General features: G+C 44.7%; 1 protein-coding gene across 1 annotated transcript; it reads right to left on the bottom strand.

The window, feature by feature from the left end:
* Positions 1–39613: 39613 nt before the first annotated feature.
* LOC121582905 (immunoglobulin superfamily DCC subclass member 3) lies at positions 39614–136121 on the bottom strand. Its single transcript, XM_041899060.2, has 14 exons — positions 135812–136121; positions 122140–122445; positions 68707–68851; positions 68119–68249; positions 67796–67933; positions 63530–63688; positions 60761–60926; positions 48185–48432; positions 45084–45248; positions 44429–44617; positions 44135–44239; positions 43736–43871; positions 43417–43642; positions 39614–43004 (listed from the first exon to the last, which is right to left on the bottom strand). The coding sequence occupies exons 1-14, from the start codon at positions 135873–135875 to the stop codon at positions 42825–42827; spliced, it is 2358 nt and encodes a 785-aa protein (XP_041754994.2). The 5' UTR covers positions 135876–136121; the 3' UTR covers positions 39614–42824.
* Positions 136122–144179: the final 8058 nt, after the last annotated feature.

The following is a 144179-nucleotide window of genomic DNA, read 5'->3' as shown; positions in this document are numbered from 1 at the left end:
AGAAGTGCTCCGGCAACAGTATGAGAGCAAACATTGTTTCTGTTATGGCAGGATGGGAAATAGACTAATTGAAATGGTCTGTATGCTTTGTTTTACAGCCAACAAAGCAATAATCTCCATAATCTGGGAGGGAAAATTATGGCTTCCATACAATTGCTTAAGTATAAAGACAACAAGATAATCAGATCCACTTAAAAAATACAATCTGGCAGTATGGTGAAGGATAAACTGTCTGTGAACTGGATTTGTGGAAACCAAAATATGATCCATGACTCCTGATTTTACATAAAGACGTGACTTTTCCCGGGATAAGAGCGATATAATCAAATGTGTTCAAGTAATACGTTTCTTCAAGAGTTTCTTCAATTTACAGTCTGACCCCATTTTCACAGTGATATTTCACACTCCAAGATCTAGTTGCGCTGAGGCCCAGCCAACACCAACAGTAAAGTCTCCCTGAAGCGTTGTGGAGTTGAAACCATACCTAACCAGAGCAGACAGGGAGACTCCAGTGGTTCGTATCAGTGTGGACTGTGGGGTTCATGGGGAACCTGGGCTTAATGACTCCACCAGAGCAGCTTCTGTTTCTGTCATTAGGGGCCCGCATCACTGGAGAAGGACATGGAGGAGGAGAAAGCGTTTCTTCTTCTTCTTCTTCCTGACATGTTCAGAAAGACGTCGCCATTCGCGGATGTCAATGTGTGTACATTTAACTCATGAAAGGAAATGGATGGATGTAGGCTACAGAAATTACATCAGTAATGTAAACGGACAACGTCTCCAACTGAATGTTTTTCTCATTGTGTTCTTTGTAGTCTCCCAACTGATTTGCATATTAGAAAGTGAAAAGCCAATGGATGGGGAGGTTCCGCTTCAAACTCTAGGCCCATTAGACTCCTGTTTGATGCTTGAGATTTCAAATGCCATACACACATTCACAGGTACGCCAAGATGATGTGTGCCACTGGATAAGTCATCTCTTAGCCGCGTTTCACAAAACACTGAATAACATTATCTTTGCTCGTACACAATCACCCTCATTTCAGACTAAATCAACACCTACTATTAACACTGACAGACCTATAAAACAAAGTCTCTTGTCTGCTTGCCAATGGGAAAAGTGTTGCTGGAACCCAACAGTTGGGACAGTCTGTGTGCTGTGAGAGACGTGCAGAATTAAGAGACGAGCGGAGACAGGGTTGAGAGGGCAATCTCTCTCCAACTGCCATGTGATGAAGCAGGACTGGTCTTTGACAACAGTCCATCGGATCTTTCAAGATTTCTCTCAGATTGAACAGGGTGCTTTTATTAAAGTGAGGAAAAAGTAATTGCTTAAAAATGTGTACGTAAGCACTTATTATGTAATAATAGGGCAATAATGTTTCAAAGATGTCATTTAGTGTAAGCCTTTGAAAAGGATCAGGCGAAAAACAATGCCATATGAATTGAAAGCAGTAAAAAGGTGTGATGAAATAGAAAACAGAAGGAGTCAGAAAGGAAACTATTTGACTCTGTGAAAATGCTGTGCACAAACAGTGAGGTAAGAGTGAGAAAACATGAAAAAGGAAATGGAAAGCTTTTGGTAATTAATGCTCCTAGGGCTAAACAATGATTGATTCAAGACATTAAAAACCCCCATAAAAACCTCATCTGATTAAGCCTCTACTATCCCAGTGCAAGGGGGTCTCATTGTGACTTTCAGATTTCATAGTATAAAAATGTCAAATAAATTACTGGACCCTAGTATCTAAGGTTAAAATCATTAAAGACCTGGTATTCCCTAGCCAACTGTGGACCTAAGCGCGTCAACTCTTCATGCGTCAGAGATCCCCATCCACAGCTGTGTAGGAAATGGAAGTGTAGGTCACATCTCCTACAGGTGTCTGATCTCTTCAGCAAACATCACATAGATAAGAAAACCTGTAAAGTATTTACGGTGCACTCATTGGCATGCACACACACCATTAAGTGCAAACCTAGTTCCACTTACACCACTATAAAGACGCTTTACCGGAGCACATGTAGTTGAGAGGACATATGTTTCACTTTCCCACACATGAGTAACACGTACACCGACACATAGTTTAAAGACCACAAGTAAAGGCTCAGGCACATCCTCTATGGTGCTAGCCAGCCCGGGCCTGGCTCACAGCCATAAACCATGGAGGCATGTACATGAATGGATGGCCAGATTAAAAACATGTGGGGTGACCTGAAAGACGGATGGTATGTGCTTCATGAAATCAGCAGGACGAGGTTATCCATCTTTTCCCTCGATCTTGTTTGCCGGAGACCCCTGAGGCCTCCTGCTAAAGGTCAGGAGGGATTGACTCACTCTGGAGAATTAAAACAGAGAAATAAATGTTTTCTTGAAAGTAGAACATTGCACAGGTCTCTCATAGTGCATGTTTTTATTTGATCCTATCCTTTACAGATATGAAAATAACACTCTTACATTCTGAATCCCTCAGAAATACTTTTCTCAGTTAGAAGCAGGGAATAAAGGAAAATCAGATCCCAGAGCAGCGATGCATACATTTAAAATGTGTCCTTTCTTTAGGAGAACTATAACTCATAAATCAATAAAATAAGAATAGATTTCTGAGATAACACAGATGATTCATACACCATAAAGTGACCAACCTACACCATGACTAATCCTTTACTCTATCTCCATTCTAAGACCGCTAAAGGCAGGAGCTTCAGATAGTTTGAAGACATGGGAGATGGTTGCGAATGGTTTCATGCTGCTCAGTCAAGAGCCCCATCTAGGCTTGAAAGAGCCGTGAGTAAGCAGGAAAGAGAGGGATTCCCTCAGGGAGCTGGTGAACCCTGTTCCCCGAATCAGATTAAACCTGGTCTGGAGGGAGCACCCTATCAAATTTGTCTGTGTGTCTCTCTCAGGGCCCACTGCTTCTCCAACTTAATGCTTTTACAATACCTGTATTGTCTGGTGATCTGAGCCTGAAAATATGAGCACCAAGACAATGACATAAAGATTGTGGTAGAAGAGGTTTACAGCAATGTCATAGTTGGCCTCCCCTACAATTGAATGTGTTTCAAGTGGACTCCTTTAGATAAAAATAAAAACAGTGTACCAGAGAAAATAACATGAAAGGAAAACAATTACCTACCGAAATAAAAAGTGATATATACACTGTGCTCTCATACTAAAATGTCACCATAAAAGATAAAAACTGCAAATACACTCATAGCTTTTCAACTGGCTTCACTGGCAAGGCAACACACATCATGAAATGTTTTTGGGTGTTGTTTTAACACTGTATGGTGTAAAGCCTAATTTGCTTATTTCCCACGGTGCCTTTTCTTTTCGAATTGTAGAGTTACCACCCATGACTGTATTTGTTAGTGACAGAGACATGGTTATCAAATTATTTCCTTTTAAAGGTATGTGGCTTTCACCAAGTGAGTACTTAGGTGAATGCAACCATAAAAATTGAACTACGACAATATAATACAATACATATATCATAAGGCCTTACCTTGATGGCCTAATTTTACCCTAACACAGTGGTGTTAGGAAACTCCTGGTTTACAGGTCACATCAGGCCTGCATGGCACATTGTGCTGGCTTGTAAAGTAATATGTAATTCCCATTGAAATCCAGCCAGTGTTAGGATATCCAACAGTTGGACAATTTATTCACCTGCAACTGGCATTTAGAATAACTGTCAGGATTAGGATAGCTGCTTGATAAGAAGACTACCTAAACCATTTAGAATTTATGCCTTTTCTAAACCTCCTTTCCTACGCACTTCTCATTAGTTGGTATTCAGACTTACCTTATGCAGGTGCGTAACGGGCTTTGCAGGCGTGGTTCCCTTGTGCACGCTGAATACATTTTATTAGACCACTGAAAACCCTCACAATTGCTGGCCAACAGATTTTCTCATGGAGTTTTCATTCAATATATTCTAGAAATCCTAAATCAATTTGGTAGGTTTGGCATAATACTGTCATTTGCGCATGGCTACAGAAGCCTATAGCTTGTGTCTCCAAATTTCATCCCAAGATATAAGGCCAGCATTTCATACACTTCACTGTGGAAAAGGTAATATGTTGATACTATTTGCTTCAGTTTGCTGCCATATGACTGGTTTCACATTTGTCTCCAGCGATCATTAGGTAAAATAGATCTAAAACAATTTACATTTATATTTACAATCACCTTAGCCAAACGGCTTACTCATTTACCTGTCACTGGGCACACACTGGTTGAATCAAGGTTTCATTTCAATGAAATTATGTTGAACCAACGTGGAATGGACGTTTAATTGACGTCTGTGCCCTGTGGGCTAGCTCTTATCAATAGCTCTTATCAATTTGTAAATGACAGTGTATGGAGAATGGTGTTATTTCTCTCGGGAAAAGAAAGTAGATGTTGATCCACTTGGAACCGACAGGTTGCACGACCTTATTCATCGTTTCATAGTGCGTAAATGTGGTGGAATCTTGAGGGTCAAAGTTAGAAAACGGCGTATCTGTAGACACACCTCGCCACACCTTCATTTTGTTGATCTCCACCCCAAACGAATAGCAGGTGAATGGCATTCTCATGCTTAAATTCAAGGTCAGAATACGCGTAGAGAGAAAAGTGCATAAAAAGGTAAATAAAATGTATGCTAGTTTAACTCAGGCCGGAATTCCTTCCATACTGCACTAGCTGAGAATATGGTCTCACTTTAATAGGATAGTTGCCTATAGATGGTACATAGATGCTAAAACTAACAAGAAACTATCAACTACAACTCTGTTGACATGCAACAGTTTGCCTGGGGTTAAGGTTATGGCTAGGGTTGTTGAGCTAGGGAGTGGACATAAAGCTAGGATTGGGGTTAGAGTTAGGGCTAGTCGACAGTTAGTTGAACAGTTTGTTGATTTTTAAACCATCTGTAGTGGAATATCCAAATATATACAAGTGTTACGGAGAATATTCTTAATTATACTGCCATGATCCTGACATCAAAACACTGCAATATTAGACAGGTTTTAAAAAACCCTAAAGCATTGAGTCACACAACCACAGTCAGGCAACTGTCACGTCACGGGTCTTAGCTTTTAATGGGTGAAACTGCTGCAGGTTGTAATTCAAAGGATCTCTCCATGTTCCATGAGAGACAAAAAGGAAGACTGACCACAGCGCCCTATGGGTAACTATGATGCAACATAATATGGAGTGGGAGGGAGGGAGGGAGATAAGTCTAGCTAAAAACAGCAGCAGCAGAGGAAATTCATTGTGATTTGGTATAGAGAGAACCAGTTTCCCACAAAACATGTGACCCCAATGGGAAGTAGGTGTTGCAATAACTTTTTTGTTTTTGAGAAACACATGACATCACTGTCTAGAACTTCCTGGCCAGCCTCAGTCCCAGTTCCTTCCTTCTCCTTGCTCACCATCTTATCATGCCAGCCACAGTAGAAAACTGGAAAACTGATATTCCCCATCAGACTGTGATTATTCACCTTCACTGGCTAAAGTAACACAAATGTTATCCTTGAGTCCCTTCCAGACAAAATACAACATCAAAATAAAGCAAGAAATACATAAATGCTACTTATTTCCAGACCAACATCTGTTTGTTATTGAAATGAAGGTCTTGGCTACTGGACTGAGATCATGTTCTGAGTGAGTGAGCCTATGGTTCAGGTCCTGTTTAGCTGAAGAAGCACAGCCTCTCTACTCTGTAACCATGGTACCCCTGTATGTGGTGTGGCTTCTTTTGGAGCTCTTGCATAGATTCTTACTTCATGGAGACAAAAACATCTGATGCGCTGGGATCGCCTCATTCCATCTCTATCTCTAACCAGGACAGACCCTAAACACCAGGGAAAGAGCTGATGGATGCCTGAAATGAACTGAAAACAGAGACAGAGACCCCCGCTTTAAAGAATTTGGTGTGGTAACATAATGTTATATGTTATACACTACAATTTCATTACAATTTAAATTACCCTAACTTCCCAGCTCAACCATAACCCTCAACCACAAACGTCCACATCCCAGCTCAACCATAACCCTCAACCACAACCACAACCCTAACCCTAACCCTAACCCTAGCTTAATGTCCACATCCTGGCTCAACCATGACCCTAGCTTCAACCACAACTCTAGCCATAACCCTAACCCTAGTTTCATGTTCACATTCTGGTCTACCCTAACCCTAGCCTCAACCACAACCCTTAGAACATTCTTGAATTGCTAGGACCATACTTCAAGGGCTAGCTTTATATAGTCTGGAAGGATTGTCTCTCTTATGCTACAGCGTATTCTTGTAGCATGTAGGGCTAGCACATACAAAAGGTACACAGACCATAAACCTGCTGTCAGTAAAGCAGCTTTGGCGGGAAGTGGTGCCCCCCCAGTTCCAGCCCCCTTCTACTAGACAGGAAACAGTGGGGCTGGAAAAGCCATCAGAGTCCACCTCATTCCCCTCTCTCCTCCTCCTTGTACTTTACAGCAAACCTATTCTCCTATTCTACTAGAAGAGGAACATGAACAACACAAACCACAGGAGTGACAGGTCAACTACTCAGCCAAGACAAAACACCCATCCACCTCAAAATTCTTTGTGCATATTGTCATGGAACAACATCATTATGAGGGTAAAGGGATTTGAAGAAAATATTGAACTACTGAAAACTGATTAAACTAAGAACAACTGTTATCTGAACAGTTGGACAGTCAGGCAGCTCTATTGGCAAACGCACAAAAATTTTCTGAACCATTACAGAATATTGAATCGGATGAATCACTCTAGTCTTGGCCAGTGATTTATCATATTTCAGACAGCTGTTCTGTTAGCTCCACAGTCCAGACACACAGGGATTCTGTCACCCCCTTCTCTACCACTATCACTCTCTCCCTCTCATCACTCCATCCATCAGAAAAGAGGAAAGGTAGCTCACAATATGTTCCTTTCGTTTTTTTAAAGTATTGTGTTTTGTGTAAATGTATACTACTATCACCACTGATGGTTTTGGACTGCAGGTTCGAACATCTTATTGAAATATTAAAGTATTACTGCCACCTTGTGGTTAAAGGCTACTCTCACCTGTGCTTGCACATTCACCCATTTCTATTTAACTGCAGGACCAAAAAGTTTGTTACTACAATTTATATTGAGACCAACTAAAGAATCTCTTTAAAATGATGACCATAATGTAAATCTAAAAATCAAAATGTGAAATGGCCTGTTGACTGTGTGTTAGTGGAATACATGTGGATTGTGTTGCTGTGCCACAGGGTGTCACTGTGAGGCAGTGGATGGCCGCCACACGTATACATCACCATTGGAACATGTAAAGACAAATGAATGGTGAGATGAAATCCATCAGTCAAGCAAAAAGCCGTTTCCAGATATGGCAGAGCTCATGTGGAACTTTCAGTAAAACAAAGGACAGGACTAGAGGAAAACACAGCGCCATAGCCTCCAGAAGCCCACTCAAATAAATGGCTCCATCAGAGCCAACAGCCTCACATTAAGCCATGATAGCTTTCTAAAGGGTGGGCTGGTTCAAGGCATTTTCTACTAGGAATAGGTTAGGGCATAGTGTCTTTAAATCCTCACTCTGTGAGGTTGCTTGCCCAGCAGTAAAACAAAACCAATCCTGTTACTGGTCAAATGGTAATTATCACACATTTCTCACCCCAAGACAGGAAAATAAAGAGTGGGTGTGGAAACTACCATTGATGACATGTGTTAAACATACATCAACTATATGACTCAAAGTGTGTGTGCTTGAGTGCGTGTGTTTGTTCCTCCAGGTGTGGCGTGCCCAGCTAACCCTCAGTAATGAGTGTAAATTGCTGGTCATAGTCCAGGCTTGTGACGGGTGGCACTAAGCAGAACAGACCCTTTGCTGCATACCATAAGTAATAGTCACACAGGCAAAAGACAATCACTGGGTAACAGCCGATTCGCTTCCCATTAGGGCCTCTAAACGCCTCATTCCCACTTTGCCTAATTACCCAATTAAAGCTTACTCTGCAGATTTGTCTCTCTCTCTCCTCTTCTCCTTTAGACTACGCATGTGGTGTCATGCTTAGCATTGCCATTTAGAAATAACAGAGGACATGAGGGCAATCAGGTTTGGTTTAAAATTCAATAAGCATCCGTTTATATTTTATGAAATTTTAGATTAGTTCATTTGGCTCTTTTGATGGAGACTGTTGAATGCATGTCTCCAGCTCTAGTGTATTACAGTGTGTATTACAGTGTGTATTACAGTGTGAGTACATAATCAGTCCTTTAGCTAGTGTACATTAGTGTGTGAACCAAACAGCAGAAAGCCCTGGAGCTCATTCTGGGCCGACAATCTTAGCCGTAAATGAATTGCAGCTGTCTTACAATGACAGAAGTCTGATGGAGGGGGGCATCCCAGGCCAAGCGTTGTGCTGATGTGTGTGTGAGAGAGAGGTGGGGTGTTTTGGACTGCCTCTGTTGCTGCCGAACAACTGTCACAAGGAAACGTTCCTTTCCTGATTCTGACTGAAAATGCTGAGCTATTAATGTCAACTAGAGCTTTAATTCAATTATTTACAATGCTATGGGTGTGAGTCAGTGGTGGGAAAACAGCTAACTTCCTACAATTCTACACATTTTGCCATGGGGCAAAGAGAAAACGTTGAATTTTTACAGCTAATTTCCTGTAATTCAATTTTTTTTTGCCATGGCTTGTGACATGTTCACATGCTATTATTTTTATTTTAGGGGGTTGGGGGGCCCCCCCGCCTTGCGTGGGCTGCGGGGGTGTATGATATGCCAGTGACGTGTGTGTCTAGCTGTTCTTGTGCCCCGTTTATAACTGGTTCTAACATGCGTCCTTTGTCTTGATATTGTCCATATTCTGATTGTGCCCACAGACAGGCGTAGACGATTAAAAAACACAGAGGCTGCGTTTAGACAGGCAGCCCAATTCTGATCTTTTTTTCACTAATTGGTCTTTGACTAATCAAATCAGCTCTGAAAAAGATCTGATGTGAAAAGATCTGATGTGATTGAACAAAATACCAATTAGTGGAAAAAATATCAGAATTGGGCTGCCTGTCTAAAAGCAGCCATTGTGATCTGATTGTGATTAGATATTCCTGACCACTTCCAGAGGCAGTTAGGGACCTTTTGTGTCCGGACATTTTACAAGTGTATACGAATCTGGCCAGTGAAACCATTTAACTCATCATTATCCCACCCTCTAAAATTATTGACAGGTGGCACTATGGTATTAATGTGTCTTAAAATAAATGAATAAATGTTATTTAGAACAAATATCTGTCAAATAATTAGCATACAGGGATATCTGGTCACAATGCGGACACAGTGGATGGATAAGAGACACATTTTAATACCATGTGTAGATGCATCGGCTAATAAGTGGGCACAATCAGAATGTAGACAAGATCAAGACAAAGGACGCATGTTAGCACCAGGTATAAACAAGGCTTATGTGTTAGGGCCAGGACGATACCAGTATCGCGATACTTGTTAGTATTGTGGCAATTACACAAAAAACAAAGCAGATTTAACTTCTTTAGAAAAACAGCCCTAATGTTGGAAACATACATCATTATATTGTCATCCAGAGTCACATTTAATAATTTTTCAAGCTATAGCACACAATATTTTACATACAACAGGTTTTTAAAGGACCAAAGAGTTTGGTCTGCTTTGTGCTTTAATACTTGCCATGGTTACTGGTATCGTCCTGGCACTATTATGCGTATGTAAAGAATGAACATATGTTCGTTAGGGAGAAAAACATAGACAGAGATTAGGGAGAAGAGCAGGGGTAAGCAACCCTGGTCCTGTTTTTGATTTAACCGACCTGGAAGACCAGGTGTGTTGAATTTAGGCAATCACTGAACTGACCAATTAGATCAGTTGGTCAGGTGTGGTGCCTAGTTGGAACAAAATCCTGCAGTACCTGCGGCACTCCAGGAACACAGTTGCCTACCCCTGATGTAGAGAGATATACACTACCGTTCAAAAGCTTGGGGTCACTTAGAAATGTCCTTGTTTTCGAAAGAAAAGCGATTTTTTTGTCCATTAAAATAACATCAAATTGATCAGAAATACAGTGTAGACATTGTTAATGTTGTAAATGGCTATTGTATCGATTTTTAATGGAATATCTACATAGGCGTACAGAGGCCCATTATCAGCAACCATCAGTCCTGTGTTACAATGGCACGTTGTGTTTGCTAATCCAAGTTTATCATTTTAAAAGGCTAATTGATCATTAGAAAACCCTTTTGTGACCTTCTAGGCAGAGTTGCAAAGAAAAAGCCATATCTCAGACTGCCCATCTTAATCTTTTATTTTTATTGGCCAGTCTGAGATATGGCTTTTTCTTTGCAACTCTGCCTAGAAGGTCAGCATCCCGGAGTCCCGGTGTTTTGCGGGTACTATTTAATGAAGCTGCCAGTTGAGGACCTGTGAGGCGCCTGTTTCAAACTAGACACCCTAATGTATTTGTCCTCTTGCTCAGTTGTGCACCGGGGCCTCCCACTCCTCTTTCTATTCTGGTTGGAGCCAGTTTGCGCTGTTCTGTGAAGGGAGTACTACACAGCGTTGTACGAGATTTTCAGTTTATTGGCAATTTCTCGCTTGGAATATCCTTCATTTCTTAGAACAAGAATAGACTGACGAGTTTCAGAAGAAAGTAATTTCTTTCTGGCCATTTTGAGCCTGTAATCGAACCCACAATTGCTGATGCTCCAGATACTCAACTAGTCTCAAGAAGGCCAATTTTATTGCTTCTTTAAACAGCACAACAGTTTTCAGCTGTGCTAACATAATTGCAAAAGGGTTTTCTAATGATCAATTAGCCTTTTAAAATGATAAACTTGGATTAGCAAACACAACGTGCCATTGGAACACAGGACTGATGGTTGCTGATAATGGGCCTCTGTACGCCTATGTAGATATTCCATAAAAAATCTGCCGTTTCCAGCTACAATAGCCATTTACAACATTAACAATGTCTACACTGTATTTCGGATCAATTTGATGTTATTTTAATGAACAATTTTTTATATTTTCTTTCGAAAAACAAGAAACTTTCAAAGTGACCCCAAACTTTTGAACGGTAGTGTATATGGTATGCAAATGAAGGTATGGAATATTGCATATCTTGAGTTTATCTTGTACTTGTGGGAGTACCCAAATCCAGTGTTTATGAGTTGGTTGTGCCACATATTGCTCAAGGACAAACACTGTATAGGTGTCATCGAGACACATAAATGATAGAAAGCATTTAGCAGTTGCTCTGTTTGAAAATGAAATATTTACTAGATTGAAACCAGCTTCAAAAAAGCTATTTGCTATCTTTACTCACCATACTCCCTTAAACTGCTCAGGTGGGGAGCGAGAGAGAGAGATTGAGAGAGAGAGATTGAGGGAGAGAGAGCGCTGAAGAAAGCGGGAATGTGATTGCTTAGAGGTGGGTGGGTGAGAGAGTGGGTCCCATGTGCTGGTTCTAGCTTGTTAACGCCTGTGAAGTGAAGTGTGCAGCCTGTGTGTCAGAGATAATGGAGGCGCGTTAGACCTGCAGGGTTGAGGGGGCGTTACCGCTGCAGAGGGGCTGCTTGGACCTTGAGACCTACCTCACAGCTGCAGGCAGGGCCCTCCTGAGAACAGCAGCAGGCGAGGCAGAATGGCGGACTGGGAGGGCTGGACTCCTGCTGGGGATCCATCCAGGGGTCCTACAGGCCCTGTGTTGTCTCTCCACGTCGGGTGGTGGACTCCAGTGGTACTGTGGGTGGCTGTAAGGAGAACAGGAGAACAGGCCATCTGGACTGGGCTGCACTGTACTGGCCACAGAGGATTCAGCCACAGCTCTACTGAGAACTGGTACAATAGGAGCCTGTTTGGGCAAAACTAGAAACAAGTAAACAAAGAATTTCCCTACACTCTTATCTCTCCATTTAAAGTCGTTTTTCCTCCTCTTTCTTCCCCCTTTCTCTCCCTGCATTCTGTATCTCACCCTTTCTGCGGCCCTCTTGGGATGGCTCTGCTTACATGAGTTTATAAATCCTTTTTTTGTGTTGCTTCATTTATTCATTCTTTGTCTTTGCGCTCCTGGCCTTGCCCAATTCAAAAGGAAAGCTGTGCGTGTACAGAGAGGAGAACATTGGGAAAATAGCCTTTTGTTGTTCATTTGAAAGAACAGCTTCCAGTCTGACAAATAGCAGCACTCTGATAGGGAACGACAGGAGTCTGAATACACACACGGCTCTGAACACACTCCAACTCTGATCCTGCCAATGTTCTGATCTCAAGTGTGTCTTGCTGTGTGGTGAGGATAACCGGCAACAGTCTCAGCACTCCACCTCTCCCGTCAAACTCCAAATGAGAGCAGAGAAAGACAGGAGGGAAATAATGTAATTCCACACAAAACACAAAACCACCTTTTTCCTCATTCATTTCCATAACATTGGAACAGTTGCTGGTACAATAAACCTCTCTCCATTCCTCAACAGCCTATTGGCCATTGTGGGGGTTCTGAATGAGAGGACGTCTGGGTGCTATGAATGCTTATGTTGTGCTGTGTGTCCGACACTCTTGACCTGTATTCTTGTCGCAGTTTCCATGCACTTGTGCCCCTTGACCCTCTCCAGTGCAATAAGAGCTCAGCGCTGTGCCTGGGATCCCCATGGACTCTGGGTCCCCATGACCACTCCCTGTTCTTCCTCTGTTCAACAAGGGGCATTGTAGGGGAGCGTCACCTCCATGGAGAGTGGCCTCGTGTTCCAGACAGCCCATACTGTCCTAATGCAGCGTGTGGTGAGATGAGGAGATGGGGAGTGGAGGGGCAGACTGAAGGACCGTTGGGAGGGAGTGACACCATCCTCCTGCACAATTGCTCCACACCTCTATTGTCCAGCCAACTGTTAGGTACTGTGGACGGGTCAGGTTGGATTCAGGCCTGGGTGATAATATGCAGTGTTCCTGTGAGAGTGCTCCTGTCTGCAGCGTGTCTTACAGGCTGAATAGCTCCAGTATAAAGGCCTCTCTATGTACAATGCTGTGGGACAGACGGGGATAGAGGGAGTTGTCTCATACGTCTTTCTCCAGGTGTTTCAAGTTTCAAGTTTTAATGTAACGTGCACAAGTACAGTGAAATGCCTTTCTTGCCAGCTCTAAACCCAACAATACAGTAATCAATAACAATGTAATACTAAAAATAACATAAGGTAGAACAATAACACGAGATATAAAAATAAGAAATAAGATGAACACGAGAAAGTAAGTAAGCATACTATATACAAGGTCAGTTCCAGTAGCATATTTACAATGTGCAGGGATACTGGTGATAGAGGTAGATATGTATAGGGGTAAGGTGACTAGGAATCAGAATATATGATAAACAGAGGAGCAGCAGCGTATATAATGATTGTATGTTAGTGGGTGTGCGTGTGTAGAGTCAGTATAAATGTATGTGCATATTATGTGTGTGTGTGTGAGCAAATGATGGAGTGAGTGTTTGTGTGTGTTGGAGTGTCAGTGTGTGTGAGTGTGTAGGGCCCTGTGAGTGTCCATTGAGACAGTGCAAAAATAAAACAAAACACAAGGGTCAACTCAGATGTGTAGCCATTTTGTTAGCTATTTAGCAGTCTTACGGCTTGGGTATAGAAGTTTCTCAGGAGCCTGTTGGTGTAAGACTTGATGGACCGGTACCACTTGCCGTGCGGGAGCAGAGAGAACAGTCTATGTGTGTGGCGGGACGTCTGGGACAGAGGCCCTCTTTGTGTGGAGGTAGATCAGACTAGGTGGGGTGAAGGAGGAGGGTCACGGCAGCTGGTAAGGATCCTGTTTGGACATGAGATCCAAAGCCCTCTCATGGATAATACTCTCCTCTCCTATGACTTGCAGGTTTGGGGCAATGCATGTCACCATTGCCCTAGTATACAGAGAGCAGAATGTGGATAACAAACTCCCTTTACTCTTTCCAAATGAGTTCCATCCTCCAATTACCCCTGGAGTCCTGGAGTGCTTCTAGAAGGACGGACATATTCAGCTCACTAGACTAGTTACAGTACAGTAAATCCTAGCCAGTGGAGAGTAGTTCATTCTGACAACCTCTGGCTTTGTGGAGATTAATTGGCCTCTGCCACTCGTAGATTAGCAGAGCTCTCAGAGGAGGAGAGTGAATGGCTCTTTCATACACTGTCCTCCTCTATCTGTCTGTGTCTATGGGTGATGCCATATAGACTTAGTGAGAGAGAGAGAGTCATTCCACAATCCACACAGACAGTAGAGGAGGTGGGCAGGGAGCTGGAGCTGGGATAAAGGCAGTGATTGTAGACCCCCTGCCCTCCACCAGTCAACTGATTTTTTACATTTTTTTTATTTTTTACAATTTTAGTCATTTAGCAGACGCTCTTATCCAGAGCGACTTACAATTAGTGAGTGCATGCATTATTACATTTTTCATACTGGCCCCCCGTGGGAATTGAACCCACAACCCTGGCGTTGCAAACGCCATGCTCTACCAACTGAGCTACATCCCTGCCGGCCATTCCCTCCCCTACCTTGGACGACGCAGGGCCAATTATGCGCCGCCCCATGGGTCTCCCGGTCACGGCCGGCTATGACAGAGCTTGGATTCGAACCAGGATCTCTAGTGGCACAGCTAGCACTGCGCCACTCGGGAGGCTGAAGGTAGAGTCTGATGATGGACCAGAGGCTGGAGGTAGAGTCTCTCTGGTCCCTGGCAGATGAAGGAAGAAAATGTCTCTCTCTGGTTCTACAAGTTCCCACCCAGCATTGATCCCCACTGGCCAGGACTCAGCAGGAGTCTATTATCTGGGAGATTACGTTTAAAGTCCTTCATTTTGTACTCATGGTTTTCTGAATGGCCCGGGCACAAAAGGCCTGATTGAGTTTCCATTGGCCATCTGAGCTGGACAGTAGCTCCCACCCCGCTCCACCCTGACCTGGATAGAGACTGCGCATCATCCTGCTCCTGCTTCGGACCAATCTGCTCCCAGGGGCCAACCCAAGACCAGTGGTGGAAAAAGTACCCAATTGTAAAAGTAAAGATACCTTAACAGAAAATGACTCAAGTAAAAGTGAAAGTCACCCAGTAAAATATAAATAGTAAAGTAAAGTACAGATACAAAAAAATACTACTTAAGTAGTACTTTAAAGTATTTTTACTTAAGCACTTTACACCACTGCCCGAGACCAATACCAGCCCTGTCCCAGAGGAACCCCCCACCACCTAACCACCACCTAACCACCACCTAACCAGCACCTAACCAGCACCCGCCATCATCCCTTTACCTCACTGGTTCCCATTACTGTATACAACAGCAGAACCATGGTAGCTAGAGGAACAGGCTAGCTAGGAGAATCCCCTCAGCCTTAAGCAATTTATTTATTTATTTTTTCCCTCTTGATGATCGTTCTTTTCTATCTTTCTTCTATTTATTTTATTAGTTGTCTTTTTTTTTTTTTTGCAACTCAGCAGTCCAGAGGCCAATATTATGTTGGTCAATTCTCATCCTAGGCTGAAGAGGGGCAATTGATTCCCCCTACAAGGTTATATTCCCTGGATGATATTGATCAATTAATCATGATGGATTTCCAATGGTGACTGGCCTTTTTGTGTAGGTTCTTTTAAGGACTCTATTCAATCAGATCCGCTTTAGCTAACATCTGCCTAGGGTTGTTTTGATGGTGTCAGAAGTGGAACTGCGTTAGAGCTGTTAAATCCACAAGTGGCTCCAGGCATTACACCTAAAGCGGACATTGCCATTGGCTGCACGGAGTCGCATTAACAGAAATCCCATGCAGCCCTGTTTACACGTTTGAACACTGGAATGTAACCTACACCTCCATTAGGATGACAGAAATCCTCATTATTTAGTTTAACGATTTTTCAATTTGAGTGTAATTATTTCTATATAGCCTACACTTTCTCATTCTGAACTCCTAACAGGAGTGGGGCGGGTGTGGCTTCAATGCAGTTCCACCTCCTACACCGCCAAAACATCCGCTATGCGGGTGTCTGCTATCCCCGGTTAACGGTTGATCTGATTGAATCTAGGCCTAAAGTTGAGATCCACATTAGGAGAAACAGCGCCACTGGCCGCCCCTGTCACATTTGTTATTGTTTTTGTTTTGTTTACTAAACGGTGGAGAGGAGCTCCAGCATCAAAGTAAAACAAATGTGTAGTAAATACTCTGCTGTTCTATCGCACGTGCAATGATGTCTGTCTGTTTGTTGTTTGAAGTAACGTCTTTGCTGTTGTAATATCGCAAACGAACATGGCAGTTTCACTGCTACGGATTCCAACTTTAATGCCCAAGAGACTGATAAAATGACCTTTGCCGGCCTTGACAAGGTACAACACGATCAAGAATAACAAGTTATAATGGATGTGTTAGAAAAATACACAATATAAAAATGATTGGAAAAATCTCCTTCCTGTGACATTTTTCTCAGTTTTCACTTTTTCTCCACAGCACACGGTCTTGACATGTGACCTGAGATTTGCAAACACTATTGTGGTGATGAAATTGTGATTGAAAAAAATAAACATTTCCATTGTCTTGCAAACTAGATTTTCTGCGAGCTAATGTGAACCATTGTCACTGTACTGGCCTCGAACACAACAAAAACACCTTTGTGAATTTGTGACAAATCAGATAGGTCAGGATTCTTCTATTTTTAGAATCATCCTGTATCTTCTAATCTATTCAATCAATCAATCAATCAAATGTATTTTATTAAGCCCTTTTTACATCAGCAGTTGTCACAAAGTGTTTATACAGATACCCAGCCTAAAACCCCAAAGAGAAAGCAATGGAGATGTAGAAGCACGGTGGCTAGGAAAAACTCCCTAGAAAGGCAGGAACCTAGGAAGAAACCTAGAGAGGAACCAGGCTCCAAGGGGTGGCTAGTCCTTGTCTGGCTGTGCTAGATCGTTCTTCAAGATGTTCAAACTTTCATAGATGACCAGCAGGGTCAAATAATAATCACAGTGGTTATAGAGGGTGCAACACAGGTCAGTACCTCAGGAATAAATGTCAGTTGGCTTTTCATAGCCGAGCATTCAGAGGTTGATACAGCAGGTGTGGTAGAGAGAGAGAGCGAGAAAGAGAGAGAGAGAGACTCGAAACAGCAGGTCCGGGACAAGGTAGCACGTCTGGTGAACAGGGTTCCATAGCCGCAGGCAGAACAGCAGAAACTGGATCAGCAGCAACACCAGCTGGACTGGGGACAGCCAGGAGTCGTCAGGTCAGGTAGTCCTGAGGCATGATCCTTGGGCTCAGGTCCATAGAGAGAGAGAGCGCGAGAGAGAAAGAGAGAGAGAGGAGAATTAGAGGGAGTATATCTAAGATCACATAGGACACCATATAAGACAGGAGAATTACACCAGATAGGACAGACTGACCCTAGCCCCCCAGCACATAGACTATTGCAGCATAGACACTGGGGACTGAGACGGGGGGCCCGGGGGACACTGTGGACCCAAAGTTATCCCCGGACAGGGCCAACCAGGATGAGTTGAGTAAGCCGTGCTAGTGTATGAGCTAAGCTTTATGAGAGTGTGTGTACCATCCAGAGGCACACCCTCCTCCCCCTCTTTGATTATTGTCAGAATCGTTCAAACAGAGGGCACAAGGTGAATTGATTTGAGAGGTGTCTTATTCCTTGGCAAAGGTATTTGATGAAAGACGGGAGGGGAAGGGCTGGTGGCAGAACAGAGCAGAGCAAACTGTGCCGGGAGAGTGAATGACATTGATTTTCAGTTGGGGGAAGAAGGGGGGTGGAAGAGGAGGCAATTTGTTGCTAAGCCGGGATTCGTCCTTTATTAGACCTTGACAGATAATAATAAACCTGGTGTCACTCCTCTCTTTCAGCTCCTGTAATTTCCGTGACTCACTGCATTTCTCCCCTTCTTCCTGTTTTCACAAAGGGCAGTTATCATTTCTAATTAGGCCTGTGTACATATGAAGCTCAGGGACCCAGAGACATTTCATTAAGGGCCCAACCTCCATTTGGAGTCCCATTGTGGGAATTATTCTGAGGGCTATTGGATGGTAGAATGAGGGCACACAGGACGAAGCACCTGAACAAAGACAGCTGGAGAGGAGATGTCAACATTGACTGCACACACCCATCACTGCTGGAGCCCACACACACACACACACACACACACACACACACACACACACACACACACACACACACACACACACACACACACACACACGCACATGCACACACACACATACATACACCTACGGTCCTTTACTATTTCTAAGGCATATGCAAATTAGGCAAGCACAAAACCCCACCACGCATTTGTCACTAATTGAAGACATGTCAATTATGAATGCACGATCATACAGAGCAGTGCCACTGTTAATCCCTGTGTGGTTGTGGTTTATAAAGATGCTCTGGCTGTAAGTGGCAGGACTCATATGTGAGAGAGGAGGGACGGGGAGGGAGGGAGGAAGGAAAATTCTTACAGTTTTTCTCGATTGTTTACACACCTTTTCTGAAAGCATGCCTCATATTCTCAGAACTCTACACAAATCAAAAACACACACACAATGGGCAAAACCCCTCAATTCTCCAGCAAAATGAAACTTTACATTTCAAAACAATCTTATTTCTTATCAAAATTGTATTTTGTTTTCAAATGACACACACAAACCATCATATGAATAGAGCATTTATAAGAACCAGTTGAACACTGATGTGCTCAATGTAAAACACTATGATGAATGGAAAACACTTCTTCTCCATTCATCATAATGACTTAGGCCTTTTATTGGTTCAGTGTTGCCATTACTACAGACAGTACATACATAAGTGTGTTGTAAAATATTTGAGAATATTGTTTTTATACTCAGAACACACAAATACACGGTAACAAATATATTTCATTTTTCCCACAAAAACAATGTACACAGTGTACATCCCATTTCTAACCAACACAAAGTTGCACATACAGTGGTCTACACTACAAAACAGAATAATTTAATGTATAGTTACAGTAAAAAAAAAATATCGCCTAGCTGGCGATTCCAGCCATAAAAGCATCAGCTGCTATATCTCCACATGCGTCTTCCATAGCTTGGAGAAGAGGTATACGCGTTTGTGGATTTCGGTCATACACTTTCCATCTCCAGGCAGAAAACATTTCCTCAATAGGATTGAGGAATGGAGAATATGGAGGAGATAAACAACTAAAAAGCGTGGGTGGGCAGTGAACCAGTTACGAACCAGAGCAGCCCTGTGGAAACTTACGTTGTCCCAAATGACAACGTACCTGAGCTGCTCTGGGCCATCTACCTGATCTGTTGGAACGAGTGTGTTGTGTAGGGTGTCCAGGAATGTGATCAGATGGCGGTGTTGTAGGGGCCAAGGGTAGCATGGTGATGGATGACGCCGTGGTGGGTAATCGCTGCACACATTGTGATGTTCCCTCCGCACTGGCCAGGGACTTGAACAATGGCACACTGGCCGATGATATTCCTTCCCTCTTTCGTCTTTTTGTGAGGTTGAATCCAAACTCATCAATGAAGATGAACTGGTGCTCCACTGCAGCCACCTCTAGCTCAAGGACTCTCTGAAACACATGACAATATCAGAAATAGACATGGAGTGGTCACTATTGTGAGCACAATCATTATGATTACAATACTGAAATATGTATAATTTATACAGTGTATGCATCAATTGTGGGATTGTATGGACTCACTTGCACATAGTTATATCGCCAATTCTTTGACTTTTTGAATTGCGTTCAAATGGCACCCTGTAGACCTGCTTCATCCTGAGATTATTTCCAAGACACGGTCCAGTGTTGATAAGCTTACCCTATCAATATTTTAAATATCTCATTGTTTTCTATTATTTTTCTTTGTATTTGCCGTAATGTTTATGCTTATTTTCTAGGACCATGTTCATGATTTCAGTTTCCTGTTCAGGAGACAGAACACGTTCCCGACCACCTTGTGTTGGTAATCTTTCAGTTCTGCCAAACAAATAGTAAAATGCTGTAAATACAAAGTAGAAATACATTTCCCAAATACTTGGAAACATACTTTATTTTTACAGTCCTACAGAACAGTCCACAGGCAATACTGTACTACTGTACTCATTGAGTACTGTATTGATATGCAGTACTGCAATTTTCTAGTGAGAGTAGATTTCTTACCTATTCTCATTTCGGAATGTCCGGATGATGGATGCTACAGTGTACCTGCTCAAATTTGGCTGTACTCTTTTGCCCAGCCTCCCTCATTGTTAGACCATGGCTGACCATGATCAACCAAAGTGGCTCCGGATCTCATCAGAGATTACGGTCCTTGGCCTTCCTCGTCCTCGTCCCTCGTCCCTTGTCCTCCGTCCTCCTCCTTTTACTCTCAATCCTCTGGCTCTGCCTCTGTTTTCAATGTTGGCATCCATTGCTCCAAAACAGAAGGCTCACCTGTTGCCCTTTTATGCCAAAGCTCTGATTGCTAATTGTAAAACTGTGTGACGGGTGTTTGCCACATGTGATGAGTCAGTGTGCATATTTGAATGGCAGTGTGTTCATTGTGAAAACAAGAGATTTTCTGCATGAAAATTGTGCCAAATGCAAAGATTTGTGTGTAGTGTTTTGAAAAAAGTGTGTTGTAGAACTGCAATTTGAGTGTAAAGCAGGAATTGTGCTTGTAGTTTAGCAGAATTGGTTCAGGGGTTGGTGTATGAGTTACATATTGTGGTCATTGTGTCTCAAGTACCAGTATTTGTGTGTAAACAATTGAGAAAAACTGTAATTCTCTGTTATTCAACATGCTTGACAGGCATTATCTCTTGCCAAACAAAGTGGCATATTAAAACTGGCTGGTAAACTCTGTCTCGTAGTGCAATATGATAATTGTATGATCTATACCCTGCTGTGCTCACTGCTGGAGATGTAACATGGAGGAGACTGGTTTAAATCAATGGAGAGTAACTTCTTACGATGACACACATTTCCATGTGTGTGTGTGTGTGTCTGTGTGAAGGTGAGGACACGCCTGTTAAATCTTGAGTGAATAGAAGCCCACCACATCACCACATCCACAGGGCAGTAATCAGGTTACTGGCTGATTCTCCTGGTAATACTCTGTGGGATTCAGAACACTGATACATTCCACCGCCGACACATTGTTTGCAATCTCACGGAGATGTATACACAAACAGAAACACAGACACCATACACACACACACACACACACACACGCACATGCACACGCACACACACACACCCCTACGGTCCTTTACTATTTCTAATGCATATGCAAATTAGGCAAGCACAAAACCCCACCACGCATTTGTCACTAATTGAAGACATGTCAATTATGAATGCCACGAATATACAGAGCAGTGCCACTGTTAATCCCTGTGTGGTTGTGGTTTATAAAGATGCTCCTGGCTGTAAGTGGCAGGACTCATATGGGAGAGAGGAGGGAGGGGGGGGAGGGAGGAGGAAGGAGAGATTCTTCATTCTCTGTTATCGCAATATGACAGGCATTATCTCTTGCCAAACAACATGCCTACTGCAGTTATTGAAAAGCTAACTAGAACCATAATAAAAGAGGTTGCAAACATCAGCAGATTTTTCATATTAAAACTGTCTGGTAAACTCTGTCTCATATTGCAATATGACTGCTGATCTATACCCTGCTGTGCTCACTTCTGGGTTTAAATCAATGGAGAGTAACTTCTTACGATGACACACATTTCCGTGTGTGTGTGTGTGTGTGTGTGTGTGTGTGTGTGTGTGAAATAGAGGACACTCCTGTCAAATCTTGAGTAAATAGAAGCCCACCACATCACCACATCCACAGGGCAGTAATCAGGTTACTGGCTGATTCTCCTGGTAATACTCTGTGGGATTCAAAACACTGATACATTCCACCGCCGACACATTGTTTGCAATCTCACGGAGATGTATACACAAACAGAAACACAGACACCATACACACACACACACACACACACACACACACACACACACACACACACACACACACACACACACACACACACACACACACACACAAAGACCTGGATTGCCTGGGATTGCCTGGATTGCAATGAGATGTTTTTCCATTTTCCCAGCACATTTAAACCAATATATTTCCTCAGTCACACACCCATTTTAAAATGCAATTTGAAGCCTGCAACCTCACTGTTGATATTTTACATCAGGATATAGCACAGATGAGGTCTCATCCAATGGATCGAGGACAGATTGCTATGCACCACTTTGTGGCAGCAGTATATGAAACACATTATATATTGTATACTGTGAATTAGTTAGTAGGGATGCTTTAAATTCCTATTTTCCATCTCCAGGAGCGATGGTTAAGTTATGCATAATGAATAATTCAAGGTCTCCGTCTGAAATGACAGTAGATTGTGATGATAATTGAATGAAGGTGCAGGACCTTCTCTGTGGTTGTAACTGATGTGAGAGGAGGGACAATTTTTTTTATAGCACATCTTACCATATTCATCTTCTCATTATTCAAATTTTCCCAAGGAATCTGCTCCACTCACTCTCTCTTGCACACATGCTCACACACACATACATACATGTGATGTGCGCACGTGCGCATCGCCCACACACACGCGCATGCACACACACAAACAAACAAAGATGTACAGATATCCAGTGCTCCGCTGCTTTCTGTGCGTCGGTGGCGAATCAGAGGGAAAATAAATAACAGCTTGTTTGGTGTGAGGATCCAGGCTTCTCATTACCACCACAGTCCCCATGACCTCACCACCCCAGCATGCTAATGCTGAGAGACACAACAGGAGGGGAGGGAGGAGAGAGGGGGGGGGGGGGAAGAGGGAGGAGAGGGAGGGGGAGAGAGGGAGGAGAGAGGGGGGAGGAGAGGGGGGGAGGAGAGAGGGAGGGAGGAGAAAGGGAGGAGAGAGGGAGGGAGGAGAGATGGAGGAGAGAGGGAGGATAGAGGGAGGAGAGAGGGAGGAGAGAGGGAGGAAAGAGGGAGGGAGAGGGAGGAGAGAGGGAGGGAGGAGAGAGGGAGGGAGGGAGAGAGGGAGGGAGGAGAGTGAGGGGAGGAGAGAGTGAGGGAGGAGAAAGGGAGGAGAGAGGGAGGGGGAGAGAGGGGAGGAGAGAGGGAGGATGAGGGAGGAGAGAGGGAGGAGAGAGGGAGGAAAGAGGGAGGAGAGAGGGAGGAGAGAGGGAGGGAGGAGAGAGGGAGGGAGGAGAAAGGGAGGAGAGAGGGAGGGAGGAGAGAGGGAGGAGAGAGGGAGGATAGAGGGAGGAGAGAGGGAGGAGAGAGGGAGGAAGAGGGAGGAGAGAGGGAGGGAGGAGAGAGGGAGGAGAGAGGGAGGGAGGAGAGAGGGAGGAGAGGGGAGGAGAGGGGAGGGAGGAGAGAGGACAGAGCAGGTGATGTGATGAGGCCAGGCCAGAGAATGGCTGAATGGTTCCTCTCAGGAGTGTTGACAAATCCCCAGCTATTGATTTGGTGCATGGGCTGGCTGAGCACACGTCTCAAATGATCTCCACCAAGCCCTGTGAGTGTCTGTTAACCAATACCAGCTGCAGCCAACCAGGTAAAGAAGCAGAACAACAGACAATTGTGGTGACAAAGACATATATCAGGGTGTCCTCCGGCTCAGAACAGAGTGTATATTTCCCACAGGTGCATTTGGATACCTCTATTTCTTGAGAACATGAGACTGATCCTCCTGTTTGTTTGTACGATGAAGGGGTCAGTGCATACTGTATGTGTGTTCCAGCAGAAGCCATTGTCCAGGCTCCCCCTGGCCAGTGATTGACTGCCCCGCTGAGTATAGCTGACAGTCCTCCAGCGTTGACCTGAGCCCTGCGATCGATAAACAAGCCCAACGGGCTAGCGCTCCTCCTAATCAGGCCTTCTTAGCAGCACAACACCTCTGAATCACATCACAGGGACAAACCCAGAGAACAACGACTACAGGACCACTGGGAGCTCTGTGCTTTGCATGGAGTACACATTGAGCAGATTTATAGCAGAAGCGTGGGGGAAGGATGTTCAGCAGAGAAGTCAGTAGAGAATTAACTCTCGCATGACTGACTCAAGAGAGACTCAACAGAGAGATTTAGGAAAATAGTTGGTCAAAGCCTGTGCTATGCCCGATCAATAATTTGCAATCATGCAAGACAATAAGAGATCATCTCTCTAGGAGTCTGAACAATGTAAAGCTGAGGGAAAGGTCTGCATTACAGTGTCTAATAATCAGCCTAAGTACTACGCGTCTGCAGCTGAATGTCCAGGAGATGGCAGTGTCTTTCTTCCCCTGTCTGTCCAATGAGCGCTCCTGCTGTTAGAAACCTTGGACATTCATCAACACATCACTATGCAAACTGGAGACTATCAGTACAGGTTAAACCATCTAAAGAGAAACTCTATTAATCTCTTTTCCTCTGCTGATCCAACAATGGGGGCAGGTTAGGAGGCTTATTACCACATCTGTACAGTAGAAGGAGATGAATAGTACTAGTCACTAGAGAAAGGTTGTTATAAAAGCAATCCACCACTCAACTACATGCGCTGACCCTGTGTCCTTCCTGTTCTTTCACCTGTCCACAGGTCAGTTAGTCAGCCCAACGTGCGGGCCGGCACCAGGCATAAGCGAGATAAGTGGTCGCTTAGGGGCCCCGGCTGCTAGGGGACCCAGTCAGGGTCTCAACTTACTGCTGAGAGTTAGAATAGTAGAATACACCAGGTGCACGTTAGAAATTTGGTTGTACATCAGCAAGTCTTCTCTTGTTATGTCGTCACTGACAGTCACTCAATTAGCAATGTCAGCTAACAATTTTTTGATTGGTAAATTTGTCTAGCTAAACTTGTAATAATCATGGCTGAATACCGACCAGGAATGCAGGCACATGCCCAGGGCCCTGACCTCCAGGGGGCCCCATTGATTTTGTTAGTCACTCTCACTCAGATATCATTAACATGGCATAAGTCATGTCATAATGTGTAGAATTGAGAAAATTAACTTTAAAACTGGAAAATAATTATCTCGCCCCATGGTAAAATTAGTAGAGTAGCAGGAAATATACCTAAAAAGAAAAAGGAAATGATCCGCCATCAAGATGGGGGCCTCTAAAAGGTTTTGCTGTGAGGAGTGGTGCAGTGCTATTTTTATAGGTGCGGGACGAGATTATTTTAGGTGAAGTCATAATTTCTCAATCAAAGTTTGTGCCGACAGAGGTAGACTATTGAACTTGATTATAGAATATGCGTAAAATGCATCCTCCAAATCTCCAAGGGTGCTTAATTACAGTGATTCAATTAGCGCTACCTCCTCTTAACTAATAAGATCCCTGTGCTGTGTTCCCTGGTATTTTACCCCTTGACCCCCTGGTCGTGGTCACCTGACTGGAAGCTCAGGCTGGAGAGGAGATGGTCTGTTAGATGGATGATGGAGAGGTATAGAGATCACCAGATCACCCTTCCTCTATAACAGGGTTTCCCAACTGGCGGCCCCGTGCTGAATTTTCCCCGTGGGTGGTTTTATTTGGGCCCCCAAGTTTTCTGAGAAAAAAAATTTGGGGACATAAAAGACTGTAAAAACACCAGGAAATCAGCTCCAACTGATTTTAATTTAGGAAATGTGTTCCCAAGTATTCCCACACATAATAGAGAGATACATGATCGTATACAAATGTAAGCAAGGTTTGAAATGATTATGTTATAGTCAAACATTATATCTGTTTGGGCGTCTTACGGTCAATTTGCAGTCTACAAATTATTTGTAATTATGTTCTGGCCCCTCGAAAAATTTGGTGGCCCGCAGCTGAATCTAGTTGATGATCCCGGCTCTATAATAACATCATAACCCCCACCACCACCACCCCTGTGGATGTGGATGATGCAATCAGCAGCAATAGCATCACTCCGCTGATCCATGGGTAAAGCCATGGCATTCAACACAGAACCCAGGGCAGAAGGGTTCTCCTTCTCCTTCCTCATCGTCCAACAACAACAGCTCCCCTCCAGCCTCTCACCCAGTCTCCACTCTTCAGTCCCAGAGCGGGGCTTATGGGGGGGCTTGGGGGGCTTGGCTGTCCACCAGGGGCCTGTTTGTGCCAACCACGCTGGGGATTACTCTCTGCTCTCTGACCCCCAACAGGACCCACTGCCTCTGAGAGAGATAGAGAGATGGAGACACACCACAACAACAACAACAACAACAACAACAACACACATTCTCACATGCTCATTCCATCACTCTTGAGAACATCTATAGACTACTGTAAGTCTATGACAATAAGTGGAAAGTCTAAATAAACCAAGAGTGAGCGAGATAGCTGTAGATGAGGTGAGTAACGCCTATTGGTGGATGCTGGTTGTTATAGTCAGTGTGTCAGTAAAATAAAAAAGATGCCCAGTCTCAGCTGTATCATATTATCTAACATATCAGTACTATGGGTGTTTATTGTATGTTGTGTGTATGTTTATGCACAAAGCCCTGTAACGTACTTGGAATAATTCTATCTGAGTGAGTTGTCGATCATGTTGCTTGGTTTTATTCAGCAGTGCTGGTCTCACTAGTAAACACCCATAGGACCTGGGGGCTGAAGAGATGAGAGAGAGAGGGAGGGTGGGTGGGAGGGGTAGATGGATGGTGGGAGGATGGAGGGAGGGATGGATGTAGGAGTAGATGGAGGGAGGGAGGAGGGAGGGAGGGAGGAGGGAGGGAGAGAGAGAGAGATGGACAATGGATGGATGGATGGATGGAGGGAGGGAGGGGATGGAAGGATGGGGAGGAGGAATGGAGAGAGGGAGAGATGGAGGGATGAGAGGAAGTGTCCAGAGGTTACCCTGTGACTGATTCATTCCTCCTCAGAGGGATGGGGTAAATAAATATATAAAATGTGTAAAGCACATCTCTGTTGGCGTCAGAACACAGCCTATATCATCATACCACTGGTGAGCCCCGCCTGCCAGGCCATGCTAATGCAATCACACTCCCTGGGGGCCGAGGGCCTTCATCGTTTGGCAAAAGGCCAACAAAGTGATATGTCCCTGCAACTGAGGTGGCGGACTTATGTTTTGAGCCAATTCTGCATTCTGGAGATGTGGGTGGAAAATAAAAGAAAACAGACAGGGGAAATTTGCCTGGCAAGATGCAGGGGGATGACATTCCCATGGGACGGGGAGGGGGCTTTGTGGGGATTACAGTGTCTGTGGATGAGGAAGGCATTAGAGTGGAAACACAAGGCCAGGAGCCCCTGCAGGACAGGGAACCGTGAGGAGGGTAGTGAGAGGGTGGCCGCGCTCTGAAACTGATACAGCTTCATTCTCCTCTAAACATCACAGGGCCAGCTAACCCCTCCACACATTCCCCCATGCCTGTCGTGATGTAAGACAAGGGCCTCATCCCACCATTGTCCTCTGTGATTTATCAGAGCAAAGGTCGGGCTAGCTGTCCCCCTCAAAACCCCCCACATCCCCTCTGTCCTCACCCCTGTAGGACCATCCCTCCCTTTGCCCCCCACCCCCTACACCCCCTCCGTCCTCACCCCACTAACTATCCCTCCCTCGCCCCCCACCCCCCCTACACCTCCGTCCTCACCCCATTAACTATCCCTCCCTTCCCCCCCCACCCCTCTACACCCCCCTCCGTCCTCACCCCATTAACTATCCCTCCCTACGCCCCCACCCCTCTACACCCCCCTCCGTCCTCACCCCTTTAACTGTCCCCTCTATGCCCCCAGCACCTCTCTTATGTCCTCGCCCCACTCCGTCCTCACCCCTCTAACTATCCCTCCCCTTTGCCCCCCACCCCCCTACACCCCACTCCGTCCTCCACCCCTCTAACTATCCCTCCCTACGCCCCACACACCCCTCCTACACCCCACTCCGTCCTCACCCCTCTAACTATCCCTACCTACACCCCACACCCCTCCTACACCCCCTCCGTCCTCACCCCTCTAGCTGTCTTTCCCTCTTCAACTGGCCCTGGAGACAGCTGGGCAAACACTGACCCGTATCGCTCCTTTATCCCCACGACCCCAGAATCCCTGCTCGCTTCCCAGCCTCGCCCCCAGCTTTCGACCCCTGGCTCCAGCCTCTACCTCGCCAGCCTAGCAACTGGGACGGTGGCCCACCCACGGCACCAGGGCCATCTGTGGGACTATATGTATGAGACGCTGGAATTCTAAACACCCTAAGAGCTCTGGCAAACAGCAAGGGTCAGGCAGAGACACAGACACTGAAGCAGGGTCAGGAATCTGAATGTGTGTGAATCTGGCAGAAAATTCCATTCAGACTGCAGCCAACGATAAGAAAAGATAGCAAGGGAGTGTGAGTTCTGCCAGAGACAGTGAGAATAAGATAGGAGGGGGAGGAGAGAAGACAAGCTGCTCTTTTTCCTCCTTTGTGGGAAGATGGGAAGATGAGGTGCTTCATTGAGAAGGGTTATGCGTGGTGTTCAGAATGACACATTTTCATGACAACTGCGCATGTGCACACAGTGAAATAGGGTGACCAACCCAACGTCCCCACTGGCACTCTACAGGGACTGGGGCCAGCCAGGAAAAAGATGACTGGAAGAAAAACACTCCTCTCCTCTCCTCTCCTCTCCTCTCCTCTCCTCTCCTCTCCCTCTCCTCTCCTCTCCCTCTCCTCTCCTCTCCCTCTCCCTCTCCTCTCCTCTCCTCCCCCTCTCTCTCTCTCTCTCTCTCTCTCTCGCTCTCATTCTCATTCCCTCCCCTATCATCCTTTATCTGTATAAATTCCCCTACCTCTCTGCATCGCTCTCCTCCCAATCTAACTGTATGTTCTCTTTGTCTCCACACATCCCTATTTCTTCCAGCATCTCCCCCTCTATCTTTCTCTCTAATGCTGATAAATGCACACATTATCCCTGTAGAGAAATGAAAGACAGAAAAGGATAAGGACGGTAAATGGTGAAGAGCTAATGATGTGCAGTACGATACCTGTAGTAGTCATTATCTAAAGTGGCAGTAGATAAAAGAGCTGAGGCTTGACCAAGATGTTACTTAGTAGAGTTCCACAGAGCTTTGTTCCTGTCAGTGACTAACATGGTGCATGGCTCATACACACCTGAAGAGAGAAATGCTAACACACACACACAAACACTAACACACACAGATTCACAAACACTGATACACACATACAAGCCCCCCCCACCCGCATGCTCCATTCCTCAGTGATTTCAGTTCTTAACCCTGCGCAGTGCTTATATAATCTGCTGAAGTACACATTTTGCATACATAATACATGGAGCTCTCGCATCGGTTCCACCCAACAACACAGTCCTGATGCCTGATGCTTGTCTTTTAAAGCATGAGCATTAAAGTGAGAGAATGGGGCTCAGAAACGCCTGCCATGGCTACAGTGCTCTGGCAATGCAAACAGGAAACAGCCCAGTGTATAGGCTAGGCTAGCATAGTACAGACACAAGCCTGCCTGCCGTCCTATCCTCTAATTAACAGCTATAGCAGGGATCATTAGGGCCATGACGAGTCTGAAGGAGACAAGAAAGTGTCTTCATTCGAGACACTGACCTGTAGTCAGGCACCATGCAGCAGCAACGGACGATCGACCACCACACCCACAGCACCTGACAAACACAGCCACTAAATCTAGACCTGTGATTAGGGGCTGTCTGTGTGTACATTTACTTCTATGTTCATTATTAGGCACACACACAGATGAGGGCAACATAACCCCATATTGGACAGGATGTGAAGCGGTCTATGAGGTAATTTGAGAGAGACTAGTTTTTTTCAATCTCATTTTGACCATACATTTACATGACACAGAACATGAAGGCACTGGTATAGTTTGTAATTAAGCTAACACACAGTGAGACTTTAAAGGACTGGATTGTCATAACAATGATAATTTTAATCAATGTTCTGCACCTTGAGGCCAGGAAGCAAAAATTGTATTTTTTTCAACTAACTAGATACAATAATAGGTACCTCACATTTCCCCAAATATAGATGGGATTTTAATTAGACCAGAGCCACCCAGCAGTAAAGATCAGATCAACACAGCTGAGGGGTGGTGGTGGTGGTGATGGTGGTGGCCATGATCCTGTTTAAAAACAAAGCTGCTCCGTCCCGGTGAAATAGGTCAGAGCCATTTTCTCCTGGGAGGGAGGTAGACTCTCTCACACTGCCTCTCCTCTCCTCCACCGTGCCCTAGCGAGTGTGTGTCAGTGTGTGAGCCGCTGCTCTAGGGTCTAATTAATGCAGCACACTGGGCACCCATATGGCTACATGTGATTAAACAGATCGAAAAGAGAGAGAGAGAGTCAACCACATGGGTCCCTCCATCTCCCTCTCTCTGTCGATGCAGCCTGTATTGCTGCTTCTTTCCTCTCTCTCTCTCTCTCTCTCTCTCTCTCTCTCTCTCTCTCTCTCTCTCTCTCTCTCTCTCTCTCTCTCTCTCTCTCTCAACGGGCTAAGACAGTGATTCGACCTTGACACAAAGGAGTTTAATTAGACCCAGGGAAATCAATACTGAAAATGTCCAAGTCAGTCAAACACACAATGAATTATACTTTTTTCATCTCCAAGGCTAAAGCAAGGCAAATATGTATTTGTCTTTTCCTGTAGGGACAAAGGCTGCATCGTCCCTCAGCCAGCTCTCTCCTGAGCAGGCTGGGGCTCCGTCTCTATCTCCCAGCTATTACTGGTGCCATGGCTGCTGGCTTTCACTCTGTGTGCATGTGTTTGATTAGGGAGGGGGCTCCTGGGCGCATGGATGGATGCTTTTGTAGATGTCATTTTCTCTTCCTCCTCCTCCTCCTCCCCTCCCAGCTTCCCTCTCTCCCTCTCTCTCTCCCCCCTCTTTGTCCTGCTTGGCACATCTCAGGCATCAGGCGCTCTGGGAATGTGACATCTCTGCCTGCCTGCCTGCCCAATACAGCCGCTCTCCTCCCTTTCTTTCCTTCCTCCCTTTCCTTCCTTCCTTTCCTACCTTCCTACCTTCCTTCCTTCCTTTCTTTCTTTCTTCAGGTGCTGATGTGTGTACTGTATGTGTGTGGAGGAGAGAGAGGGGGAGCCGGAGAGGGATGGAGAGGGAGAGGGAGGGATTAATAGATGGAGAGGGAGAGAGAGAGAGATAGTGCATGTGTCAGAGATATGATTCCATATCTGTGCATGTGAGCCATTCACTCACTGCCACTGAAAAGGTCACCAGATTTATTTCTGGCAAATACATATAAATGTGTTATAGGGGGCAACCATTTTACTCCCTCAAAGCAATTCCCTCTGCACTGACTGCAATTACATCAGTCCTCCTTTCTGGGGAGAACCAGTCACTCCATTAATGTGTTCCAGTGTCCACGTCTCCTGTGGCCCCCCAAAGTTAATGCACACATCCTCCATCACACATGACACAATGTGAGCTAGCACTGAAATCCTGTATGCCTCCACCATGACCAAAGTGAAGAAATGTCAGTCCCAGCACCATCCGAAGGGGATAGGAAGGGTAGTGATCAAAATTACTGTAAATTGTCTGTGCTTTGTATGTGGCTGTTGCAGAATTTTCAAAGCACCACCACCCCTACAATTAGAAAAAGACACACAAAGACACACAAAGACAAACACACACATGCATGTAGACAAACACACGGAGGACCCACTCCAAAACCAGAGGAGCTGACAAGATGGTTTTGATTATTTGTGATGTGTGAGGAGGGACGTTTTCCCCCCTTCACAGTCACCTGGGAAGCGTGTTACGGCTGGGAAATCTGGAAGCAGTAAAAACAGAGAAAAAAACTTCCAGAGGAGGCGGGCATGAAAGTTGGCTGGTCTGACCTCTGACCCCCTTCTCTCTCGACTGCTCCCTTTGAGCTGCTAAAAGTTATGCGTTGTGAGAAGCCAAAAGACAGCTGCGCCCCCCCTTCTCCCAGCGCTCTTGGGGAGAGCAAAGGTCCCCGTCTCTCAGTTCGGGCCTAAATTATGTGGGGTCAGTGGGGGCTGGGTGACCGCCAGTGGTGGTGGTCCGGCCGGGCAGGGGATAGAGTTTCACTGGTTTATATGGCCAGTCAGGACCGCTCTGCTCAGCTCTGTGCTGTTATGTGGTTGAGGGGCCAGCCGTCCTGCATGTGAACACAGCTCCCTATTTTCTCTGATTTACTATCGCAAGATATAATGAAGAAACCAGCGCCGCAGGCCTCTCTAACACACTCTCTCACACACACTTACAGATACACACATAGATACACACACATACACACCACACACTCAGTCACATGTACGCAAGCACACACATTTACAGATACACACCACGATACACACGCACACACATACACACCACACACGGTACACACGTACACACAACACAGACACACACATATACACTGTCACCACGGAGGCTGCTGAGGGGAGGACGCTCATAATATGGCCGGAACGGAGGCCGAATGGAGATGGCATCAAACACCTGGAAAACATGAGTTTGATGTATTTGAAACTCATTCCACTAATTCCGCTCCAGCCATTACCACGAGCCCATCCTCCCCCAATTAAGATGCTACCAACCTCCTCTGACTCTTAGCGACAGTCAGATGTCCCAACACACACAGTAATGATACAGATCAGAGGGTTGTCCCACACCACTAACATGTCCACAAGGCAGCACTGCAGGGAGAAAGCAGGAGGGTGTGTGTGTGTATGTGTGTGTGCTGCATGGTTCATCTCTGTGAGGAAATACCTCATATCTCTAGCTGAAACAATACTGTAGTTTCAAGGTTACAATCAAATGCACTAAGATCAATGTTATTCATAGTGCCGTTATTGAGCTCATGCATCAGGGAGAGAGGCAGAGTGCCTCAGATTGCAGGGGCATTTAAATGCATTTCATAATGTACTATACCCAGGGGAGCCCACTGAGCCAGCCCATATTGACAAACAGGACTGTTAATCTCATTACTGGGACAGCGTGGCAGCGTGAGACTGCACTGTGGGGCTTAGGGAACATACACGCGAACACACACAAATAGCAGACCCCTTTAGGCTAATATAGTGTACACACTAGTGATGGGGAAAAAATCGATATAGTTACATATCTGGATCTTATTTTGACGATATATTGTATCATACCGTTTTGACAATATCGCTGTACCGGCACCAAAACCTCCATAGCTTGTTCTCCATCTTCTTTTTAAATAGGGAGCCAATTGTTTTTCAGCACTTTTATTTTATTTTCCATGACTGATCAAAACTCATTTTCTCATGCTCTCTCTTTTCCCTCTGCAGCAGACATGGTGAGCAATATGTTTGGAACATCAAATCGCAATAAAATCACAGTAATGAATCGCAATACATATAGAATCATGAGAATCACAATACATATCGTATTGGCACCCAAGTATTGTGATAATATCGTATCGTGAGGTCCCTGGCTATTCCCAGCCCTAGTACACACAGTTACTACCACGTGAAGATACTGTACAAAGGTTCTGGAGTTGATGGTCCAGACATATGGATGGGCAAGACGTACATTTTTAGTGCCCAATGTTCTATCAGTGAAAAACTACACAAACCTTTTGCTGGTCATCCATGGCTTAACCAGATAAAATATGGATATCCCCTTGGTACTGAAAAGCAAAGGATTCTAAAGGTTTAGGATTACAGGAACAATATGTTCCGATTTAGAATGTACAATTAGGATTAAGGAGTGGAGTGTAAAGAAGGTGTTGAATTAGATAGGGAGGTTTTGGTGGAGGTTTTTCTCTCCAGGATTTACATTTAAGCAAGTGAACTGGATGATGAAACTAGTATTGGCTGGCCAGACTTCAGAATATAGTTCACAGCCCAAATAAGCGAGATGCAGAAAGAGTTGGATTTAGATTTCTACTCTTTCTTAAAGCCTGATTATCTTGCATGGATTGGCAGTGATTAGAAATCCGTCAGCATTTCCCATCGACAGAACAACCAGGTGTATCCTGTTCAATAGTCCCAGACTTCCCCTGCAGCCTTAATGTGATGAACACTGCACATAGCATGTTGTGCAGTATCAAGGACACAGTCTGCATACAGTAATGAGTTTACAGCTACCCTTCATGAGTGTATTATAAACCAACGCCATGAATGGAGTTCATCATGGTAGAATGTGAGGCACTGTACGATGCAGCTTCGATGTAAGGCTATTGTAGGGTTAACTTTATGTTTCCCTTTTCTGCTATGCCTGATTTAACCTGATGTGTCATGAATGTGGATGTGCTTTTGATTAAGGCGATCATTTCTTAATTACATTATGTGAGACAAATGTGAAAATAATTGTGTTGCTGAAACAACCACCCGCCCGTGCACACACACATCCACACGCAGAGTAAAAACACTTCACACCTGTCATTTTAATTACTAGAGCTAGTTTATTAACATCATTGTTGTCGTCTTTTGCCTTTTATAAGTGTGGCACAATGAATCCTAAAACAATACAAACCACTAAAAAAGATCTAGTCCGTCTTTATACACATATACACATACATACAGTATTATGCATATGTATACACATGTGAATCACGACCAACCATCACGACCAACTACAGATACTGTATCATAGAGAACACACATTTGTGGACACATAAAAGTGATCCCTGACAAATAAAATGATCAAAAAACTCTTCAAGTCATTTCATATTGACCTGAATTTGATTGTGGGACACTTGAGCAGGCAGAGGCACTGACCTCAGCAGACAGATAGACAGACAGACATATAGACAGACAGACAGACATACAGACAGGCAGATGTGATTGAACAGCTCCTCACAGACAATATGCAGCTGATTATACTATACCGTACAGGTTTGTGCTCTCTTCGTTCCATAGCCTGGCTATTCTCATCACCCTATCTCTGTTCCTATATCAAACCCAACACAAGCAATACAAACTGAGGCTCCTTTCCCCCCATTAGAAGTACAGTGAGGCTATAGAAACTGGCTGGGCACTGTATTTGGCATTTGGTTTAGGTTAGCACCCTTGCAGCGATACCATAACCCAATGGCATGGTAGTAATATTACCAACAATGACTATGACAATCCTACGTATAGTAGCTGTATGAGAAAGCCTTTTCCCTTGCGATGTGCCAGGTGGCTTCTACAGTAAGTGGCAGAGACTCTGGAGAGAATGCCACAGGTTTGTGAGGAAGTGAGGAGGGATACAGTCAGTATTGCCAACCACACTGGGTAAGAGGAGATCAAATATGACAGTAATACCACCTGTGTAAGCTCATCTGTAGCTACAATAAGTTGGCCCAAGTTGACCTGGAGATACAAGCAGCTCTCATATCCCCGCTGATGCAGTAATAACGCAGGTCTGTACTGTAGATTACAGCACTACTTTGTGTGTATTTCCATAAACGCATGCTTCTCTAAGCACAGCTTAAACATGAAAACATGTTAATAAACGTTTGTACGGAAAGGTTCATGCTTTATTGTCTCCACTGTTTAATGAACATTAACTTGATTTAACGGTTTGGCTGTGAATCAATTACATCTCTTAGTGGTGGAAAGGGATCAAACAAGACAAATTGAGTTATATAACAGGTAAGAGCGTCATGACGATATGAAGATGATCAACAACCAGTCAAGATAATACATAACAATGTCTTTCTGAGTAGAAACAGTTAGCAAATACACACTATCAAATATGTAGAACAATGGTGTGGAAGAGACACATCAATAGCACCATGTTGAGATGACAATATTTGCCCTATTCCAATGGCTAAATGTCACAGTGTTACCATCACAAATCCAATAATGATAAACTAACACTTTAGCAATATCTGCTAAAACAGCACATTTGCGAATAGCTGAGAAAGATACAGTTTGAAAAAATATTTTTTCTCTGTAGCTATGCTTAAATATATTGGATTTCGTGTTTCTCAACAGAGGTAAAAATATACTATTCATCTCAAACATGCTTTAAGTTACAATTCCATTAATTCACCATTAAATGACAAGAATACAAATTAGTTGAAAATCTTCAAATCAGCATTATCTGACATGTACAGTCATTGAGTTCTCGGGAGAATATCTGAGAGATAATAGCATCAGAAATGTAATCAATTTACAATCAAAAGTATAGTCATTTGATGCCACAGTGATCAATACAACACATATTAACAGATCAATAAATCTGAACTGTGTAGTGTTACAAAATGACAAAAAGGCCAATCCCTCAACAGTGCTTGTTTGTTGGTTACACCCATTGTAGCTTCAAACATGTCAACAATTTGATATTACTGTAATCGTTTTTGCTAACCTCCTACAATATGTAGCTAGCTTTCTCCTGTTTCTACAATATGAACAAAAATGTGGAATACATGGACATATTTGGAGTTCTATCTCATGTAACTACAACACGACACCATATTTCATGGATGTGTTGTAACAAATGTTACAAAGATGCTAACTCGTGCCCAAACCAGTGTGTGTGTGTGTGTGTGTGTGTGTGTGTGGGGGGGGTTCCTTCTTTGTTTTAAGATATCTGGCCAGTAAGGTATACTGTGAGTACCTACTCCTACAGTAACATGATCTAAAATTGAAACAATCACTTCTGCAAGATTGTGCAAGTGTCTATATTAGTCTTGGTAGATACTTGACTATTTCCTTTGTGGCCACTGGTCAGCAACTGCCAGTTAAGATAATTCCTAACTTGTTAGGAGTCCTAATTAGCATGTATAGGATCTGCAAAAAAGAGGAACTACAAAACAGGAACATAACATGGCTAACAGAGTTTTCCCTTGCCTTCCATGGCTGGGGTAGAGAACAGAGAAAACGGTTGAACATTTAATCCATTTCATGAAGAGGCTTAAAAAGCTGAAATGGTAACATTATTTAAAAAATGTTTGTTTTACAGATTCCCAGTTTGATGTTTTTACTCTCCAGTTCTAAATAGGCCTGTGTTGCCATAGATAAGCCAGCTAATGTCTCTCCCCTGCTTCTCTCTGAGGAGAGCTGGGGCACTGGGGTAATTCTGACAAACACTCCTTTCTTTACAAGGTTGTGTGTGTGTCGCTGGTCTGTGTGTGTGTGTGTGCAGGGAGGGGTGGCATTACAGAGAGGGGCAAGGAAGAGAGACAAAAGAAGGCAAAACAGTACTAAGAAGAGCGGTTGTGAACTTCATTCGTTAATCCCTATATATGTGGCTCACTGAGGCTACACATCTTCATGCATGGAGGATTACCATTATCTGCTCAGTATGTGTGAAAGTGGACAGATTATCTCCTTGATTATTTGCCTAGTTGATAAACAAAAAAGGCAGTCCCTCCCCCTAAACTGGTTGAATAGGGCATAGTCAGAGCACTGTGAGAGGAAGATTGTACTAAATAACATGGACTCTAATAGTGGAGCGCCCAGTCCATGTTCCGCTGTGACCAATACAACATAAGGATTAGAAAGACGTTCCCTGAGCACAGTCAGCCCACTCTCTCTTTGTCCAGAGAAACAAACTCAACGGACGGGAATCTCACAAGAGGAAGAAGCAGGGCTGAGAATAGATAGCGGGAGAATCTCATCTCACCAGCCAATGGAGTGGTAATAAGTCAGAATAGACTAGAGCAGCTTCAGCAGTTGATCACAGAGGGCAGCTCTTAACATTGATCTATAGGAGTGTAAAGCACTGGGAGAATCATGATCATATCAATCATGTAAACATGATGCCCCAATTTACAGCTCGGCATTCTGGGTGAAGGGTAAATAAGTTGTGTACTGTATGGCACTAAAACCTGTCAAATCAGGGATGAGATGTGGGCAATTTCCAGCATAGGAAATTAACCGTAAATTACAAAAAAAAAGTACCTCTGGTTTCTCTGGAGAGACCCCTCCTCACAAACATCTATTACGTTTTTAAAGAAGCACTAAAGAGAATATCACATTGACAGTTCATAAATACACATGTGTAACACTGAGGCATTTCTTTCTGCTAGTTTGACAACTATCATTATTGTTTACTAAGACTTTACGTAATGTAAATATACCATAATGTACAATAAAAATACAATAAATGAATACAGTGCGACAATAAAAGAAATGCATGGTGAAAAAACAAACCAACATAAAGTACAGAATTATACAGATGAGTTCTGGTTCCACTTTTTCAGCAATAATGCAAGCATTAATAACAATGACTTCTACTGCATCATGCAATAAAAACAGCCATCAATCTCTGCTGGGGAACACACACTTACTCATCTCTCTGGAATGTAATGTGCATTATAACTGTACAATAGATAGTCTAATAAAAACACAGTTTTACTGCATGGCTTAACCACAGATATCCCATTTATTTAACCAGTCCGTTTCAGGCTACTGTAGTTACCATATAAAATCTAGAATGGACCAAGCACTGCACACACTTCACTTCCTCTAATCAGCCAACTACAAAGTCATGAGAGCACTGGCTGCTCTAAACAACCTAACTCAAATATATTGGACCAACAAATTAATACAATTCAATTGATTACTGCAGTCAAGGAAGGTAGAAATATATGTGTGCCTTTATAGGAGCTGTTTTATATCAAGGGTACAGTATTTAATATCTAATGGAGTTACTCCATTTATTGACTAAATTTGAGTGAGTAATTGCAGAAATCCCTTGCAATAAAGCAGGGGAGGGAACTGGTGACTGTTCATAATATATATTTACAAACACCTATTGCTGTATATTATCATGCACTTCATCTGTGAGGAGGGTTCTTGGGAGTAAAAGAGTAGTAGCCGTACTACAGTTTGTAGTGAGTAGCCATACTACAGTTTGCAGTGAGTAGCCATACTACAGTTTGCAGTGAGTAGCCATACTACAGTTTGCAGTGAGTAGCCGTACTACAGTTTGCAGTGAGTAGCCATACTACAGTTTCGTGATAGCCATACTACAGTTTGCAGTGAGTAGCCATACTACAGTTTGCAGTGAGTAGCCATACTACAGTTTGTAGTGAGTAGCCGTACTACAGTTTGCAGTGAGTAGCCATACTACAGTTTGCAGTTAGTAGCCGTACTACAGTTTGCAGTGAGTAGCCATATTACAGTTTGCAGTGAGTAGCCATACTACAGTTTGCAGTGAGTAGCCATACTACAGTTTGCGTGAGTGCCGTACTACAGTTTGCAGTGAGTAGCCATACTACAGTTTGTAGTGAGTAGCCGTACTACAGTTTGCAGTGAGTAGCCAAACTACAGTTTGTAGTGAGTAGCCGTACTACAGTTTGTAGTGAGTAGCCATACTACAGTTTGTAGTGAGTAGCCATACTACAGTTTGCAGTGAGTAGCCATACTACAGTTTGCAGTGAGTAGCCATACCACAGTTTACAGTGAGTAGCCATATTACAGTTTGCAGTGAGTAGCCATACTACAGTTTGCAGTGAGTAGCCATACTACAGTTTGCAGTGAGTAGCCATACTACAGTTTGCAGTGAGTAGCCGTACTACAGTTTGCAGTGAGTAGCCATACTACAGTTTGTAGTGAGTAGCCGTACTACAGTTTGCAGTGAGTAGCCATACTACAGTTTGCAGTGAGTAGCCGTACTACAGTTTGCAGTGAGTAGCCATACTACAGTTTGCAGTGAGTAGCCGTACTACAGTTTGCAGTGAGTAGCCATACTACAGTTTGCAGTGAGTAGCCATACTACAGTTTGCAGTGAGTAGCCGTACTACAGTTTGCAGTGAGTAGCCATACTACAGTTTGTAGTGAGTAGCCGTACTACAGTTTGTAGTGAGTAGCCATACTACAGTTTGTAGTGAGTAGCCATACTACAGTTTGCAGTGAGTAGCCGTACTACAGTTTGCAGTGAGTAGCCATACTACAGTTTGCAGTGAGTAGCCGTACTACAGTTTGCAGTGAGTAGCCATACTATAGTTTGCAGTGAGTAGCCATACCACAGTTTGTAGTGAGTAGCCATACTACAGTTTGCAGTGAGTAGCCATATTACAGTTTGCAGTGAGTAGCCATACTACAGTTTGCAGTGAGTAGCCATACTATAGTTTGCAGTGAGTAGCCATACCACAGTTTGTAGTGAGTAGCCATACTACAGTTTGCAGTGAGTAGCCATACTACAGTTTGCAGTGAGTAGCCATACTACAGTTTGTAGTGAGTAGCCATACTACAGTTTGCAGTGAGTAGCCATACTACAGTTTGCAGTGAGTAGCCATACTATAGTTTGTACTGAGTAGCCATACTACAGTTTGCAGTGAGAAGCCATACCACAGTTTACAGTGAGTAGCCATATTACAGTTTGCAGTGAGTAGCCATACTACAGTTTGCAGTGAGTAGCCATACCACAGTTTGTAGTGAGTAGCCATACCACAGTTTACAGTGAGTAGCCATACTATAGTTTGTACTGAGTAGCCATACTACAGTTTGCAGTGAGTGCTTGATGTCCTTGTTTATTAGTCCATAACAGACACATGTTCGAAGACATTCAAGGCTGAGTTGAAAAACAAAAACGTAAAAGCTTCTGATACAACAAAAATGTAATAAAAACAATTGTGATACATTCATATCCACAAAAGCCAAGCATAAAGACGAAAACAACTGTTTTTCTGTCACACAACTGCACTACCACAAGGCCCTGAAGACATACATCCCTTCCCGGAGTGTGTGTGTGTGTGTGTGGTGTATATTACGCATATATAGAAGTCTACCTTCAGAGTGTTAGAGGGAGCAACGTGAGAGCAGGACTGTCGTGCTGGGGTTGAGGTAGGTTACCAGAGTAATTCTGCTTTAGGCCATTATGTGACTGAGACACAGAAGAGAGCATAGAGTTAAAACGGGATCTATCTCTACAGTAGAGAGATCCAGCAAGAAGACAGTGGGTCCGTCCGACAGCGGCCCTAACCCGGGCTACCGTAAGAGTACTGGGCTGGCTCAGGTTGGCTCTGCCTCAGGGAAGCTCCAGCTCCAGAGAGCATGGTTCTGGAGGAACAGGGGGAGCACTGGTGGTGGTACTCACAGATCTGACCCTGGATCAGATCCCAGTCTAATAACATCCCTTTGACTGTGTGTTTGCTCAGTAAGATGACAGCATGAGCACACTGAACTCAGACCTGTGAGTTAATACCTGTGGTCCACCTGTTAAACCATCTCCCTCTGGATTTGCATGCAGCAGTGTAATAAACGTTTTCCTGAAGCACTTTCATTTGTCAGTGTGGAGGAGGGAGGGAGTGAGGGATCTGGGATGGACAGGCTCGATAATTATGGGCTATTCATTTACGACAGAAGGGAATTGATTTGATTTGAGCCCTGATGAAAAATAACAAAGGAGTGCACTGTGCCACAGCTTGGAGTGAGTGACAGGCAGAGCCCAAATATCCAATTAGAGTGACACTATTGCCAATTGAAGAGACAATTATCTGGTATCATATCAGATACATTAACATTTGTGGTTGTCAATGCCTACAATGACATTTTGATACATTTGTGTTACATTTTCTTAATACATCACATATACCATATGTACACTCTCTCACTCGCTGTCACGCGCACACACACACACAAGTACGCACACATGCAAGCACGCATGCACGCACACATACAATTCCATCACAAAATCATTCATAAATACACATATGATGTATGTCTCAATTGAGCGTAAATGTAACTAAAACCTCACCTGCCCAATGGAATATATGTAGCAGTTCTCACATAGCAGTAAAAATGTCCTGAAATTATTAGTAGCAGTGCAGTGCATCTCTAACAGTCTTTTCAATCAACTGAAGCAACTAATATTCAAATAAAACAAAGACTAAATATCTTACACAAACACTATGGAAAACTATAGCAAACGTCTTTACAAGTAGAATTCATACAACAATATCATCTGTCAACTTGCATGAGGTACTGACATATCCACAAACAGCAATTCATCGACGGAGGGAAGCCAGGAGCTCTCACAACAGAAGTACATGTTTCATTATGAAAGAAAGAAGAACAACAACAACTACAACATTGTTATCTTGAGGTAGAACATTGACTTCAGCGCTTTGAAGTGCTTTCCGTTAGATTTTTTTTTTCTTTTTTTCGCTTCGACAAGCAGGAGAGCGGCGGTTCTTGACATCTGAGGTAGTGTTCACCTGTCCTCGTGTTTTTTGAACCGATCGCTCTACATGTAAAAGTAACTGAACACAAGGGGAAGAGACGCATCCAAAAGGTTTCCCACAACACATTCATTCCGGCTGAGGTAGGTTTTTGTTGAATCCTAAGGTTCACATAGCCAAGTTTAGAGCCTGTATGAAGGCCGAGAACTAATAAAAAAACATTGATATCACTGAAAATAAAAGTCCTGAGACAGAGAATATATGAAATCACTGGAAGAAGGCCTTAGTCTTCGTTGGATACGTTTGTGGAATCATTGGTAGGCTAAGAGTAGGCAGCAGTCTGACGTTGAAAGAAAAAGTAGAAATAACACCAATAACTTATAACCATTTTGTGAGATAGTAGAGAAATAAAAACATATTAAACTCTGAGATAAAATGATGAGTGTATAACAAAGATATTCTGGGCATCTATTCTGTGTGCTGCCGGCAACCAGAAAATTAAGGAAGTACGAAAAACACTTCATTCATCTGCCAAAGCTAAAACATAGCTGTCCATCACAAAAGCGCACCAAAAACCTAGGCCGGGGACACCTCCAAGAACGAGTCCAAGACCCCTATAACTTTTCCAGAGGCTACTTATTTAACTTATCAATAATACAATTCTTTACACAAAGGAAAACTAATATGAAAGGAAATACTTAGGTCGACCTGAGAGTGAGAAGAGTCTGAGGTGACACTGTGACCATGTCACAGACTTGACCTTCATGCTTCTATCAGGCCTGGTCCTGCTGGGTGACTCCGGCCACGGCTCTGTCACTTGTCCCCCGGCCCTCTGCTGGAGGCCTCTGGAACTGCGTCTCTCTGTCCCCCTCCACGACCAGGCTGAAGTCATCCAGCGGCAGAGTGGACAACTGGGTCTCGTTCAGTGCACAGGACACCAGGGAGCTATCCAACTGGAAACACACACACACACAGTAATGTAGTTAAAGATGGAACGCGTAGTAGGGGAAACAGCGCCACCATCCGCACAACTGCCGTTGTTATTGTTTTGTTGACGAGGTGAGGAGCGTCCTGGTGAAAATAATTGCAGTACAAATTGTGCTGTTCTATCGCGTGTGCAGAGGGAAAAAACAGTGTTAGTTGTTTGCAGTAAATTCTTTGTTGTTGTAATATCCTTAACGGGCGTGGCAGTTTCACCATTTAAGGATTCCAGCTTTAATATGGTCATTTAGAAAATGGCCAATCAAATGTAAATCTAGTCCATTGCATCATTATGGACATGGATAAATTGAACTCCTATGACTTGATTTCAGTTGAGTACTTGGTGCTTTTGAGCTGTTACCCAGTGTCAGGCCATCTACTCACCATGCGTGAACTGTCAGCTAGGTCTCCACAGTGGGACGGTCCTGAGAAGAGTCTCTCCAGCTCGTTGCTGTCTCCCCTGCTCTTCCCAGCAACCCTGCCGTTCCCTTCCATGCCTGACCTGCTCACCCCGTTTAGGGCCAGGGCCCCCTGGGAGGAGGAGGACGACTCCAGGGCAATGTTACGCCTGGCCTGGGGGGTGGCCTGCACTGTCTTACACGTCATCAACCTGGAGGAACACAAAAGCCCACCGTCAGGCCCCAGGCTAGGATCAAGCCCACACAGACACACATAGCCCCCTTGTTGTTGCACCCACACTCACCTCCCCCTGTAGCTGAACATGAGGAATAGCATGCAGAAGACGATGCAGGTGACTCCTATATGGATGCCGATGACGATGCCGGTTGTAGAGGTCTTGCTCTGTTCATCCTTCACACAGTCACAGGGGGTGTTCAGCACTGTAGAGACACACACACACAGCCCAGTAAGCATTTACATACACACAGAGAAACAAAGCTGTCATACAGTACACCACAATCTAATCTAGTGCCTCCAGCCAGACTACCAATGCTGTGGCAGCATGGAGTGATCCCGCCAAAAGAGAGCTGTAAACACACAACAACCTGCATGAGGCCTCTTCAACGCTGCTCTGGAAACATTACAGGACGTGTGAGCCATGGTTTGCGTGAGTGTTTGTGTGTGTGTGGCAGCAGGCAGTCACCTGATTTCTCCACAGCCTCCTTCAGTGAGACGAAGCGCATGGTGGCGTTGCCGTCTCCGTGTTGGTTGAAGGCCAGAACCTTAATCTCATACACCAGGGTTGGATCTGAGGAGAGGAGGATCAGAGAGAGAGAGTACGTTGGACATATAGCTATATGAATAGAGTTGGCTTCTAATGTACTATCATTCAAGGCATCACTTCAAATACATTGACTGTGTAACAATCCCTTCAACACATCTCCATGGATAATCCTACCCCCAGCCGCCAGCCCCCAGCCTATGTCCCCCATCTCACCAAGCTGAGTGATGTTGTACTGGGTGACGTTGCGGGTGAAGGTGAGTGGTCCAGTGAAGAGGGGGGTGTGGACTCTCCTATAGTACAGCCTGAAGCCCTCATGTTGGCCCATCTTAGAGGATGGCTCCCACACCGCCTGCACCACACTGCTGTTCACCAATTTAATGAATAGTGACGGTGGTGCTGGCACTGAAACACACACACACACACACAGACACACACACACAGACACACACACACAATGCTGTTAGAAACCCCTAAACATCCACATAACAAAATTAAACGACATGATATATACAATTATACACCCGCAGTCAGGCTTGTTAAGTCAACCATGTTTTAGTCTATAAAACAGGTTTTTAGTACTTTCTCAGCATATCTCAGTCAGGTATGTGTCTACTGTACTACTGACTCCTGTAGGTGTTTTACAGAACCTTTACAATAAACAACTCATAAAAACCTTTTTTGGTCCATGTAATTACCACCAATTAACTTCTTAGCAGTGAGCGTTTATGTCTGTGTGTGTAAGTCTGTGTGTGTGCTGTGTGCATATGCTTATGTGTGTGTGTGTGTGTGTGTGTGTGTGGGTGCTCTGTTTGTGTTTGTGCAAGTGTGTGTGTGTATGTGTTCAAGTGTGTGCGTTCCCAAGGCACACCTTCGCCCAGTGTGCTCTCGGTGGCGCTCTCGGAGGGCTTGCTGGCTCCACGGGACGTGTAGGCCTTCACATAGAAGGTATAGCTGGTGGAGGGCTCCAGATCCCCCACTACCTGCTGTAGAGTCACCTTACTGACGGCCTCCTGGTACTCCATCTCCACAAGGTCTGAGAGAGGGATGGAGAGAGCGATGGACGGGGGAGGGAGAAAGAGAGAGAAAAAAAGAGCGAGAGAGAGGTTGTTTAATTTAACTGTTATTTGTACACTGTAAAATAATGTAGTTGTTTCAACTAATTATTACTAAGTAATTGGTTCCACAACATTTTTTAGGGGGTCGATCAGCTTTTATAGTGCAGATAGATTGTGGCTTCTATCAATGTAATTATCTGCATCATTTCTCTGGTTTGCTGCAAATATATAATATATACAAATTTTTAAAACATTGTTTTTTAAATATATATATTCCCCCCTTCCTTCCAGTTTATACATACTATATACATTTTACAGACACAGACTTTTTTCCACAGCCGTTTACTCAACTTTTGGACCAAGTGTTACCTGAACAACAAAAACATTTGTTGGCCCAAACTTTGCTCCAACTTTACAAAACTTAAGCAAAAATTAAGTACATTTAAAATGACGTGTTTGCTCAACTTGTCTCATATGTTCATTCAGCTACACATTATTATTTGGGCATCTTAACTAAAAAAGGCTGTGCAACTGTTTACACAGTTCTTTTCAACTTACATATTTGACATACATGTTTACATTGTGCATTTATCAGTATTCAACATGTCCTCACGTGGGATTTGAACTCAGAACCTCTTGGTTCATGGTATTCCAATCTTCCTGCTACGCCACCATGTCTGCGTCATGCAGCAGTTAATCTGACTATTCTCTCATCATTGATTTGATTTACTTACTTCACAAATGTTTGGTTTTTCTGTATAGTTGGCATATTACTCTGTTTTAATATTACTACTTAATCACTATAATAAATAAAATAGTTTTTCTAGAGTGTACTTTTAACAGAGCTGATATTTACTTTGAAGTACAAAGTGTCGCAATAGAGGTGAAATCAGTCATTGGACTGCTGTGAACAAAAAGGTTGTGAGTTCAAATCCCAGGGAGGACATGTTGAATATGAATTCCTGTATAAATTCACATGCACTATATCAAATATGTAAGTTGAAAATATTATATGTTAAAAGCACTGTGTGTAACTAGTTCCACAGCCTTTTTTAGTTAAGATGCCCAAATAATAATTTTTAGTTGAATTAACATATGAGACAATTTGAGCAAACACATCATTTTAAGTTGACTGAATTTCTGCCTACATTTTTTCCTCAGTAAGTTTGCCTTTATTTTTGGGGTAATACTTGTGCCTAAAATTTTTGTAAACAAAAAAATGGCTGTGGAACTAGTTACTTAATAATAATTAGTTGATACAATTCGATTTTTTTTATAGTGTACTGTCAGGATTACTGCATTTGGTAATAGGGACTGTGAACAACAGAGCTGAGTGAATCGAGGGGGTGGCTCTAGGTGAGTGCTTGTTAAATTTGAAGAAAGAGGGGGGTGTAGGGGGAGGGGGGTACAGTGCGTTATGGCCCTTAAGTCAAAGTTACTCACCCATAACCACTATCTACCTCTAGCCCTCAGCCCATTGGGGCAGCCTGTCTTTGGTAGGTAATTAAAGCAGTTCCTATGGGCTAGCCCCTGGGGCCTTTAATTATACATCTGATAGCACTACAGAGGAGAGAGCAGCAGCTGTGCCTGGGTGACGTATTCTGTTACTGCTGCACACACACTCATACAGAAACACACATGCACGCACGCACACAACCACACACACATACTGTACGTGCGCACACACACACGCAACCACACGCAAACACACATATGTGCACACACACACACACTGGAGATTGCCACACCACCAGACCTCACAACCCCAGCAAATAAACATTAACATGCCAACATAAAAATGTTGTCTCATTCAATTATCAATTAAAAGCCACTTTTATGGCTCCTCTATAGGAAGGAAGGGGATGGCAGAGCGACCATCCATCCTGGTGTGGATGGAGTACGTTCTCCCTGCTCTCTCCTTCCTCCTCTCTCCTGCTGTCGCCTGTTTTCTCATTCTCTACCTCTTACTCTGTTCTCTCTTGCTCTTTCATCCTCTCCCCTGTTCTCTCCTTCACTTTTTAGCTTCCTCCTTCCCTTCTGCTTTCTCCTGCTCTCTCATCCTCTCCCCTACTCTCTCTTCCTCTCCCCTACTCTCTCATCCTCTCCCCTACTCTCTCATCCTCTCCCCTACTCTCTCACCTCCTCTTCCTCTCCCCTCCTCTCTCACCTCCTCTTCCTCTGCCCTCCTCTCTCCCCTCCTCTTCCTGCTCCCAGCTCAGTGAGGGCCCAGGGGAAGAGGAGCTAGAGGGGTGATGCTAGAAGATAAGCTGTAGTCAGCCCTGGGGGAGCCAGCCTCCCAAGCCTCCCCTCCATAACACACAGAACACTCTACCTACTGTACATACCACACTCACTACTGTTCTGTATCATCTCCTAACCCCACACTGAGGGCAGCCATCCCATTAACCTCAGTAAAATAACATACGTCACATAGAGAGCTAATGCATGGACATGGAATCACTGGTCACTTTAAATGGAACACTAGTCACTTTAATAATGTTTACATACTGTTTTACTCGTTTCATATGTATATACTGTATTCTACTGTATTTTAGTCAATGCCACTCAGACATCGCTCGTCCTAATATTTATATATTTCTTAATTCCATTCTTTTACTTTTAGATTTGTGTGTAATGTTGTGAATTGTTAGATACTACTGCACTGTTGGAGCTAGGAACACAAGCATTTCGCTACACCCGCAATAACATCTGCTAAATATGTGTATGTGACCAATAACATTTGATTTGATTTGCATATAAGCAAAATACCTTTCTTTCAGGCGATAGCTAGATGGTACAGTATGTACTACAATGACTGGATAACATCCGGTCTCCCCATAGTGAACCAGTTCATCTGAGCCAGAGCAGTATTGTGTGTTCTATTGGTGTGTTAGAGATGGTGTTAGCCACTAACCTGTGGTCCTGCGGATGTGGAGCACGTAGCCGATGATCTCCTGAGTGTTCTGGGCAGGCTCCTTCCAGGACACCTGGATGGCGGTGGGTGAGAGGGCCTCGGCCCGCACCAGACTGGGCATCCCTGGCAGGCCGTCTGCCCACAGCACGGTGAGACGGGCACTGGCCTGGGTGGAGCCGGCACTGTTCTCAGCGATGCACTGGTAGATGGCTTCGTCCTCCTGACTGATGCCATAGATGGTCAGCGTGCTGGAGGAAGAAGAGGAGAGAGGGAGGAAGAGGAGGACGAGGAGGAGGGAAAAGGAAGGATAAAGGAGGAGGGAGGAAAGGATGAAGAGGAGGAAGAGGGAAAGGAAACATTGGAAAGACGTGAGTCTCTGGTTTGCAGCAAGATGGATTCGGATATTATTGGGTAGTGCAGAGAAAGCAAACAGTAAGCTCTCAGAGATGATTATTGATTTAGAAGATGACTGTATTGTGCATGTGGTGGCATTTTCTGAGGAAAACAAAGCCGGCAGAACCTGACAAGGGCTTTGTTTAAAACTCTCACAGCAGGCAGTCAAGCAAACAATAGAATACTGTATGAAATCCTTCTGTGTAGCATCTGAATAAAAGTATTATTTACAGTACACCAGTAGGAGGGCATTTCTATTAGCCTGTTCCCTCCTCTTTGTCTGTCTCAATCCTAAGCAGACACACTGTCACTACAGAATGAGCCTCCTGGGTGTGGTATAGTAATAAGACAGGTAATAAACACATCAAACAAAACAAACACAAACACTGTCTGTGTACAGTAGCAGTGTGTGTGTGTGTGTGTGTGTGTGTGTGTGTGTGTAGATGTGAATGGTGCCTTACTGTATCTATCCAGAATGAAACTGCTAATCCACCCCCACTTTTCCCTCCTTCCCTCCCTCCCTCCCTCCCTCCCTCCCTCCCTCCCTCCCTCCCTCCCTCCCTCCCTCCCTCCCTCCCTCCCTCGTTGCTGGAGGATGGGATGGAGGTGGGGGTGCACACCTAACTGCCCTGTTTTCAATTTTTCCTCGCTCCACCCTTCTTCCCCTCTGCCTCCCTTACAATCCCTCCTTCCTCCCTCTATCTGCCGTTGCTGGAGGATGGCGTGATGGTGTGTGTGTGTGTGTGTGTAGGATGGGGTGATGGTGTGTGGGGGGTGGAGGGTATAGGGGGGTATTATTAGAGCTGAATACATAATCATCTGCTCTTCTCCCCTTAATCCTGAGGGGATGAGAAAGTAAAAGATTTAACACAGAGGAGCATAATATGGAAATGAACCCCTCCAGCATATTGCTTTTTTTTTGGGATAGACACTGACAGCTAGTGTGAGAAGTGCATTTTTGAAAAGCTTCAAGGTGGGAGTGTAAGATCAATCACTGCTTGCAAATAAATGGAGGAAGAAATCATTTTTTTTACGCCTTATATTCTATCCATTTCTCACGTCCTGCCTGCTGATTAGGTCTACTATTCTACAAACAGGGATCAAACACTAACTTAACCCTCCCGTTGTCCTAGGGTCAAAATGACCCGCCACTGTGTTGAACCAACTTTATTAAATTTTTATATTTTTTTGATCATTTGTGAGAAGGAGGCAGTAATACTTTCTTTAAAGTCTCACTGCCTCCTTCTCACAAATGATCCCAAAAATATAAAAATTAAATAAATTTGGTTCAACACAGTGGTGGTCATTTTCCCTAGGACAACGGGAAGGTTAAATCTAGCTCCTCTCTCCGTATCATTGTGTGTCTGACTCCAGATGACTTAGATATGTCTGCAGCTGTTTAAACGGGCTGGAGGTGTCCACACAGACAGATGGGCCACATCAGTCTTCACTACCTTTCCAGGGCACCTCTCTGGCCGTTCATCTCAACGTGGGAGAAACAGGAAATTCTAGTCCAGGAGTCAGGGGCCAGTTTGTTCATGCTGTAGGTGTGTGGTCTCTGAATGAGAAAACTGTGGATGTTCTACAGGTTTTTCAGATTCAGTGAACAAAGTCGTTGTCATAGAAAGACTGAAGGAATTCAAGGACACAACATGAGCATAAGGAGAGGATCATAGTGTACCTTTAGGGTCGCTGGTTTGATTCCCCGAGCCGACTAGGTGAAAATTACTTAAACGTAAATGCCTACAGTACCAGTCAAGTTTGGACACACCTACTCATTCATGGGTTTTTCTTTATTTTTACTATCTTCTGTATACCCCCCTACCTTGTCACAACACAACTGATTGGCTCAAACGCATTAAGATTAACTTTTAAGAAGGCACGCCTGTTAATTGAAATGCATTCCAGGTGACTACCTCATGAAGCTGGTTGAGAGAATGCCAAGAGTGTGCAAAGCTGTCATCAAGGCAAAGGGTGGCTATTTGAAGAATCTCAAATATAAAATATATTTTGATTTGTTTAACCTCTACGGGATCGGTGTCCCGTATACGGGACGGTTGAGCTAATGTGCGCTAATGTGATTAGCATGACTGTTGTAAGTAACAGCAAACTTTCCAGGACATAGACATGTCTTATATGGGCAGAAAGCTTAATTCTTGTTAATCTAACTGCACTGTCCAATTTGCAGTAGCTATTACAGTGAACAAATACCATGCTATTGTTTGAGGAGAGTGCACAACAACAAAAAACGTATCACGGCAACTGGTTTGATACATTCACCTCTGAAGGTAAATAATGTACTTACATTCAGTAATCTTGCTCTGATTTGTCATCCTGAGGGTCCCAGAGATAAAATGTAGCATAGTTTTGTTTGATAAAATCAATTTTTATATTCAAATGTAGGAACTGGGTTCTACAGTTTGAACCCTTGCTGTCTCTGGCTCCACACCCACCCATCTAGATGTGTGAAAGTTAGTGTATAAGCTAATGATCCATCATGTATGACATTCCTGGAAGTGTGTAAACTTACATTTTGTATTACCATATCATTTTTATATGTTCTCTATAGTTATGTACTTGATAATGTATCAATTGACCAATTCGGCACATTTGCGCAGACTTGATACAAAATAGTCCAGTATTGCAATGCTTCACTTCAAAAGGGCTTGAAAACTATTACAGACTACAAAGGGAAGCACAGCCGCGAGCTGCCCAGTGACACAAGCCTACCAGATGAGCTAAACCACTTCTATGCTCGCTTCGAGGCAAGCAACACTGAAGCATGCATGAGAGCACCAGCTGCTCCGGACGACTATGTGATCACGCTCTCCGTAGCCGATGTGAGTAAGACTTTTAAGCAGGTCAACATTCACAAGGCCGCAGGGCCAGACGGATTACCAGGACGTGTACTCCGAGCATGTGCTGACCAACTGGCAAGTGTCTTCACTGACATTTTCAACATGTCCCTGACTGAGTCTGTAATACCAACATGTTTCAAGCAGACCACCATAGTCCCCGTGCCCAAGAACTCTAAGATAACCTGCCTAAATGACTACCGACCCGTAGCACTGACGTCTGTAGCCATGAAGTGCTTTGAAAGACTGGTCATGGCTCACATCAACGCATAATCCCAGAAACCCTAGACCCACTCCAATTTGCATACCGCCCCAACAGATCCACAGATGATGCAATCTCTATCGCACTCCACACTGCCCTTTCCCACCTGGACAAGAGGAACACCTACGTGAGAATGCTATTCATTGACTACAGCTCAGCATTCCAACACCATAGTGCCCTCTAAGCTCATCACTAAGCTAAGGATCCTGGGACTAAACACCTCCCTCTGCAACTGGATCCTGACTTCCTGACGGGCCGCCCCCAGGTGGTAAGGGTAGGTAACAACACATCTGCCACACTGATCCTCAACACGGGGGCCCCTCAGGGGTGCGTGCTCAGTCCCCCTCCTGTACTCTCTGTTCACCCATGACTGCATGGCCAGGCACGACTCCAACACCATCATTAAGTTTGCCGACGACACAACAGTGGTAGGCCTGATCACCGACAACGATGAGACAGCCTATGGGGGAGGTCAGAGATCTGGCCGTGTGGTGCCAGGACAACAACCTCTCCCTCAACGTGACCAAGACAAAGGAGATGATTGTGGACTACAGGAAAAAAAAGGACTGAGCACGCCCCCATTCTCATCGACGGGGCTGTAGTGGAACAGGTTGAGAGCTTCAAGTTCCTTGGTGTCCACATCACCAACGAACTATCATGGTCCAAACACACCAAGACAGTCGTGAAGAGGGCACGACAAAGCCTATTCCCCCTCAGGAGACTAAAAAGATTTGGCATGGGTCCTCAGATCCTCAAAAATTCTACAGCTGCACCATCGAGAGCATTCTGACTGGTTGCATCACCGCCTGGTATGGCAACTGCTTGGCCTCTGACCGCAAGGCACTACAGAGGGTAGGTGCGTACGGCCCAGTACATCACTGGGGCAAAGCTTCCTGCCATCCAGGACCTCTATACCAGGCGGTGTCAGAGGAAGGCCCTCAAAATTGTCAAAGACTCCAGCCACCCTAGTTATAGACTGTTCTCTCTTGCTACCGCCACGGCCAAGCGGTACCGGAGTGCCAAGTCTAGGTCCAAAAGACTTCTCAACAGCTTCTACCCCCAAGCCATAAGCTCCTGAACAGCTAATCATGGCTCCCGGACTATTTGCACTGCCCCCCCCACCCCATCCTTTTTACGCTGCTGCTACTCTGTTAAGTATTTATGCATAGTCACTTTAACTCTACCCACATGTACATATTACCTCAACTACCTCAACTAGCCGGTGCCCCCGCACATTGACTCTGCAACGGTACCCCCTGTATATATGCCTCCCTACTGTCACTTTATTTTACTTCTGCTCTTTTTTTCTCAACACCTTTTTTGTTGTTGTTTTATTCTTACTTGTTTTGTTTAAAATAAATGCACTGTTGGTTAAGGGCTGTAAGTAAGCATTTCACTGTAATGTCTGCACCTGTTGTATTCGGCTCATGTGACCAATACAATTTGATTTGATTTGATTTGATTCACTGGATCAATCTGAAACTTTGCACACACACTGCTGCCATCTAGTGGCCAAAATCTAAATTGCGCCTAAACTGCAATATTATATTGTGGCCTTTCTCTTGCATTTCAAAGATGATGAAAAAACAAAAAATTGAAAACGCATGTTTTTTTGTTTGTATTATCTTTTGCCAGATCTAAAGTGTTATATTCTCCTACATTAATTTCACATTTCCACAAACTTCAAAGTGTTTCAAATGGTATCAATATGTGTTTCAAATGGTATCAATATGCATATCCTTGCTTCAGGTCCTAAGCTACAAGCAGTTAGATTTGGGTATGTCATTTTAGGCGAAAATTGAAAAAAAAAGGTTAACACTTTTTGGTTACTACATGATTCATATGTGTTATTTAATAATTTTGATGTCTTCACTATTATTCTACAATGTAAAAAATAGTAAAAATAAAGAAAAACGCTTAAATGAGTAGGTGTGTCCAAACTTTTGACAGGTAGTGTATCCTGAACCCTCACAATAGAGTCCCACTGTGGAGGTGTCATAATACCCATAAAACCTAGTGGTCAAACAAGGAAATGGTTCCAATTGCTTTTCCCATAGGGGATTTTAGAAACACTTAAAATAAGGGCTGTGTTTCGTGTAGGCTTACTCTGGCGTGACGTTTTGATAAACATGAAAAACCTAAATCTCTCTCAGACAAGGTGACTTTTATCATATTTTGCATTTAACCCTAACCCTTTTCCCCACCTTAACCTAATTCTCCTAACCTGCTAAATACATTTTCCTAACCTGCTGCGTAAGTTGTCCTAACCTGCTACGAAAAGTCAAATCTGACAAAAGCTGTATCCTTTCTAGTCAAAACCCTCCTGAGGCACACCTTCCTTCTCCTTCTCCAGGCCAATCTCACCTTTGACCTCTCAGGTGGCAGCAGTCAAGCGCCCTCAGTCGTCACATTTCTGACAGCCTTTCAAGTGAAGGATGGATGGAGTGTTTTCAGCCAGGCAACCTGACCAGACGCCACAGACACACACCAAAGAGGCCCCAAGGGAGGAGCTACTGAACGTCAGCCTGGCCCGAAAAGATCAGAGCAGGAAGGGGATTCTGGGAAATTTCACAAGGCACTGCATATTTCAGACAGTCCAGCAGCAGGCCCCTGGCCCTGTAGTCCCCCAACACGGTTCTCTCTCCCAGTTTACACACACACACACACCAGGGTTTCCGTTAGGAAAAGGTGGCGCCGGACATTTGACCGGCAACATTTTAATTTACCGGACATTTGAGAAATATACATCCCAACGATCTCGGATAGCACGGACCCAATTGAATCTCGACTTACGTGAGTACGGGCAATGAGGGAAAAGTCGGGGTTGTATTGCTAAAGTTTTTATTAAAAGTATGAATTTAATAAATAGGAAATAAATAGGTAAGTGTTTTCAGAATATAATGTTTACATACTGTTTTACCCACTTCATATGTAAACTCAGCAAAAAAACAAACGTCCTCTCACTGTCAACTGCATTTATTTTCAGCAAACTTAACATGTGTGTGTGAGTGGAGAAGAAAATATCTGTGTTTGGGCCATCTGCCTGGCCTTGCTGTCATGACAGACCGGCAGGTTGACAGCATCATTTACTCATCAGTTCAAGGCCACTTCACCGACTGATGGATCACCCCCAGGCTGGGTGAGGGGGCTGGAGCTGTGTGGGCTCACTGGGCTGGGGATATAGGACTGGATGGGCTCACTGGGCTTGGGCTGGGGCTAGGGTGGGCTCACTGGGCTGAGGCTGGGGCTATGGTGGGCTCACTGGGCTGGGGCTGGGGTGCTGTGTGGGCTCACTGGGTTCAGTGGGCTGGGGGCGAGGGCGATGGGGAGGGTTCTGTTGTTCAGCCACTGGGGCCGTGTGTTTGCAAAGTTGTCACTGAACGAGCCCGTGAAAGGCAAGGGGTAGCCATTCCAGTTCTCACCACTCTAAACTAGAGAGAGGAGGGAGGGGAAAGGGAAGAAAGGAGGAGGGGGTGCATGGGCAAGTTATAGGGCTGATGTTCAACCCCTATTACTAGCCTGTTCAACCTCTCTTTCGTAAAGTCTGAGATCCCCAGAGATTGGAAAGCTGCCGCGGTCATACCCCTCTTCAAAGGGGGTGACACTCTAGATCCAAACTGTTATAGACCTATATCCATCCTGCCCTGCCTTTCGAAAGTATTTGAAAGCCAAGTTAACAAACAGATCACCGACCATTTCGAATAATAATAATAATAATAATATGCCATTTAGCAGATGCTTTTATCCAAAGCGACTTACAGTCATGCGTGCATACATTTTTTTTGTGTATGGGTGGTCCCGGGGATCGAACCCACTACCTTGGCGTTACAAGCGCCGTGCTCTACCAGCTGAGCTACAGAATCCCACCATACCTTCTCCGCTATGCAATACGGTTTCCGAGCTGGTCATGGGTGCACCTCAGCCACGCTCAAGGTCCTAAACAATATTATAAACGCGATCGATAAAAGACAGTATTGGCAGCCGTCTTCATCGACCTGGCCAAGGCTTTCGACACTGTCAACCACTGCATTCTTATTGGCAGACTAAATAGCCTTGTTTTCTCTAATGACTGCCTCGCCTGGTTCACCTACTACTTCTCAGATAGAGTTCAATGTGTCAAATCGGAGGGCCTGTTGTCTGGACCTCTGGCCGTCTCTATGGGGGTGCCACAGGGTTCAATTCTTGGGCCGACTCTATTCTCTGTGTATATCAATGATGTCGCTCTTGCTGCTGGTGATGCTCGTATCCACCTCTATGCGGACGACACCATTTTGTATACATCTGGCCCTTCATTGGACACTGTGTTAACAAACCTCCAAACGAGCTTCAATGCCATATAACGCTCCTTCCGTAGCCTCCAACTGCTCTTAAACACTAGTAAAAATAAATGCATGCTCTTCAACCGAACGCTGCTTGCACCCGCCCACCCGACTAGAATCACTACTCTCGGCGGGTCTGACCTAGAGTATGTGGACAACTACAAATACCTAGGTGTCTGGTTAGACTGTAAACTCTCCTTCCAGACTCACATTAAGCATCTCCAATCAAAAGTTAGATCTAGAATCGGCTTCCTATTTTGCAACAAAGCCTCCTTCACTCATGCTGCCAAACATGCCCTCGTAAAACTGACTATCCTACCGATCCTTGACTTCGGCGATGTCATTTACAAAATAGCCTCCAACACTCTACTCAGCAAATTGGATGTAGTCTATCACAGTGCCATCCGTTTTGTCACCAAAGCCCCATATACTACCCACCATTGTGACCTGTACGTTCTTGTTGGCTGGCCCTCACTACATATTCGTCGCCAAACCCACTGGCTCCAGGTCATCTATAAATCACTGCTAGGCAAATCCCTGTCTTATCTTAGCTCACTGGTCACCATAGCAACACCTACCCGTAGTCTGTGCTCCAGCAGGTATATCTCACTGGTAATCCCCAAAGCCAACACCTCCTTTGGCCGCCATTCCTTCCAGTTCTCTGCTGCCAATGACTGGAACGAACTGCAAAATCTCTGAAGCTGGAGACTCTGATCTCCCTCACTAACTTTAAGCGTCAGTTGTCAGAGCAGCTTACCGATCACTGCACCTGTACACAGCCTTTCTGAAATTAGCCCACCCAACTACCTCATCCCCATATTGTTATTTATTTTGCTAATTTGCACCTCAGTATCTCTATTTGCACATCATCTTTTGCACATCTATCATTCCAGTGTTAATACGAAATTGTAACTATTTTGCACTATGGCCTATTTATTGCCTTACCTCCATAACTTACTACATTCGCACACACTGTATATATATTTTCTGTTGTATTTTTGACTTTATGTTTTGTTTACCCCATATGTAACTCTGTGTTGTTGTTTTTATCGCACTGCTTTGCTTTATCTTGGCCAGGTCGCAGTTGTAAATGAGAACTTGTTCTCAACTGGCTTACCTGGTTAAATAAAGGTGAAAGAAAAAATACATAAAAAAATTAGAAGAACATCAAGTCCCTGCCCCTCCAAGTCAACCAACCAACATCCAGCACATATACGCACACACACACATGAGCACGTACAGACGCACATGTACGAGCACACACACACACACACACACACACACACACAAAGTAAGTAGGTTCACCTTGGACCACCTGAAGTCCCTGGTCAAAACAATATAATCCTACTGTTATTTTTGCATTAGCTGCCAATCTGAACTTAATGTGACACCATTTTAGCTCACACAGAGTTCACACATGTCAGACTGTCACACACAGTGTGTGTAATTGGGTACAGTGTATAATTGGATACAGTGTGTGCTGCAGGGAGACAGTCTAAAGGGCAATGCACAGGAGAATTTGCATGTTTGATTATGTGTGTGTATGTATGCATGTGAATGTGTGTGCGTGTGTGCAAAATAGAATCGATCACCTTGCTTTCTTATCCTATTCTCTCTTGCAGGTCAACAGCATGGGGAGAGTGCTGTAGGGAACAATGTGGAGTATGTGCATATCTCTAGTGTTGTCCCTTTCATTTGCAGGAAAACATACGCACGCACCAGGGTTTCCGTTAGGAAAATGTGGCACCGGACAACGTGACCGGGAAGATTTTAATTTACTGGCTATTTGAGAAATTTACCGGACCCATATGCATTGGGTGCGTAACCCTTTGGCGTCCATCCACGGTGCTCAGGATGACAGAAATCACATTTAGATGTTGGTAATTAATCTGAACAGAACATGCAACTCCTGTAATGAAGCAGCCAATAAAACACTTGCCATAATGGAATTTGTGGGAAAACACCATTCTAAACAGCGCGCCTGATGAGAGCTGTTCCATATGTGACAAAGATGAAAATCTCTGTTAGAAACTTAGAAAGAAGGGGAATCTAAAGAGGCAAAAACTAGGATGGGTTGCTAATATGACTAGGATTGTGTCTTTGGCTTCTGGACAACTAAAGAAAGTTGATATGAAAACCAATAGAACAGCAGAGAAATGCCGATTTCAATGGTATATGAGGAAGCCTTTATAAAATAATTGCCTCCACGTTTCTATGGTTAGATTTTGCCTAAGCTACTTTGAAGCAAGGTAAGACATGGCTCATAATATGAAAAATGAGGTTTCAAACAATTAAGTATATGTTTTCAAAATGCATACTGCTTCCAGCTCACATTGCAAAGTAGTGGGTGGCGTGCTGATAGCCTGCCTACCGTTACACACACACACAAACACACACACACACACACACACACACACACCCCCGCTAGGGATGGTGGAATATTCTAATTAACATCTCACACTGCTAAGTAATCTTGCACAAAGGCAGGCCTCCAATATCAGATACAGGCTATCTATATCACAGCAGAAACAGTGAGCTGTAGGGGCATATCATTACCTCTGCCTTGCACCTGTAGGGAAGACTGGGGCCTGTTGAATGTGATTTTATATCCTTTCAATAATTCCTCCATAGGAAAGGAAAACAGCATGATCTGCTGTGATGACAACAGAAAATAAGAGCTACTTGGACTTGAACTAGGCTTGCTTTGCTCGCCCAACCAAGAGTGTGAGTTCTTTGAGCAATCCGACAAAGACTGTTCTGTAGAACTAAAATTGTAGTGCACCAGATAGAGACTTAAGATGTGCTGTAGGAATGTATCAGAATAGCAATGAGGTAAGCTACCAGCCTCGCACCCAAACACTTACCTCACAACAGTAAAACTCTGCACATACTGTAGTCCTACTAAGTAAGTTAGGATGCCACGTAAAGTTATGTTCCATAAATGACTGGGCTGGCTACATTTCTTGTTCGGCTAACTCAGTTTATGAGCCAATTAGCTAATGGTAGTGAAGGAACTCTGGCCTCCATACTTAACCAGTCCCAGTGTAGTGGGTGTGATGCATGAGACAGATGCAGAGCAGTGTCTGGTGGCGGTCTATCACTAGGCTGCCCTCTAACCCCTCTTCATCTCTCTTTCTCTTTCTCCCTCTCTCGCTCTCCATCACTCTCTTTCCCTACAACACAGTCTGCTTTAGCCATCCAACTCCAGCGCCTAATGTGCTCTCTCTCTCTCTCTCTGTCTTTCTCTCTCTCTCTTTCTCTCTCTCTCTCTCTCTCTCTGCCCCTCTCTCCTCTTCACCTCTGCCTGGCCCTCTCTCTTTCTCTGTGACTGTGACTGGTAGAGGAGAGCAGTGTGTCTGAGTGATGGTAGTGCCTAGGCCTCTCTCTCCCCCATGTACCACTAGGTCTAGAACACCTGCATCATTTACATGTACTTCACTGTCCCGCTTTATTGATTTTCTTGTGCATATGTAATGTAATCACTTCACCATCCTTCGCATTTATAAATATTAACACAAACAGATGGATTCTCACTCATGCAAAACACGACTGGTGTACAGCACTGAACTTATCATGTATAATAAACCTGTATATAAAACAGAATTTCTTTCATTTCCCACAGCCAGAAATAAATCAAACCTATAAATCTTTCAAAGGCTGACAGTTAAAATGTATGCATAATACGATCTCCCCTGTCTGCGTGAACAAATATAGGTATGCCTAATATATAATGAAATACTGTATATTCTTTGTGTTATGGGCTCTGGTCAAAAGTAGTGCACTATATAGGGAATAGCCACTGTGAAATCTTCAACAGGAAAACATCAAAACACATGCAGGACATTGATAGAATACCTTGAAAAGTAAGCGCACCAAATTCAGGAGAACCATCCAAGCATCCAGTAATCTGAGGTATTACTGAGCTATAACTCCTAGCTCTACCACATACCCTAGGCTATGTTTGGAGTCTACATGTTTACATGTTTGTAAGTCGCTCTGGATAAGAGCGTCTGCTAAATGACTTAAATGTAAATGTACTCTTTGACCTGAATGAGAAGCATTCTGACATTGGCCACCAGGCTGTCTGGCTCCGTGTTTAACGGTTCTGGGGAAACACTGGTGGTGACAACCACTCAGGACAATAAAACAGCAAAGCTGCAAATACAGTAGCAGACCTTAATCATTATCATTACACTGAGCCACCCTCCTAGACTTGGAGCCAGGCCAGTCCCAGCCCCATTACAACCCTCCCGTCTCTCCCTGCCTGCCTCAACCCGCCCGGCCACCACAATACTAAACACAATAACCTGGCCTCATCATCTCTCATATGGAGAATGTTAAATGACACAATAACCTGGCCGTGCCTTCTGTTCTGTTCCTGGAAATTCCACCAGACAGCCTTGGGAGCCGGTCCAGCAGTGAGTCGATAGATACCCTCGTAATGTAATGTTACAGCTCCATTTAAACAAGTCAGTGTATCTCTTGGCAGACATCTTTGCCAGCTGTTTCATTAGCGCAGTAGATCAGATCAATCAAGAGAGAAATAATGGAGCGTTTGATTACGCCAATGACACTGCCAGCCATGCACATATGGGATGTAGCTTTGTTACAGTGGATAGATGGATGCATGAATGAATGGATATAGTGTTATTACAATACAGAATGAGTACAGTCCCTGTTACTGTCAGCACACAAGTCAATAGAACACATTTACTATATGTATCTCTATGGCTGTACGTTAACTCACGTGTTGTTGTTCCTAAGTTTGACGTGCCCTCCAGGCTCCAGGATCTGCCCGTTCTTCAGCCAGGTGAGCTGGGGCACAGGGTCGCCCTGCGCCTGGCAGGTGAAGATAGCAGTGGTGCCCACAGGCCGGGTGATGGACTGGGGAGGCTGCACAAACTCTGCTGGGGCTGTGGCAGATGCAGGGGAAACAAGGAAAGACAGATATTGAGCTACTTACAAACTGAATATCAAGTGCCTTGCTACATAGATACAGTAACTTGCTGACAGGGGCTTTCCCATTCCCCATACTATGCTGCACAACAACTATGTTTTTTCACCAGTGGTTTGAAAACATAAGCTACCAAGGTATTTTGAAAAAGAAGGAAGCTCCCAGAGCCTTCTAGAGAGAAGGGAAAGAGAGGAATGAAGGTGTATTATTCTGGGCCTAATCACATTTATCAGAACTAGATTGTGTGTGTGTGTGAGGGGGGGAATTAGCGACAGAGTTTAGCAACAAAACGATTAGCTGAGGATCAGACTAACGTCATTAGAGCTGAGAAGAAGCAGATCTAGGAACCCAAAAAGAGAGGAGGAGGAGGAAGAGGAAGAGGAGGAGAGGGAACAGGGAATCTGTTCACAAACGGCAGACTACCTATTATAGAACACATAAACTGAGTAAAAGGCAATGCAGCGCAGATACAGTATCTTTCCCCAAAAAGCCTTTCAGTATTGCACACTACACAACTACTGACCTTCAGCCTCCAGCCAATGATCCATCCCTCAATCTCTCCCTCCCTAGGAGTCATTCTTTCCCTCCTCCCTGTGAGCTATGAGCCATGCTCCATTTGCTCTAATTGACACAGAGGTACAGGTAATGCAAATCTCTATTACCTCTTAATTAAACAGTGTTTAGTTTCGCCTCAAATTTGTGATTACGCTCCTCCCGGATCCGATCCGAGCTGTTGGTTGGTATTGCTGTTGCTATTTCTGTTGGCGTAATTATCTCCCCTCGTTATTCATCGCCTTATTAATAGCCGCATCAATATTGTCAACCATGATAAGATAACTTGAGTTATTTTCCTAATAATTAGACTGCAATTAGGGATCATCTAGTCGTAATTTACAATGAGATCCTTCCCACAATCAGCAACTATTTTCCCTCCCACTCTCACATCAGCAGGTTGATTTGCCTGTCAGCTAATCTTTCTATCTATCCTATCTTCCCGTAAACAAACCCTCCCCTTTCTAGTTCTAGTTATTTAGCATCCTCTATCTATCTAATTCTAATCTTAAGAGAAGAGGTGTTATGATGGTTTTCTAATCTCAGCTATCTCCATACTGTATGTCACCCTGTCAGTAAGGTGCTGGGACCTGAAATTCACACCATTCTAGGTACTGTGGTATGATGAGGATTAGGTTGGCTCTATCCTCCTGTCCATCACTCTCTCCATCTCCCCTTTTATCTCTCTATCTCCATCTTCATCTCTCTCTCTCATCTCTCTCATCTCTCTCTCTCTCTGTTCCTTTTCATCTCTCTCTCTCCATCTCTCTCTGTTTTCTCTTTAGAGGCTGTGTGTATGTAAGGTGGGGCTGGAGGGAAGGGCTGGAGGGGGGCGGGGGGATGGTGGGTCAGGGAGAGTATTGATGTGCAATTGTGGTGTGGGTCTGATCAGCACGCTTTCCCCCATTCCCTCTCTATCTTTCTCTCTCCCTCTTTCAATCCCCTCCTCTCTCTCTATCCTTCTCTCTCTCCCTCTCCCCCTACTCTCTATTACTCTTCCCCAATCTCTCTTCTTCCCTCTCTCCCTCTCCTCCTAATCTCTCTCACTCTCTCTTATTCCTTCTCTCTCTCTCCCCACTCTCTCTTTTTCCATTACTCTCTCTCTCCCCTCACTCTCCCGCTCTGAGGTAAATGAAGGGTAGTGCAGTGAGCAGAGGGCCGCTGTACCAACCATCTGGCCAGGAAGATCACATCAATTCTATTAAGCAACAGCCTACCTTACTCTGATCAAAACAGCTGTCCGGACGGCGGGAGGGAGTCGGCCGTATGCTGCTCCTCTATATAGTCACTGAGGCCTTATCACCATAACAACCCTCTCATAGCCAGACAGTCAGTCAGTCATATGCACCCCGACTGTGAAATACGTCCAGGAGGAGAACACTGTTGCCATGTGAATATGAAGCAATGCTTCTTCAAGGATTTAGCCTTTAGTTACTTATTCATAATAAAACACATGTATTGTACAGTATATCTCATCAGATCGTTAGCTGAGGGCGCTTTCTAGTTTTCACTGATTGATAAAGAAACCATAGACATTGACACATGGGCAGGCCCTTTGGCCGATAAGCATGTGAGGCAAACGCTGAATGCTTCCTACTCTGTGTCAGAAGGCCCTACCTGCACCCCTAACCACCTCCAATTGGTCAAATATAAGTAAGAAAATCACAAAGCGAATGAGACACACACACATTTGTTTTACTAACCTTGTGTGGACCTAAAATTGATTTCCATTCAAAATCACACACACACACACCAGTGGAGGCTGGTGGGAGGAGCTATTGGAGGACGGGTTCATTGTAATTGCTGGAATGGAATAAATGGAAAGGGATCAAACACATCAAACATATGGAAACCACGTTTGACTCCGTTCCATTTTTAAATTCCAGCCATTACAATGAGCCCATCCTCCTATAGCTCCTCCCACCAGCCTCCACTGACACTGACACACACACACACACACACACACAAACACACACACTATACTGAGTGGGTGTGTAAGTAAAGGCTCACCTTGGACCACCAGACGTCCCTGAGCGGTTCTGCGTACACGGGTCCCTGGTTTGTTGGCAGCGCAGACGTAGACGCCAGAGTGCTGGACCCCGACATCTGTGATCATCAGGTTCCCTGTACCCAGCACCTGGATGCCCTCCACACCTATCGGACGGCCATCTGAGGAGACAGGGGAGAGGAGAGGGGAGGAGGAGAGGAGAGGAGGAGAGGAGAGGAGAAGAGGGGAGGGGAGGGAATAGGAGAGGAGATGAAATGAGGGAAGGAATAGAGAGAGAGAGAGAGAGAAAGCGAGAGAGAGAGAAGAGGAGGAGAGGAGGGAGATAGCAAATTAGCTGAGTTAGCTTAGAATATAAAAAAATATGCCCTTTAAATATACACAAAAAGGCTATAAAAATACCAAGGGAGATTAATGATTGATTAAACATACACAAAAGAGTAAACGCTGGAGAAGAGGAGATGCTATTTTAGTTCTCCCCATACCGCTGAGAAACACATTTCACAGTAAATATCAGATCAGTTCTCACAAGTGTGACAGAGCACATCTTGTGGGAATCACCATATTCAGTACAAAGGTGGCAAACGAGGCGAGTGTATTGGGCGAGGGCCAAGGCCACTCCGACACAGCAAGTGACGCAGAAGAACTATGTTGCCATGACTCCATTGTGTGTTAGTGTGTGTGATTGTATGTGTGTGTGAGGGGGTCTGTTTTACCTCCCCCGCCCCCTCCTCCCCACCCCGCTCTCTGACAGGCTAGTGACACACACACACCAGTTCAATCTCCCGGTTTGACAAAGCCCTCTACTGCCTCAGCCACACCATGCTTTAAACTGGGGAAATGCCCTCTGAGCAGGCAGAGCTACACAGATAAGCTAGGCTGCCACTCCCTCTGTCCCTCCATCAAATACCCTGTCCATATCGTCCTATTACAATGACCTGACCAAGGACCAAGAAAGACATGGCACAGCCGAAGATATTTTAGTCCCTCTTTATCTTTGTAACATCTGCGTCCTGTGTGTCCCGGCTTAGAGTGTTAAAGGGCTGTGCGGGGGACATGGCCACTATGCTAAAAGCCTGCAGAGACAGCAGACTGGCCATCCTCCTCTCATCACATCCTCAGACAGATCGCTAGCAGACAGCTAGCCAGAGACTGGGGCCATATGGTCAGGTCCGGGCCTTTTATAGGAGGGCAACACACACGTCTCCTCTGTGAGCACTATGTGCATCTGAGCAGAACCACAACAAGGAAAGGGAGGGCCATTTGGAAACACTCCACAAACCTGGACCTCTACAAGACACTGCACTGTGGGCTGAAGAGAAACAAGAGAATGGAAAAAGGTGCACAGTACATCCAGATTTCACCAGAATGCCTTCAAACAACAATATACAAACCTCAGCCCTTCTGTGTTCATGTAGCTGCAACAAACAGCACCAACAGTGGGCTGTAGGCTACAGGATTTTATTATTATTATTCAGACATATTTACAACCCAATTGAAACAGCTTAGTCAGCCAGTGGAGTTTCTTATCGACTGTAGTAGAAGCTATGGCTAGTAGAGTATAACTTAAACATGCTCCATGGTACTGTTAAGTACAAGCCTCAGGCTCTCAGCCCGACCCTCCCACTACCAGCCCAGTTCCATAAAGGGACTCAGCAAGGAGTGGCTAAACAACTGTGAAGCATATAATTGGCGTTATCAGCCCTCTACAATAAGCCTTACCCAAGTCGGGCTAGCTGCTGAGTACTCACTCACTCACTCACTCACTCACTCACTCACTCACTCACTCACTCACTCACTCACTCACTCACCTCACTCACTCCTCTCTCTCTCTCTCTCTCTCTCTCTCTCTCTCTCTCTCTCTCTCTCTCTCTCTCTCTCTCTCTCTCTCTCTCTCTCTCTCTCTCTCTCTCTCTCTCTCTCTCTCTCTCTCTCTCTCTCTCTCCTGAAATCCAGAGGCGTCATGCCCATAAGGGGAACAAGGGGACGTGCCCCCTCAGATTTGTCCTGTTTTTACATTTTTCAGATGTTAAATTAATTACTCAACTTAATTTTAAGCCCACTTTTTATCATCCTTATTTATTGAAAAATATCTCTCAGCAGTATTTTGCGGAGGGGACACCCTGACTATTCCCCCCCCCCCCTATTCTCTCTAGTAAGTGGTTCCTTCCAAGGTGCACCACAGAGCAAAGATATGCTACGTCAGCGGAGAAGGAGAGAGAGTGTCGAGTGACACACACAGTGTTTGATTTGATTTTAACTGCCGGTGATGAACAGGACTCGCAGGAGGAATGTTTGTAAATGAATTTGATCAAGCTATGTAGCCTATTGATTCCTTCTTGATTAATAAATAAAACAAAAATGTTTTGTTGTTTCTCTGTAATACTAGCCAACTAGCAATTTTATGAAGTTGGCTTTAGCTAGCCAGCTAAATATGTTCCCAATCTCCCAACCTCATAACTAGATACCAAGCCACTTCAGGCTATCAATCAAGTTAGAGTAGCTTGTCTAACTATCTTAGCTGGCACTTAGCTGGTTGCTAGACTTGAGAAAATACTAAAATAGCTTTAATTATTTGGTTATGATACTATATACCGGTGTGGCAGTTGTACTAAACTCCTAAGGCATAAAAGTTCTTAAAGCTGCAATATGTAACTTTTTGGGCAACCTGACCAAATTCACAAAGAAATGTAAGTAATATGTCTGTCATTCTCATCGAAAGCAAGTAAAAAGCGGTAGATCTGTTCTATGTGCGCTATTTCTATGCTTCCCGTTCTTAAGTTTTGTTTTTGCGACTTTTACTTTCAATTTTGTACAGCAGCTTCAAACAGCTGAAAATACAAAAATATATTTCACAGCGGTTTAGATTGTACAATTATTCTTTATACTATGCATTGCTTGTTTTGTCACATAAACTGAAATTGGGCGAACTAATTTTTGCAACCAGGAAATGGCGGAGCGATTTCTGCATATTGCACCTTTAAAGAATCAATGTGCATCATTCATTAAAATGACAATTGAAAAGCTAAAGAGGTATGCTTAGATAACCTATGCAGAAAAATTAGGCATAATGATTATGGCTCTCTGGCAGGAAAAAGCTTTTTCAGGTGTTTGAAAAATCACCCCCCCCTCCATCACGTACTACTTGCCCCCTCTAAAATAATGGTTGCATGACGCCCCTGCTGAAATCCCATTGTGTCAGCATTTAATTACAGCAACATTGTGTGAGGCAATATCCACAATCTGATTAAGGCTCCTCTCTGGTTGGGGAGAGGCTGCAATTTACATTTTGAACAGCAAATCAGATTGGATAATAGCTTTGAAAAACAAATATCAGATTGCAAAATTGGTAGTGGCAGACTTTGAGTGATGGCCAAGAGGAACGTGTGAAGCGGGGGGGACTGAATCCTGCCTGGGCTCAATCCTGTCTGTGTTTCACTTACTCACTTTAGAGGTTCATCTCTACCAGGAGAGTAAAGAATGCATTCATCAAAAAACAAAATTGTATTTAGGCCCCAAAGACTGATCAAGGCTGCAATCCCCTGCTTCATGTGTACATAAGATGAATGTTCTATTAGACATTACATAAAGGAACATACTACACGTATGTACACAATGCAGAGACGAGCTAACCCAGACACACATACATACATGCACACTTCAACAAAAACATAAACATCAACGCAACTGCGCGTGCGTACAAAAACACACACAAATACACACTGGACAGCAGGAGCCTACTTTATCACTGTGCTGTACCACATTAGAAGCAGTCACTGAACACTGCTTTTTTCCTCCATTAATTTATATCAAGGTCAGCAAGATAATGTCTGGTACATAGGCTTTCAACATTCCAAATAATTTGGAACCATCTGGGAAAAAATGGGCTCCATGCACGCTGTGAAGGCAGCAAGCCATGACCAATTTCACACGCAAAGCCGCTGTATCTTATTGTATCAAAATGTTCAGTTTAACAGAATGTCCTCTTCAATCTCTGTATTTTGCCTGTGTGCTTTATATAAATGTATATATAATTCAGCTATACTACTATGGTGACATGGTTTTTAAATCAGCTGCAATAGTGATGTATTTCAAGTCGGGTTTCGGATGATTGCAAACTAGACAAGCAATCTAACATGGAACCTTTTGGAAGATAGAAGGGTTCTATAGCCCTCAAGGCCTGAGAGGCAGGGTGGTTTAACGCCTGTGCAGCACCCTGAAGGCTGCAGCTTTGATTTGATGTAAAAGAGAAAGCAGGGTTTTGGTCTTACCAAGCCTGCTCCATGACACGATGGGGCGGGGATATCCTGTGGCAACACATTCCAAGATGGCCGTCTGGTGAACGGTGAGAGTGAGGTTTTCAGGACCCACGAGGATCATGGGCTCTTTGTAAACAGAAGACTGGGAGCCTGCAAAAAAAAAGGGGGGGGATTGCAACATTTAATTGGATTTCACTGTTGTGCATTATCTCCAGCGTGAGCATCTTGGCGGTTAGGCTGTGTGAGATGATGCATATTTGTGCAGTGGGTGGATACCAAGGGAAGGTGTGTATGTGTGTGTGTATATATATATATGTATATATGAGTATTGAGACCTGAGACGGTGAGGCGAGCCCCGGCACTGTGCTTTACTCCTGCACTGTTGTGGGCCACACAGCAGAACACACCACCATCCTCCTGGCGCAGACCTGTGATCTGCAGGACACCAGTGGGGAGCAGGGTATACCTGACAGAGAGAAGGAATGGGAGGAGGGAGGGGGAGAGAGAGAGAGAGAGAGAGGGTGGGGGAGGGAGGGCAGAGGGAGAAAGGGAAAGAGAGAAAAAGGGAGAGGGGGGAGAAGAGAGAGATAGATAGAGGGAGGGAGAGAAAAAGAAAGAGGGAGTAGATAATTGTTTGCTTGATTAAGTGTGTTTACACACGCAACGTAAACTCAATTTAAAACAGCTAGACAGACACAAGGGAGGCTACAGCACACTGGATTCCAGGTGGTGTTGATCTGAGCTGAGTGAGGCTTGGCTGGGTAACAGTTAAGTGAAGGTTGTGAAGCTGCTACAGTGAATTTGTTTATCTCTATAGCTGTGAAATAAAGTTTGGACTGCTCGCTTCTAGATAGCCAGAGTTATGTGTGCAGGTACAGTAGTTGGTAGGCACAGCTGAGGTGATTAACACAGAGGAACCCTACCTCTCATCCTTAGTGTCCACGGAGCGGCCATCTTTCTCCCAGCTGATGGCAGGCTCAGGCAGGCCGTGAATCTGGCACTGGAACCGCCCCATGCCCGCCTCCTCCGCACGCACTGACCGCGGCTGGACATGGAACTCCGCCATCGCTGGAGAGAGAGGGGAGACGCAGCGGTCAATTCAATGTATGAAAACCTACGCAACATTTTTCAGAGCATCTTTCACATAGGCCTACAGTAAATATTACTGCCATGTTCAGTAACAGTGTACTAGTGTCCTAAACTCAGTGGCACACCAACCCAGTTAATCATAACCAATTACCAGGGAGGTATTACCTACAGTGTAAAAGTATTTTTATACCCATTCCCGCACTGGAAGGCAATTAACGTATTGGCAAAAAGGAAATAATGGCTTCATCTTTCAATGGAATGAGTCATAATCCAGTGGCTTTATCTAAAGAAACGCTGGGGGGCTCTTAACCTTGAGCAGACACATTGCAATGAAATGAACCAAATGAGCAGCGGAGCCGAGACTGTAGTCTGTCCAGGGCAGGGAGCTGCCATGTGATTAGGCAATTACCTGTGTTCTACTGTCAGCAATCACTGTGCAGGAAACCCTAGTGCTCATTACCCCTAGTTCCAGGGGAAAGCCTGTGTTTGGATAATCTGTCCCTCATCAGTGACACTGGAGTAAATGAAAGGTTCCTAGTTAGGCGCACTACTCAGACCGCTTCGGCTCATACGCTATGCTAACAAACACAGCTGGGCTCAGAGAGAGAGACCTCTGACTACAACTCCGTGGGGGGGCAGTATGAAAAATAAACTAACTGTAAGTCACTCTGGATAAGAGCGTCTGCTAAATTACTAAAATGTAAATGTAATGAACCACCGTAGTGAGTGCTCCATCAGGTGGGGTGAGACATTTATAAACATACAGTAGGATTCTGCGGGAGAGTAATGACAGTGTGATGGCCAGGGTTGCAGATGTACTGTAATGCTGTGGCCAAACGACAGACAGTCAGCCAGACAGTCAGCCAGGCCCAGGCAGGCACTTCACTTCCTGAACTAGATAAATTAAGTCTAATTAGCCCCCTTACTGTGCCCAGTGATTAAACAGTATGGTCAAGAAGAGGAAGAGGACAGTGATGTAGGGAAGGAAGGGGCCAGGTGGGAGAGGACAGTGATGTAGGGGAGGAAGGGGCCAGGTGGGAGAGGACAGTGATGTAGGGGAGGAAGGGGCCAGGTGGGAGAGGACAGTGATGTAGGGGAGGAAGGGGCCAGGTGGGAGAGGACAGTGATGTAGGGGAGGAAGGGGCCAGGTGGGAGAGGACAGTGATGTAGGGGAGGAAGGGGCAGTTGTTCTCAGGGTGCTATTCTGATTTTAGACTAACAGCAACCTAGGCTAACAGCAGACTAGGCTAACAGCAGACTAGGCTAACAGCAGACTAGGCTAACAGTAACCTAGGCTAACAGCAGACTAGGCTAACAGCAGACTAGGCTAACAGCAACCTAGGCTAACAGCAGACTAGGCTAACAGCAGACTAGGCTAACAGCAACCTAGGCTAACAGCAGACTAGGCTAATATCAGACTAGGCTAACATCAGACTAGGCTAACAGCAGCCTAAGCTTACAGCAGACTAGGCTTACAGCAGACTAGGATAACAGCAGACTAGGCTAACAGCAACCTAGGCTAACAGCAGACTAGGCTAACATCAGACTAGGCTAACAGCAGACTAGGCTAACAGCAGCCTAGGCTAACAGCAGCCTAAGCTTACAGCAGACTAGGCTAACAGCAGACTAGGCTAACAGCAGCCTAGGCTAACAGCAGACTAGGCTAACAGCAACCTAGGCTAACAGCAACCTAGGCTAACAGCAGACTAGGCTAACATCAGACTAGGCTAACAGCAGACTAGGCTAACAGCAGACTAGGCTAACCACAGACTAGGCTAACAGCAACCTAGGCTAACAGCAGACTAGGCTAACATCAGACTAGGCTAACAGCAACCTAGGCTAACAGCAGACTAGGCTAACAGCAACCTAGGCTAACAGCAACCTAGGCTAACAGCAGACTAGGCTAACATCAGACTAGGATAACAGCAGACTAGGCTAACAGCAGCCTAGGCTAACAGCAGCCTAAGCTTACAGCAGACTAGGCTTACAGCAGACTAGGCTAACAGCAGACTAGGCTAACAGCAGCCTAGGCTAACAGCAAACTAGGCTAACAGCAGACTAGGCTAACATCAGACTAGGCTAACAGCAGACTAGGCTAACAGCAGCCTAGGCTAACAGCAGCCTAAGCTTACAGCAGACTAGGCTATCAGCAGCCTAGGCTAACAGCAGACTAGGCTAACAGCAGACTAGGCTAACAGCAACCTAGGCTAACAGCAGACTAGGCTAACAGCAGACTAGGCTAACAGCAGACTAGGCTAACAACAACCTAGGCTAACAGCAGACTAGGCTAACATCAGACTAGGCTAACAGCAACCTAGGCTAACAGCAGACTAGGCTAACAGCAGACTAGGCTAACAGCAACCTAGGCTAACAGCAGACTAGGCTAACATCAGACTAGGCTAACATCAAACTAGGCTAACAGCAGCCTAGGCTAACAGCAGCCTAAGCTTACAGCAGACTAGGCTAACAGCAGCCTAGGCTAACAGCAGACTAGGCTAACAGCAGCCTAAGCTAACAGTAGCCTACGCTAACAGCAGACTAGGCTAACAGCAGACTAGGCTAACAGCAGCAGTGAAAGAGAAGTCTGATGTTCGCTATCATAGAACTGATTCTGTTAACAACAAAGTTTTCTGGTGAGTGTTTTGCATTGATCTGTATCAGTCTTGTGGACCCTCTGTTGGTAGGATCACTTTGTGCATCCTCAGAACTGTAGACTACATTTACAGTGTTCAACTGTAAACAATGTACTGTCAAAGCCACGTGAGGTCTGAAGCAGCAATAGCTGATCTTCAAATGCGCCACTTAACGAAGACCACAATACAACCTTGCTTAATGGAGCTGACAGTCCAGTCCGGCTCACTCCAATTGTTAACACATACTGTATCAGTGTGAAGTAAACCTCACCAGAATGACAACACACATAGCCACAGTGAATTTGTTGATCTGGGCGATCTCGCTTCATACATGTAAAATAACAGAACATACTGTAGGTTTATGCTTCAAACAACGTAATCTCTGGAAGAGAACATGGCAGAATCCACAAAAACACCTGTGCAGATACATCCATAATGTGTTTTTCCTCATTCAGCAGCTGCATTTCACATATCAGCTCCCTGTGGAACAAAGCAGTGCTGTGGGCTTGGTGCTGTGGTGTGGGGGTGGGGCATGCAACACAAACTCAATTAGAGAGATGCCTGTCTTTTTCTCAGCTCTCCCACCATGTTCAAGACAAGTGCACTTATTTAAATGTCAACCGTAATTAACTTGGACCGAGCAGGACTTATCTGAACACTCTTAGCATAACAAGAGGCCTAGACCCCCTCCTTGCTCTCTTCCTCTGTTCTTTTTCAACTGGTACATTTATTTAAGCTAAGCTAGTACCCCGCGCGGCTCTACGGGATCCTACAGAAAGCTCGCTACGTCCGGAGAGGATCAGCATTCACACAGTCGTTTTTCTAGCGTCTTGTTTTTGTTAGCCCCAATTCCCCCGAAAAACAAAGGCGGAGGGAGGGAGTTAGTAAAAAGAGAAAAAAGTCAGAACTGAAATTAGGCCCAGAGACGGAAAAACACGTCTCATTGATGGCCTTCTGGAAACGTGTAGGAGTGAGGAACAAGATGATGGCGAAGATGATGAAGTGGTGCTGGAGCACTGTAAGCACGTGATGCACTGTGTCGTCAATTATCATTTAATAAGTTGCGTTTAATTCTAAGCTCTATTGAGAAATGCTGCATTCCCTGTCAAGACTTGACCCTGAAGTCTCCAAATTGATGTATAGAGACCACAGTTGTGATTAAAATTTGACCAAGCTTATTTAGAATTCCTCCAACCCTAACTACTTGCTCTTTAGAGGTTACAGACAATAAAAGACAGGAAGAAATAAAGCTACTGTAAAGCCCTACACATACTTTCAGTAGCCTAATATTTCTTAATATGTGGTCCTCTGTAGCTCAGCTGGTAGAGCACAGCGCTTGTAACGCCAAGGTAGTGGGTTCGATCCCCGGGACCACCCATACACAAAAATGTATGCACGCATGACTGTAAGTCGCTTTGGATAAAAGCGTCTGCTAAATGGCATATTATTATATTTTAATTACCACCAGTACTAGAATGCTATTACTTTGCCTCTGACACTCTTACTCAGCCTGACAAATGTACTGTACAGGCAGCCAGCTTCTGTTTTGTTTTCCCATACACATTATACATTTAAACAGCACTTTTTTAACTGAGGCATTTGAGGATTAGTGCCTCAAGGGCCCAACTATAATATCCCCATCTTGGACTAGCAACCTTGTGTGGCCATAAAGAGATTTGCCTAACCTACTCCATTATAGTGAATGGTGAAATGGCGATCTTCGTGGTCAATATTCCTAGATATAAAAAAAAAATATTGAACACAATCATGTTACCAATAAGTGCTTTTATTTCATCAGATGTATGTACTAGAACCGATTACTTTAAAATCACACAGAGACGAAGTTAAAAGGATAATTTAGTTGCTAATGGAAGCCTGCAGTACCTCGGATGGCCCTCAATTTAAGAGGGAGCAGCACTAAGCTAGCCTGCAACGTCACTTCCTAGAGTAGCTCAAACTGCACATGCGCTGTTTCCAAAAAGGAATAAATACACAATGAGTAACGACAACTTGGCTATAAAAACGTGGGTATTATACAAATATAAATATAAGCAGTGGCCACTGTAATCTAGAGCACTATCAGACTGTACGAGTGTCAGCAGAGGCTCCTGTGTAGAGCATTGATTTAAGGGGAGACTAGAGGCAGTGTGGAGGTGGTGATACTGTACATATAGGTGTACTGGAACAGTCAGCCTAGGGAGCTTTGTGAACAGAACACCATGTACAGAAACAGGGAGAGACGACTGAGCACAGCACACATCACTGATGTGATTAAAGCAGCTCCCTTTCTTTTCACACATGCATACACAAGCCTGCACGCACACACGCATACACCGATTACACACTGCTGTTTGTGTGCAGTCCATGGCCAACGCTGTCACGGGCACACAGAGGACACTGAGCCAAAAAGAGAGTGGGCATGAATGTTGAAGAACAAAGAGAATAAAGAGGGAAGATCACCTCCTTAAAGAGCTTTCTTTCTGTTGCATCTGTGCCAAGTAGTCATCATGTCTGCTGAACTGGATGTTGTGTGTGTCCGCAGACACCGCCGCCCCCCAGAGGGTCCCTGCCCTCAGCCCTCATGCATAAAACATGGAGAGGCTGCACATAGCGAGAGAGAGAAAGAGGCCCACACCTCCGCTCTGCTCCACACCGCCTGCCGCCATCACAGGAACACAGCCTGCTACAAATCCACACTGACACACACACAGCCTGGGCACACAGAAACACATAGACGCAGCAGGTACTGTATACACAGAGAGAGAAACATACAGTTTTTATACACAACAGCACAACACTTCTAGGGGGCGTAGTATAAATGTGGCTATATAAAACCCAAACACACACACAGGTTGATCAGCGATAAGTCAGTGTGGCAGAAGGCAGGCGGTAGCAGCTCTCCAGTCAGCAGTAGACTTGTTTTTATAACCCTTTTTATTATTCCTCATAGAGTGTTAGTCTGGCAAGTGTTCAGAAACACTAAGACATTATTACAGACCGTCCGTTCCCAGCACGGAGCAGCAGTGTAAATTAAGCAGATCTAATTACGGGGATAGAAGCCTGAAAGAGGACAGAGATCCATCCATTAAGGAGTGCTGGTGGAGAGGAACGTGATGCTTGGATCATCTCAGCCAGGGAGGGACTCCCCTCGCCCCTCAGATTCCTGGAAGAGCCCAAAGGGCTTTTTATGGCGTTCCACAAAATACCACAAAACCTGCTCAATGTCAAATGTGATCCATGAATTTCACACAGACTGATGGACACAGAGCCAGATCCAGACAGACAGACAATAATAGACCAGATGGAGAGAGCTCTTGGGCTTGATTTGATTTAACATCCAAAACACATACTGGGGATTCATGTGACAACTACATGGACAGTAAAATATCAAATTCCACCTATATGATAAGGCACTTCACGGGTTACACAGTGTCTCTGTGATGTATGTTTCGCCTGGATTGGATGGGATGATTCATTGATATGTCAGAGTTAACGGTGCCAGAAGAGATACACACGTCGCTCCCCAGCACTCTCAAACCTCCAGCCTTCCATGTTGTGAGGCTCCAATGAACTCCCATGTTATAATGTTATTGCCCCCCAACACTCCCCACCTAACCCCCCCACCTCCACTCCCACCTCTCATCCATTCTACCCCCACCACCTCAAACCCTCTGGGCCCCCTCAGGCTCATGGGATCATCAGGCAGGGAGGGCACACGTTGTTCTAGCAATAAAACCTCTTGCTCCTCTCCTCCTCTCCTCCCCAGTAAACCAGTATAATGGTAATGGTGACCATAAATAATGCAGATGGTATATGATGCAATTCCAGCATGGAGAGTCACCATGCTTTAAATAGGCAACCTGATTTTTTCACCCTAGAGTGTTTTATTCCCTAACCCGCACCCTGTATTTGGTTGCCGTTTCACCAGGGGCCTTGTATTGATGCTCTATACTGTACTTTTTCTTCTCCTGGCACCCATTTTCTTCTTTTAACGCATTAGCCCATAAACAGTGGGACACGGCAGCTTCTGCGTAAGCCCACGCATCGCTCACCCTCACTGTCTCAGGGCTGGGGGCAGCCAGGCTCCTCCCACACACTTTGCAGTAGAGGAGAGGCTGAGGATGAAGACCCCGTGACACGCAACGTAGCGTACACACACACACACACCCCTATGATCTCAACCCAAAGGTGCTGTCTGCATCTCATTCCAGGCTTCTGTATTTATCTAAGACTGGACCTTCTGATACTTATAGTCACCATGGTAATTACTTGTCTTCCTGGCTAGAAGGAGAATCACTCCATGTGTTTTACTTATCTCATCCTGTCAGTCTACGGTACAGGGCCAATGTGAGTCACTGTCACCTCCCTGTCATTCAGATCAAGTACAACCCAGTTTTTCAGCGCAAGTAAAACCCATTTCCCTATAACATCTGTAATGTGTTTTACAATTGGATTTGGTTCCTCGCTGTATGTGGCTTGTCTAAACGTGCTTCCTCTAGCCTCTTGACGGTGATGTACCTTATTGAGAGGCGCTGTCTGTCCTAAATAGAGTTATATTGATGGATTTGCTGGAGCGGGCGCAGTGCACACTATGCTAAATAAAGTTAGATGGATGGGTGTCATTAATCCTGTCATACAGGGACATGGCGCAGGCAGCAGCAGCGTCAGACACACTCACTACTGAGTTACGGCAGGGCCACCAAAACACACCAGATCTCCTCCCATAGACTCACTACTGAGTTACGGCAGGGCCACCAAAACACACCAGATCTCCTCCCATAGACTCACTACTGAGTTACGGCAGGGCCACCAAAACACACCAGATCTCCTCCCATAGACTCACTACTGAGTTACGGCAGGGCCACCAAAACACACCAGATCTCCTCCCATAGACTCACTACTGAGTTACGGCAGGGCCACCAAAACACACCAGATCTCCTCCCATAGACCCTCATTATTGAGCAGGGAACTGGGAGACTGGGCTGGCCAGCTCTTAGCCATACACAGAGAGAGAGTCTAGTCTATTCTAGTCTGTTTCAACTAGTCTATTTCTCCGTAAGCACAACCAAATATGAGACGATCAGACCTCTTCATTAAAGACATCCCCAACAGCCACACAGACGCAAGGCCGTGGGTATACACACCAAAGGCTTTGTGTTTGTGTGTGAAGGGTTTGTGTGTCTTCATCCTTTTGTAGACGCTGTTGAACAGAAGAAGAGGCCAGCGATGTTGCTCTCTTGTTAAGGATCTCTGGTGTCATAGTTTCATGTGAATAAAAAGGCATGGTGGTGACTGAAGGACAGAAAACGCACCGCCACAGAGCATGGGCTCCCCCAGCTAATTAGCGCATTATTGGGACTATATGTCTTTGAAAAGGACATATAAAGAAAGATAAGACCTTTTTCATATTGTAAACAGCAACTGTGGCTGAGGCCTCACAGCGCTCTGTGTTAGTATCCAGGGCTATACATTAGTAGCTGGAAGAGAAGAGGGGAAGATAGCGAGGTCATTAGGAGACAACCATAAAAGCTTTGTTCTGATGAAATGGAGCCAGCCATAGAGGCTGATGGGAAAGCCCTGTCACTCATTATGTAACCTAACGTAGAAGGCGTAAAAAGACATCTGTTTTTCAGGGGAAATGGAAGTTAGGTTGAAAATACTGTATCCTTGAAAACTAGAAACATCTGCTTTCTGCCGAGCCCATGGACAGTGCTCATTACGTGATCTGCCTGTTGTAGTGAAGTGAGGGTGCTGGCCCCCCTAGCCCTCCCTGGCCTCTCCACCCAGGGACAAAGAGTGGTGCGACCTCTGGGCCCCACAGCAGCCCTGGCCCCAACCCTAAGAGAAGAGGAGGCACCTCTCTCTCTCTCTCTCTCTCTCTCTCTCTCTTCTAACACTGAGCCTCTCTACATACATAAGCATGCAGGCCTAATTAAAGTGGGGCCCATTAAACCACAACAGATGCTGAAAATTAAGAGATTATTTAAATGACTGCTACAGAAAGGACAGGGGAGGGGAGGAGAAAAGCGAAGGAGGTAGAAAAGAAGGAAAAAATTAGGACAGAAAGAAAATAGACGGGCGCACCATTACAAATGATTTAGCAGTGTTTTTCCACTGTTGATGCAGTCATTGTTAATATTTTGTGCAGAAAAGAAAAAACATTAGTAGATGTTTAGGGGCGCTGTTGTGCAAAATGCAACAAAGGCGAGCCTTGATGTGTGAGAATAAAATAACCCAGAGAGGGCCGTTTGTTTTAATAATTGATTGGCCAGAGATATGCATGCTCATTAAGTCACTTCAAACACTGTAGTTATTAATCACACAGAGCCCATATGAGTGGCAGAGACAAACATGCCTAGACTGGGCTGAGACCCCCCTCACTGTGGCCCAGCTCTGGCTGTGTGAGTGTTTGTGTGTGTGGCGACTGGAGCCCCTGGGTTCCCAGGCTGAATCCCCTCACCCTGCCTGTCATCCACAACACAGAACAGTACGGCAGAACAGAACACATCAGAATACCACAGAGTAAACCAGAGTAGAGGCTCAATAGCTCTCAGATAACTAGGCCGCTGCCACTGACACTCAATTAATATCTTAATATCTCTTTGCATCACACAAGGCCTCACCTCCCCACCCTGGCTTTAGAGGAACTCTCTTCATTCCACTGTGGAACACAGGGGAGAACAGAGAGACGTGTTTGTATTCACAATCTGGCTTCGTAACTAAATAAATCACGCGGTTACCCTGTGAATGCCTCGGTGCAGTGACAGAGAGGGGATGCATCTTTCGGAAAATATAAAAGTCCTCCAACAAAGTTTGGAACTTCCTAGTTCTGTTGGGAGTGTTTATAGGGCAGCTTGTGGTCACAACACCTCTGTCAGTTGGGTTAACACCGCCACCTATTGAGGTGGTGTGGGACAATGACACACTTTACTGTCACTGTAGCTACACCACAAACTTTTCTTTCCACGGACTGTAGCCTAAACTGGGACACAACTCGGCCCATTCAAAGCCTATTATCCTGGGCCTGTATGTAAAAAAAATAACCAAGAGGGCTTTCAGCTGGGACACACAAGCAACACTAGTTTAGTCCCATTCTATTGGGGCCTGGAATTCTCCACTTGAAAGAACCTGATCTCCTCTTAACCTGCCCCCTCTCAGTGTGGCCCCCCTGCCAAATGACCCCCTCATTAAAGGCTTTGCACTGGAGATGGCTCCGGATGCAGCATGCGATCTGGCTTTGATGGCCCACAGTCTCATCGGCTTGTCATTTCAAATCACCTTCTCCCTCTCAGCAACAACTTTGGTGCTGTGGAGAGGTGCTCTCTGGTGTTAATTGGGTTTTCCCGGGACAGAATATGGCTGGAGCACGGCGAGGTACGGCTAGGCTGGGGTTCGCCGCACCAGGAATCATTAAAGCAGCAGAGAGAGAAACACTCCCTGGCCGAGCGACACAGAGCACAGTGAGCTGAAACACTACAGCGTCCCTCGAGAGAGAAAACCACAGAGAGGCGGAGGGAGGGGAAATGGGGTGGGGGGGAGATGGAGAAAAAAGAGGAGAGTAAGGGGGAGGAGGAGGAGGAGGGGGAGAAGGAGGGCAGTGAGCGAACGAGGTGGAGAGGAAAGAGAGAGGGAGAAAGAAGAGAGGAAGGGCTAACGAGGGAAGTAGAGGGAATGGGAATGTACGTACAGAGGGGGACACAGTGGATGAGGTGGAGAGGGAAACCTATTCTGCCCTGAACAGATTGCAAAGGCTGATGAAAGACAAACATTTTCACATTGAATTGCAATTTAATTATGCCACTATTATGCACATCCATGTCTTCAGGTTGGCCTTTTCACAGTTTTAATAATCAAATCACGCATCCCCCTCGTAAAACAATAGGCTCAATAAACCATCCATCTCACTCAACCGTCAAAGCCATTTTCACTTAGTTCCTCTCATCATTATGTACAGTACATTATATTTCCCCATCATGTAGTCCATACTACAGTCATCTACCTCTGGGACGACAGGCAGTCATTCATTCACAGGGGGGCTGTACAGAGCCATAACTAATGTACCTTAAAATAGATTTCCACTATCTCGTCTTATGGACAGAAGATATTTTCAGCACCTGATTGTTGGTGGAGAGAGACTATACATCCACGCTGACATTCTCCCGTTGCCTAGGGCCACATATCTAATCAATATCACCAATAGCAGTTGAAGCAACTGGCTGTTATAAATTAAATGAGATGCGCTCTCTCTTTCACGCTCTCTCTCTCTCTCTCTCTCTCTCTCTCACTCTCTCTCTCTCTCTCTCTCTCTCTCTCTCTCTCTCTCTCTCTCTCTCTCTCTCTCTCTCTCTCTCTCTCTCTCTCTCTCTCTCTCTCTCTCTCTCTCTCTATCTCTCTCTCTCTCTCATCCTCCTGTCATTTAATTCACCACCTCGCCAAGCAAACTTTTCTGTTTTTTTCCAGTAAGGAAAAAACCTGCCTCTTAAAGTGCAGTTTTCTTATTTTCCTTGTGTGTGTAGTTTGAAATATCGAAAACGCTTACAGACATCTGGGGTGAAATACCATTTATATTCAAATGGAAATGCCATTAGATCATTCCTTGGCTTGTTTTCTCCTTGTCGTTTTGTCACCCCAGAAATTAAAAAGATGAATTCGGTGCTGGCTATACAGGCCCAGTTTTGAATAACAAAGTGGATGGACATTTGGCATCACAATCCTCCCCAGCCAAAGAGACATTACTTCCCCCTCATTAGAGAGTAACTGTTGAGGGCCATTCTTTCATAGGGCCACAGACGGGATAAATCTCTGATTCTCTTACACTCAATGTTCATGGTCACCAGATCAGCCTTAACACTAGTCTATTTTCACACATTGGCAGTGGAAGTTTATAAAATAAACTTTATAAAATAGGAGTGAGATACCCTACCGTATGTATGAGAGTTTGTGTCATAGAGTTTGTTCCAGTGTTAGTGTGGTGGCAGTGAACTTGACAGTGGGCCGGGGCCGGCAGGTCGGTGTGAGGAGGGAGTGTGAACAGGAGGTGACGGATGGCCCCACATCTGGCACTCCCACGTCCCCTATGAAAGGAGTCTTGGCCTGGGCGGGACAGCCCCAGTGCGCTCCACTGCACTTCACAGGACCCTGCATATTTGGGACCCCAACATGGTGGCGTAAATCACTGCCCCCCACCAACTCACATGCACGCCCACCGTGACACACACACACACACACATATGCTTGCGCTAAACCACACACACACACACACATACACACACACACACACACACAAATATGTGCTTGTGCACAAACACAATAGACGGTACCATTACGAATCTAAAGCTCTCTATGAGAGGGGAGGTCCACTGCTTCCCCCGTGAGTGACAACTGGCCAAATGTGGGCAGTAGCCATGTGTCATTGTCATCGTCACTGTTAGGGAGAGTCATACCCCAGCACCCAACGAGCATGAAGATGTAATATATTCTGGCTCATACTCTCCCTGCCTTCACCATCTGTTAGTGGAGCCATCCACATGGTTCATATGTTGGATGGAACCGCCACACAGACCAGACAGTGATGCAATCAGCCAGCTAAACAGGGTATACCTAATGCATGACTTGAAGTGTTGTTGTGGTGTAGTGACTAATGGCCATCACCCTGGACGGCACTCTGTGATGAGACCAGAGAAAATCACAGAGATAACTTACGGTTCATGGGAGAATAGTTTGTTTCTGTTTTTCTCCCTCTCTCCTCCAACCCTAGCCATACTGCCCCTACCCAGACGGTCATGCGCCGTCACAATCTTCGCTCTCTCTCTCCCACTACTCTCTCCTCTTCTATCCTATCATCTCTCCCTTCCCGCCTGCTCTATGGCTGAGAAACCCACTGCATGCTCACAGAACAGGGATGTGGACAGCTGAGGAAAAATTTAGGAAAACGTATCTTCCGGAGGAAATTCCTACACTCCCTCCTGTCTACCTTCTCTTCCTCTGTATCCGCTGCTAAAGCTGCTTTCTATTACTCTAAATTCGAAGCCTCTGCCTCCAACCCTGGAAACTCTTTTTCACCTTCTCCTCCTTCAATCCTCCACCTCTTCCCCCTCCCTCTTCCCTCTCTGCAGATGACTTTGTAAACCACTTTGAAAAAAAGGTTGAAGACATCCTCTCCTCATTCGCTCAGCCTATAGAGTCCACTGGTCCTACTCACACAGAACTACCCTACGCCTTGACCTCTGTCTCCCCTCTCTCTCCAGATGAAATCGTGCGACTAGTGATTTCCAGTCGGCCGACAACCTGCCCACTCGACCCCATCTCCAGACTATCTCGGGAGACCTCCCATTCTTCACTTCCCTCATCAACTCATCCCTGACCACTGGTTGCGTCCCCTCTGACTTCAAAATGGCCAGGGTCGCTCCCCTCCTCAAGAAACCAACACTACAGGCTGGTATCCCTTCTTTCTTTTCTTTCCAAAACACTTGAGCGTGCTGTCTCTGACCAACTCTCTAGCTCTCAGAACGATCTTCTTGACCCTAACCAGTCAGGCTTCAAGACGGGTCACTCAACTGAGGCTGCTCTCCTCTGTGTCACGGAGGCTCTCCGCACTGCCAAAGCTGACTCTCTCCTCTGTTCTCATCCTCCTAGATCTATCTGCTGCCTTCGACACCGTGAACTATCCGTGAACCCTCCTCTCCACCCTCTCAGGGCTGGACGTCTCAGGATGTGCAAAGTTCCTAATCTAGGCACTTGTCATATCCCGTCTGGACTACTGCAACTCTCTGTCGGCTGGGCTCCCACCCCTGCAGCCCGTTTGGTGTTCAACCTTCCCAAGTTCTCCCATGTCAACCCGCTCCTCTGTACACTCCACTGGATTCCAGTCGAGACCATGGTCGAGATCCACTACAAGACCATGGTGTTTGCCTACGGAGCAGCAAGGGGAACTGCCCCTCCCTACCTTCAGGCCTACACCCCAACCCGGGCACTCAGCTCTGCCACCTTTGGTCTCTTGGTCTCCCACCCCTTCTCTGTCCTGGCACCCCAATGGTGGAACCAGCTTCCCACTGATGCTAGGACAGAAGAGTCCTTGCCCATCTTCTGAAAACATCTGAAACCCTACCTCTTCAAAGAGTATCTTAAAGAAGACATCTCAGTCTTATCCCCCCCCCCCCCAGCGTTGACTTTGCTGATAACTTCTTTATTGAGGAAAAATGTACTCAATACGACTGTGATATGTGGTTGTCTCACCTAGCTATCATAAGATGAATGCACTAACTGAAAGTGGCTCTGTATAAGAGCATCTGCTAAATGACTAAAATGTAAACGTAATATGTAGATTAGGTGCTGTGTTGTGCTGGTTCCTGTCAATGTTAAAGCAGAGCTTCACAGAGAGAGGCCCTGCCTGCCTCACAGCCACAATTTATTTCCCCCCTGCACTGATTAAACTCTTCATCCATATTCATGGCTGCCCTCTGCTCTGAGACGAGTCAGGGAGAAGATGAAGGGATTAATGAAGGAGTGACCGAGGCAGGAGAAAGAACGAGCAGAGGGAGAGAAAAAAACAGGGGAACTTATACATTTCACATACCTGTATAAAAACGATTTCTTGTCAACCCACAACCCTTGTCAACCCACAACCCAAGTAGGAGGGAAAGCATTATGTAGGTCTTGTCAACCCACAACCCAAGCAGGAGGGAAAGCATTATGTAGGTCTTGTCAACCCACAACCCAAGCAGGAGGGAAAGCATTATGTAGGCACTGCACTTGAAGTGGCTCATTTCATATTGAGTGATGTTGTTAAAAAACACAGATGCAGAAATTTAGACTCCCTTCCACTGCCAGCTACAGCTCTCTGTCCCCATGACTCAAAGATATGCCACCAGGGTTTGGTAAAAAGCATGTGCTGACTGGTTGCCCCGGTGACCATCTGAAATAGGCAGGGAAGATGGCAGAGCCCCAGTAGTTACCATTGTGCTGTTTACTGGCAGGCCAGGCTGGCTCCCTGGCTGTCTGTAATACATCACTTTGTGTGGAGCACATGCCTGCCATCCACACTCCACATCTGCACTGGATACAGAACGCTTCCAAATCCTCTTTTAGGTGTCCTTTGTTGTGTGGGTGAATTTAAGCATTCTCAATTGTGCGTTCTCTCTCTCTACCTGCTCACTCTCTCTCTCTCTCTCTCTCTCTCTCTCTCTCTCTCTCTCTCTCTCTCTCTCTCCCCCGTTCTCCCTCTACCCACTCTCTCTTGCTCTTTTGAAAGGATGGACAAGCAATTATGGATTTTAAATGAAAACCACCACATTGATCGAACATGAATGGGCTCCCACATCAAATACACATTTCCCCATCCCTCTGTATTTACCTAAATGCTGATAAAAGCCAGGACGCTCCATTAAGGGGATGGATTTGTGTAGAAATACACAAACAAGAATCCATCTGTTCCAAACATAAAAGCAAAGGGAAGAGGCTGAGTGAATAGCTCATAAAACAGTGTGATCGATGCGCTCAGGATATCCATATATTTCCATTATCCATTATGAAGCTCAAATCAGAGCTTGTTTGCAAGGTTCTTAGAGAACCAGGTGCACAGCCATTCCAAGGAAATGAGCCATGTTACCTTAGAGACAAGGTGACATACAGTCACTCTCACACCGAGCCTAAAACACATACTGTATGCAGTATAAGGCATGATAGCATTTACACGTGCACATGGAAGCGCACACACATGCACTCACTGACTCACACATGCGCGCAAAGGAGCGCACACACACACACATACACACACGCAGACCCCTCCCTGCTCCGTCAACTCAACTGACAGCAGTAATGAGTTTCTTCTCCTTTCTCCCTTGCGTAAGCCAACTGGCACCCACTCAAGGGAATTTTTCAGGCTGAATTGCGGCCATTAATCACAATCTAGGGCAAGACCATGCCATCATGTGTATGGCAAGCAGAGATGCGTTTACGGGGGGGGGGGCAATGAGAATACAAGACAGAGGGGGAGCGGGCGTGCAAGAGACAGGGAGGAGGAGGGAGGGAAAAATAGAGAGAGAGAGAGAGAGAGAGAGAGAGCGAACGAGAAGGAGTAGGAGAGAGAGAAAAGATTGTGGTACAGTAATGTGGCTTAATTCACCAAAATGACCTCACTGGTAAATCCTGTGTAGTTGTTACAGTACAGTGGCTGGGTATTCCTCCTCCTTCGCTGACAGTTACTGGGAGGAGCCCCCACTGCATCAATCACAGCCAACAAGCCAGACAGATAGTGAGTGAGAAGGAGAGGCTATTCCTGACTTCAGCAAGCAACAGCACCCCCAAAATACAAACCACAGCACTACAACTCCAGCACACACACACACACACACACACACACACACACACACACCCAACACACACACACAACACACACACAACACACAAACACACACACACACAACACACACAACACACACACACAACACACACACACACACACAGACAACACACACACAACACACACACACCTTGGCGCTGAATAATGATCTTAAATGCATATATTAGGGAGTGTGCCCCGGGGATAAATAAAAAGATAAGATTCCCACTGCGCCAAAGGCAACAGCAACACACTTGATAAAGCAGCCAGCTAGCGTGTAGTATGTAGTATGTAGTGTATGTCTATGATGGAGGGAAGGAAGGACAGACAGCCAGGAGACAGAGAGCAGAGCAGAGCAGGAGTGTCTCTACCTCATCATCACTCTATATATGAGCTAGCGAGTTAGCCAGCCAGCCAACCGGCGGCCATCTTTAAATCTGGTTCTTTGTGACACAGAGATGTTGTCAACATGGTGTCCTGCATCATGTCCTCTATCATAAGACAGCTGGCAGTTTTCTTCCCTCCATTCTTCCTTTCCCTTCTTGTTCTCCAGCGAGCCCTCAAGCTGCCAGCTGACCGTGTTCACCAGGGAAATCAGCCCTCCCGCTGATCAGCAGACCCCGCCCCTCCAAAGCAGGCTAATCCATATGAATTCATGTTAATATGAAGCCTCTCGCCTTTCTCTCTCTCTCAGTGTGTGTGTCGTTTCACCACACACACACACACACACACACAACCAGACCCTCTGTGTGGGTTCCAGGCCTACACCAGCACCATGCCATACACTGACAGCAGGAGGCAAGGGAGGAACACAAATAGAGAATGATAAATATAGGCCTTGTCACAATCACTTAGTGTTCAACCTGGGTAAGATACAAAAGCCTGTTCCTCCACATTCTCCTCCTCCGACCACAGATAAAAACAGACGAAGATGACATGTTTATTTGTTATTTGTTTCATTATAAGGTTTTCATGGTTTTATGAAATGTTGCTATTTCAGTCGTACAGTAAGTGGACCACCACAGCTTTTACTTTCTGTCCATTAGAGAAACTATCATAGACTGAATTGAACATTAACGTTCATTAAGATTATAGGGGATTTACAGTTAGGAAAAAGCAAACAGTTCTTTGAATAGGCTATAAGTCCCACTCAGTGAACCTGGGTCTTAAACAAATCCGACCCGTAAACATCTGTCCCAGTAATTGTCAAAAATAGCCATTTAAAACGGGCCACTTCAATCTCCTAATGTCCCTCTGAAGCCTGGATTAAATGGGATTAGTTTCATTGTGACTCTACAACCAGCTCCCTTTGGCTATGTGGTTACAGTCAAGAGGGGTGTTTTCACCTGTGAGCCACTTCACTTGAGTTCACTGTTGAACACAGTTTCCATCAAACCCACATACCACACTCCTCTCCAGCTGGTCCTAACACGCCTGGTCTAGTTCTCTCTGCCCTTACCTTCAGTTTGGTCAGCTCTCTTCAACATTTCACATTTCAGCTCCACGTAAGGTAAGACGTCAAACATGTGAGGTGTGTGAAACATACACAAACACACACACACACACATATTCCCTCCTTCTCCTGCTTAGCAATGCCCATGGCCTCATGGTGAGGACTAAATAAAGGCTAAGCTAGCTAGCAGAGAGACAAAGTACCAGTGAAATGACAGAGCAGAGCACACAACCAGCCTGTCTCTCCTCTACCTACCAGGCTGAGGCTCCAGACCAGACCTGTATTGACCCCACGTCTTCCTCCCAGTGATGGGTATAAAAATAACACATGCCATTTAGCAGACACTTTTATCCAAAGCATTTTACATATGGGTGGTCCTGGGAATCGAACCCATTAACCTGACGTAGCAAGGGCCATGCTCTACTAACTGAGCTACAGAGGACCACAAAATACACAATTGTTAGTCTTAGCTATGGTGAGGGATGGGAGCAATCACCCTGCAACTGCATTTTCATTCTCAAATGATGCCTCAGCGGGCAAATAGAGTAGTCTATTACACTGTGGGGTTGTTATATCTCTTGGCAGTGCTGCCGATAAAAGAGTCGACTTTATGGCTTACTAACACACTTTAATATTGCGTTTATAAATAAAAAAGGCGAAGACACATACATAAATATGATAAAGGCCTCTGGTTGGGAGGTGGATATAAATTCTTTATGTGATAGCAAAACTGAACATATCCCAACCTCTGTGGTCCTCTGTAGCTCAATTGGTAGAGCATGGTGCTTGTAACGCCAGGGTAGTGGGTTCGATCCCCGGGACCACCCATACGTAAAAATGTATGCACACATGACTGTAAGTCGCTTTGGATAAAAGTGTCTGCTAAATGGCATATTATTATTATTATATTATTAACCCCCGGCACATAAGGAAACCACAAGAGGCACAGAATGTGACATAGAATTCCCAGGTCCCTGTTAACCTATATTTGACATACATACCAAGCGCATATTAAGTACATTAAAAAGGTCATAATGACATCTATCATCTACAGCAGAGGGAATGTACATTACACTGTTACACCGTTGGAGTCAACTGCTAATGTGTGTGAGGAAAGAGAGAGAGAGCGTGAGAGAGAGAGAAAGACAGAGAGAGAAAGACAGAGAGACAGAGAGAGAGAAAAAGAGAGAAAGACAGAGAGAGAGAAAAAGAGAGAAAGACAGAGAGAGAGAGTGAGAGACAGAGAGAGAGTGAGAGATAATTTAATTGAGAGAGAGAGAGACAGAGAGACAGAGAGACATAGAGAGTGAAGGTTAGTGTGAGTGTGTAATCTAAGGCCACAGAGGGGCAGGCATGTTGTGTTCTAACTGCAGAAGCATGCTCATTCAGCTGCGGGTAGCTGGGTCTCTCTCTCTCTCTCTCTCTCTCTCTCTCTCTCTCATCCTGCCTGCTTCATGTGGAAGGCTGCCGTTAAAACAAAGCTGGCGGGGTCACAAGGTCTCCGCACCACATTGGAATGGAATGTTCCTTCCTGGTTCAAGGTCCAACCTCCAGAGCCAGAGGGGCCCGGAGATCATTTGAGACCACCAATACTTTAGTAACATTTTACTCACTCCTTCCGCTTTCATCTTCTTTCAGCCTGTTTTACTCAAGGCTGTTTATTTGACTGTGGCTATTCAGAACTACTCTGTTGTTCAAATCACCGTTGTCATGTTACCTACAGTACAGCACGTTACGTTATATTACTGTCAGGTAAATTCCTCGCTTGACAGGCAGGCAATTAGATGAAACCCCAAAAACTGTATCCAAACATACACACTTAGAGGAGGGATGGGATCTGGAAGCTGAATGATATAGAAGCCCCAGAGTACCCACAAACACATCGGGCCAGTGGTAATGGATCAAATCAAATCAAAGGTCGCATACACAGATTTGCAGGTGTTATAGCAGGTGCAGCGAAACGCTTATGTTACTAGCGCCAACAGTGCAGTAGAATGTTTCACAAATACAATACAAATACACAAATAATAAAACATCTAAACAAGAAATTCAAGAAATGACAGAACGAGTCCAATTAACAATCCAGAGTAGATATATTAGAGTGAACAGGTGTCAGAATCCAGAATATAAATATGTGGTGTGTATAGACAGTATATCATTTGGAAGGAAATTGGTATGTACAGTAGTAGGTATATTAGGATGAGCTATGTGGAGAAAACAGTATTTGCACAGTACTGACACGTACAGTATAATGTAGTATATGAAAGCAGGGGCTAGTGGTGCCCTTTTACCCAAAATCTCTCGCTCCACTCGCATTCCAACCTAGAAACTTCATCTAATTGGTTCTTGTGGAATTCCATTCCAGACCCAAGTGACCTGATCCACACACAACAGTCTAACTGGCTTTTTAACCCTGTCCAATTCAGCTGCATTGTCCCTGTGTGCCAGAGGACCCAAAGAGAGAAAAGGGAAATCCCTGGCTCGCTCTCTCTCCCCATCCGCTCCTACCTTCTAGTCAGCTTAAGAGAGAGTTTCCGCTCTAAACATTCTGATCTCACAGAATACAGCTAGCAACTGTACTGAGGAAGCAAAGATGTTGCATTTAATTTCAGACTCTCCTTCATAAAGACGGCGGAAGTAATCAACATAAAACCAGATAGATATGGATACAATTTGAAGTTCTGCCCTGATCAAACACAACTGCTAAAATGTTCTAAGCTGGCTCTGATGTTGTCATTCTGCCAACAAGTATGAAAACAACAGCAGCGCAGAGGGCCGACCAACTGCCTTTGTACATGAAAAGCGATTTATTCACTCTGACTAACAGTTCAGCCAGCTTGGAGAAACATTAAACCATTGGAACAGATCTCTGGTGACAGCGTGACAAATCAATGTTTTTCTCTGTGTGTGAGAGAGTGTTTGTTTAGCTCTGTCCTTTCCCAATTCCAAACAGAGGCCGTGGTGTTGGTGTTTGGGGAATGGGTCAGGGACTGTGGCAGGATAGGGCCACTTCATTCACTAACAAAGCCAAGGTCACTGCAGCTGCCCTGGGGCCATGGGAGAGGGGGATGGCCCCCCCGAGTGGGGAATGGGAAGAGAGTGAGGGAGGAGGAGGTGCGTTACGGGGGAGGACAGAAAAGGAGGAGGGGAATTCTGCCCCAGTGCACACACAGAGGTCACCGTTTTCCAGCTGACTCCTCCCCCACTCACTCTCCTCCTGACCTCTGACCTTCCCATTTCTGAGTCAATGCAGAGACAGAGTGGGGGAAGGGGCACGGAGCAGGAGGGGAGAGAAAAGCACCTACCCACCCACCCAGGACAGAGCACAGTAGTGAGGAATGACAAAAGGGGGCCTCAGTCAGCAAGTCAGTCCTTCCGTCTGTCAGTCAGTCAGTCAGTCAGGAAAGAATAGCGCTATGGTCATCATCACAAAGAGGGCCTGGTTTTGTTCTGAACAGCATCTCACCCTGTTCCCAGCCACTCCACAGACTTCAATTCACCCCAACAATGGCTTCTGCAACTCTCGGAGGTACCCAACATAAAGGGGGCTGTGGCTGAGGCCCAGAGGAGGGAAGTGGGGCAGTTAGTTGACTGTGTCCTGTCCTGTCCTCTATGTGTCAGATTAGCGCTGTCTCCTGCCTGTCCATCACTCTGGTCTAAGGCTGGGCTTTGTCCCTCTGGTTCATGTGAAGAGGTGAGGAGAGGAGAGCCCACACGCCACTTCCTGGTCTTGGTATAGACAATGTGGCCGACTGTGGGCTCATGGGGGGAAGAGAGAATGGCCAGGCCTGTGGGGCTGTGGGGCTAGAGAGACAGACAGAGCACCAGGCTCTCTAGCCCAGCCACTAGGCCCAGACAGACAGACAGACAGACAGACAGACAGACAGACAGGCTCCATCACCTCCTCCTCCCCTCCTGACACTCCACGTCCTCTTTCTTTCACTCATTTATATGTCTTTACCAATCTCACAGGTTGTACAAAATGTCCACCAAAGGGGAGGACAGGAAGGGGGAGTTTTTATTGGTGGATGGTGCTGGCCCTGTAAAGCTTTTTAACTGCAGTTTTTGTCCGTAAAGGCAAGTGTAGTCAAGCGTGGTGATGGGGCAGTGGGGAGGGGCCTTTTGAAAGAACTGCCACAGAGAGTTGGCAGGGCCCCTAGTGAGACATTGCATCACAGGAACACACACAAGAGTAGACATTGGGACAGTAACACTGGTAGTTTAGGGTGGATCTGGACTATTTTACTGTCAATGCAAAACAGACACTTAGCAGAGCAAGCCAACAGGCAGGCAGGCCGACATGCACGGAAACATACACACACACACGTGCACAGACACACACGTCAAGTGCATGGCTGCGTGCAGTGCTCACACACACAGATCAAATTCCCAAATAAACAGATGTCAACATTTCAGACTCTCAGGACTGGTCATCAGAATCAAAACACAGTGGAAATCTGGTAAAAACACTGGGCCAGACTACAGCACTCTTGTCTAACCTCTGACCCCACCTCTGCCCTTTTCCCTCTCACCTCCGACCTCTATTACTGAGGAATTTCCCGATGAGCCTTAAAACTAGGGAGGAGGAATTCTCGGCCCCCTTTTCATTTGTTTGTTTGAGAAAGGCTAGGGTGGTCCAGAGACATCCGGACCAAGACAGAATTCATTAAAAGGATACCACCCCGCCATGTGCCCCCCCCCACCCCACACACACTTCACAGAGGGACAAATCCTCACCACAAGGGCCCTGCATTTTAATTTGAACCAAAACCCAGCTGCATGCAGACTCTGATGGTCATGGTCAAGGTTAGATCCTTTCATCAACGACGGGCAGAAAGACAACTGAAGAGGCATATCTGCACATTTACAACAACACATCTTCTGAAATCATGTTGAAATGGGTAATTGGGAGAAATATTTAGAGCACTCTTTGGAAGGAATAACCTCCACCAGAGCACTTCGAGCTTCACAGAGGGAGCAGATAGTGGAATTGGAAGAATTGACATCTAAAATATTGACTTCCAGACTGAAGATTGAGGGACAGCTGTTTTTCTTTCTGATCCCATCTCACGTCAGTCAGCCACATTCCTCTTCCCACCTCTGGTATGGAACTTGTTAGCAGAGTAGCACAGAGGGAGGGGGAGAGAGACAGAGAGAAAGAGAGATGATGAGAGAGAGAGATGGGGGAGATAGAGACTGGAGGGAGAGAATGAGGAAGAAGGGGGGAGAGAGAGAACAAGGAAGAAGGAGAGATAAAAGGGAGAGCAGGGGGGGTGGAGCTGACACTACTACCTGGCTACTTGCTCTTGTCTCTGTGCGACACATACTGCCACTTCATCTTTGATTTACAGATTGCGGGAGAGAGAGAGATTTCAGCTATACCTATTTCCTCTTACCATCCCTTGGCTGGCGGCCATGCCACAGCTCTGCAAACATATCGTTGTGTTTTCACAGCGCCCCTGTCACAACAGTGCTGTGGTCTGCTGTGCTGTGGGAGGCCTGGGTGACAGGACTGGACTATCCTCTGAGACATGTTTGCCAGTGGTCTCTCTCTCTCTCTCTGCCGTAATTGCTCTGTTCCGAAATAAGACTCTCTCACTGTTAGTTTATTTGCCAGCTTTCTCTTCCTCTTCTTTGCACACAAGGAGGGAAGGAAAACAATCTATCTGCAACTAGAAAGCCTACACTTCCCAGTTATGAACATGATCCACAAACATCTAAAACGTATAAAACATAATGCCACTTGTGATAATATCCCTCCTTAAAAAATATATATGATGGGTATTTAAATCTTGTTGAACATGAAGCATCGAGGCGAGGAATCAGGGAACTTTTTGTTTGAGCAATTCAATATCCCAGTCACCCAACTGTTCAGTCAACGCAGTGCAATCAATGCCTTTGGGTCTTTATGCATAAATGATGTCCTCTTTTAAGTTTCTTCAGTTTACTGTGAGGTACTGTTTACACAAGCAGATATTGATAGAACAGGATAACGTCAAGCAACAGCCACTAGCCACACTAACTGAGCAATGCTGCTTTCATAGTGTTTACACCCCCACCCCCTCCTCCCCCCTCCTCCCCATACAGTATGACTGTTATAGCCCTGCTCTGCACACATGGCATTCCCATGACATGTGTCAGCATAGCCCAGTGTTTAAGTAGCTCTGTGAAGGTCCCTGTGCATCAGAAAGTCTCACTGCTACAGTAGCTCCTGCCATTCAGACAATACAGTACTAAACATACTCTAATAGTCAGGTCATTGTGTTGTTCTGCAGCTCTGCTCAAGGTTGCATTCCATAGGATTCCTCTCTATGGAATGAGAGGCCTTCCAGAGAACGTTCCAAGGATCCTTCCAGGGCTGGGAGAGGGAGCTGAGGGAGCTGAGAGCACAGGCTGGCAGCTACAGACTGGGGAACGGAGCCTGAGAGAGACTGGGTGGAGGGATGGATGGATGGGTTGGAGGTACTGTAGGCTGGCACATAGCCTACCCTAGGGCACTACCTAGGGCACTTCCTTGAGTGACACCGAGATGCAGAGCCTCCATTTCATGTCCCCTGTGGCTTGTCAGCTGAGGTAGAGCTAATTCCAACACTATCTTCTTCCTGACGCGTATCACATCAGCATCATGTAGTGCGTGAAATAAACTGGTAAAGGGATAATACTGTACAGCCAGCCAATGGGAAGAAAATAAGCTCCAATTCCAGAAGCTCCCAGATCTGCAATGTGTCAGCTTAAAGAAATAATAGAACATTCTTATTTCTTGATACCGGTGAGGGACTTGGGCAAGCCGAGGCATTTGTAAATACAATTGCTTTTCCTAGGGCTCATTTCACATGGCTGTTTGTTCGGCCTTCAGATACAAAAGCATAATGGAGACAAGGTAAATACTATTTCCAAGAAAGCCATGAGGAGAAAGAAGTGCTCTTACATATCCGGAATGTCCTGCTTTAGATTAATACAGGCATTGAGAATATTGGCAGATGAATCACAGCGCCTGTGTTAGAGGTGAGCTGTTATATTTCAATCTATCACGCCTCATTGACTGCCTTCACATACACTACCAGTCAAAAGTTGGGACACACCTACTCATTCAAGGTTTTTTCTTTTTCTTTATTTGTATAACATTTTTTACATTGTAGAATATTAGTGAAGACATCAAAACTAGGAAATAACACATATGGAATCATGTAGTAAACAAAAAAGTGTTCAACAAATCAAAATATATTTTATATTTGAGATTCTTCAAATAGCTACCCTTTGCCTTGATGACAGCTTTGCACACTCTTGGCATTCTCTTAACCCAAACCATCTCAATTAGGTTGAGGTCGGGGGATTGTGGAGGCCAGGTCATCTGATGCAGCACTCCATCACTATCCTTCTTGGTAAAATAGCCCTTACACAGCCTGGAGGTGTGTTGGGTCATTGTCTGTTGAAAAACAAATGATAGTCCCACTAAGCCCAAACCAGATGGGATGGCGTATCGCTGCAGAATGCTGTGGTAGCCATGCTGGTTAAGTGTGCCTTGAATTCTAAATAAATCATAGACAGTGTCACCAGCAAAGCACCCCCACAGCATAACACCTCCTCCTCCATGCTTTACGGTGGGAACTTCACCCACACCATGTCTCACAAAGACGGTTGGAACCAGAAATCTCCAATTTGGACATTGCTCGTGTTTCTTGGCCCGAGCAGGTCTCTTCTTCTTATTGGTGTCCTTTAGCAGTGGTTTCTTTGCAGCAATTCGACCATGATGGCCTGATTCACACAGTCCCCTCTGAACAGTCTGTGACTTGAACTCTGTGAAGCATTTATTTGGGCCGCAATTTCTGAGGCTGGTAACTCTAATGAACTTATCCTCTGCAGCAGAGGTGACTCTGGGTCTTCCATTCCTGTGGCAGTCCTCATGAGAGCCAGTTTCATCATAGTGCTTGATGGTTTTTGCGACTGCATTTGAAGAAACTTTCAAAGTTCTTGAAATTGAAATTGAAATTTTCCGTGTTGATTGACCTTCATGTCTTAAAGTAATGATGGACTGTCGTTTCTCTTTACTTATTTGAGCTGTTCTTGCCATAATATGGACTTGGTCTTTTACCAAATAGGGCTATCTTCTCTATATCCCTCCTACCTTATTCCAGGTGACTACCTCATGAAGCTGGTTGAGAGAATGCCAAGAGTGTGCAAAGCTGTCATCAAGGCAAAGGGAGGCTTTTTGAAGAATCTCAAATATAAAATATATTTTGATTTGTTTAACACTTTTTTGGTTACTACATGATTCCATATGTGTTATTTCATAGTTGTGATGTCTTCACTATTATTCTACAATGTAGAAAATCGTAAAAATAAAGAAAATCCCTGAAATGAGTAGGTGTGTCCAAACTTTTGACTGGTACTGTACATCTTATGTGATCACTCATGATTTATACGCAAACAACTCATGACTGTTTTCCCTCCCCAGAAGTCTGTTGTTTGCCAATAAATAATCATAATAATGTTTCACAGTAGTCCCTTGGCTAAATGCACTTGAAGATATATCATACGGAATTCTTAAAGTTGGTTATCCTCTTACATTTATCTATAGGGCCAAATAAAGAAAATGAGTGGTACATTCTGACATTAATTCATAAAGCTAAATATTGAAATGATCCAACTTATCTTGACCACATTGGCATCAATTCACTCAGATCCAAGTTCTCCATCTGGGAGGTAGACTAGATAGACACCTGTGAAGACTTATAATCACTCAGCGGGTGTCCAAATCTCTGAGCCCTTCAGCACAGATCAGCATTACAGTCAGAGAAATCATATTTTACCTCAAACCCTCAAGAGCAGAGATAGAGCAAGAGAGAGAGAGAGAGAGATATGACCATGCACAGCAGGGTAAAATAGACATACAGTAATCTGCATAGTGCTAACCACATTGGTCTTTAAAACGTTATATGCATATTTTTTCCAAGCAGGGACGTAGGCCTTTGGTAAAGAGGAAAATATGTTGCATTTGTGTGTGGCGGGGTAGATATTAGAAATTGTATTTATTTATTTTAGTGAGTGAAGGAAGGATGAGTGCAGTCCCCAGAGAAAATTAGCAGTCACCAGAGACAAGAGGAATGACATGGGTAAAGCCTGTTGCATGGATATCAGTTGAAACAGCGCATATATTTTGACTACATTTTGTGACGTTGTTATTCGTTTTGGTGTTCGGCAGGTTTTTTTCGGCTGTTTGAGCACACACATTTCTTTCTTTAGGCAAGTCGAAGTTCGGTAGACGAAGTCTACGCCTCTTCGTCTGTGATTGGTCAAGAGTACTACTCCTAGTAGAAGTGGGAACTATGGACGGGATTCATCAATTAAGTTTTTTTCACTTGCAAAATACTGCACCAAATATCTAACTAAGACCTCCTTGGCAACAACGTCAAAATTAATTACAGATTTCTTGATTTATCTTAGATTCATTTGGAAGTGTATACTGGCTATGTTGTTGCTACGGCGTCTCAAGAGGGACAAACATTAATATTTTCCCAGTGAAGGTATTTTAAGGGAATATGCAAGGCACAGGCGTTCGCTTCGCCTAGCCAAGTTCTGCTAGGAGCAAAACGAGCCCAGTATGCGGGCGCCTTTACCCTGCCTCCATCACAGATCACTCTCTGAGCACTGAGACCTGTTGTTGTTAGCACCATTAGCATAACTACTCTCATTGTGTCTGTCTACAAAGTATCTGTTACCTTTATATCTACCTAAATTGTGAAAGATTGAAAGAAGAAAAAAAACACTGGTGTGGTCCTCTCTCTCTCTCTCTCTCTCTCTCTCTCTCTCTCTCTCTCTCTCTCTCTCTCTCTCTCTCTCTCTCTCTCTCTCTCTCTCTCTCTCTCTCTCTCTCTCTCTCTCTATCTATCTATCAAGCCAATTTCCCAGCAGATCCGTAGGGAGGGAGACCCAGTGTATTGCGGTTCTATTGAGACAGTCTCCTGACCTGTGCAGCCCAGTCATTGAGCTGAGTGTCAGTGGGAAGTGCAGCAGCGGGGCAGCTTCAAAGGCCCAGGCTAGGCTGGTGGAGGGAGGAAGGGGGGTGAGGGGGTGAGGGGTTGAGGGGCGGGGCTTCACCCACAGACAAAGGAAACCCGAGGGAGATGGAAGGCTGGCGCTTCAGCGTCCACCCAGTCAGGAGGCTAGGATGAATGGAAGGGGTACGGAGTAGCATCTCTTCCAACTACTCCCACACACACACACACACACAACAATAATCAACCAACGCCTGGAAACAGACACACACTATTGCCCAATACCTGGAAAAACCTTTTAAAGCTACTACAATGTGTCAGCACACTCACATTTTACATTTACATTTTAGTCATTTAGCAGACGCTCTTATCCAGAGCGACTTACAGTTAGTGAGTGCATACATGTTTTTTATTTTTTATTTTATTATTTATTTTTAGTTATACATTTCATATGTTTTTATTTATTTTATTTTAATTATTATTTTCTTTTATTTATTTTTTTAAATAAAAAATTTCATATTGGCCCCCCGTGGGAAACGAACCCACAACCCTGGCATTGCAAACGCCATGCTCTACCAACTGAGCTACATCCCTGCTGGCCATTCCCTCCCCTACCTTGGATGACGATGGGCCAATTGTGCACTGCCCCATGGGTCTCCCGGTCACGGCCAGCTACGACAGAGCCTGGATTCGAACCAGGATCTCTAGTGGCACAGCTAGCACTGCGATGCAGTGCCTTAGACCACTGCGCCACTCGGGAGACGGGCTGTCTGGTTGTCTGACTGAATAAGTATAGTGTTATTGTTTACCTCTATGGCTGGCTAACATGCCAGCATTCTTTACATGCACCCCTCCTCCTGAGAGAAACTGATAGTTACGTTCACACAGATGACAGCCCTGCAGCGTTGTTACAGGTAGCCTTTCTCTCTCTTCCATTCTGCTCTTCTTTTATACCTGACAGTCCCTGCAATCTTCTCTTTTATTAAACTCTCATTCAAAAAGCGTTAGGCTGGGAGGAGTAGAAAAGTAGTGCTAAAATCCAAGCAGTGGAGGTTCTACAACGTATCTGTCTGGGATACTACACAGTGACTAGTGAAAGTCTACACACCACTTACGCAGTCTTCACAATTTGCTAACTTAAAATTAAATCTAAAAAAGGATTAAATTAGTTTTTTCCCCCCCACAGATCTACACAACCTACTCCACATTTACAAAGTGAATGAAGGTTAAAGACAACTGTCAAATTAATAAAAAATACAAAAACTAAGATGTATTGACTGCATATGTCTTCACACCCCAGAGTTAATACTTGGTGGAAGCACCTTTGGCAGTCTCTCCAGCTGTGAATCATTATGAATAATATTCTACCAACTTTGCACAACTCTTAGGGCAACATAGGTCCATTGTTTTTGTAAAAACTGCTCAAGCTCAGTACATTTTGGTTGGGAATCATTGATGGACAGCAGATTTTCAAGCAAATTTTCACCTGGACTATTCAGGAACACTCAACTCCTGTTGGAAAGCCATTCTGGTGCGTGTTTGGCATACACGTGTGTAATTGTCTCGCTGAAAAGTAAAACTCTATCCCAGGGTTAGGTTTACAGAAGACTGTGGCGGGTTTTCCTTATTTTTTTACCTGGGCTTTGCTCCTTGCTTATTTCTTTTGATCCTGACAAATTCCCCAGTCCCTGCCGATGGCATAGTGATTTTTTGATTTTATTTCACGTTGAATTCATGTTTGACAAATGTAAATCAAAACTAGATGTTGAACTGACGTCTGTGCCCAGTGGGGAAGCTTCACTAATCGCACCACCCTTTGCATGACAACACTGCCTGTCACTGGGCTGGCTGTGTGGAATGGAGGGAGGCTGTAATAGCAGCACAAAAATTACCCTAAAGTACAAATTGAGCAACACAGACAAATACATGAGGATATAGGATACAGTGAGGGAAAAAAGTATTTGATCCCCTGCTGATTTTGTACGTTTGCCCACTGACAAAGAAATGATCCGTCTATAATTTTAATGGTAGGTTTATTTGAACAGTGAGGGACAGAATAACAACAAAAAAATCCAGAAAAACGCATGTAAAAAATGTTATAAATTGATTTGCATTTTAATGAGGGAAATAAGTATTTGACCCCTTCTCAATCAGAAAGATTTCTGGCTCCCAGGTGTCTTTTATACAGGTAACGAGCTGAGATTAGGAGCACACTCTTAAAGGGAGTGCTCCTAATCTCAGCTTGTTACCTGTATAAAACACACCTGTCCACAGAAGCAATCAATCAATCAGATTCCAAACTCTCCACCATGGCCAAGACCAAAGAGCTCTCCAAGGATGTCAGGGACAAGATTGTAGACCTACACAAGGCTAGAATGGGCTACAAGACCATCGCCAAGCAGCTTGGTGAGGTGACAACAGTTGGTGCGATTATTCGCAAATGGAAGAAACACAAAATAACTGTCAATCTCCCTCGGCCTGGGGCTCCATGCAAGATCTCACCTCGTGGAGTTGCAATGATCATGAGAACGGTGAGGAATCAGCCCAGAACTACACGGGAGGATCTTGTCAATGATCTCAAGGCAGCTGGGACCATAGTCACCAAGAAAACAATTGGTAACACACTACGCCGTGAAGGACTGAAATCCTGCAGCGCCCGCAAGGTCCCCCTGCTCAAGAAAGCACATATACAGGCCTGTCTGAAGTATGCCAATGAATATCTGAATGATTCAGAGGAGAACTGGGTGAAAGTGTTGTGGTCAGATGAGACCAAAATCGAGCTCTTTGGCATCAACTCAACTCGCCATGTTTGGAGGAGGAGGAATGCTGCCTATGACCCCAAGAACACCATCCCCACCGTCAAACATGGAGGTGGAAACATTATGCTTTGGGGGTGTTTTTCTGCTAAGAGGCCAGGACAACTTCACCGCATCAAAGGGACGATGGACGGGGCCATGTACCGTCAAATCTTGGGTGAGAACCTCCTTCCCTCAGCCAGGGCATTGAAAATGGGTCGTGGATGGGTATTCCAGCATGACAATGACCCAAAACACATGGCCAAGGAAACAAAGGAGTGGCTCAAGAAGAAGCACATTACGGTCCTGGAATGGCCTAGACAGTCTCCAGACCTTAATCCCATAGAAAATCTGTGGAGGGAGCTGAAGGTTTGAGTTGCCAAACGTCAGCCTCGAAACCTTAATGACTTGGAGAAGATCTGCAAAGAGGAGTGGGACAAAATCCCTCCTGAGATGTGTGCAAACCTGGTGGCCAACTACAAGAAACGTCTGACCTCTGTGATTGCCAACAAGGGTTTTGCCACCAAGTACTAAGTCATGTTTTGCAGAGGGGTCAAATACTTATTTCCCTCATTAAAATGCAAATCAATTTATAACATTTTTGACATGCGTTTTTCTGGATTTTTGTTGTTGTTATTCTGTCTCTCACTGTTCAAATAAACCTACCATTAAAATTATAGACTGATCATGTCTTTGTCGGTGGGCAAACGTACAAAATCAGCAGGGGATCAAATACTTTTTTCCCTCACTGTATATACTGTACCACAATCCCCCCCCCCCACACACACACAATAATAATCTACCAACGCCTGGAAACACACACACTATTGCCCAATACCTGGAAAACCCTTTTAAAGCTATTACAATGTGTCAGCACACTCACCACTCTCCACAGAGGGCTGTCTGTATGTCTGACTGAGTAAGTATAGTGTTATTGTTTACCTCTGTGGCTGGCTAACATGCCAGCATTCTTTACATGCACCCCTCCTCCTGAGAGGAACTGATAGTTACGTTCACACAGATGACAGCCCTGCAGCGTCGTTACAGGTACCCTTTCTCTCTCTTCCATTCTGCTCCTCTTTTATCCCTGACAGCCCCTGCAATCTTCTGTTTTATTAAACTCTCATTTAACATCCCAGCGTTAGGCTGGCAGGGCAATTAACCATGGCAATCACAGATTAAAAAAGTAGTGCTAAAATACTGAAGCAGAGGAGGTTCTACAATGTATCTGTCTGGGATACTATGTATAGAAAACACACACAAATGGTAGTCAGAATGGAGTTGTACCTATTTGTCTATTTGTCTATTTTCACCTTCCCTCTTCATGTTTGGCCTCTCCTTTTCTCCACCCAGCACTCCACCGTGCTTCTCTTGATCCCCTCAGGGTTACCCAGGTCAATTACAGACTCAGAGCCTGAATGGGCACCATAATTAAAATAAATTATAACTTAACAAAGCTTAAACTCTTTCCAGTTAATGCCTAAAAAAGGGGACAAAAGCCTGTCATTTCGATTGATCCTATTTTGTAAGCGAGGGCTTTTATGATCAGTTGCCTGGTGACGGGCGTGCAGGGCAAGAAAGGCGGACCAATCAGTAAACCGCTGGTCCGGCCGGTCTACTATGCCGGGCACAGTAATTAATTGAAATGATGAAAAGCTTCCTGAGCCTAAGCTAATGAGGAACTCCAAGAGAAACGGGAGGGAGAGACTGAGAAGGAGAGGGAGAGAGGCAAAGCCATCAAAGAGATAACATTTACAAAAATACGTGTTTCCTGGACGGCTGGCCAATTGAGCGGGCCGACGGGGAGCCCATGCTGCACCAGCTCCCAGCAGAGAGCTCACACACACGGCAGACAAGTAAATAAGAAGATAAATTTATGGAGGACGGGGTTGAGGGCCGGGCGGGAGGGGCACTTTAACCGAGGGGGGCTATAAAGAGGCTTCACTAATCGCACCACCATTTGCATGGCAGCACTGCCTGCCTGTCACTGGGACTGCCATGGTGCTGTGGTGCAGGGAGGGAGGCTGTAATGCAGCACAAATTACCCTAAAGTACAAATTGAGTATGAGCCCCAGCACAGACAAATACATGAGACAAAAAGTAGCCTTTGATCTTTAGAAGTCTTGAGCAACGGATCTATTCGCCTCTCTTTAAAGGAGAGAAAAAAGGTCTCAGCTTCCTTCCTGTTTCAAATGTATTTCTCTATTGGTGGGTCCTAAAAGGATAAAAGAGATCTGAAATGGTTCAATCCTCTCTCATTTGCTAAACTGCCCCTGCTGGACGTTGGCTATTAGTGTCTTCCCTAGGAGAGGCCTGCTGCACTGACAGAACATTACCCAGCTCTCCTGTCTGTCTCTGTGTTCCTTCCTTATAGCCACTTCACTTTCACACTTCTTCCTGTATCACAATCCTCTGTACCAAGTACTTAGACAACCCCCCCAAAAAGCGCAATACATGAACAGCTGAGAGCTAAGTAGAGGCATCTAATAGAAACTTGACAACATCATCATAGCATGTTTCCACCTCTCACCTCTTATCAGTTCATCAACACTTCTTCCCTCCTCTCCACTGGCTGGGGAGAGGTGGACAGACAGAGAGGCCATGATGGTGTACCCTGAGATTATCCAATATATAGTTCAAACTGAGGGGGAGGAAGGTGTGAGCGACGACTCCCCTCCTTCACCTCTCCCTCCTCCCTGGGAGGAAAGAAGAGCAGAGCTGTTTCACTTTTGCCACATCTCTTCTCATGTCTCCTCCAGTGGGTGAGCCGGGGTTGATGCCTACTGCACTTCATCCAATGATTTATATATACACTAGATGACTGAAGCCACCGCGCCTCCATCTTGGCACTCCCCCACCGTTGTAAAAAATATTTTGGAAGCTATAGAAATGCATTTATGAATGTCTACATTTGTTTTTGCCATGTTTATTCTATTACAGACACCTTAATGCATACTTTTACATAATATTATGTGAGCTAAACATAATATATTTAAATAAACAAATATTTTAATACATTTTCCTTAAAGTATAATTTTGAGAGATTATTAATGTTACTGTCCTTACTACAACAACAACAATACTTAAATACATGTCATTTTGTCCTTGAAACATACAAATACTGCAGAATTCCATTCATCCCTATGGAGGACTGCTCCTACTGGGGAGTGCCAATATGGCCGACCGGTAACTTCAAAGCCTCTCAATGGACAATACATAGCATCAGCAATCCAGGGTTTATATACATCATTGGCTCCATCCAGCAGTGAATCAGTCCATCACAGCCTTTTACTGAAGAATTAAAAACAAACAACAAAGGCTACTACTAGATGATACAAAAAAACAAGAACTAGGCCCACTGCTTTTGGGATTTTTTTTTTTTTTGAGAACTCTGTTTATTAAGTTTTACACACACACAGACAAGACAAAGCAATATAAATAATATACTCAACTAGACAAAAGTACAAATAATACATATATAAAATAAAAAAAATAAAAATAATAAAAAATAATAATAATAATAACTTTAAAGATACCATACTTTAGACAAGTTAAACACACCAGGCAGAAGGCTACAAAAGGTTAAAGGGCAATCTATAGTATAGGGACAGAGCAAACACCTCACCATTGTTCCTGTAAACAGTTAAGGGATGGGGTGGAGAAATGCAACCACTCACAGACAGTCAAGGCCACAGACCAATCATCCACTGGACCAAAAATAAAAAGTTACAATGCTTTAAAATAAAAAATGAATATTGATAATTTTATGTAGGCGTGAACAGAATTAAAAAATAAAAATAACTGGGAAAAACAAGCTCACACCTTAGTCTCTGCCCGGGCGAGATGAACAAGGCATCCGCAGGTCACAATCAATAAGCACATCAACCTTAATGCCCCCCACCCCCACCCCAGAAAAAAACACAGAGAAATGCTCATCCAACCCCTAAGTCACAGGGGGTCAAATACAGACTTATTTTGGTTTTAATAGGAATGCTATCCGAGGATGGACTGTTTAAAGTAAGACCGGAATGGAGCCCAAGCCTCATTAAACAGTTTGGGGTTCCCACGTGAATTGAATTTAATTTTTTCTAGTTTCAGAGAGCACAACACGTCTCTCACCCAATATTTATAAGATGGGGGAGCTGCCATCTTCCAGTTCTGTAGTATTAGCCGTCTAGCTAAAAGAGTTGTATAAGCAACAGTGTCCGACTGGATTCTTGACAGGGGGGTGCTTATGGGCAGTACTCCAAAAAGGGCTGTAAGGGGAGAGGGATCTATAACAGTGTTATATATATCAGAGAAACATTTAAATATTAATTCCCAGAAACCTGACAGTTTATGACAGCCCCAGAACATATGCAACAGTGTGGCCGGTTAAATTTTACATCTGACACAGGTAGGATCAAAATCAGAGAATATTCTTCCAAGTCTGGCCCCAGACCAGTGGATACGGTGAACCACCTTGAATTGAATGAGGCTGTGTCTAGTGCTAAAAGAGGACGAATGCACCCTGCGCAGCACAGATTCCCAGGTGTCTTCCCCAAGTTCCTCCCCCAAAATCCTTTTCCCATCGAGTCTTTAAAGGCACCAAAGAAGGGTTCTGTAAGTCATGAATGATTGTATATACATCTGAAATTGCGCCCCTAGGAAGCTTGTTCAGCTCCAGGATGCTCTCTATAGCTGTATTCACAGGCCTATGGGGAAATTCAGGTGTGTTAGCTCTGACAAAGTTCCTAGTCTGGAGATAGCGGAAAAAGTGGGATTGGGGGAGGTTGAACCTTTCCTGTAGCTGAGCAAAAGAGGCAAATGTATCATCAAAGAATAATTGGGCTAGTGAGGAGAGGCCTAGTGAGTGCCAGATGTCAAAAGCCCCATCATTCAAAGATGGAGGAAATAAAATGTTCTGATTGATTGGGCCTGATAGAGAAAAGCCTCGGAGGCCAAAGGCTAAGCGGAACTGATTCCAAATTTTAAGAGACTGCTTTACAATTGGGTTGACACACCTTTTGCCTAGGGACACTGGGAGAGACAGGCACAACACAGAAGAAAGTGCAGCAGGTTTACACGATTCAGACTCCATCTGGACCCAGATTGGTCTAGGGCCAGTAGGATCAGTCTGCAGCCAGTACAGAAGGGCTCTGAAATTTGCAGCCCAATAGTATGTCTGAAAATTTGGTAGAGCTAAACCCCCCAATGACTTAGGCTTCTGTAAATGTTTTCTACCAATCCGTGGTACCTTGCCATCCCAAATAAAATGCATGAATGTTTGATCCAGTGAAATAAAAAAGATTTTGGAATAAAAATGGGTAGACATTGAAATAAATATAGAAATTTGGGCAACACACTCATTTTAATGACATTAATCCTTCCGATAAGAGAAAGAGGTAGCGCATTCCAAAAAGCAAAGATTGTTTCAAACTGTCTGCTAGAGCAACCAAGTTTTCCTGAAACAGATTTGAATATTTCCTTGTCACTTTAACTCCCAAGTAGGTGAATTGATCCCGGACAATCCTAAACTGAGAGCTTGTAAAAGAGCACTTTAAAGCAGCCTTGTTTACAGGAAAAAGCTCACTCTTGCCTAGATTCAGCTTGTACCCTGAGATTGATCCAAACCTTTTAAGAACAGATAAGGCGCGTGGCAATGAGGTATCAGGGTTAGAGATAAACAAAAGGAGGTCATCCGCATATAGCGAGACTTTCTGCTCTGAGCCCGTCCGGATTATTCCTTGAATGGCATCATTAGAGCGTAATGCAATGGCGAGAGGTTCGATTGCCAAAGCAAACAACAAGGGGGAGAGTGGACAGCCCTGTCTGGATCCGCGGTGCAAGGGAAAATAGTCAGAGGACAAGTTGTTAGTCCGTACCCGAAGCCATGGGGGAAAAATAAAGAATCTTTATCCACGCAATGAATTTGGGGCCAAAGCCAAATCTATAAAGGGTGGCTGTTAGGTAATCCCACTCAACGCGGTCAAACGCTTTTTCTGCATCAAGTGAGACCACCACCTCTGGGTCCTCCGACGCAGGGGAGTACAGTATATTCATAAGGCGCCTAATATTGAAAAATAAATGCCTATTTCTCACAAAGCCAGTCTGGTCAGAGTGTATTACTTGATGCAGCGAGCCTTCCATACGGATGGCTAAAAGCTTGGCTAGGATTTTGTAATCACAGTTTAAAAGCGAGATTGGGCGAAAGGATCCACATTCCAGAGGGTCTTTGTTTTTCTTTAATAGTAATGAAATTGAAGCTTGATAAAGACTAGGCGGTAGCTTTGAGGTATTAAGGCACTCTGCAAATAGTCGAGACAAGAACGGGCAAAGCAGACCAGAAAACGTCCTGTAAAATTCGGTTGGAAAACCATCCGGACCCGTGATTTACCTCTTTTCATTGCGGACACTGCTGTTGCAATCTCCTCAGGTGTAAATTCTTCTTCTAGATAGTCATGGGTGTCTGTATCAATTGAAGGCATATTCAGGCCATTAAAGAAGGAATCAATCAGCAAAGGGTCTTGAGGGGATTCAGAGGTGTATAGCGCAGAATAAAATTGTTTGAATTGATCATTGATCTCTTTATGTATAACTGTGGTGGCACCAGACGGGGTCCTTATTTGTGGGATTAAACGTGAGGCCTCAGATTTACGGATCTGATGTGCAAGGAGTTTACTGGCCTTGTCGCCTTGTTCATACACTCTGTACCGAGCTCGCAAGAGTAGCTGTTCAGCTTGCCTGGTAGAAAGCTCATCAAATTCAGATTGGAGTAGTTGGCGCTCTTTATGCAGATCAGAGGAAGGAACCGTGGCATACTTCTCATCCAATGTGGCTATGGATTCGCTCAGGTCCCGAAGTCGCTGAGAGCGAACTCTGTTTTGGTTGGCTGTATAAGAAATAATTTGGCCACGTAGGTATGCTTTGAAAGACTCCCATATGGTAGAGCAGGACATACCTGGTGTTGAATTAGTTTCTAGGAATAAGGTGATTTCAGAAGAAATGAAATTGACAAACTCCTTATCTGAGAGTAAAATGGGGTTAAGACGCCATTGATGACACATAGGAGGTCGCTGGGGAAACTCTAGTTCAAGCACTAATGGTGAATGGTCCGAAATAACAATACTCTTGTAAGTACACTGCCGAAGGTTGCCCACTGCTTTTGAAAAAGGAAATATAGATTTGATAACAATACCCAGTGTGGGTTGCTCAAGCCCCTCATGATGTGTAATGATTCATAGATCAAACTCCATATCTAGCAGGGCATCTGTTCGTGCTGCTATCAAAGGGCCATTGATTCTGGTTTATAAGCCCAGAAGCATTTCACCTCTGTGACAGTGCACCCAGGAGCACACAGAGACCTTTACTGACACGAGGCGAAAGACATGAGAGGATCATGCCTTAACCACCATTTTCCCAAACAACAATAGACATAACCGCGCCATGATGGCAACATTGGATGAGACCAACATTGGATTGGACATTGAGCACACGGCTGTGAATTTCCTGAGGAACCCATTTGTCTGTTCTCTAGCTGGGCATTTCAATCGAAAAGGACCCATTAGCACCAACATGTGAAGTTTTTAGGAGCATTTATAATTTGGTGTCAAATGAAAGCTAAGAGTCTATATTTGTGGGAAATGAAGGCATAGATACATGTTTCAACCATTTTCCATCTTAAAAATGAGGCATAAGTAATGGATTTCTGGATAAACAGATGGAAAAGGGGTCTTAGGAAACATCTACAAGAAAAAGTCTTAAACGGTATCAGAAAGACATCAAAACACAATAATGTAGTTTTGGAGAAATAGTTTACCTTCTGTAAGTTTAAGAAATATTGCCTTGTGCCTTATAATTCCTTTACCAAAACCCACATATCTTTACACTTTAAGATATTTTCAAATTTCTCTACCTCATGAGGGAGGATAATGAAAGCTCACAGAAGTAACAAGTAAAGGTAGACCTATCAATTAGTTATAGTGTCTTTACTGATATCAATTTTGTTTATGAATTATTGAGTGATTAAAACTCGTTATTCCGTTACCAAATTGGTAATGATATTACCCAAAAATCAGTAACGGAATTACTGCAACTGAATTGGCTACAATGGGAAATCATAATAGTCACAAACCACAGTTGGGTCACCTGCTACTGTCCTGCCTTCCACTGGCATACTGTTATGTTCAGCTCATAACTGTTTTCTTTGTCTTTCTTTTGTCTGGAGGTCAAACCAAGAGTGTTGAAACAGTCTGAGTCTGGCTAACCCCTCACCTCCCCCTCTCTCTCTCTCTCTCCCTCTCTCTATCTCTCTCTCTCTCTCTCTCTCCCTCTCTCTGTCTCTCTCTCTCTCTCCCTCTCTCTCTCTCTCTCTCTCTCTCTCTCTCCCTCTCTCTGTCTCTGCCTTTCTCTCTTTCTGCCTCTCTCTCTCACTCTCCAGCTAATGTCACCTCTCCCAGCTCTTACTGACACCTACCCATGAGCCCCCTCTCTTTCCATTTACTGTCACTAGCATCCTCACCCACTGAGCACTGACCAATACCGGATGTCCAAGGACGTTGAAACGTAGTTGAAATTTGGTCAGTTCACCCATGGCCTTGATGTTAACGTCCACAGACGGACCGGATTAGACGGACCGGATTGGACCAAATCTGAACCTATCATAGACATATGTTTCACAAGTTTGGATAGCACAGTACAGTACAGTACAGTACAGTGAGCAGAGTACAGTAGAGAACAGTCCAATACAATACAGTAGTACAGTACAATACAGTACAGTACAGTGAAGAAAAGTAGAGTATAGTACAGTAGAGTAGAGTACAGTATATTGTACTGTACTCTACTGTACTGAACTCTACTGAACTATACTATACTATATTTTACTGTACTCTACCCTACTCTACCCTGCTCTGCTGTATTGTACTGCACTGTACTCTACTGTGCTCTGCTGTGCTGCACTGTGATGTCCAAACTTGTGAAAACATGAGGAGAATGACATTAATATCCATAACTATGCATTTCTGTGTAGTACAGATCAGGGATCCATGATGTAATTCCGTTACTGTAATTCCGTTACCGGGTGTAAATCCACTTCACTTACTGTAGTTCAATAACCAAAATAGTTTTTTTCAAACACAATGTGTCATATCATAGCTGACACCCCATTCTTTCTGTAGACATCTTTGAATCTTAATTCGAAGCAGATATTTAACAGAGTTTTTGGAAAACATGGTTGCATAGAAAACGTAATTACTGTAATTCTGTTACCAAAGTTTGCATCTGCACAGTTCTTCCACTAAATTAGTTTTTGTGTAGATTTTTCAGTGGAAATTGTTAAAAGTAGTCCTTGTGCAAAGAGTTGTATGGTTTGTTAAACTTTGTCAAAGAGTAATTCCATTATCGTAGAATTGCAGCTGTTCTTTTTCACTATGATGGCTTCCCCCTGTCCTGAAGCCTGGTGTCCGGCAGGCTCAGATAACAATGTTAAGATTCATTAAGGAGGAGGCCCTGCCCTTAGCTCCTCTTTGTCACTCAACAAAGACATCAATTCCCTGTCCAGCATCGGCACGCAAAACACACACATGGTTACTCTCATATGGTAGGCATGTCAGGACACAGCGCTTCCCCATCCCCAGCAGATAAATATCACATGCTTCATTAGAATGGGGCCCTTTCTCAACACCCCCTCCTTAGGGGTCAAAGGCCATAATGTCAGAATGTGACCTCCAGACCATCAGTAATCCTTAAGCTAATCAATATGACTAACAGGGCAGGGGTCATCCATTTAAGTGACCCTGAAGAACAAAAAGGAAGGAAGCCCAGAAGAGAAGAGAACACACCATTATCTTTTCAGGAGCAGCCAGCGGTGGAAAAAGCCCTTCCACCCGAGGCAATGAGCTTGAACTTCACACAGAGAGAAAGAAGCTGTCTGCACATAGCATTAAATCCTAGTACATCCAGTAATCAGAATGTGGAGCACATTCAGAGAGATCAGAGAGATCTGTGCTCGCCAGGTGTGGATACATGAGTAGATTAATTGTGTGATTCATTCATTGGATGTGAAATGTTGTTTGTAATACCAGCTGTAAACAAGACCTAATAATAGCCATCCCCCTCAGCAGTGAATATTCTAATTGGCTCCAAAATTCTAATTCATCCTTTGTCTTTATCCTGTTCTCCTCACAAAATCCCCCTTCTGGTCAATGATTCTATATACAAAGTCAGCAGGGTTAACCACACAATTAAAATAATAAAATTCAAATGTAGGCCAACTCTTTCAAAAGATAATAGACTCAAAGCTAATCAGATTGGAACAGGTAACATTGATTACAAAGCAATGCATAATGCATACAGGACTAACATTGTTCAAATAATAATTCCATTATTATACCTGCTGTCACGAGTTACAAAGCCAGAACCCAGAAGCAGACCAGGACAAGGTAAGTTGAAACGAAGGTGAGTGTTTATTTACAAATTCAAGAGTGATGCTGAATAATCCAGGGAACAGAGCGGGCGGCGTTGATTAGTTGTTGGGGGTGCAGTGGTTGATCCCATCATGGCTCGGCAGCCGCCGACCACCAGGCAGAGGTTGGATGAAGGTCCCGGATGAGTGACTGCAGATGGAGCAAAACGGAGGTAAGTAAACAACAAACCAACAAGGTGCAAAACAACAAAACCAACGCTAGAAGCTCTAAGACTGATACTCTGGTAAACCTACTGTTCATGGCTAACGATCCGGCAGGGAATGGATGTTAGGCCAGAGCCTAAGAAGGGTGATGATCAGGACCAGGTGTGCAGATTGCTGATGGGATGCAGGTGCGGAAATCAAGAGAGCTCCCCGGAGCGTTCCAGAACCCTCGGGAAACTGGAGATCACGAGCAGAAAACTAGTCCACAGACAGGACCCGACTCAGACTGCCGGGATCGTTACAGTACCCCCCTCCGACGAACGCCACCGGGCGGACTCCCGGAGCGCCAGGATGGAGGCGGTAGAAGTCACGGATGAGGTCAGCATCTAGGATCTGTCGCCGCGGAATCCAACTCCTCTCTTCAGGACCATACCCCTCCCAGTCCACGAGATACTGGAAACCCCGGCCCCGCCGTCTGGAATCCATGATGCGTCGCACCGTGTAGGCAGGACCACCTCCGATCATCCGAGGAGGAGGAGGAGGAGGCGGAGGAGGCAACAGAGGACTGAGGAAAACAGGCTTGAGGCAGGAGACATGAAAGGTGGGATGGACTCTGAGCGTCCTCGGGAGTTTGAGTCGAACTGCCACCGGATTGATCACCTTCTCCACCACAAACGGACCAATGAACTTCGGTAACAACTTCCTAGACTCAGTCCGTAAAGGAAGATCCCGTGTGGCCAACCAGACCCTATCTCCGATGGTGTAGGTGGGAGCGGGGATCCGCGACGATTCGCCTGGAGCTGATACCGGTCCGAAACTCTAAGGAGTGCCTTTCTGGCCCGATGCCAGGTCCGGTGGCAACGACGAATATGGGCCTGAACAGAAGGCACTGAGAGCTCCTTCTCCTGAGAAGGGAACAAGGGAGGTTGGTAGCCATACAGGCACTGGAAGGGAGACATCCCAGTGGCAGATGTAGGGGAGCGTATTGTGGGCATACTCAACCCAAGGCAACTGAGAGACCCAGGAGGTGGGGTTGGAAGAGGCCAGGCAGCGTAGCGTGGATTCCATCTTCTGGTTGGCTCTCTCCGCCTGACCATTAGATTGGGGGTGAAAACCAGATGTGAGACTGACTGTAGCTCCAATGGCCAAACAGAAGGACTTCCAGACAGCAGAGGTAAACTGAGGGCCACGGTCGGAAACGATATCACTGGGCAACCCGTGGACCCTGAAAACCTCCCTAACCAGGATCTCGGACGTCTCCGAGGCAGAGGGAAGCTTGGCAATTGGCACAAAGTGGGCGAACTTGCTGAATCTGTCCACGATAGTCAGAACGACCGTGTTCCCCTCAGAAGCGGGCAACCCAGTGACAAAGTCCAGGGCCAGATGCGACCATGGTCGCGGGGGAATAGGAAGGGGGTGAAGTAGTCCAGAGCTGGGCCGATTGGTACTCTTATTCTGCGCACACACTGGACAGGCAGCAACATAACCCCGAGTATCCTCGGCCATGGCAGGCCACCAAAAACGTCTGCGAAACGCCATCGTCCGAGCCACGCCAGGGTGACAAGCCATCTTGCTGGCGTGGGACCATTTGAGGACCGCAGGACGAACCGACTCAGGCACAAACAACCGACCGGGTGGACCGTTACCGGGACCGGGCTGCGTCCGAAGAGCCGCCATCACCTCCTCCTCAATCTTCCACCTAACAGCTCCCACGACGCAGTTCCGGGGGAGAATTGTCTCGGTCTTGGACCCACTCTCCTCCGTCTTGGAGAACATCCGAGACAAAGGCGTCCGCCTTGCCGTTCTTAGATCCAGGTCGGAACGTCAGGGAAAAAATTGAATCGTCCGAAAAACAACGACCACCTGGCCTGACGGGAGTTGAGACGTCTAGCCGATTGCACGTAAGCAAGGTTCTTGTGGTCAGTCCAGACAATAAACGGCTGCTCCGCCCCCTCCAACCAGTGGCGCCACTCCTCCAAGGCAAGTTTCACCGCGAGAAGCTCCCGGTTACCCACATCGTAATTCCTCTCCGCAGGCGAAAGGCGACGAGAGTAGTAGGCGCAGGGATGGAGTTTACTGTCCGTGGAGCATCGCTGCGACAGGATGGCGCCAACTCCCACATCAGACGCGTCCACTTCAACGACGAACTGACGGGCCGTGTCCGGTTGAGAGAGAATCGGTGCGTTGGTGAATCGCCTCTTCAAATCCAGAAACGCTCGATCCGCCTCCGGATTCCACTTGAAGCTCCTGATACTGGAAGTCAAGGCCGTTAACGGAGCGGCCACACGGCTGTAATCCCGGATGAATCTGCGGTAGAAATTCGCAAACCCCAAAAATCTCTGGAGCTGCAATCTCGTACCGGGCTGGGCCCATTCCAGAACCGCTCTAACCTTCTCCTGGTCCATCCTAATCTCTCCCCTGGAGATGATGTACCCGAGAAAGGATGTCGTGTGGGCGTGAAACTCGCACTTCTCGGCCTTCACGAACAGGCGATTCTCCAACAATCGCTGCAGAACCTGCCGGACATGCTGGACGTGGTCGGAAGGTTCCTTCGAGAAGATCAGAATGTCATCCAGGTAAACAAACACAAAGAGACCGATCATATCTCTCAGGACGTCGTTCACCATACTCTGGAATACCGCTGGAGCATTGGTCAGTCCAAACGGCATCACCTGATACTCGAAGTGACCCATCGGTGTATTGAAACCCGTCAACCACTCGTCTCCCTCTCTGATCCGGACCATGTGATACGCATTGCGTAGGTCTAGCTTGGTGAACACCGTAGCACCCTGTAAGGAGTCGAAGGCAGAACTCATCAAGGGCAGGGGATACTTGTTCTTGACCGTGATGTCATTCAAACCCCGATAATCAATACACGGTCGAAGAGAGCCATCCTTCTTACCCACAAAGAAGAATCCTGCCCCCAGGGGGTGATGACGAGGACGAACGAGACCAGCAGCTAGGGACTCCTTGATGTAGGTCTCCAAAGCCTCACGTTCAGGCGGGAGATACTGTATAACCTTCCCTTGGGGTAGACAGCTCCAGGGAACAGGTTGATGGCACAATCATATGGTCGGTGGGGAGGGAGTGACAGAGCCTTCTGCTTACTGAACACTTCCCCCAAATCGTGATATGTCTCGGGAACCAGGGACAAATCTGGGGGTTTAGCCTCAATCACCTGACTGGGAACCGAATGGGGACAGGCAGTCTTGAGACAGTTAGCATGACAATCAAGGCTCCAACTCGTTACCTTGCCCGTCACCCAATCGAACGTGGGATTGTGTTCCTTCAGCCAGGGGTATCCAAGGACCAGAGGAACATGGGAAGACGGCAGAATGAAGAATGAAATCATCTCCGAATGATTCCCCGACAACAGCATCTTAACCGGTTCAGTCCTCATCGTGATACGTGCCAGACTACTGCCGTTCAGAGTGGTCGCTTCAATGGCTTCCGGCAATTGCTCCTTGGAAAGCCCCAGCTGTTCCACCAACTCGGCATCAAGAAAGCTTCCATCGGCACCTGAATCGATAAAAGCGTTAATCGCTAAGCTCTGATTCCTGTTCACAAGGGTAGCCGGAAACGGGGTCTGACAGAGGTACTGAGAGGTTGAAACTGGCTCGCTAAAAGTCCTCCCAACTTTAGCGAAGCCGGGCAGTTTGACGACCGCCGGGAACAAGTGGAGATGTAATGTCCCGAGCTACCACAGTAGAGGCAGCAGTTGGTCTTACGTCTATGTTGACGCTCCTCCTTGGTTAACCCGTGCCGCCCCACTTGCATGGGTTCAGAATCGGGAGAGAGGACCTCTCCACTAATCCTTTGTGGTGGAGAATGATCGACGTGTTCTGGTCCACCACCCGACCCGACTGGGAACTGAGAAGCTGATCGATTGGGCGGACCCCATTGCTTCTCCCTCCTTCGCTCTCGGACTCGATTATCCACCCGAATAGACAAGGCTACCAAGCTGTCCAGGTCACTAGGCTCCGGATAGGAGATCAACTCATCCTTGAGCTGCTCCGACAGACCCTGGTAAAAGGCCGCTTGCAGAGACTCCTCATTCCACCCACTCTCCACAGCCAACGTCTTGAACTCGATCACGAAGTCGGCCACGCTGCGAGTTCCTTGGTGAAGCGAAAACAGGCGCCTAGCTGCGTCCCTCCCTCGGACGGAATGGTCGAAGAGCTTCCTCATCTCGGCCGTGAACCCCTGGTATGAAGCCATGCAGGGGTCTTGTCGTTCCCAAACGGCTGAAGCCCACTCCAGCGCTCGACCACGCAGCAACTCAATCACAAAGGCTATCCTAGCCTTGTCTGTGGCATAAGAGTAGGGCTGTAGATCGAACACTAACCCACACTGCATAAGGAAAGAACGGCATCCTCCCAGCTCCCCCTCATATTTATCCGGCGTCGGAACCTTGGGCTCACGGAAGGACACAGCTCCAGACGCGGCAGGCGAGATGGGTGAAACCGGTAGTGGATCCTCCACCGGAAACTTGCGCTGGTTCTGGACCTCCGTCAGACCGGTAGAAAGGTTCCGAACTGACAACGCTATCTCCTGTAGTGCCGTGCTATGTTGTCCCAACATCTTCTCCTGATGGGAAATGGCATGGCGAACAGAGTCCAGGTCCGCTGGGTTCATTACTGGCCGGATCGTTCTGTCACGAGTTACAAAGCCAGAACCCAGAAGCAGACCAGGACAAGGTAAGTTGAAACGAAGGTGAGTGTTTATTTACAAATTCAAGAGTGATGCTGAATAATCCAGGGAACAGAGCGGGCGGCGTTGATTAGTTGTTGGGGGTGCAGTGGTTGATCCCATCATGGCTCGGCAGCCGCCGACCACCAGGCAGAGGTTGGATGAAGGTCCCGGATGAGTGACTGCAGATGGAGCAAAAACGGAGGTAAGTAAACAACAAACCAACAAGGTGCAAAACAACAAAACCAACGCTAGAAGCTCTAAGACTGATACTCTGGTAAACCTACTGTTCATGGCTAACGATCCGGCAGGGAATGGATGTTAGGCCAGAGCCTAAGAAGGGTGATGATCAGGACCAGGTGTGCAGATTGCTGATGGGATGCAGGTGCGGAAATCAAGAGAGCTCCCCGGAGCGTTCCAGAACCCTCGGGAAACTGGAGATCACGAGCAGAAAACTAGTCCACAGACAGGACCCGACTCAGACTGCCGGGATCGTTACACCTGCTATGGCATACTCCTCAGTTAAGGGGGGACAGATTTTCATTTCAACCCCCCCGGGTTTTACATCCATTCCACTCCACCCTCAGACCACTAATTCATAAATAATACTTAATGGAATAGCCATTTCCTGGATTTTCTCTCATGTAATAGCGGGGAGGTGCTAAAACGGTAACTATGGGCTGACTTTTGAGAGAAAGACTCCCTAAGGAGGTTTAAAAAGGTTTCTTGTGTCTGGCACCGCCATTGCGTAGGGATGACTTTTTCCCGTGGCCTGCGAGACGCGAGGCCCTTTCCGTGACCACTTAGCCACCTCGGTCCCATTGAGCGGCGAAGCCACATGGACACAACAGCACAGCAGTGAGCTGTCTCCTTCCTGGCCTGTGTTTCACACAGGGCAGGAATCTAAGCCCTCTGCCAGACTTTGTCTGTCAGTGTGTAACTCGACGCAGCCCAGAAGAGCTTTCAGAAATGCTTAACTGTACAGTATCACAAAGGTATTGTTATGACTGCTCCGACGTCTCCCCACGACCTCTGGAGTGAGCGGATGCCTGCGCATTTCAGGTACTATACTGTAGGCAAGTGTGTGTGTCTGTGTGCAAACACAAAGGTTTTTTAAAAGAATACCGCACATTCAATTTACCCATTGTTCTCCAGTGTAAGGCACTGACATTTGACGTTTTATTCTTCCACAGAAACAGATGGGTTTGCCTATTGTTCTCCAGCACTGTACAGCAATGGAGCACTGGAGCACACCACATCATCATTAACAAACATATGAATGTACAGAGTTCAATACAAAGGATCTCCTATTAGTTGTTAAAGGCCAAAGGCTGTTGCTCAAGCTTTGAGACCACATCAATTACTGTAGCTACCTTACTTAAGACACGATCAATCCTCTTCTCTATGGTCACTTCACTGTTAAATTACAATCACCCATGTCTTGAGCGTCTCTTCTGTGGAACCAAAGCCTCATAAAGCAAGAAGACAAGACAATTTGAAAATAACAAGCGCCACATAGCATAAAACATTCACTTTGAGAATAACTCAGTGGAGGCTGCTGAGGGAAGGACAGCTCATAATAATGGCTGGAATGGAGTCAATGGAATGGCATCAAAAAACATGGTTTCCATGTGGTTGATACCACTCCATTGACTCCATAACAGCCATTATTATGAGCAGCCTCCACTGGAATAACTAAATCAAATCAAATCAAATTGTATTGGCCACATGCGCCGAATACAACAGGTGCAGACATTACAGTGAAATGCTTACTTACAGCCCTTAACCAACAGTGCATTTATTTTTAATAAAAAAGTTAAATAAAACAACAACAAAAAAGTGTTGAGGAAAAAAGAGCAGAAGTAAAATAAAATAACAGCAGGGAGGCTATATATACAGGGGGGTACCGGTGCAGAGTCAATGTGCGGGGGCACCGGCTAGTTGAGGTAGTTGAAGTAATATGTACATGTGGGTAGAGTTAAAGTGACTATGCATAAATACAGTAAGGGAAAAAAGTATTTGATCCCCTGCTGATTTTGTACGTCTGCCCACTGACAAAGAAATGATCAGTCTATAATTTTAATGGTAGGTTTATTTGAACAGTGAGAGACAGAATAACAACAACAAAAATCCAGAAAAACGCATGTCAAAAATGTTATAAATTGATTTGCATTTTAATGAGGGAAATAAGTATTTGACCCCCTCTCAATCAGAAAGATTTCTGGCTCCCAGGTGTCTTTTATACAGGTAACGAGCTGAGATTAGGAGCACACTCTTAAAGGGGGTGCTCCTAATCTCAGCTTTTTACCTGTATAAAAGACACCTGTCCACAGATGCAATCAATCAATCAGATTCCGAACTCTCCACTATGGCCAAGACCAAAGAGCTCTCCAAGGATGTCAGGGACAAGATTGTAGACCTACACAAGGCTGGAATGGGCTACAAGACCATCGCCAAGCAGCTTGGTGAGAAGATGACAACAGTTGGTGCGATTATTCGCAAATGGAAGAAACACAAAAGAACTGTCAATCTCCCTGGGCCTGGGGCTCCATGCAAGATCTCACCTCGTGGAGTTGCAATGATCATGAGAACGGTGAGGAATCAGCCCAGAACTACACGGGAGGATCTTGTCAATGATCTCAAGGCAGCTGGGACCATAGTCACCAAGAAAACAATTGGTAACACACTACGCCGTGAAGGACTGAAATCCTGCAGCGCCTGCAAGGTCCCCCTGCTCAAGAAAGCACATATACATGCCCGTCTGAAGTTTGCCAATGAACATCTGAATGATTCAGAGGAGAACTGGGTGAAAGTGTTGTGGTCAGATGAGACCAAAATGGAGCTCTTTGGCATCAACTCAACTTGCCGTGTTTGGAGGAGGAGGAATGCTGCCTATGACCCCAAGAACACCATCCCCACCGTCAAACATGGAGGTGGAAACATTAAGCTTTGGGGGTGTTTTTCTGCTAAGGGGATAGGACAACTTCACCGCATCAAAGGGACGATGGACGGGGCCATGTACCGTCAAATCTTGGGTGAGAACCTCCTTCCCTCAGCCAGGGCATTGAAAATGGGTCGTGTATGGGTATTCCAGCATGACAATGACCCAAAACACACGGCCAAGGCAACAAAGAGTTGGCTCAAGAAGAAGCACATTAAGGTCCTGGAGTGACCTAGCCAGTCTCCAGACCTTAATCCCATAGAAAATCTGTGGAGGGAGCTGAAGGTTCGAGTTGCCAAACGTCAGCTCGAAACCTTAATGACTTGGAGAAGATCTGCAAAGAGGAGTGGGACAAAATCCCTCCTGAGATGTGTGCAAACCTGGTGGCCAACTACAAGAAACGTCTGACCTCTGTGATTGCCAACAAGGGTTTTGCCACCAAGTACTAATTCATGTTTTGCAGAGGGGTCAAATACTTATTTCCCTCATTAAAATGCAAATCAATTTATAACATTTTTGACATGCGTTTTTCTGGATTTTTTTGTTGTTATTCTGTCTCTCACTGTTCAAATAAACCTACCATTAAAATTATAGACTGATCATTTATTTGTCAGTGGGCAAACGTACAAAATCAGCATGGGATCAAATACTTTTTTCCCTCACTGTAATTAACAGAGTAGCAGCAGCGTAAAAAGATGGGGTGGGGGGGCAGTGCAAATAGTCTGGGTAGCCATGATTAGCTGTTCAGGAGTCTTATGGCTTGGGGGTAGAAGCTGTTGAGAAGTCTTTTGGACCTAGACTTGGCACTCCGGTACCGCTTGCCGTGCGGTAGCAGAGAGAACAGTCTATGACTAGGGTGGCTGGAGTCTTTGACAATTTTGAGGGCATTCCTCTGACACCGCCTGGTATAGAGGTCCTGGATGGCAGGAAGCTTGGCCCCAGTGATGTACTGGACCGTACGCACTACCCTCTGTAGTGCCTTGCGTCGGAGGCCAAGCAGTTGCCATACCAGGCGGTGATGCAACCAGTCAGGATGCTCTCCATGGTGCAGCTGTAGAATTTTTTTAGGATCTGAGGACCCATGCCAAATCTTTTCAGTCTCCTGAGGGGGAATAGGCTTTGTCGTGCCCTCTTCACGACTGTCTTGGTGTGTTTGGACCATGATAGTTCGTTGGTGATGTGGACACCAAGGAACTTGAAGCTCTCAACCTGTTCCACTACTGCCCCGTCGATGAGAATGGGGGCGTGCTCTGTCCTCTTTTTTTTCCTGTAGTCCACAATCATCTCCTTTGTCTTGGTCACGTTGAGGGAGAGGTTGTTATCCTGCCACCACACGGCCAGGTCTCTGACCTCCTCCCTATAGGCTGTCTCATCGTTGTCGGTGATCAGGCCTACCACTGTTGTGTCGTCGGCAAACTTAATGATGGTGTCGTGCCTGGCCATGCAGTCATGGGTGAACAGGGAGTACAGGAGGGGACTGAGCACACACCCCTGAGGGGTCCCCGTGTTGAGGATCAGTGTGGCAGATGTGTTGTTACCTACCCTTACCACCTGGGGGCGGCCCGTCAGGAAGTCCAGGATCCAGTTGCAGAGGGAGGTGTTTAGTCCCATGATCCTTAGCTTAGTGATGAGCTTTGAGGGCACTATGGTGTTGAATGCTGAGCTGTAGTCAATTAATAGCATTCTCACGTAGGTGTTCCTCTTGTCCAGGTGGGAAAGGGCAGTGTGGAGTGCAATAGAGATTGCATCATCTGTGGATCTGTTGGGGCGGTATGCAAATTGGAGTGGGTCTAGGTTTCCTGGGATAATGGTGTTGATGTGAATCATGACCAGCCTTTCAAAGCACTTCATGGCTACAGACGTCAGTGCTACGGGTCGGTAGTCATTTAGGCAGGTTATCTTAGAGTCCTTGGGCACGGGGACTATGGTGGTCTGCTTGAAACATGTTGGTATTACAGACTCAGTCAGGGACATGTTGAAAATGTCAGTGAATACACTTGCCAGTTGGTCAGCACATGCTCGGAGTACACGTCCTGGTAATCCGTCTGGCCCTGCGGCCTTGTTAATGTTGACCTGCTTAAAAGTCTTACTCACATCGGCTACGGAGAGCGTGATCACATAGTCATCCGGAACAGCTGGTGCTCTCATGCATGCTTCAGTGTTGCTTGCCTCGAAGTGAGTATAGAAGTGGTTTAGCTCGTCTGGAAGTCTTGTGTCACTGGGCAGCTCACAGCTGTGCTTCCCTTTGTAGTCTGTAATAGTTTTCAAGCCCTGCCACATCCGACGAGCGTCAGAGCCGGTGTAGTACAATTCAATCTTAGTCCTGTATTGACTCTTTGCCTGTTTGATGGTTCGTCGGAGGGCATAGCGGGATTTCTTATAAGCGTCCGGGTTAGAGTCCCGCTCCTTGAAAGCGGCAGCTCTACCCTTTAGCTCAGTGCGGATGTTTCCTGTAATCCATGGCTTCTGGTTGGGGTATGTACGTACAGTCACTGTGGTGACGACATCATCGATGCACTTATTGATGAAGCCAGTGACTGATGTGGTGTTCTCCTCAATGCTATCTGAAGAATCCCGGAACATGTTCCAGTCTGTGCTAGCAAAACAGTCCTGTAGCTTAGCATCTGCGTCATCTGACCACTTTTTTATTAACCGAGTTACTGGTGCTTCCTGCTTTAGTTTTTGCTTATAAGCAGGAATCAGGAGGATAGAGTTATGGTCAGATTTGCCAAATGGAGGGCGAGGGAGAGCTTTGTATGCGTCTCTGTGTGTGGAGTAAAGGTGGTCTAGAGTTTTTTTCCTCTGGTTGCACATTTAACATGCTGGTAGAAATTAGGTAGAACGGATTTAAGTTTCCCTGCATTAAAGTCCCCGGCCACTAGGAGTGCTGCCTCTGGATGAGCGTTTTCCTGTTGACTTATGGCCTTATACAGCTCATTCAGTGCAATCTTAATGCCAGCATTGGTTTGTGGTGGTAAATAGACAGCTATGAAAAATATAGATGAAAACTCTCTTGGTAAATAGTGTGGTCTACAGCTTATCATAAGATACTCTACCTCAGGCGAGCAAAACCTTGAGACTTCCTTAGTATTTGATTTTGTGCACCAGCTGTTTACAAATATACACAGACCGCCACCCCTTGTCTTACCGGAGTCAGCCGTTCTATCCTGCCGATGTAGCGTATAGCCTGCTAGCTGTATGTTGTCCATGTCGTCGTTCAGCCACGACTCGGTGAAACATAAGATATTACAGTTTTTAATGTCCCGTTGGTAGGATAACCGTAATCTTAGGTCATCCAATTTATTCTCCAATGATTGAAGATTGGCTAATAGGATTGATGGGAGCGGCAGTTAACTCGCTCGCCGTCAGATCCTTACAAGGCACCCCGACCTACGTCCATGATATCTCCGTCTCTTCCTCATGCGAATGACGGGGATTTGGGCCTTGTCGGGTAGGATATCCTTCGCAGCCGCCTCTTGAAGAAAAAATCTTTGTCCAATACGAGGTGAGTAATCGCTGTCCTGATATCCAGAAGCTCTTTTTGGTTATAAGAGACGATGGCAGAAATATTATGTACAAAATAAATTAGAAATAACGCGGAGAAACACACTTAATAGAACAATTGGTTAGAGGGCTGTAAAACGGCAGCCATCTTCTCCGGCGCCATTATTATTAGAGCCTGTGTAAGCTATACTGTCTATGTATTTAAATGACCTTCACCACTATGTTGTCTTCCATTTCCAGTCAAGTCAAGCACAGCCTTGACAATGCAATATCTGTATGTTTACAGTGTAATCTACACATTCACTGTGCAGTGTACATAGCTACAGTATCAGAATGAGAAACGCAAGGCAGTCAGTGCTGTGCTGACTCTCTCCAAATAACAGCCACATGTCTGGTCAAACAGAGTAGAGGGCTAGAGGACAGGGGGATGGCTTTTTTTGATGGAGGGATACACAAATGGAGATGGAGATGGAGAGAAATGGAACGGGAGAGAAAAAAGAGAGAAAGAGAGAGAGAGAGAAGGATAGAGTTCAATAGGGACTGCTCTGAGAAACTGTCTCAACCAAACAGCCAAATTTCCTCTCCACTAAAGAGACATATTATAAGTATGTTATCACTGGGCCATGGTTCCAATGCTTAGCACTTGATGTGAAACTCAAGTTAATTCCAAAAAGAGCTTTGTGGCTAGAGCGGAGTGAGAGGGCCATCAGCAACACTTTGAGATTACTGCAGGCATGACAACGCAGTGTGAAGGCTTGTTAATTGTAAATTCCAGAGAAGAGCACAGATGAAGTATGAAATATTACTAGGGACCTGCAACATTACACAAAGGGTGGGGTGGGGGGAATAAGGCTTCTTTGTCAAACCATCAATTCCATCTCCCTGGCTCCCAAGTCGCTCATATTGGGCTCATCCAAACATAATGTGGCTCCAATATTAAAGCTTGGTAAATACAGTAGCCTGCTGGTTACTCTGACCGTACAGCCACGTATCCAGCAGTGGTTGGCTACATGAGAGACATACTGTAGACATGGTTGACAAACCCAATGTCAGATTTCACCACCTTGCAACTATAGTGATGACAACATATTCTGCAGATTTAAACTTAAACCTACATATTATTGAGTTATTGTATTCATATTCATTGTATTAATCAAGTCATCCTTGCTAGCAATCAACAAATACCTCTCCTATTACCAATGTTGGTAATATGTTGGTAATTGCTAATTATGCTTTTTAATAACATTGTAATAACATGGTAATACCATGGCAGTAATAACCCCCATAGCAAGCTTATTAAGGGGACACTTACTGGCAGCCTGCACCCTGGCCCTGCGGCTCACCACCAGACCAAAGGAGTTCTGGCCCATGCATTCATAGTCCCCCTCATCAGTGGAACCGTCAGACTTGGTCCTCTGGAAGCATCCAATCAGCAGAGAGCCGTTGTGGAACATGGTGTAGTATTGGTCGTCCACCAGGAGGATTCCATTCCTCCTCCACTGTGTGGTGATTGGTGGGATGCCGTCCACCTGACAGTGCAGCATGAGGGGCTGCTCCTGCACCGCAATGATGTCACTAGGCTCCAGGGTGAAGGAGAGCTCTGCTCCCGATGTCCCACCTACACAAACAGCACAGAAATACACACGTTACACCTACACAGCTACACATAAAATACACACAGTGCCCATGAGCAAACAGCCTTAGCAAGCTAGGTTAGAGTTTAGTCTCAAGATAAGTCATTCACACTCACTAGCACGAACATGCTTTCCAGCACAGTGACAATGAACTATCCACACCTACAAGCACATGATAATAGACGGCCATGTGAATGTAGAGGGAACAGACTGGTCAATCCTTTCTAAACACAAAGCAACCATGGAGTTGTTGTGGCAGATATTGATGTTTGATATAGAATAAAAAAGCACAATAATTGTATACTGTCTGATTACTGTGCATGCCACTGTCTGCCAGCTTCAAGTCCCATAATAAGCCACCTTGATGTGCTGCTAACAATCAGCCTACCTACTGCTTTTGAGACATGATGCACTCAATACCGTCTCGTTCTGCCATCGTAACAAACAGAACACATTGCTGGCTAGTGATGGAGGAAAAAATCGATACAGGTACATATCGGCAGTGTCGGAAAAAGCACTCAATTGTCATACTTGAGTAAAAGTAAAGATACCTTAATAGAAAATGGCTTAAGTAAAAGTGAAAGTCACCCAGTGAAATACTACTTTAGTAAAACTCGAAAAGTATTTGGTTTATACTTAAGTATCAAAAGTAAAATTATAAATAGTTTCAAATTCCTTATACTAAGTAAACCAGACGGCACAATTTTCTTATTTTTTTTTATTTGCGGATAGCCAGACATAATTTTCAAACAAAGCATTTGTGTTTAGTGAGTCCGCCAGATCAGAGGCAGTAGGGATGACCAGGGATGTTCTCTTGATAAGTGTGTTAATTGGACCATTTTCCTGTCCTGCTAAGCATTCAAAATGTAACGAGTACTTTTGGGTGTCAGAGAAAATGTACGGAGTAAAAAGTACATTATTTTCTTTAGGAATGCAGTGAAGTAAAAGTAAAAGTTTTCCCCCCAAAAAATAGTAAAGTACAGATACCCCAAAAAACGACTTAAGTAGTACTTTAAAGTATTTTTACTTAAGTACTTTACACCACTGCATATCAGGATATTATTTTTGTTGATATATCGTATCGTTTGACAATATCGTAATATTATTTTTATGCTAGTTGGCTGTACCTGCACCAAAACTCCAGTATTTTTCCTTCATAGCTTGTTCACAATCTTCTTATTAAATAGGTAGACTATTTGTTTTCAGCACTTTTATTTCCATGACTGATACAAACTTGTTTTCTCATGACTCTCTCTTGTCCCTCTTCAGCAGACATATTGTGAGCAATATGTTTGGAACATCGAATATCAATAAAATCACAGTATTGAATCACAATACATATAGAATCATGAGAATCGTGAGAATCGCAATACATATTGCATCGGCACCTAAGTATCGTGATAATATTGTATTGTGAGGTCCCTGGCAATTCCCTGCCTTATTGCTGGGTCACTTTGATGTTTCCTTACTCTGTAATCACCTGCAGGGTCAATCATCAACACCAAGAGCAAGGTGACAGCGATTATGTGATTGTCACTTTGAAATCTGCTTGTTCTGCCAGAGATAAAATGGAATTCAGCCGGTGTTTGTACACTCTAAAAATTAGGGGTTCTTCTAAGATCCTCAAAGTTCTTCTCTGAAAATTGCTCTGAAAATTGCCCCCAAAAGGTTCTTCCAAGAACCCCATAGGAGGTGGGGTTCATCGAGGAACCTTCTTAGTTGGTGGAACTTAACTTCCCAACTGAAACATTTAATTGTCAAAGACTCCAGCCACCCTAGTCATAGACTGTTCTCTCTGCTACCGCACGGCAAGCGGTACCGGAGTGCCAAGTCTAGGTCCAAAAGACTTCTCAACAGCTTCTACCCCCAAGCCATAAGACTCCTGAACAGCTAATCATGGCTACCCGGACTATTTGCACTGCCCCCCCACCCCATCCTTTTTACGCTGCCGCTACTCTGTTAAGTATTTATGCATAGTCACTTTAACTCTACCCACATGTACATATTACCTCAACTACCTCAACTAGCCGGTGCCCCCGCACATTGACTCTGCAACGGTACCCCCCTGTATATATAGCCTCCCTACTGTCACTTTATTTTACTGTATATATAGCCTCCCTACTGTCACTTTATTTTACTTCTGCTCTTTTTTTCTCAACACTTTTTTTGTTGTTGTTTTATTCTTACTTTTTTTTGTTTAAAATAAATGCACTGTTGGTTAAGGGCTGTAAGTAAGCATTTCACTGTAATGTCTGCACCTGTTGTATTCGGCGCATGTGACCAATACAATTTGATTTGATTTGATTTGACATTTGGATTTTAATTTGAAAGGACTGCAGGTGCAGGCACTTAACTGAAAAATGTAAAGATCTCCTCAATTTAAGGTAAGGTTTGTCCCTTGTATGATCTAAATTGATACTGTTTTATGATGATACCATCTATCTTTTCATATTTGTGCAAATCTTTCTAAAATGGAAAATGGACACAATTCAATGAATATCAATCAAAAAAGAGGTAAGAATATGTATGCTATAAGAATATGTTGAAGGCTAGCTGTATTGGGTGCAGATGAATGAACTGCTCACTTTTGTGTCTGTGTCTGCAGGTATACAGACGAGGAGGCATACAAAGGTATGTCAATTGGTATTGGTATGTTATGCAGATCAAATGTACCATCCTCCCCCCTTACCTCTTCAATGAAAATCCCATAGGCCTCTACATTATGGACAAGGTATGTGTATGTAAACCATTATCAAAACAATTTTTTTCATTCACATGTATCACAAAAACCAAGGTATGAATACTGTTGGGTGCATGTTTTGTTAATCATCTGTATAATTACTATTTTTTGGATTCACAGACCCTCCCTACACCTCTGATGAATATAACAGGAAACCTGTTCGATCACCATGCACTTCAAAATCATTCTGGCTATGGATACGGAGAACATCAACACATTAACATTAACACGCCAGAGGATATACCCATTGGACCTGGGGCTCTGCTAGGAGTTTACATCATATTTTGATTTTTTTTATTCTGCTTTGCCACTAAAATCATAAACACTGACAACTAAAATATTGTGTTATTTTTATGTGTATTATTATTATTATAGTTCAAAAAATTAACCCCAAAAGGTTCTTCAAAAGGTTATTTGAGGATCCATTAAAAGGGGTTCTTTGAAGAAGGTACACAGTTTCAATTTGAAGAACCCCTAAAGGATCCTCCAGGAACCTTTACTTTTTAGAGTGTAGGCTGTTAAGGCCCTGAAGGCTGCTGGTACAGAGAGGCTGTTATAAACATTCATTCAGGTCAGCAACTCAAATGACTGCATTTTGAATGGCTTGAATACAGAATTGCTCAGATCAATAGCTGAATGCAACAGAGAAGGTTTCGAATTGTCTGCTTTTCAAAGACACAAGCATTGCCTTTTGTGGGCAGACAGAAAAAGAGGCTAAAGATTATGGCCAAGGTCGCTGGGGACTATCGTCATCTTTTTATCTGCTGCACTCATTTCATCTTTGCCTTACAGCAACATAACTGGAAGACTCTGTCCTCTTCCCCTGACCTGGTGGCATTTGAGCTCTGGTGAGAGGGAGAGAGACTGAGAGACAGAGAGAGAGAGAGAGAGAGAGAGAGAGAGAGAGAGAGAGAGAGAGAGAGAGAGAGAGAGAGAGAGAGAGAGAGAGAGAGAGAGAGAGAGACATTTTTTTAAAAGGTATCTGTGACCAACAGATGCATATCTGTATTCCCAGTCATGTGAAATCCATAGATTAGGGCCTAATGAATTTATTTCAATTGACTGATTTCCTCATATGAACTGTAACTCAGTGAAATTGTTGCATTTATATTTTTGTTCATTATATTTCCATCTAGTGTGAGTGAATATATCTGTGTGTGGGCTGTGACAGAGAGCACAGGGCAGTGTAAATAAGGAAACTATCTTTGTGATTCTCATTTTTACATTTACATTTTAGTCATTTAGCAGACGCTCTTATCCAGAGCGACTTACAGTTAGTGCATACATTATTTTATCGAACCCACAACCCTGGCGTTGCAAACGCCATGCTCTACCAACTGAGCTACATCCCCTGCCGGCCATTCCCTCCCCTACCCTGGACGACGCTGGGCCAATTGTGCGCGCCACCCCATGGGTCTCCCGGTTGCGGCCGGCTACGACAGAGCCTGGATTCGAACCAGGATCTCTAGTGGCACAGCTAGCACTGCGATGCAGTGCCTTAGACCACTGCGCCACTATTCTCCTCACTCCTCTCCTTGATCAGCTCAGCCAGAGCCAGAGAGCAGGGTTCAATGATTACCTGGTCATGATAAAGTCTTACACAACAAGAACGGAGCAGACACAGACACACACACACTCACACACACACACACACACACACACACACACACAATAATTCACACTGGTAAGCTCGCATTACGCACACACCCCCACTTACACACACATACTTCCCTTCTGTGACTTATTACAGAGGTACTGATTAATTCATTAATATCAATAGTTATGCTTGGCGATGATACCAGAGAGAAATCTTTAGTGTCTGTGGTTCCGAGAGGGAAAAGAAGGAGAGAGAACAATAAATAAAGGATGTAAACAGGCTGACCTGACTTGGTGCCATATAAGTAGAGCTCAGAGGACTCTCCTGCACCTCCTTGCTCTCAGTATCAGGTTTCAGCTGCTGAAGGACTAAGCACTAACAGTCCCTGCCTCGGACCCAGGAATCTGGCTAGACCCGGGGGGGAGGGAGTTTGAGCGGGAGGGACAGCACAGGGGTCAGCACAGAGGACCGGCGTCATCCCTCAAATTCCAGCCCAGGAATACTCCCCTTTAGGTGCAGACAAGGAATGCATTGACATGCTCTCCTTTCGAACCGTTTCCCTCCATCTCTCTCTGCGAAGTAAAGCTGCTACAAGACCAAAGAGACATCAGTGCTACCGCCTCTGAAAAACAAAGGGGTGGTGAAATATTTAACCCCTTGCTAACCCCTTGCTGGCCGTGTTGCCTGCACAGAGCTCTCTGCTCTGAAGCCAGCGCAGTTAGCACAGCTACCAGTACATGAACAGCAAACAAAGAGCACACGGGTCCAGAGGCAATCAGTCACGCTTCATGTTATGGGCAAAACAACGATGGAAGCTAAAGAAAAACATCCATTATACACTAAAACGCTTCTGGACACGAATAATGCATTAGAGTATACAAAAGTGTTACATTATACATTTTCTTAGGAGGCTCTGTTTCTGACCTCTGGATATAGAAGGGCTTTTCATGCCCAGCTTTCATAACTGTCACAGGGCATTCATCAATGTTATCAAGCATCAGAAACCCAGATAAAAGCTCAATGCAAGTAGTGTTTCATCGCCCGTAGTAACATCAACAAGCTGAATCTGTGTTATTATCATGTCAGTGATTTCAAGAGCTTTATTAAGGTATTTCACAGAGATTAGATATTCTTAAATGTATTGCAGTGTGTCCTTTCAAGCTGAACAGGAAGCTGAGGGAATTCATTGGTTTTTAAATGAATAAAGCATGGAGAGAGAGCAGAGTCCTGCAGGTTTTCAAATGATAGCTTTGACTGATGGCTCATCAATGTCATCAGATAGACTCAGAGGTCTGTGGACTCTCACAAAGCACTGATGACTGCCAACAAGACATTCAAAATGAATGTCCACATGGAACATTCATGACTGGTTCCAACACTGTCTTTGTAATCAACATGTAGGAGAAGAGGAGAGACGTAATAACAGACGGTAAGAAGAGAGAGAGGGGAGAGAGAGAAACAGAGAGACGCACAGCATTGCCAGCACATGAGCACAGCAGAAGCAGGAAGGATGGCTGGCTGGCTGGCTGGCCATGTATGTGTTGTGTGCTGTGCTGCTGGGTGCTGTGCTGTGTGGAACAGGAGAAGAGAGGCCAGCACAGCTGTAGATGCCAGAGGTCAGAGCAGAGCCACACTGTCAAAGAGAGAGAGAAAGAGACACACACAGCTAGGCAGACCCCTCCTCTTAATGCTCCCTTTAACAAGGGAAAAGACACCCTGGGGTTTAGGATTACCACCGTGGGAGAGCAGAAACCTGCCAGGCTGAGAGAGACAAGTGCTGGCTAAGTGTGGCTCGCGCTCGGGCTTACTACTTGCATTCAATGAAGCCCACCGTGCTACTGTACACTAGACTGGAGGGAGGGAGGCATCCACAGCCTCACAGCCAAACTGCTGCAGTTGGCTAAATAATAACCAAGCTCTTATCAACAACAGCCCCCATGTTTATCTTCCCTCTATTGGAGGATGGTTAGTAATCAAGCAATCAAAGCTGCATCACAGCACATTCTGTTGCGGTGCAAAAACACATAAAAAGCTTGGTTTAATCAATCACAGACAGTGAGCATCTTGAACACTGCAGAACAATGCATACTTAATGCTCCCATAATTTCCTCCTCAGTAAAAAGCACTCCTGGGTTATTTGTCCCTTGTCACATGAGGCACTTCAATTTCAGCAACCACTGCTGTTGTTGTCTAATCAGACCCATACAGTCACAGATCTGAATCAGATCATAACAATGCAATCAAGAGGCAGGTCTCAATTACAGATGCACAAAAAAACATAGACTTTTTAAAGACTCTAATCATCTCACACAATAACAGTACCTTGTGAGTGTAAACGTGGTAACCGTTTAAATAGCAATATTGTATCTGAATCCATCCATCTAGTCATCCATCACACTGTTTAGATATCAGAAGCAGGACCTGTTCTTTGTCTCATCACGTTCTCCACTCTTTTATTTCACCTTCTCAGTGAAATAGCAAGGCTCTCTCACCCACCTCTTCCTCAGTTTCAATGCCAAGTCTACTCAACCCTGTAGGCTACCATCCATTGCCAACTCGTACATGACACAGGCAACATCTTGGAAGAATATGGAGTATGTCTAGATTCTGAAATAAAAACATTAATATTAATATCTCAAAAGTGCCCTTTTTAAAGTTGTTCATTTTAAGACATTGTTTGGAACAATACATCAAATTTCCAGAGTGGGCTCTATGATAATTTTTTTGTTATGTTCAACTTTCAGCACCACCAACAAAGGGAACTCTCTCTGCTGGTGATTTGCTGAATGTACAATCCTAAAGGAGGGCTGTGATTGGTTAATTACCTATAATGTCAATTTCTCATATTATAATATGTCTTATTTTCAAAAGTACCAGAGCCCACTCTGGAAACTTGACGTGTTTGAAAAGTATATTGTTTCAAACAATGTGTCTAAAAATAAGCTACATCTGTCACACCCTGGCTCTGGGGACTCTTGTATGTTGAGCCAGGGTGTTAGTTTATTTGTGTAGTGTCTATGTTTCGTTTTCTATGTTCAGTTTCTAGTTCATGTGTTTTCTAGGTTGGCCGGGGTGGTTCTCAATCAGAGGCAACAAGAATCAACTGTTGCTTGTTGTCTCTGATTGGGAACCATACTTAGGCAGCCTGTTGTGGACTTGTGTTTTGTGGGATCTTGTTCCGTGTTGGTTTGTGTTCATGACCGAGGACTTCACGTTTCGTTTTGTTGTTTTGTATTTTGTATCGTGTTGCTAGTACACTATTAAAGAGATGTACGCATATCACGCTGCGCCTTGGTCCGTTCATTATGACGATCGTGACAGAAGATCCCACCAATACAGGACCAAGCAGCGTGTCCAGGAGCAAACGCTGGAGGTAACGTTAGTGGATGTCCTCCTCGGTTGGGGGCAGATCACGGAGGAGGAGGCCGTCCGTTACCGGAGGGCGATGAAGGGGGAGACCCAGGCAGGAAGGAGAAGCGGCGCCAACCGGGCCGTCGTCGGACAGGCGAGAGGCACCCCCAAGAAATGTTTTGGGGGGGGCATATGGTATGGACGACGGGGCTGCTGGAGGCAGATAAAGGGCGAGTTTGTGGACGAGGAGAGAAGGCCACCAGGTTACGGGGGCCATTGGTCATTAGAGGGAAGGAAAGTGTAGAGGCACGGTGAGAGGTACTGAGGTGTGTTACCAGTCCGGTCCGGCCCGTTCCTGATCCCCGTACAAGGCCAGTGGTGTGTGTTCCCAGTGCGGTCCGGCCTGTTCCTGTCCCTCGCACCAAGCCTGTGATGCGCGTCGCCAGCCCGGCCCGGCCTGTTCCTGCCCCTCACACCAAGCCAATGGTGCGCGTCGCCAGCCCGGCCCGGCCTGTTCCTGCCCCTCGTACCAAGCCAATGGTGCGCGTCGCCAGCCCGGCCCGGCCTGTTCCTGCCCCTCGCACCAAGCCAATGGTGCGCTTCGTCAGCCCGGTCCGGCCCGTCCCTGCTCCCCGCACCAAGCCAATGGTGCGCGTTGTCAGCCCGGCACAGCCCGTGCCTGTTTCACCGGTGCCTGGTCAGGTACCGGTCAGCTGCTCCACACCGGAGCCTAAGCAATCCGCTCCACCGATGTCCAGTCCAGCTCCAGCCAGCGGGACCAGACCAGGGGCACTACGGGGGGGTTGTTAGAGGGTGGTGGTCACGCCCGGAGCCGGATCCGCCTCCGAGGAGGAATGCCCACCCGGCCCCTCCCCTGTTGGGTTTATGTTGGCGCGGTCGCAGTCCGCGCCTTTGGGGGGTACTGTCACGCCCTGGCTCTGGGGACTCTTGTATGTTGAGCCAGGGTGTTAGTTTCTTTGTGTAGTGTCTATGTTTCGTTTTCTATGTTCAGTTTCTAGTTCATGTGTTTTCTAGGTTGGCCGGGGTGGTTCTCAATCAGAGGCAACAAGAATCAGCTGTTGCTTGTTGTCTCTGATTGGGAACCATACTTAGGCAGTCTGTTGTGCACTTGTGTTTTGTGGGATCTTGTTCCGTGTTGGTTTGTGTTCATGACCGAGGACTTCACGTTTCGTTTTGTTGTTTTGTATCATGTTGCTAGTACACTATTAAAGAGATGTACGCATATCACGCTGCGCCTTGGTCCGTTCATTATGACGATCGTGACAACAACAAAAAGGGTGCTTTTTTATGTTTAATAAATGAATGTGAAAATGTGAATTTCAGAATCTAGACATTCTCTATATTTTAGAGCAAACTATAAGGAGTGACCACAACAAGTTGTCTGTATCATGTACAGTTCACAGATCATAGGGTCTTACAGGAGGCCTGTATAGGTCTAAAAAGGCCTAAAATTGCCACTTTCATCATGATTTTCTCAAAAGTGGTTTGTGATACAAATGTAAGAAGCATGTCAAACATTCTTCCTCCCAATTAAGTTTCTATGTGAGAATTGCCAGAACAATCTGAGATACAACAAAACATTTTTGGGCTATCCTTGCATATAATCGCCCAAATAACACTTTTTGGTCAATCATACATGTAGTTAATTAAGTAAAAGTGTAAGTCACCCAGTAAAATATTACTTGGAAGGGGCACACTCCAACACTCAGACATCTCAGACATCATCTACAAACGAAGCATGTGTGTTTAGTGAGTCCGCCAGATGAGATGCAGTAGGTCCTGCTAAGCATTCAAAATGTAACAAGTACTTTTGGGTGTCAGGAAAAATGTAAGGAGTTTCTTTAGGAATGTAGTGAAGCAAAAGTATAAGTAGTTAAAACTATAAATAGTAAAGTATAGATACCCCCCCAAAATACTATTTTTTACATAAGTATTTTACACCACTGGTTGGCGGAAAAGGCACATGTACCGGTAACTGCCAAAATAATGAAAACACTTTAGGGATACAAAGTATATTGGAAGAAAGAAAGTTAATTAAGCTATTAACATCCCATCATGCTTAGAGTTCCAGAAACGAGTAGAATCTATGCCAAGGTGCATTGAAAGTGTTCTGGCTCGTGGTGGCCCAACACCCTATTAAGACACTTTATGTTGGGGTTTCCATTATTTTGGCAGTTACCTGTATATTACTTCATTTGCATATTTTAATACAATATTTCAGAAAATGTGTAATAAAAATAATCTCATATTTGTGTCTACATTCAACTGGTAATGAACATTTTGATATACGTATATACAGATAAAAAACGATTACTGTATTCGGTGTGGTGCCTAGCCTAATAGTATACTATTAAGGCTACCTGTAATTATGTAGTTCTAAGGACTATGGCTTCTGTTGACAAAAAATTTGTCATGCTAGATTTCGATCAAGAAATTAGACTCTGTTTCAGACTCTGTAACATCCATAATGGTGTTTTTTCCTCTCTGAAGTAATAATGGAAATTACAATAAAATTATAGTTTTTGTGTTCAGCCAAGCCTTTCCTTCGAAATGGCTATCCATGTCTTGACCTAAGCCTTACAACCTCACAGAATATCTCTGACAGCAGCCAACCAAAACATTATCTTGATTTCTAGGGTAGACCTTGTAAGTAAAGACTTTAAGTTTGGATATCTATCCACAGGCATCTTACTATGGCAATTATGAATCAACGACCTTCCTTTTGAACCTCATACTATAAACACACAGACACACGCACACACACGCACACACACACACACACACACACACACACACACACACTCACACACACACACACACACACACACACACACACACACACACACACACACACACACACACACACACACACACACACACACACACACACACACACACACACACACACACACACACACACACACACACACACACACACACACACAGCTGCAACAGGGTGCCCTTCACCCTTCAATGATCAAAGCAATAAGCTGACCCACAGACTAAATCACTACACCATTAAGATGATATTGACAATAAATATGTACTAACAATGGTCCCACCATAAGCTGTAAGAAAATGTATATTTTATACAAATTACACCTGTGTTTGCATTGTGATGATGACTCACACTGGCCAATGCAGTAACTCCCACCTGCTTCAATCAACAATATTCCTACGTCTAGTTCCCTCTAAAAGGTAGTCCGGCGGTCTGACATGTGTCCATAACATTGTCAACACATGGTCATTCCCTATGGGATATGTGCACCTGAGGTCTCTGTGTAGACTACTCATCAATATCTTTCACCAAACCAACATAGAAGAATAACAGTAGTGTGTGCAGGCTATGGCTAGCCTATCAAATTATATTACAGGGTCTAAGACGAAGCTCACAAGAATAACACAAGTAATCAACAATCTCATCCTTATAGTGAATGTGACTAACAAAATCAATTGTTTCAAGATGCAAATCCAAACAACCAATAACAAAGCTTTATGCTAATTGAGAGACGTTGCTGTTGCTCAGCCAATACGATTTTTTTGTTGCTGTTGTTGTTGTTGTTGCTATTTGTCATTATTTTGAACAAACATCTAACAGTGCACAGCTTTCTGGTCATCCCTTGCAGAATGAAAACAAAAGACAGACTGTTCTACTCAAGCTTCACTGCAGCTTCTAACCATACACCTTCTTACCTCAGTGGTTCTGTGGTCTTCCTCATATTGACTGAAACTTTAAACGCCACAAAAAGTATTTGCAGGATTCGTGAAACAAATCAATTGAAGCTATTTGATTTCTCTCAGATGTGGCAGCTAGAATACATCACAACAACTCCCCTATAAATCACTCACTAGCCACACACAAATAACCCAAAGGCCTCAAATATAAAATGTATGCATCATGTTTACTCCTTCACTCCTCCTTCCTTACTCCTTCACTCCTCCTTCCTTCCTCCTTCACTCCTCCTTCCTTACTCCTTCACTCCTCCTTGCTTACCCTCCATACTGCTCCAGTCTTTACTGGAAATGTGATTACATGGGTGGTGGGCTCCTGTGGGTCTCTATGGCATGATGCTCATCATAAAAGCATCCCTCTATCCGGGTTACATGCTGGGAAATGGGGCCTCGCATTGAGGGACTAAAAACTATTCAATCATACTGAACAAAGGAGCCAAGAACATTTTAAAAAGAAGTTCATCTGTACAAATATTCTCCTCAGCAGGCAATAACTGCTGTCTTTTTTATTCATTCTCACAGCAATAAATTGACTACACAAAGACTCAGTCAATCAAAGCTATCTCCACCTATGACAGATGATAAGTGCAGCAGTGTTCAGTGCTCTGATAAAAAAAAGGCTAATATGCTCTATGCAGACAAGTGCAAGTATGAACTGTCCAAACATCATTGTTATTATGTCAAATGTTTCATATTTAGTTTTAGATTTATCACATTTTAGATGAATAACACAAAATACCTACCTACACAATATTGAAATGTACTATTCATAAGCGTTAGGGAAAGGGAGGCAGAGGGAAAGCAGAAAATATTGGGAATGGCAATAGAATGGAATTAAAAAAGTAATAACATTCCATCAATGCATAAAATGCTGGTTTGTGTGCATCAATGGTAAGGATTCATAGTGACCACAGCCAAGAAAGAAAGGAATGAGATACTAGTCTTTCGGGCACTCTTTGGCACAGAGAGTGTATTTGGCACAAACCAACACAACAGGACACACATGCACGCACACACACAAACACACCTAAGAACCACATGGACCATAATGGGTATAAACCATTATCATTCTTATTTTTAATACATTAAATTCATAGGATGGCCTACTTAAACATCATAAAATCAAAATAATCTCATAACCTATTGTTATTATTATTATTATTATTATTATTGTTAGGCCTATTATTAGGCTATTATTATCAATATCATCATAATTATGATAATTATTAGCCTACCACTTTTTCTTGGTTCACGTCGTAGGCTACAATGGTAGGAGCCTATCATCATCATCGTCATCATCATCTGTCTATATCATTTTTTATATAGTTATTATACAATTATGCAACAGACCCTATGTGGGTTAACCTACGTGTTTTCTAGGACGTAGGCTACTGCACGTGGTTACAGTACAATAAAATCATAGGGCGCATGGATTAAATAATATTTTTTTAAGCAACAACCGTGTTGTTATATAGGCTAATATGAGAATATTTTCAAAGAGGGTCAAACAAGTTCGTGCCAGCTACACATCATCATGGACTCAAGTGTGAGATCCTTGATATAGAAATATCGGTTTCTAAATTCCATTGGCACACATTCACAAACACACTCATATAATACACATGCTGCATGGAACCGAATTCCCCAAATGAAGATGAACGTTCAAGGTATAAACGCAAGAGAAGAATATGGTCAAGTTCACGGCCAGCAGAGATAGTCAGTGCTCCTATAGTTTCATTCAACCATGTCTGCAGCCGAGACGGTATAGAAATATATAGGGCTAGATATTATGCACTATCTTTGGTCTGCAGCACCAGCTTCTGATACGGGTAAAAGGCGGTTCCGTTCCTAAAAGGTGTTATCATGCAGAGGTAGTAGTAGCCTAGAAATGATATCAATAAACACTTACCGACTAAAGCGTTGAGGAGTAATGCAAAAAAGCATGGAACAAGGCAGCGCCTTCTGGTAGCCATTTAATCACTTTGAAATATATTACGATACTTGAAAAAACAACGTGAGGCGATCCGAAGAAAACAGACATACAGCTAACTCTTTATGTAGAACTTGCTTGCGCCATTTTGCACATCTATCAGGAATCTGTCAGCATCTCGTGCTCTCTCCTCCTCTACCGCTGCCTCACACACATATCCATGTTGTAGCTTTTATCACGAACTACACTTCTCTTCCATCTGTCTCCCCTCCTCCATCTATTGCATTCGCTTTTGAAGGAGTCTCTACTCTGAGAACAAAAGCGACCAGACCGCTGCACTCACAAGGCAAATAGTAAAGCCCCTATTAAGCTATGTTTAGATTGCAAGTGGATTTATATTAAAAATATATATTATACCATAATTGTTACTATTATACCACTGTATCCAAATAATTGATTCCCATTTTTATAGGCTAAGCCAAATGTATAAACGTTTGCTAGTTGTAGCCTAACATTAAGTTCATGTTTTCTAATGTGTAGTTTAGGTCTATAATAATACTATAATAAAAATAATAATACTTAATGTTATGAATAATATTATAACAATGCTGTTATCTGTTGAGTTGTATTACTATTATTATTAAATATAATAATACATCATGTTAGTCAAAGGGCAAATAACTGAAATATAATTTTTGGTGAAGGTGTAAAAATGTGAAATGAATACAACATGCTTTTTGTTGAAGGTGTTAAAATGTGAAATGAAAACGGCAATGTCAAAGTGCGCACACAAATCACCCCTTTTGCTGCTCGACATTTCCAGTGATTTATTGTGCATCAATTATTGTGGACCACTTTTGGACCACACCATGGAAAAAAACGATGCTACATGGTCGACCAAGAGGAGATGAGTGACATCTAACGGTGAAGAACATTGTTGCAACTTATCAGCACAGCATCATTAGGTAGAATTCCCCAATAGAAGCGCGGTTATAGCCTGGTTGCCGCCTCTGTTCAGCCAGTAGACTACATGTTGCACTCCTTGCCACTCCTGTCATTTGCCAAAGTACAGTGTGTGTGTTGGCTAATTCTCTCTATGTCCATTCAGAAAGTTTCCTTAAGAGAGGGACAAATAATAGTTAACTGAAATTAGCATAACAACATTGTAAAAATGTAAGCAAGTCATGATGATCTGCATGTGCGAGGAATGAAATGACAGGTGAGTTTTGTGTTTCTTTCCTCTCATTAATGGGATGCAACTGAAGCAAACGTAGCTCGATTAAATCTTGTAGGCTAATATTTTTCCATATATCATTATTTCTCTCTCATTACGGAGTCCTCTCTAGCCATTTTAAACAACGTGATCTTGCATTGACACTGCCTCTTCAGAACGGTATTGTTTGTTGTTCTTAAAATTCTAATTCTATATTGTGCCAAGTTTGCGCGCACCCCATCTTCCATAACGTTGTCATGGAACACATTAATGTTGTTTCCAACCATATAATTAAGAATTATAAGAATTTAATAGGATCTCTATGTTTCCAACTACCAATCAGCAACTGCACGGTAAATCCGGCTGCATATTGAACGAAAGGCCAGTCTCTTTGGCAAATGACAAGAGTGGAAAGAAGTGGAATGTTTGCTAAAAAGACCGGTATCCAGACTACCTTTACTGTAATTGTAGGCAATCTTAGAATGTGACATTTCAGAATATGTTGCGAGTAGGCCTAGATTATATGCCTATAGGTAAAGTAGCCTGTAAATTAACAGCGGTGTACTGCTATATTTATCTATAGCATACTGTAGGCCTAACCTATGGCCCAGGTAGGCTCAATCACATTTTGGCATAAAAAATGTAAATATGCCTATTCATGGACTTTGTTTACTCTTTAGTGTAGCTCTGTCCACTTTCATTAATTTCATGATAATATTGTATCTTTAATCTCCATCTACCCAAAACACAACAAAAGGCTTTTATATAGGCCTACCAAAGGTGTTATCCTAATCCATTATGTCACTATGTGTAAGGCAATCATACTATGCAAACGAAATTGTCATTAGTTATCCTTAGCAATGGACAGGTTTAATTTTCTTAATAGGCCCACCTCTTACGGTGTGATTGCAATCTTAGAGGTTCTAATTTACATCTTATTAACCCCCCTCTCTTGTTCTAAGCGCCTGGTGCCTCTTGAGGTAGCCTAATGGAACCAAGTAATAGACCTACTGTAGGTCTGCAACATTAACTGACTGTCATGTGTAGGAGGGGATACATGTGTGAAATGTTCAACGATAAAGCCTCTGTTTTTCTCGAAGGTGAACTATTGTAATCACAAAACCACACATACCTCCTAAAGAAGTCTCGAGGTATTGCTCGCCTGAGGTAGAGTACCTTATGATAAGCTGTAGACCACATTATCTACCAAGAGAGTTCTCATCTATATTATTCGTAGCCATCTATTTACCACCACAAACAGATGCTGGCACTAAGACCTCAATCAACAAGCTGTATAAGGCCATAAGCAAACAAGAAAATGCTCATCCAGAAGTGGCGCTCCTAGTGGCCGGGGATATTAATACAGGCAAACTTAAATCCATTTTACCTAATTTCTACCAGCATGTCACATGTGCAACCAGAGGGTAAAAAACTATAGACCACCTTTACTCCACAGACAGAGATACATACAAAGCTCTCCCTCCCCTCCATTTGGCAAATCTGACCATAATTCTATCCTCCTGATTCCTGCTTACAAGCAAAAACTAAAGCAGGAAGTACCAGTGACTCACTCAATACGGAAGTGGTCAGATGACGCGGATGCTACGCTACAGGACTGTTTTGCTAGCACAGACTGGAATATGTTCCAGGATTCATCCAATGGTATTGAGGAGTATACCACCTCAGTCATCGGCTTCATCAATAAATGCATCGACAACGTCGTCCCCACAGTGACCGTACGTACATATCCCAACCAGAAACCATGGATAACAGGCAACATCCGCATCAAGCTAAAGGCTAGAGCTGCCGCTTTCAAGGAGCGGGACACTAATCCGGATGCTTATAAGATATCCCGCTACGCCCTCAGACAATCCATCAAACAGGCAAAGAGTCAATACAGGATTAAGATTGAATCCTACTACACCGGCTCTAACACTCGTCGGATGTGGCAGGGCTTGAAAACTATTACAGACTACAAAGGGAAACCCAGCCGCGAGCTACCCCGTGACACGAGCCTACCAGACGAGCTAAATGCCTTTATGCTCGCTTCGAGGCAAGCAACACTGAAGCATGCATGAGAGCACCAGCTGTTCTGGACGACTGTGTGATAACCCTCTCGGTAGCCGATGTGAGCAAGACCTTTAAACAGGTCAACATTCACAAAGCCACGGGGCCAGATGGATTACCAGGATGTGTACTCAAAGCATGCGTGGACCAACTGGCAAGTGTCTTCACTGACATTTTCAACCTCTCCCTGACCGAGTCTGTAATACCTACATGTTTCAAGCAGACCACCATAGTCCCTGTGCCCAAGGAAGCGAAGGTAACCTGCCTAAATGATTTCCGCCCTGTAGCACTCACGTCGGTAGCCATGAAGTGCTTTGAAAGGCTGGTCATGGCTCACATCAACAGCATCATCCCGGATACCCTAGACCCACTCCAATTCGCATACCGCCCCAACAGATCCACAGATGACGCAATCTCAATCGCACTCCACACTGCCCTTATGAAAAATGGCCAGTATGAAAAATGAATGCACTCACTAACTGTAAGTCGCTCTGGATAATAGCGTCTGCTAAAATGACTAAAAATGTAGAAAATGTATGTGAGAATGCTGTTCATTGACTACAGCTCAGCGTTCAACACCATAGTGACCACAAAGCTCATCACTAAGCTAAGGACCCTGGGACTAAACACCTTCCTCTGCAACTGGATCCTGGACTTCCTGACGGGCCGCCCCCAGGTGGTAAGGGTAGGCAACAACACGTCTACCACACTGATCCTCAACCCTCAGGGGTGCGTGTTTAGTCCCCTCCTGTATTCCCTGTTCACCTTACGACTGTGTGGCCAAACATGACTCCAACACCATCATTAAGTTTGCTGACGACACAACAGTGGTAGGCCTGATCACTGACAATGAGACAGCCTATAGGGAGGAGGTCAGAGACCTGGCAGTGTGGTGCCAGGACAACAACCTCTCCCTCAATGTGAGCAAGACAAAGGAGCTGATCGTGGACTACAGGAAAAGGCGGGCCGAACAGGCCCCCATTAACATCAACGGGGCTGTAGTGGAGCGGGTCGAGCGTTTCAAGTTCCTTGGTGTCCACATCACCAACGTACTATCATGGTCCAAACACACCAAGACAGTCGTGAAGAGGGCACAACAACACCTTTTCCCCCTCAGGAGACTGAAAAGATATGGCATGGGTCCCCAGATCCTCAAAAAAGTTCTACAGCTACACCATTAAGAGCATCCTGACCGGTTGCATCACCGCCTGGTATGGCAACTGCTCGGCATCTGACCGTAAGGCGCTACAGAGGGTAGTGCGTACGGCCCAGTACATCACTGGGGCCAAGCTTCCTGCCATCCAGGACCTATATACTAGGCGGTGTCAGAGTGGCGCAGTGGTCTAAGGCACAATCCAGGCTCTGTCGTAGCCGGCCGCGACCGAGTAACCCATGGGGCGGCGCACAATTGGCCCAGCGTCGTCCAGGATAGGGGAGGGAATGGCCGGCAGGGATGTAGCTCAGTTGGTTGAGCATGGCGTTTGCAACGGCAGGGTTGTGGGTTCCATTCCCACGGGGGGCCAGTAAAAAAATTAATATATATATATATATATATATATATATATATATATATATATATATTTTAAAAAAAGAATAAAAAAAGACACCAAAAAAAAAGAATGATGTATGCACTCACTAACTGTAAGTCAGTCCTTATATTATCTCCAATGTATCTTCCATGTAAAAAACCTGTCTGATTAGAATGAATAATATCCGACAATACCTTTTTAATTCTATGCGCTATACATTTTGCTAGAATTTTTGCATCACAACACTGAAGTGTAAGGGGCCTCCAATTTTTTTTTATGGACTGGATCTTTATATTTTCCACTTGTATCCTGTTTCAGTAATAATGAGATCAGACCTTCTTCTTGAGTGTCAGATAATCTACCATTTACATAGGAGTGGTTAAAACATGCTAATAACGGTCCTCTTAGTTTATCAAAAAAGGTTTGGTATACCTCGACTGGTATGCCATCCAACCCTGGAGTTTTCCCGGACTTAAAGTATTTAATTGCATCCAGAAGTTCCTCCTCTGTAATTTCACCTTCACACGAGTCTTTCTGTATGGCTGTTAATTTTACATTATCAATAGAAAAATAATCTACAATTAGCTTCAGTTAGAGGAGATGGAGGCGACTGAAAAGAAAACATATGCTTAAAGTACTTTGTTTCCTCCTTCAAAATATCATTTGGTGAATCATGGGTGACTCTGTCAATTGTAACCAGTTCCATTAAGTTATTTTTGGTAGCATTCCTATGTTGAAGATTAAAAAAGAATTTTGTGCATTTTTCCCCATATTCCATCCAGTTTGCTTTATTTTTATAATATATTACACTTGATCTTTCTTGAATAAGTTTCTCCATTTCTTTTTGTTTTTCCTCTAATTTATTCTGAGCCTCTATGTTACAGTTTTTATTGCCATCTATCTGTTCTGTTAGACTTTCTATTTCCTTTGTTAGTATAAACTCTTTTGACCTAAATTGCTTTTGTTTTCGAAATGAGTACTGAATTGCATGGCCTCTAAAGACACATTTAAAGGTGTCCCATACAATAAGTGGATTTGCTGTACCTATGTTATGTCGGAAAAAGTCAGTTATAAATTCCTTTGTTCTAATTATAAATAAATTATCATCCAATAGGCTTTGATTACATTTCCAATATCCTCGCCCACGTGGAAATTCAGTAAGAGTAATGTATATGCCAATTATATGATGGTTGACCGCATTCTGTCCCCTATCAACACTTTTTAAACTTTTGGTGCCAACGAGAATGAGATAAGAAAGAAGTCAATACGACTAGCTTGATTGAGTCTCCGCCATGTATATCTCACTAGATCAGTATATTTAAGCCTCCTTATATCTACTAGTTCTAATGTATCCATGACATTCACAATTTCCTTAAGAGCATGTGGGTGATTGTTTGTGGTGTGATTTCCTTTACAGTCCATTGAGCTATTTAAAACAGTATTATAATCCCCCACCATAATAATATTGTCTTGAATTGCTTGCAGGGTTGATAATTTATTATATATATTGTCGAAGAAGTGTGGATCATCATTATTTGGTCCGTAAAGGTTAATGAGCCATATCTGTTTATGGTCCAATAACATATTTAAAATAATCCATCTACCTTGCGTATCTATTTGGACAATTTGCACATTCGGATCGAAATTACTATTAATTAATATCATCACCCCTTTTGAATTTCTTTACCCATGGGAGAAGTATATGTGTGGAGTCCCATGGAGTGTGTGGAGTCGTCGGGAGAGGTTGTGTTTTTCTCTAGCAGGAGGTAAGCTTGGCTTCTCATATGGTGTTGAGTAAAGCTTAAACCATGTATTTAGATCGTAGGTAGTTAGTTTATTAGTTAGTTATTGTAGGTTTCCGTAGGCAATTATTGTAGGTAAGTATTGTTTACGTATTGTTTAAGTATTGTTACGGCGGAGCCCGTGACACGAGGCTAGCTAGCTAGCTGCGGGTAGCTACTGGTAACGCTTATTGGTTATTATCTGTTTAGTGCAATGGTGGAGAGTGGCTTCCAATGTTAATGTGCTAGCTAATGTGCTAGCTAGCCAACGTTCAATTTTTTTGCTGCGTTATGAAAGGAACTTGACACGGACATGAATTATCTGTTTTGTGTGTTAACACACTCTTGGTATGCTAGCTAGCTAGCGGGTAGCTACTGGTAACGTTTTATTGGTAATTATCTGTTTAGTGCAACGGTGGAGAGTTGTTTCCAATGTTAATGTGCTAGCTAACCAACGTTTAATTTTTGCTGCGTACGAAAGAAACTAGACACGGACATGAATTATCTGTTTAGTGTGTTAACACACTCTTGGTGGTTTGTTGTAACCAAGTATTGGTGCTAAACTGTGTGTTATTGGATGCTAGCATGCTAGTTAGCTATGGCGTCATAGCTAGGCATCGTGGGCTGTTGTGGTTAGTTACTGTGGGTTGGCATTGTTGTTCGGGCGGTGCCGGGGTAGTACGAAGCTAGCTAGCTAGCCGTTCTTCAAACAAGGTCAACACAGTGGCCATTGCTAGCTAGCCAACAGACACGGACACGAATTATCTGCTTTGTGTTAACACACTATTGGTGGTTTGTTGTGACCAAGTGTTGGCGCTAAACTGTGTGTTTTTGGATGCAAGTGTTGGTGCTAAACTGTGTGTTTTTGGATGCTAGCATGCTAGTTAGCTATGGTGTCATAGTTAGCTAGCTGAATAAAGTGGGTTGAGTCTATTCCTTTAAACATTGAACCGCTGTGGTTCACAACAATTCTGATTTCTAAAGGTGGAAGTTGGTAGAGTTTTTGTTCAGGTGGTTCAGTGAAACAATTATAGTTGTTAGAAGTAGAAGTTTTTGGTGAGGGAGGCCCTGCTCTCTACTCTCCCAGATGTTTAGTGCATTTCATTCCGATCTCCTCTGCATTATTGTAGCCATTTGCTACAGCCTGTCAACTATGCCTCTGCCTATCCCTGTTCTCTCCTCTCTGCACAGGCTACACAAACGCCCCACACCGCGTGGCTGCTGCCTCTCTAACCTGGTGGTCCCTGCACGCACCCCACACCTGGAGTTCCAGGTCTCAGGCAGCCTCTGGAACTGCCGTTCTGCTGCCAACAAAGCTGACTTCATCCCAGCCTATGCTAATCTCCAGTCCCTCGACTTCCCGGCGCTGACGGAAACATGGATTACCACTGAAAACACTGCTACTCCTACTGCTCTCTCCTCGTCTGACCATGTGTTCTCGCATACCCCGAGAGCATCTGGTCAGAGGGGTGGTGGCACAGGAATCCTCATCTCTCCCAAGTGGACATTCTCAATTTTTCCCCTAACCCATCTGTCTATCTCCTCATTTGAATTCCATGCTGTCACAGTCACTAGCCCATTTAAGCTTAATATCCTTGTCATCTATCGCCCTCCAGGTTCCCTTGGAGAGTTCATCAATGAGCTTGACGCCTTGATAAGTTCCTTTCCTGAGGATGGCTCACCCCTCACAGTTTTGGGGATTTCAACCTCCCTATGTCCACATTTGACTCATTTCTCTCTGCCTCCTTCTTTCCACT

Source organism: Coregonus clupeaformis, chromosome 15 (genome assembly GCF_020615455.1).
Source record: "Coregonus clupeaformis isolate EN_2021a chromosome 15, ASM2061545v1, whole genome shotgun sequence".
NCBI lineage: Eukaryota > Metazoa > Chordata > Actinopteri > Salmoniformes > Salmonidae > Coregonus > Coregonus clupeaformis.
This window is presented reverse-complemented; position numbering and strand designations above follow the sequence as displayed.

What these genes read in the sequence shown, in the direction of transcription:
- LOC121582905 (XM_041899060.2), bottom strand. Translation starts at nt 135,875, where the DNA reads ATGGCTACCAGAAGGCGCTGCCTTGTTCCATGCTTTTTTGCATTACTC. An exon ending in GTGGACACTAAGGATGAGAG is followed by an intron (nt 68,250 to 68,706) that starts GTAGGGTTCCTC and finishes TCTCTCTGTCAG; the next exon opens with GTATACCCTGCTCCCCACTG. An exon ending in CGAGAGCACACTGGGCGAAG is followed by an intron (nt 44,618 to 45,083) that starts GTGTGCCTTGGG and finishes TGTGTGTTTCAG; the next exon opens with TGCCAGCACCACCGTCACTA.